The sequence below is a fragment of the Melanotaenia boesemani genome, chromosome 14 (genome assembly GCF_017639745.1).
Source record: "Melanotaenia boesemani isolate fMelBoe1 chromosome 14, fMelBoe1.pri, whole genome shotgun sequence".
Taxonomy (NCBI): Eukaryota; Metazoa; Chordata; class Actinopteri; order Atheriniformes; family Melanotaeniidae; genus Melanotaenia; species Melanotaenia boesemani.
In genome coordinates, this window is record NC_055695.1 from 35,072,075 (window position 1) to 35,182,901 (window position 110,827).

Consider the following 110,827-nt stretch of genomic DNA (forward strand, 5'->3'; position numbering starts at 1 on the left):
TGCCCACAAACATTTATCATGACAATTAATCCAAGTCCACAAAGATTTTAACAAAAACAAATGATCAGATTCAAATTAACCTAAAATGAAAACAAATTCTGAATTTATTCCTGGAAGAATTAAAGCTGCACTTGAAGCAGAAATCCTGTCAGAACCAGGCACGCGATCAGGTGAGTCTGACCATACCTGGGGACGCGGACGGGGACGGAGGCCTCCACAAGTTCTCGTAGTCCGGGGAGCGACCGCACAAGCTGCCGGCGCAGCTCAGCGGAGACACCGGGAAGAAGTCCGCGGTGTGTTCCGGTGGGTAGTCCGGAGAAAGGCCGCACCTGTCCAGCGACACGTCGGTGTCCTCCGGCAGCTTCTCTTCCTCTGACGAGACACAGGCAGCAGCTTCAGGAGTTTTTACTGATGTTTTTAGAGAAATTCATGTAAAATGGCTGCGAGGCGGATCTTTAGGTCACAACAAGAAAAAGGAATTTAATATCCCGGCCTGCAGCAGCAGGTAAGAGAACAAAAACGAGCAAAATAATTATTCTCACGTTAAAACAAAACAAAACAAAACAAACAAACAAACAACAACAACCACAAAAAAAAAAACCAACAAAAAAACAAAACAAACAATATATTTAAACAGTTCAGGCCTTTCATGGAATTCTGTGTAGTTTAACTTTGTTTCTCAAATAATTTTTCAGTCATTGCCGCTAAAAAAAAGTCTAATTTCTGCCTTCAGAAATAAATTTTAACCTTAAAAGCTGACTTTTCTTCGTGGAAAATGTACAACAGAAAACAACAATAGACTCGCGCTGAGTACCTGAGCAGATTTGCGCCAGAATGATGTCCAGCCTGCTGTCGTCCTGCAGACCGCGGGGCTGGTGGTAACTGTGCGCCTTCTTGCTCTTCACCAAGAAGGAGCGGGGCATGGTGGAGGGAGGGCGGTCAGGAGGTGATCCAGCAGCGGGGAGGAGACCGCCCTGCAGCTCGCTCAAAGATCCGATCTCCACTGATGAGGTCTGGAGCGCCTTAACAGGTTTAAAGCTGACCACGGAGCATGCGCACGCTCTTCATTCCGTCTGCCAGGTGTCGCCAGGGCAGGTGTCACACTATTACCCCCCACCCCCCCAAACTCACTGGATGTTTGACGCTCGCGCTGCAGGTAGGAAAGAAAACTGGTTGATTTGGTTACTTCTGAACGTCCCGAATCAACCGCACGTGACTGGATTTAAACAGGTAGTAAAGAAGTTAAAAGTCTCTTGGCCCCACCGCCTGCAGCTGGGGGCCCGGCTCGGACTGAAGCTCGCGCCGATCAGGTGAAGTGATACACGATTTATCAGCCTTCATCCGTCTCTGAGAGGAGGGAGGAAACGCGGAGGGCGTCTTTCTGAGCGCGTAGTGGTAAATAAAGGGGTGGGGGAACTCTGAGCGGCCCCAGTTTAACCATCTGCAGGTGAGCTCAGCGCGTTTAGTCAATTTCACCTAAAATCACGCAAAGTCCAGGAAATCCGGGTGTGTTCCTCGTGAGACAGTTTGTGGACTTCTGTGTCGACCTGTACGGATAGTTTGGCCCGGTCCATCTTTCCCACGCGCATGTTACGGTGATGAAGATGCTCCTTCATGAGGAACATTTTCCAGGAAATTATTATATATGTGTGTAAAACACACACGCACAGAGGCTTCCATTTTATTCAAAATGTTAATTTAAATCCGTTTCTTCATCAGTCTTGTTTAACTTCAGTCATCACATTTGGTGGTTTTATGACGTAACATCCTCTTCATCAGGTGTAAACAAATATCACCATGGAGACGGTGGACGAGAGGCTGTAGATGCTGCTTTCCGATCTTAGAACATGGCAGCGTTGATGTAGAACATAATTTACTGTCAGTGAACGCAGCGGTACCTTACATGCTGCATTCACTGACACCTGGAGATCCGAGGTTTCCTCTGGTAAAGGTTTATTTGTCAGAATTTCTCAAAGAAGATCACAAGTTCTTCTTGGTTCAGTTCCGTCATGTGAAGCCAGAGCTCATGGATATAATCTGATGACTACATGACCGTCGCTGTTATCGGCTCAAAAAGCCGCAACTGCAGCATTTGGTCACCGGTTCGGAGACGTTATGGAGCTCAGCACCAGCAAGACAGCAGAAACATCCGAGACTGTAACAGAATAAAATATCCTGAATTTAAATCTTTATATAAACAATGTTTCTGCTGCATCGACGAGTTCATTCAGTTTCCATTTAAATTGATAAATTCTGTATAAATAATTACTAATAATAATAATGTTATTCTCCTCTACGGTTAAATCGGCTTTAACCACACACACACACACACACCCACACACAAAGACCTGAATGAAATCAACAACTAACGATGTTTATGGGACTCGGTCCAGTTTTATGTGAAATGAAGACGAATATGAACGTTTGTATAAATCTGTGGTTTCCTAGCTGGATGAAAACAAACCTGCTTGGTGTTTCGCTGTTGAACAGAGTGGCTGTAAAATGTGGTTTTGTGCATGAAATGATGAAAAGTTGAGGCTCAGCTCTGAAAACCGCGAGAAATCACTTCCTGGAAGCTTCAGCGGAAGACAGCGTCGCCATGAAACGTCCCACAGAAGCTCGCAGTCACATGACCTTCACACCAGAGATTATACTTTTTATTTTATTCATCTCACACCAGTCTGCCGCATCTCCTGCCATAGTGTCACCACGTGGCCTCAAAACATTGTAAACTGCATCTTCATTATTATCTTTATTTCAGAATCTTTCCTGGACAAAGTGGCTGAAGTCCACAGGGACCTGGTCTCTGGAGGACCAGACTCGGAACATGTGCTTTACTTTCAGAAGCACTAAAAACAGGTTTTTAATGTTTTTTCATTTTTAAATTATATCCCTTTTTCACACAATAAATCTAAACATATGTGCAGTAATAGAAACAGATCAACACATTTACATATTTACACACCTGCAGGCCAGGTGGTGCAACATGATGAAGCTAGCTAGCCGTAGACGCAGGCTAGTCTGGGCGTCATGGACACCTGGTGATAACTGATCCACTTCTGAGGTTATAAAATGCTGTTAAAATATAAAACCATGACCCCCCACCCCCCACCCCATCACTGCTGACGTCCAACAAACATACAAAGTCGGATATGAAATGAAACATTTCTGGTTTGAAATTCAAAACTCAAACACATCTAACATGGTTGCTGGGAAAAGCTCCTCCCAGCTCCTCCACCCAGCAGACTCTGGTCAAACAGTGGTGGACTTGTGGCTGCTGCTCTGAGGCACAGAGAGCCGCAGGGCCTCCCCGTCATCCTCTTCATCCTCGCTGTCCGTGTCCCCAAGTTTAGGGTGCAGTTTGATGCGTCTGCTGCTACTTTGCTGGGGTTCCTGGAGGTGGGGGTCATCTGAAGACTGGTAGGACTCACTGATGCCCTTGTAGTGATTTATAATATGGATCCTATCAAAGGTGGGACGAGTGGCCGCGCCCCTCTGTCCTTGCAGGCAGCAAATCTGAGAGGAAACATGAGAAAAGTCAACAGATTTAAAACAACAGCACTGTCTGCCTAACTAACTGGTGAAGCTGCTGCAGTAGGACTAGTTATCTGTGACGGTGGGGGCAGCAGCATGATGACGAGGCTTTCACACCTCTAACAGGAAGTAGTTGAAAAGCAGAAAGGATGGTGTGAATGTGTTCGTCTCTGCATGTATAACCTGATTAAACTCGGAGAACAAACACTTGCAGAGACCAACCCAGACTAAAAAGCAGCTTGATGCTCCACAGAGCCGTGCAGACAGTCGCAGGAGGAAACGTGAGCAGCCACAAGTCTATGATGTCTGGGACAGCCCACAATAACTAACCAATAACAACTAAACCAATAACTAACCAATAACAACTAAACCAATAACTAAGACACTTCTGGACCATAAAGTGAATTTATTTTCTTCTCACTTTTTCTGCCCCATCAATGCCCCCTACAAACACCCAGTCCTCTTCCTCCAGCTAGTTCAAACATTGACACATTGACTGACAACCAATTGGACTAAAAATCTCTAAAAGGTATTGCTGGAATATACAGTCATCTTTTATTTTTAATTAATCAAAATAAATTAGAGGGGTGGATACACAGCACTAACAATGGGGAGAAATAAAATAGGAGAACAGGGGTTATTATTACAAGATCAACATCTAACGACTTCCTGTTGATGGAACCTGGTACACATGTGGAAGAATTCAGGTCCGTCTCCAATGGCTACAATTAACAACATTAACAACAACAGAGGTACAGGTCTAAACAAGGTGTGATGGAAAACTCACCTGGGTTAGCCTGCCATGCAAGAGACAGACATGTTGGAAGAAAGTCCAGTTCAGGGAACAGAACCCAATACACAGAACAACACACAGTCCACCTGTACCTGAGGCCTCAACCCTGAAGTCTGAACCCTGAAGCCTGAACCCTTAACTCTGAACCCTGAGGCCTGAACCCTGATGTCTGAACCCTGAACCCTTAACTCTGAACCCTGAAGCCTGAACCCTTAACTCTGAACCCGGAGGCCTAAACCCTTAACTCTGAACCCTGAGGCCTGAACCCTGAAGTCTGAACCCTGAAGCCTGAACCCTGAGGCCTGAACCCTTAACTCTGAACCCTGAGGCCTGAACCCTGAAGTCTGAACCCTGAGGCCTGACAGCCTGCAGTTGGTCTACAGGGAGACCCGTTCTATGGAGGATGCTGTTTCCATAGTGCCTCACATGACCCTGACTCACCTGCAGCATCCCAACACCTGTGTTAGGACGCTTTTTGTGGACTTCAGCTCAGCCTTTAACACTGTTCTCCTGGACCTGCTGGTCTTGGTGGTGAGGATAAAAGTCAGCATCTTCACCGTTGATCCTCACCGCTGGAACACCACAGGGTTGTGTGTTCGGCCCCGCCCTCTTCACCCTCTTCACACAGGACTGCTCCGCCATCCACCCACCATAACGGCTGGGAAGTCTGCAGAAGATCCCACCGTGGTGGGTCTCATATCCAACAATGATGAGACCACTACAGAGAAAAGGTGCAGAGTCTCTCTCAAAATGGTGTTCCAAGAACAATCTGGTTCTTATCAACAAGACCAGGGAGGTCCTAATAGATTCCAGGAGGTCCAGGAAGACTGAGCATGCTCCTCTCTGCATCCACGGAGAGGCAGTGGAGCGGGTGGACAGCATGAAGTTCCTGGACATCCACATTTCCTCTAACCTCTCCTGGACTGAACACTTCCACCTGGTGAAGAAGCCCGACAACAGCTCTTCTTCCTCAGGAAGGTGAAGCGACGGGACTCTCTTCTCAGCTGCTGGTGAACTTCTACAGAACCTCCATGGAGGGCATCCTGTGTCTCAGAGTGACGGTACGGCAGCTGCACAGGACCAGAGGAGCTTAGCCGGGCTGGTGAGGACAGCTCAGGGGATTGTAGGCCGCCATCTACCAGATCTAGACTTCATCTACACTGCCCGAGTCCAGAAGAGGGCCAGACGCACTGTAGTCGACTCCGCCCACCCGGGCAACGCCCTGTTTGTACCGCCTCCATCAGGAAAGCTGGACAGGAGCATTAAAACCACCACAGACAGACTCAGGGGCTTTCCTCACAAGCCGAATTGCAGTAAAACTGCAAAAGTATTTTAGCAATCCACCTTTCATCCCCGTGAAGCCAGGAAACCGATCATGTCTGAAACCAGGTACCAAGGTGGATCGGTGAGACCTCCATCGTCTGTGGTCCTGTGAGGACAGCATAGCAGCACCACTAGAGGACATGATATCAGTGTGATGAACGCGCGGCAAACACAACAACAATCCCGGCATTGGTGACCAGCTGTGTTGTGCTGCTGCAGACAGTCCTGGCTCGTGTGCAGCTTTAGCACCAAAATGCTCGGCTGGTACACCACAGTGCTGCTGTACCATCACCAGCAGACATGTCATTATCTGCACATGCGCTACGTCTGGTACTAGCTCTGAGGGTTAGTCTTTAATCACCGTAGCGCCCCCCACAGCCTGGTAGTATGTACTACAGTGGTTTCGTGTGGATGTTGAAGCCTTTCTCTAGTTGTTGACAACGTTTTCACACCTGAACCGGCTTCAGTGCTGTGTGGACATAGCCTCAGAGACAGCTTCTTCCCCAGAGCTGTGGAAGCAACAGCCCCCCTGTAGTTCAACACTTACAGTTCACCCCCCTACAGTACTCAAACACATGCACACACCCCTCCACACACACACTGAAGATTCACACCGTCTCACACACACACACCTTTACACATTATTGGGGTTAAAGGAACTAGTCTGATTTAAGTCATATTTATCTGAAAGATTTCAGTTTGTTAATGTAAATGATGAGTCTTGAGTGATAAACAAGATAGCGCCTGTGTGCTGGGCTGCTGGTCTGTCCCCGATAGATTTGTTTATATTTGTGCTCTTAGCATTAAAAAAAGAAGAGTCTATGCTGGTACATAATCATATCATACCATTGTTGAATTCTAACATTGTCGCCATAATCTAGTCCTATTTAGTAATGGTGGACAAAAAACCTTCCACCGGTCCTGGCAGGACCAGCAAAAAACTGAAGTTCACCTTGACAAAGAATGTGACATGGCCATGGCGTAGATTATTCTATTCTATTCTATTCCATTCTATTCTACAGTCATTTAGCAGGTACTTTTCTCTTAATTACAAGATCACGATTTTATCAAACAACATCATCTTGGACATAAGTGCAGCAGCTTCTTCAGTACCTGGTTGAGCCAAAGAGCTGGACAAATCTTTCTAACTCATTCTGAGTAGAAGAGTTAAGCTAAGTGTGGAAATGCTCCTTAAACAACTGAGTCTTTAGCTTGCTTTTAAAAGTGGATAAGGACTCTGCGGATCGGACGGAGTTTGGTAGATGGTTCCACCACGGGGAAACAACAGAGGAGAAGAGTGTAGCTACTGATGTGGCGCCACCTTGTGGTGGGAGCACTAGGCGTCTTTCACTGGCAGAGAGTAACTGTGGAGAGGGAGTGTAGCTCTGGATTAAGGAGTGAAGGTAGACCGGAGCCGTTTGGGTTATTGTTTTGTAAGCCAGAAGCAGAGCTTTGAAACTGATGCGCTGCAACTGGAAGCCAGTGGAGAGCGATTAGCAGCGGAGTGACATGAGCTCTTTTGGGCTGGTTGAAGACCAAACGTGCTGCTACGTTCTGGATCATCTGCAGAGGTTTAACTGAGCATGCAGGCAGGCCAACCAATAAGGAGTTGCAGTAGTCAATGCGTAAAATGACCAGAGCCTGGACCAGGAGCTGGGCCTTGTCTTCAGTCAGGTAGGGTCTGATCCTCCTGATGTTGTAGAGAGCAAATCGGCAAGATCGAGCAACCGAGGCAACATGGTCCTTAAAGTTCAGCTGGTTGTCTACCATGACACCAAGATTCCTGATAGAAGACGTAGACACAAGCGTGATGGAGTCAAGCTGCACGCTTATCTGTGGTGGTAAGGAAGGACTGGCTGGAAAGACAATATTACCTTTAGGGGTGTCCATGCCCCATTTTTTCCTGGAGCCAGGTGACACCTGCCGGGCCCCCTTGGTCAGCTTTGATGATGGCGAGACTCATCGGCCCCCTCACCCACCCCCCATCCGGTTGAACCTGTGTCGGGAGAATCTCTGAAACGTGAAGCCACTGTTTTGTGCTCCCCATTTGAAAAAAGTCTATAAACCAGTTCCTGCCAGGGTTGGTCTGGTGAACGCCAGATCACTGGGCAATAAGACCTTTATTCTTCGGGACTTCTTTAGCTCCCGTGAACGGAATTTCTTGTGCGTCACTGAGGCATGGCTGAAAGATCTGGAGTTTTGTTGGAACTTTTACCTTTGCATTGCTGCTTTTTTAATTTGCCATGGATATTAAGGAGGGAGAGCAATCGTCTACAAAAAGGATTTGAAATGTAAGCAATGGATTCTAAAACCTTCATTTTGCAGCTTTGAACTAACCTTATTTGAGGAGAGTTGAATAAACCCGGTTTTCTGTGCTGTTGTGTACTGACACCCCAGTGCAATAAGAATTTTATAGATGACTTCTGACTTTTTAGCTGGGATTATGCCAAGCTACGATCATGTTCTTATTGTTGGAGAGTCTAATATTCATGTGTGTTGTCCTGATAAACTGCTGGTAAAGGACTTCTTAAGCCTCAGTGATTCTTCTAAATTGGTGCAGTGTGTATCCGGCCCGACACACCAGCATGGCCACACACCGGGTCTGGTTCTTACGTATGGTCTGCCAGTGTCCCACTGTGACTCTGGACTTTTAGATTTTATGTCTGTTCTATTTGATGTTGGTTTTAAACGAACTGCAGTTAAAGCTTCTTCTCGGAGCTGCCGGACTTTTAACTCTTCCTTTGCCGCTCAGTTCTCTGCTGCTTTTAATCAGCTTCATGTTCCCCCAGACTTTTCCTCCGATGATACAGAGAAGCTCAGCTCCTGGTTTGAGACGTATTTCTAAACCAGCCTGGATTCTGTGGTTCCACTTAAAACCAAGTACTTTAAGGCTAAACCTGAGCCCTGGTTTAATGACAGGACTCGGGCTGCAGGAGGGAGTGTTGCTGAGCAGAAAGAGGATGGAAGACATCAAATTACGTGAAGCTGCGGGCATCGGTACCAGAGCACCAAAAAGAGGAAAAAAAGGAAACACTTTGAAACTATCATCCTATCTAGCCGACATAACCCTTGTGTGTTATTTAACATAATTAACTAGGTTCTTAATCCTCCACAGAATGTATGTTTGGAAGCTTCTCATGAGATGTGTAACAATTTCTTGAAAGTTTTTTACTGAAAGAGTTGCTACCTGTGGAGCCTTCACCTCATCCCCTGACTGACCGCTCAACCTCAGCCCTGGCTGTTTGAGCCCTTGTCTCGCTCTCTCTTAGGGGATGTATGAGGCATCTTAAGGCCTCGGCCTCCCTTCTTCTCTTCCCAAAAATTTCAATAAGAGGGTATTTCCCTAATTACCACTGTTTTTGGACAGAAACAGCACAGTAAGGGTTTTTTAATTGGGTTTGAAAGCCCTCTTAAATCTGCATTATTAAAGGTCATTAATGGCACCTTCTTAGTATGTGATTCAGGTGACTGTTGTTTTGGTTTTGCTTAATTTAATTGCTGCATTTGACATAGTAAATCACAACCTTTTACTTTCCCACTTAAATCAACTTGTAGGTATCCATGGCACAGCACTTGATTGGTCCAAGTCTTACCTGGTGGATAGGTCCTTCTGTGTCAGTATGTTAGACTCTATCATGTGCTCCCCTGTCATGTGGAGTCCCACAAGGCTCAGCTCTTGGGCCACTGTTTCTTCACTGTATTTACTGCCTCTGGGTTCCATCCTGAGAAAGCATGGAGTTGCCTTCCACTGCTATGCTGACGACTGCCAGATCTACCTGCCACTAAAGAGGAGTAATGTCTTCTTGATCAGAACTCTTAGATTGTTTGGAGGATATTAAAGCTTGGTTGGCCCTGAACTTTTGCAATTTTATTGAAAACAGAGGTAACAGTGTTTGGAAAAAATGGCTCCTTTGAATCCACTTCTGTTGATTTGGGACCCCTGACAGGATACTTTGAGAAAACCATTATCAACCTGGGTTTCAAGTTGGACTGGGATTTTAAATTAGCCAAATTAGAGACGTAGTCATGTTTTTATCATTTAAGGCACTCGACAAAAGTTAAATCTTTTCTCTCCACATTTTTTTAAACTTTGATATATGCGGCAGGGGGCGGCATGGCTCAGTGGGTAGAGTGGTCGTCCTGTAGCCCAAGGGTTGCCCAAGGATCCCGGCCCGGAGAGCTCATGTCGAGGTGTCCCTGAGCAAGACACTGAACCCTAATTGCTCCTGTTGGGTCATGTTTGAGCACCTTGCTTGGTTGCTTCCACCTTCAGTGTGTGAATGTGTGTGTGAATGGGTGAATGTAATGTATGATGGAAAGCACTTTGGGTAAAAGCCCAATATAAGTACAGACCAGTTACCATTTTACCATTTACTTTTATTTAATCTCGGTAAGATTTCTCTAATGGACTTCATGTAGGAGTAAGCCAGTCCTCATTGTTACATCAACTGGTGCAGAATGCCGCTGCAGGACTTTTAATGGGCACTGACAGAAGGGAATACATTACCCTGTCCTGGCTTCACTCCACTGGTGCCAGTCCATTTTAGAGTTGATTTTAAACTTCTTATGTTTGTTTTTAGGTGTGTAACTGGCCTTGCCCCGCCTTACCTCTCTGAGCTTCTTCTCAGTCCCTGAGGTTAGCAGACCAGCTGCTCCAGCAGGGACCAGGTACAGGTAGAAGCTCAGAGGGGACCAGACCATCTCTGTTGCTACTCCACAATAATCTGCCTTTACCCATCACAGAAGCTCCTTCACTGTCCATTTTTAAAACTTGTCTTAAAACCCATTTTTATTTTTTGGTTTTAACCCCAGTGAGACTTTTTTTTTTTAAATTGGTTTAGCTATTCTTATGTCTCATATTTTTATTTGCATGTATATGAATTTTTATTTTTGTGCAGCACTTTCTTTCAGCTGTGGTTGTTTTAAAGTCCTTAATAAATAAAGTTGGTATGGTCTGTTATGTAAATACCCCTGAAGGGCTTATACTCAATCATGAGTCAATTCGGAAACGGGCTAGGACTGAACACATTGCTCGTTTCTTTATTTTCGAACTTACAGGTTCCCTGTAACACAAACCCAAACACTAGTTACGCTTACCCAACATGGTCAGAGCAAGTCACTGAGTTCCTCAGGGTTCTGTACTTGGACTAATACTTTTCATGTTATGCAAAACCTTAGGTAAAATCATTAGACAGTATGGTATAAATGTTAATTGCTATGCAGATGATCGTCAAATTTACTTTACTGATGAGTTTGTTAGATTACAAAGATGTCTTAAAGACAAAGACCTGGATAACTGAATTTTCTATTTCTAAATTCATACTAGACTGAGGTTGTTCTCTTTGGACCTGAAAAACTCAGGACAAATTGTCTAGCTATGTATTTAATCAGGATAGCATTAATTTGGCTTCCAGTGCTACAGTGAGGCATGAGGATTTGTCCTTTGGCTCTCTTATAAAACAGATTTCTAGAACAGGCTCCTTTCACCTACGTGAAATTGCAATAATTAGGGACACCCTATCCCAGAGTAATGCAGAAAAAATAGTCCATGCCTTCACTCTTTCCAGATTACTGCAATTCCTCATTAATGTTCTGTCCCGAATATGCCCTGAAAAGTCTCCAGCTGGTCGAAAATACTGCTCTGATGGGCTCTGATGAGAACTAGCAGGAGAGATCATATTTCTCCAGTTTTAGCCTCTCTTCACTGGCTCCCTGATAAATCTAGGAAAGAATTTAAAATTCTTCTTCTCCTCACATATAAACCTTTCCATGAGCAGGTTCCAACGAAAGATGGCGCCGGTGTACGTGGCTGCTCGTCTGTTGCTCTCCCTTTGGTTTAAGTTTTTGCTGATTTTATGCTTGGGCTCGCTTCTTTCGGAATGTCTGCTGATGTATGATCGTAAGTTTCTTCTGGAACTTCAGTATAATGCTGGAGTTCCATCAAGGGTCTGCTACAGCCATCATACAACTCTCCCCCCGTTGCTATCGGGCATTCCGGCTCACCTGTTCAGGGCGTCGGCCCTCCTCCTGCGGCAGAGATGCTCCCGCAAACGCGGCAAACGCGGTGGTCATCTGGTGAGGCTTAAGACATCCCTGGCTCGCTTCTCCTCGCTTTTCCAACTGGGATCTGGATCGTATGCGGTGCCCTGGCGTTCCCTGGATCCTCCTGATGTCTGCCTTGTACCTGTCGCTGGCTTTGTGGGCCAACCCCGCCGCTCCTCTTCTCCTCGACTCCGTCGGCGCGGGGTGAATCCCGGGAATCTGAGGATTTGCCGTGCAGCTGATCACGCTGTGGTAGCCCGCCTGGCTAGGTTGGCTAACCCCGTCACCACACTCCACCTCGGTCTGCTCAACATCCGTTCTCTTACAAACAAGGGGGATCTCATCCAGGATCTCATCTCGGACTGTAAGTTGGATTTTCTCTGTTTAACTGAAACATGGCAACAGCCCAATGACTTTATTCATCTGAACTCATCCGCGCCACCTGAGTTTGTTTACATGTGTAAACCTCGCGGCTCCGGTAGGGGGGGTGGTCTCGCGATGATTCACCGCCGGCAGTGGAAAGTAAAGCCACTTGAGGCTCTGGCACTTAATTCATTCGAATACATGGCCTTACAACTCTCTGGTTCATCTCCTATTATTCTATGTATTGTGTACCGACCACCTAAACCCAACAAGGGCTTTTTGAATGACTTTGCTGCTCTTCTGGCCCATCTATCCTCACTCTCTCCAAATCTGATAATACTTGGTGACTTCAACATTCATATGGACAAGGACAATAATCCTCTTTCCAGAGACTTTGGTTCCTGTCTAAACAGTTTTGGACTGCACCAATATATAAATTTCTCTACTCACTCCAAAAATCATATTTTGGACTTGGTTTGCTGCTCTGGTGTAATTCCTACAGATTCTATAGCCCATCACATTCCATTCTCCGATCACAAATTAATCTCCTTTAAAATAAGTGTGTCTCTTTATAAAACCCACCCTCCCCGTTTAATTTCCTTCAGGAAAATTAAGGATATCAATCTTGACACACTGTCTTCTGCCATAAATAACCTCCCAACTCCCTGCAATGTTTCCACTCCTGATAATTTAGTTTCTCAATACAATGGCAACCTCAAGAACCTTCTAAACATCTTTGCTCCACTAAAACACAGATGTGTCTCCTTCTCCCGCTCTGCTCCATGGTTCACTCCCACCCTGCGCCAACTTAAAGCCGAAGGACGCCGGCTTGAACGCCTTTCCAAGAAAACTGGACTCACCATCCACAAGGACATGTACAATAGCCACATTCTTCTGTATAAGGACTGTATTGCTTCAGCAAAATCCACATACTATTCTGGTTTAATCTGCTCTAATGAAGGAAATTCCAAATCTCTCTTTTCACTGTTCAATAATATCACCAAACCTCCGGACATGTTCCCTCCTCATCTTTACTCAACTGACGTCTGCAATTCCCTTTTGTCCTTCTTTACCTCAAAAATCTCTGACATCCATCAACAGCTTGCCACTGGAGGAGCTGCTTTCTCCATCACAGACCCTCTACCTCCATTTCTTTCTATCCCACACCCGTTCTCAGATTTCACTCTTCCATCCCCTTCTGATATTTCTGAACTGATTCAGAAATCCAAACCTTCCACCTGCCTGCTCGACCCTCTACCTACAGTCCTAGTCAAAGCTTGTCTCCCGTCATTGGTTCCTCACATCACTGCCGTCATTCATTCCTCCCTCACCACCGGATATGTTCCACTAGCCTTCAAGACAGCTGCTGTTACTCCGATCATCAAAAAACCTGGTGCTGATCCATCTGACTTCAATAACCTTCATCCCATTTCTAATCTTCCCTTTCTCTCCAAAATTCTGGAAAAGGTTGTCGCCTCTCAGCTCCACAAACACCTCACTAACAATAACCTTTATGAACAATTCCAGTCTGGCTTCCGTCCTTTTCACAGAACAGAATCTGCTCTGCTAAAAATCACCAACGACCTGCTGATGGCAGCTGACTCCGGTCTTCTCACAATCCTCATCCTCTTAGATCTCAGTGCAGCATTTGACACCATCTCACACAACATCCTCCTCAATAGACTGGCAGCCCTTGGTGTTTCTCATACTCCTCTCACTTGGTTCTCCTCCTATCTCTCTAACCGCACACAGTTTATTCAACTCAAGACCCACACTTCAGAGTCACTCCCTGTCTCGGCCGGTGTACCCCAGGGATCAGTCCTGGGCCCTCTTCTGTTCATCACATATCTTCTCCCCCTTGGCTACATTTTCCGTAAACATAATATCAACTTCCACTCCTACGCAGACGACACCCAGCTCTACATCTCCTCCAAACCGCACTCCTCTCTTCCTCCTTCCTCTTTCTCCGACTGCCTCCAGGAAATTAAAGCATGGTTCTCTTCCAATTTTCTCAAACTCAACAGCAGTAAAACTGAAGTTCTACTTGTCGGCACGCCCTCCACTCTAACCAAGTCTCACAGTTTCTCCATCAACATTGACAGTTCTACCATTTTCCCCTCCCCACAGGTCAAGAGTCTCGGCGTCATTCTCGACAGCACCCTATCATTTCAAGCCCACATCAATAGCATTACTCGGTCTGCCTACTTCCACCTTCGTAATATCAATCGTCTACGCTCTTCACTCACTCCACATGCTGCTGCAATCCTTATCCATAGTCTTGTCACATCCCGCATCGACTACTGTAACTCATTCCTCTTCGGTCTTTCCAATAAATCACTTCAGAAACTGCAGCTTCTCCAGAACTCTGCTGCTCGTATCCTGACTCGCACCTCTTCCTTTCAACATATTTCCCCTGTACTTCAACAACTCCACAGGCTCCCAATAAAATACAGAATTAACTATAAGTTACTGGTCCTCACTTTCAAAGGTATTCACCATCTGGCCCCTCCTTATCTGTCTGATCTCCTCCATATTGCCACTCCCTCCCGTGCTCTCAGGTCATCCTCCTCCATTCACCTTACTGTTCCCTCTGCCCGTCTCTCTACCATGGGGAGCAGAGCCTTCAGTCGCTCTGCTCCCCAGCTCTGGAACTCACTTCCATCCGAGATTAGGAACATCAACTCCCTTCCATCATTCACATCTGCACTCAAAACCCACCTGTTTAAACTGGCATACTCCCTATAACCCATGTATACTGACTGTTTTGTGTAATTTTTATATCAATGTCCGTTATCTCTTTTAACTCTTATGTAATTTATGTTTTTATTGTCTTTTTATTTATTTTTTATTTTTGTGTACGGTGACCTTGGGTGTTTGAAAGGCGCCAAGAAATAAAATGCATTATTATTATTATTATTATTATATCAAAGATCTCACAGTTCTATATATTCCCACCAGACCTCTTCTCTCGCAGACTGCAGGTCAGCTGTGGTTCCCAGAGTCTCTAAGAGTCCAGTGGGAGGCGCCTCTCTTATGGAACCTGCTCCCAGTTTGGGGTTGGGAGGCAGACGCCCTCTCTACCTTTAAGATCAGGCTTAAAACACTCCAACATCAGGAGCATGTGGGCCGGATTAAAAACTCTTCCTGACTACAAAAAGAAGACCAGCAGTACTGAGGTGATGTCTGTATTTCTGCCTGAAGATCTTAACACCTTTTCTGCCCCCTTTGAGAGCACCTCTACAGATACAGAGGTACAAAAGGCTCAGGAGGACCACTGCCCACCTGTGATCACCAGGGCAGACGTGTGCAGAACTTTAAAAAGGATAAACAAACATAAGGCGACTGGACCTGACAGCATCCCCGGCAAAGCTCTCAAGGTGTGTGCAGACCAGCTGGCAGATGTCTTTTCAGAAATTTTCAATATGTCACTGCTCCAGTCTGTAGTCCACACATGCTTCAAGAGAACCAGAATCCTTTCCTGAATGACTACCGCCCAGTAGCACTCACTTCCACCATCATGAAGTGCTTTGAGCGGTTAGTCAAGTCATTCATTACTTCTTCCATCCCAGACCCACTTCAGTTTGCCTAGAGGCCCAACAGGTCAATGAAGATGCCATCGCCTTCACCCTCCACACTGCCCTTTCCAATCTGGACCAGATGGACACATATAAGAATGCCGTTTATTGACTACAGCTCAGCATTTAACACCATTGTGTCCTCCAAACTTCTCACTAAGCTCAGAGACCTCGGGCTCAACAGCGCCATCTGTGACTGGATCCTGAACTTCTTGACAGGCAGACCACAGGTGGTGCAGATGGGCGGCACCACCTCCTCCACCCTGACTCTGAACACCGGCACCCCCCAGGGCTGTGTGCTCAGTCCTCTGCTGTACTCCTTGTTCACGCATGATTGCGTAGCCACCCACAGCTTCAATACCATCGTTAAATTTGCTGACAATACGACCGTCATTGGCCTGATCACCGGTAATGACGAGACGGCCTACAGAGTGGAGGTCAGAGGCCTGACATCTTGGTGTGAGGACAACAATCTCCATCTTAACGTCAACAAAACTAAGGAACTGATTGTGGACTTCAGGAGGAGGCAGAGGGAGGAACATGCCCCCCTTTCCATTAACGGGGCTATGGTGGAACGAGTCAACAACTTCAGGTTCTTTGGGGTTCACATCAGTGAGGACCTCACCTGGACTCATCACACTGACTTTATTACAAAGTCAGCCAGACCGCAGGCTATGGAAGCTCAACATGGACTCAAGGATACTCTGCAGCTTTTATAGATGCACCATAGAGAGCATCCTGACTGGCTGCATCACCGCCTGGTACAGCAGCTGCACCGCCCCCCACGGCAAGGCTTTACAGAGGGTGGTGAAAATTGCTCAGCACATCACAGGGACGGTCCTGTCATCCATGGAGGACCTCTACACCCAGCGGTGTAGGAGGAAGGCCACCAAAATCATTAAGAACCCCAGCCACCCCATTCACAAACTGTTTTATCTGCTACCTTCTGGCCGACGGTTTGGCAGCATTCAAACCCGTCCCACCAGCTCAGGGACGGCTTCATACTGCAGGACATAAGACTTCTAAATGCTGTTAGCAGCAACGTCACCTTTAAATAACAACATCTTTTTATTGCTTATATTTTATTGTATAACTTATTTGCAGTATTCTTGCTTTTTGTGTTTGACTATTTTTATGTGGTTTATATTCTTTTTAGCTTTGTTAGGAGAACCTTGGATCTAAGAATTTCACTGTCAATGATTATTGATGTAATTGTTGTGCAATGACAAAATTAATTCATTCCTTCATTCGTTCGTTCGTTCATTCATTCATTCATTCATGCATTCATTCATAAAATCTTCCTTTCTGATAAATTTTTATAGCTAGCCATCATTTACTTATGCTGCCATCTGCCACTGCTGAGGGACATCCCATGATGCACTGGGCTCTTCCTCTTCATCTCTCTGCTCATCATCTTCCATGTAGAAGCATGTGACAGAGAGGAATGGAGTAGGCGCACACAACATGCTCTCCAATACTGACCTGAAAACATTAAAACCTTTTTGTAGGTTGCCATTTTTTGGCCTTCTCCGGGCACCAGACAGGGATGCTTCCTCTCCCACCTCCTATTTGACCCAGCTGTCGAGCCTTTGGCTATCTGGTTTCAGGGTGAGGGAAGGGTTGAGGGCATCACCAGGAATGGTATCACCCATAAACTGTCTCTATACGTGAATGACCAAGTGTGTCAAACCTGGCTTCATCCATCCCAGTTATTGTAGACATTCCAACCCAATTTGGCAGATATTCTGGTTATAGACTAAATTTTTGTAAAAGCAAGTCCCTTCTCGTCAACTGACTAGCTAGGGAGATTCCAAATCAATGGTCTCAGATGAGTTTCTATACTTAGTGTATTCATCACCACTTCCTTTGGGGACCTTTTTTAGCAAATATTTTCACCCTCTTATTGATAAGTGGAAGCTTCCTATGACTCACTGGTTCGCTCTCTCTCTTTCCCTAGCTGGCAGAGTTAACCTGATGAATATGGTGATTCTCTCAAAATTTCTTTATTTGTTTCAACATATTCTAAATTTTATGAGAAGACTTTTTTTTCAGATAATATTGCAGGTTTTGTGGGTGAATAACCTACCCTGTATTAGAATAGTTGTTTTACAAGTCCCCCAAAAACTGGGCGGCCTCGCACTGTCCATTGGGCATGTAACATTAACAAACTTCCTAATTGGCTCAACAGAGGAGCGGACACAGGTCCTTCATGGGCTCAGATAGAATGTCGTTCTTTAAAGTTTTCCCTACAGTCCCTTCTGCCTGCTCGACTCCCTCTCAAGATTCATAATGTCTCACAAAACCCCTACCCTCACTCCACCAAACCACCCACCTGGGTCCCCAATTGATTTTTTGCTTACCTTCAACCCTGTCCAAAGACGCTCCATCTCGGTGATCTACAACGTCATTTACTCCTTTAGACCTGACCAACTGACTCACCTGAGACCAGTCTGGGAGGAGGAGATGGGAGTACCAATACCAGACAACCATCCATCAATCCATTTTCTGCTTCCCCTCCTGGATGGTGGACCAGAATCTCCTCAAAACCTTCCGGAAGTCATTCTCCATGGCCTCTCCAAACTCCTCCCATGGACGAGTTTTTGCCTTAGTGACCACCGAAGCTGCGCTCCGCTTAGCCCGCCGATACCCATCAGCTGCCTCTCGAGTCCCACAGGCCAAAAAGGCCCGATAGGATTCCTTCTTCAGCTTGACGGCATACCTTACTGCCGGTGTCCACCAATGTGTTCGGGGTTTACCGCCACGACAGGCACCGATGACCTTGCAGCCACAGCTGGCTCCAGCTGGCTGCCTCATCAATAGAGGCACGGAACACAGCTCACTTGGACTCAATGTCCCCCACTTCGCCCGGGACATGGTTGAAGCTCTGCAGGAGATGGGAGCTGAAACTCTTTCTGACAGGGGACTCTGCCAGACGTTCCCAGCAGACCCTTACAACACGCTTGGGTCTGCCAGGCCTGACCGGCATCCTCCCCCACCATCTGAGCCAACTCACCACCAGGTGGTGATCAGTGGACAGCTCGCCCCTCTCTTCACCCGAGTGTCCAGAACATGCGGCCGCAAGTCCGACGACACGACTACAAAGTCGATCATCGAACTGCGGCCTAGAGTGTCCTGGTGCCAAGTGCACATGTGGACACTCTTATGTCTGAACAAGGTGTTCATTATGGACAATCCATGACGAGCACAGAAGTCCAACAACAAAACACCACTCGGATTCAGATCAGGGGGGCCGTTCCTCCCAATCACGCCCCTCCAGGTCTCGCTGTCATTGCCCACATGAGCACTGAAGTCCCCCAGCAGAACGAGGGAGTCCCCGGAAGGAGTGCTCTCCAACACACATCCCCCCCCCCCCTTTTGGGGCGGACTCCAAAAAGGGTGGGTACTCTGAACTGCTGTTTGGTGCATAAGCACAAAAAACAGTCAGGACCCGTCCCCCAACCTGAAGGCGGAGGTAGGCTACCCTTTCGTCCATCAGGGTAAACCCCAACAAACAGGCGCCAAGTCGGGGGGCAATGAGCATGCCCACACCTGCTCGGTGCCTCTCACCGTGAGCAACTCCAGAATGGAAGAGGGTCCAGCCCCTCTCGAGGACAGTGGTTCCAGAGCCCAAGCCGTGCGTCAAGGTGAGTCCAACTATATCTAGCCGGAACCGCTCAACCTTGCGCACCAGCTCAGGCTCCTTCCCCGCCAGAGACATTCCATGTCCCTAGAGCTAGATTTTGCAGCCGAGGATCAGATTGCAAGGGTCGACCGCTGCTCAGCTCACACAGCACCCAACCCCTATGGCCCCTCCTGCACATGGTGAGCCCATGGGCGGGGGGGCCAATGTCACCCTTTCGAGCTGAGCCCGATCGGGCCCCATGGGCAAAGGCCCAGCCACCAAGCACTTGCCTCCGTGCCCCACCTCCAACCCTTGTTCCAGAGGGGGGACCCGGTGCCCCACAGGCAAGGGAAACCTGGGTCGTCATAAGGGTGCTATGCCAGACAACCAGTGGGACCAAATTCTGATGCTAGTTAACTCATCCTCCATGTGTGCCTGACATGGCTTCTTACAATGTTATGTTCTTTTTAGGGAGCATTACACAAACGCCTGGCTGGCGAGGGTCTGCCCAGGCACTAATGGCAGTTGTAATAGGTGAAAGCAATCACCTGCTAATCAAACACACGTTTTCTGGTCCTGTCCAAGCCTTACTGATTTTTGGCACTACATTTTTAATACACTCGCAATAGTGTTTGATACAGGTCTTAGTCCTGGATCTTCTGTGGCCCGGTTTGGTTCCCCTCCACCTACCTACAACATCCAATCTCCCTGTGACAAAGTTTTGTGTATTGGCCTTTACAACTCTACTAGCCAGACTTCTTATCTTGTTTAAGTGGAAAAGATGTTCTCCCCCCCGTTCACACAATAGCTGGCTTAGCAAGGTCCTAACTCATACTACACTTGAGAAGGTCAGGTTCTCACTTGTGGGTTCAGGTGATGTTTTCAAGAAAACCTGGCAGCCTTTACAGAATCTCTAGACAGAACAATTATTTATTTAGAAAGTGATTAGAGTTATTAGCCCCCCTCCACTTGTTCTCCATCCCCCTAATGATTCTAATTATTTGTTTCAGTTTCCTTTCAGATTTAGTGTTTTTTTTGTTCCTTTTAATTTTCTTTCCACAGCGGGTGGGGAGGGATAATGGGTGAGTACGGTTCAGTTATAGAAGCCATTTAGCTTGAATTAAGTTAGTTGTTGTTTCCAGCATGAAAGACAAAGCTCATACTGGCTCTCAGTTTGCCGGGTATTCTGTACACGTCATGCCTTGTTGTACGAAAACCAAATCCCATTAAAGAGAATTATTAAAAAGAAAAAACCTCTGAACTTAAGGATTTACTTAACTCTGAATCCTGAAGTGTGAACTTTAAAGTCTGAACACTTAAGTCAGAACACTGAACTCTATAATATGAATACTGCAGTCATGCTAGGAAACTGATTTAATCAAATAAATCTGACAGACTGGAGTCAAAATGAAAACTGAAAGTTTTAATTAATACGAGTCAGGGAGTAGAAAGTCTGATTCCTAGCAGGTCTGTGTTCAGACAAGAAGACTGCAGCTTGATTTTTTTTCAGACAGGACTGAAAGTAGAATAAAGGGAAATGTCTGAAGACTGAAAGGAAATGCGTTCACCTTTCACTCGTCAGCTACGTTTATTACTGGTGGCATCTTCAGTGTAAGTATATTGAGTTATTTCTGTGTTCAGTGTGTCTTGTTTCTACACTGTAAGATGTTTGGCAAGTCGCATTGCAGAAAAATGTGTAGGTTAGACCTAAGTAGGCCTCTGCAGGAGGTGTGCAGTGTCATCTCCGCACAGGAAGTCTTTGGGTGTAGTTAACACTTCAACTAATCTGTAAAGCTCAAAGCAAAATCTGAGGAAATGTTGTGAAATGCTACATCACAGGCAGCAATAAAATCTAAATTTTGCCAGATAAAAGTACATACGTGAATGTGATTAGTGTTGGCTCTTGTTTGATGCCTCACCTCATGTTTTAGCTCTGCTATCTGATCTTTGAGGTCGCGGATGTACTGGCTCGAATCGGTGTGGTTCAGCTGGCCTTGGACCTTTCCTTCTTCTTTCTGTGAGGAGATCAGACGTTACTGTCAGACATGCGATCAGGCATCAGTCAAACAGAAACAGCAGACCGTTGCCGTGTTTGTTACAGACAGCAGTGAAACACAGCATTGTCTTCAGCTGGGAATAGAACTGTGTGTGGCGGCCGACCAAAGTCACAGATGTGGGGGAAAACAAAACACCATCATTTGTGCTTGGTTTCCTCCTGGGGCCCTGGGGACGAGGCTGGCTGCCAGCTCCAACAGTTAAACGTGATACCGGCCGCGGTGAAGACACCTGCAGCCACTTAGACACAAACACAATCTGAAGCTTTCACAAGGCCAGGAAGCTTTAGGTAAACAGGTGAGGCTGAGTCTTCACCGGCTGGCCAACACACCAAAATACAGACAGAGTTTTCATTCCTGTGGTGAGAACGGGCTGACGTTTGAGGTCCTGGTGGACTTCGTCTTTTTAAGGACAAACGACACTCCGAGTATCAGTTGTTGTTGAGGTTTAGAAGAGAAATAACAGTTAATGAGACTTCCTGGTGTTCAGCTGGGTGAAGCAGCAGGTGTCGGCCGTAGCCACAGATGTCCAACCATGGTCCTCATCGTGTCCCCCACTGCTCCAACCCTGGTCCTCATCATGTCCTCATGTCCCCCTGCTGCTCCAACCCTGGTCCCCATCGTGTCCCCCACTGCTCCAGCCCTGGTCCTCATCGTGTCCTCATGTCCCCCTGCTGGTCCAACGCTGGTCTTCATCGTGTCCTCATGTCCCCCTGCTGGTCCAACCCTGCTCCTCATCATGTCCTCATGTCCCCCTGCTGGTCCAACCCTGGTCCTCATCGTGTCCTCATGTCCCCCTGCTGGTCCAACGCTGGTCTTCATCGTGTCCTAATGTCCCCCTGGTCCTCTTCGTGTCCTCATGTCCCCCTGCTGCTCCAACCCTGGTCCTCATCGTGTCCTCATGTCCCCCTGCTGCTCCAACCCTGGTCCTCATCGTGTCCTCATGTCCCCCTGCTGCTCCAACCCTGGTCCTCATCGTGTCCTCATGTCCCCCTGCTGCTCCAACCCTGGTCCTCATCGTGTCCTCCTGCTGCTCCAACCCTGGTCCTCATCGTGTCCTCCTGCTGCTCCAACCCTGGTCCTCATCGTGTCCTCATGTCCCCCTGCTGGTCCAACTGTGGTCTTCATCGTGTCCTAATGTCCCCCTGGTCCTCTTCGTGTCCTCATGTCCCCCTGCTGCTCCAACCCTGGTCCTCATCGTGTCCTCATGTCCCCCTGCTGCTCCAACCCTGGTCCTCATCGTGTCCTCATGTCCCCCTGCTGCTCCAACCCTGGTCCTCATCGTGTCCTCCTGCTGCTCCAACCCTGGTCCTCATCGTGTCCTCCTGCTGCTCCAACCCTGGTCCTCATCGTGTCCTCATGTCCCCCTGCTGGTCCAACTGTGGTCTTCATTGTGTCCTCATGTCCCCCTGCTGTTAAAACCCTGGTCCTCATCGTGTCCTCATGTCCCCCTGCTGCTCCAACCCTGGTCCTCATCGTGTCCTCATGTCCCCCTGCTGCTCCAACTCTGGTCCTCATCGTGTCCCCCACTGCTCCAACCCTGGTCCTCATCGTGTCCCCCACTGCTCCAACCCTGGTGCTCATCGTGTCCTCATGTCCCCCTGCTGGTCCAACCCTGGTCCTCATCGTGTCCTCATGTCCCCCTGCTGGTCCAACGCTGGTCTTCATCGTGTCCTCATGTCCCCCTGCTGGTCCAACCCTGGTCCTCTTCGTGTCCTCATGTCCCCCTGCTGCTCCAACCCTGGTCCTCATCGTGTCCTCATGTCCCCCTGCTGCTCCAACCCTGGTCCTCATCGTGTCCTCATGTCCCCCTGCTGCTCCAACCCTGGTCCTCATCGTGTCCTAATGTCCCCCTGCTGCTCCAACCCTGGTCCTCATCGTGTCCTCATGTCCCCCTGCTGGTCCAACCCTGGTCCTCATCGTGTCCTCCTGCTGCTCCAACCCTGGTCCTCATCGTGTCCTCATGTCCCCCTGTTGGTCCAACTGTGGTCTTCATCGTGTCCTCATGTCCCCCTGCTGCTCCAACCCTGGTCCTCATCGTGTCCTCATCGTGTCCTCATGTCCCCCTGCTGCTCCAACCCTGGTCCTCATCGTGTCCTCATGTCCCCCTGCTGCTCCAACCCTGGTCCTCATCGTGTCCTCATGTCCCCCTGCTGCTCCAACCCTGGTCCTCATCGTGTCCTCATGTCCCCCTGCTGGTCCAACCCTGGTCCTCATCGTGTCCTCCTGCTGCTCCAACCCTGGTCCTCATCGTGTCCTCATGTCCCCCTGTTGGTCCAACTGTGGTCTTCATCGTGTCCTCATGTCCCCCTGCTGCTCCAACCCTGGTCCTCATCGTGTCCTCATGTCCCCCTGCTGCTCCAACCCTGGTCCTCATCGTGTCCCCCACTGCTCCAACCCTGGTGCTCATCGTGTCCTCATGTCCCCCTGCTGCTCCAACCCTGGTCCTCATCGTGTCCTCATGTCCCCCTGCTGCTCCAACCCTGGTCCTCATCGTGTCCTCATGTCCCCCTGCTGCTCCAACCCTGGTCCTCATCGTGTCCTCATGTCCCCCTGCTGGTCCAACCCTGGTCCTCATCGTGTCCTCATGTCCCCCTGCTGCTCCAACCCTGGTCCTCATCGTGTCCTCATGTCCCCCTGCTGGTCCAACCCTGGTCCTCGTGAAAGCAAGCAGAATGTGACAGAACAGCTCAGTAACGTCTTGTGACTCTTGACACACATCAGCATTGTTGTGGCAGTGACGTTCAGGTTATTCCGAATCTGCAGACACGTTTGTGAGGGAAGTGTGAAAATTCACAGCTGTAGTGTGAAAATGTATGATTCATTTTCTGTTATGACCAAATTTTCTGTTAAACTTATTTTATTCCTTCTTGGTGACAAAAACATTTGATACGATCAGTACAAAACAACTCAGGTGATGACAGCATGAAACCTTTCATGTCGACATAATAAATGCGTGTAGCAGCTAAAACTTTTAGCACAAATCTCTGAGCATGTCATAGAAACCTCAAAATAAACCATGCATGCCACCTTTGGTAGAAACTCTGCTTCAAGATGAGAAACCACTTCCTATCATGCCAAGAGACGGTGGAACTGTGGAGTCTAACAGAGGCCAAACCTCTGTAGACATCTTAGTTTCAGTTTTCCATCATATCACACAATGTTCCTTCAATCTCTGCCGCTGTGATCAGAGCCCGACCTTCACTCAGAGCTGCGAACCATCAGCGACGTGCATCACCATCTCTGAAGAGGAAGCCAAAACATTTTCTCTGAACTTGCATGTTTCCCACTAGTTACAGAAAAAATCACCAAACCACAGACCAAGAAGCCAAAACGTGCACATTGATTTAAAATTTGTCCATCAGACAGGAACAAGGCTTCAGAAAGCGGTAAAGACAGATGAAGATGTGAATAAGTGAAAGGTTGCTGTGTGACGGAGCTGAGCATGAAAAGGAGGGTGGCGGTGGATTTAGCTGCTGCATGGTTTTGCTCCACCACTTAGCAACCAAACCTCAGACCACATGGTGCAGCTGAGGTGAAGGAGGCGAACCGGGGCTGATTTTTTTCTTTTTTCTTGTGGGTGTCATACTTATAAATAGTTTGGGCCTCCACTTTTGGCCATCTGAAACATCTTAAACTCAAAACCAAACCTGCAGCATTTCTGTTGGTTGGTCTGACACCCAAACACAGAAACATTAAATCCAACATGCCGATGTCGTGTTTGCAGACTTCATGTGATAACTAAACATTCTCTTTCATAGATTTTACTCTGTTACTGATTAACCAAAGAAAGCGTCCTCGTCTCCTAACCAGCACTCGGCAGCAGGAACCCATCCCTCCTATCCTGGTGGCTTTGCTCTGGCTCCGGGTTCAGGTCAGGATCCAGCAGAAACTGTTGCTGTTTGTTATTAAAGTGCTAAATGGCTTTGCTCCCCCTGACTTACCAGAACTGTTGACAGTCCACCAGCCCAGCAGGGCTCTACGTTCTGCTGGTCAGGATCTGGTAGAAGGGCCTCGGTCCAGGTGAAGCGATGGCGAATCGGTCCTTTTCCGACATGGTGGAAAAATCTTTCCCACGAGCTCCGCACCCAAACTGATCTGTCTCTGTTCAAGATCTGTTTTAATGTGTTTTGTACTTTTAGTTCTCTCCATGTTATCAGTTTTAATCAGTTTTGTGCTTTTACCCATTCCTACTGTATTCCCTGTATTTTAATTAGCATCTGTACTTGTCCTTGGTCAGCCTGAGTGCCAGCGTAAGGTGCTATAGAAATAAACTTTGGTTGATAAAATAAACCATGGATACTTTTGTGCTAAAGTCTGAACTTTTTTCTACCTTATTCATAAATGTAATAAATGAGTCTCAGAGTAGTCAACAGTTACTGAAGACTAATGCTCTGCCAACTGACCTATCCAGCCAGTATTTTGTTAGCACCATGCCTTCAAAATGCTGAGAATTAAAGCGTTTCATGGACAACATCAGTATGTCTTAATAGAACCACCATTGCCGCCTCCAGAAGCGCAGCACTGGTAGCTACTCTGCCGTCAGACATCTGCTTGTGAACACAGCATGCGAGTGCGGTTGGTGGTGCCCCAGTCCCCAGGATGCCTGAATTAGGCATCAGGGTGGGTGCTGGCCTGCATTGGGTGGCATATTATTCTGGACTGAGATTGTATTCACGCTGCACGAGTCAAAAGAATTGGACCTTCTAAATAACATGTTCCTGTTTACACCAGAGGATGCACTGCACCATAAATTACTGAAGGAGAAGATGAGACAACCAAAACAAGAAGAAAACTGATTCATCTACTGGCAGTGTTTCCACTACAAAATTTCTCTGCTTGCTAATACTCTGTTATTCCCTTGCAGTGCAGAAATTACTCCTCATGATGTGTGTTTTCACTCGCAGGTACTAGTTTCCTTGCTCGTATCACATACATGCGCTTGGTGTTTACTGTGCACGTACTCCATCAATCTAAAGCAACTTATATGCAGTGACCTTTCCTCTCAATGGACTCCATGATGTGTTCATGTGCAGTGCAGATGTCTGAATGTCTGAGCAGAGTAGCTTCTGGAGGTCGTTTCTTTTAACACATTTTGATGCTGTCCCTGAAACAATTTAAAATAGCCATGGCATTGACAATATAGCCGTGGGGCTAAAAATATAGCCGTGGAGCAGACAATTTAGCTGTGAAGCTAACAATATAACTGTGGGGCTAACAATATAGCCGTGAAGCTAACAATATAGCTGTGGTGTTAACATTTTAGCTGTGCAGCTAAGAATATAAACATGGCACTAATAATATTAATAATAATAGCCGTGGAGCTTACAATATAGTTGTGGAGCAGACAATATAGCCGTGGAGCTAACAATATAGCCGTGGAGCAGACAATATAGCCGTGGAGCAGACAATATAGCCGTGGAGCTAACAATATAGCCGAGGAGCAGACAATATAGTTGTGGAGCAGACAATATAGCCGTGGAGCAGACAATATAGCTGTGGAGCAGACAATATAGCCGTGGAGCTAACAATATAGCCGAGGAGCAGACAATATAGGCACTGCGGCCCGCGTAGGGACATGTAGAGGAAACTGATTGGTTAAAACTTGTGTTTCCATCAGAGTAAAACATGGAGCTGTATCAGACAACATTCTTGGGTTGATCAGATTTCCATCAGAACTTTTATTAAGTTCTCCCACATTTCACCACCAGACATTTCTCCCCTCCAGAGAATGTTTGGTTGTGTTTACACACACACATTCCTCCAGACTTGCTTACTTTGATTGACAGTAGGGTTGCTATGTTAACTGAAAACCACAAGTGAGATCATATTTGGACAGGATTCTGGATAGTCCCGTTTCCCTCATTATGTCCGTTCCAGTCAGTGACATCCAGAAACATCACCCGTCAGGAGTTCTGTCACTGCTATTTTTGCTGCAAGGTACGTTTCCCTTTGTGGATGAAAAAGTTCTGATATGTGTGTTGTGGTTTGTGAGGGAGTTAAGGAAACATTTGATGCAGAGGAAGGAGTGAGAGTTGGGACTTTACCTGAATCTCCAGCTCTGAGATCTGCTGCTGAAGCTCTGCCATGGCAGCAATGTTGTCAGCTTCCCGTAGCCTCACGGCCATCACCTCTTCTTTGCTCTGCAGAACACAAACAAACTCTCAGACCTCAACTTTTAGTTTTCCTTTGCAGATTATGTGTTCACACTGCAGTGGTGCAGATCAGCCATTCATACCTTGCATTCAATCTCAGCTTGCCTCCGCTTGATCTCCTGCAGCTGCACATGCAGGTCTTTGTTTTGCAAGGTCACATTCTGCATACGCTCCTGCAGACAGCGATTCTCCTGCTCTGCCCGCCGTAGCTGGTTGCTGTGAATCTGATTCTACATGAACAAATAAAGAAAATAACCTCAGATTTTAATTTCCACATGATACAGAAAGAACTGAGGAAGTCTGGCTGCATTACTTCAGTGAGTGGTAGGAAACAGATTCCTGCTGCCCTCTAAAGGCTCTCTGCGACATTACAGGCTTCTCACGCCCCCCTCACAATGAAATGTTACTTTGAAAAGTGGATTTACCACAACACACCACAAGTTCATGCACAATTTTCATAACAGCTCATATAATGATAATATTAATAATGATACTAATCATTATAATTATTATTAATGTCAATCATATCAATCATTAATAATAGTAATAATAGTAATAATAATAATAATAATAATAATAATAATAATAATTACATTTTCTATAGAACATTCTCAGTGACAAAACAGTTTGTTCAGGCCATAGATATCTACAATAAAGGCTAGATGACCCATCCACACTGGCGGCCATCTTGCCACAGTCAGCTCGCTCATTACATTCTTTTAATGGTGCATGCACTTTATAAATATCAGAACTTGCTCAATTGTATAGTGATTTTTTTGAGTTTGGTTTGTTATAAATGCCAGAGAAGTAGCTATGACAATGCATACTTATGAATATTGTTTATGAATCAGGATAATGAATAATTATATATACATACATACATATATGTATGTATATATATATATGTATATATATACATACTCCTCCATGAGCCGCCACCTTATCGTGGTGGAGGAGTTTGTGCATCCTGACGATCCTAGCAGCTATGTTGTCGGGGGCTCGTGCCCCTGGTAGGGTCACCCATGGCAAACGGGTGTCTGGGGGAGGGACCAGACGAAGAGAGGCTCAGATGACCCTTATGATGATGAAAAAACAAGGACCAAGGTTTCCCTTGCCTGGACGTGGGTCACCGGGGCCCCCCTCTGGAGCCAGGCCTGGAGGTGGGGCACGGAGGCCAGCGCCTGGTGGCCGGGCCTTTGCTCACGGGGCCCGGTCGGGCTCAGCCCGAAAGAGAGACATGGGCCTCTCCTCCCGTGGGCTCACCACCTGCAGGAGGGGCCATAGGGGTTGGGTGCATTGTGAGCACTCCTTCTGGGGACTCCCTCGAGACCTGGAGGGGTGTGATTGGGAGGAGTGGCCCCCCTGATCTGAATCCGAGTGGTGTTTTGTTGTTGGACTTCTGTGCTCGTCATGGATTGTCCATAATGAACACCTTGTTCAGAGATAAGAGTGTCCACATGTGCACTTGGCACCAGGACACTCTAGGCCGCAGCTCGATGATCGACTTTGTAGTCGTGTCGTCGGACTTGCGGCCGCATGTCCTGGACACTAAGGTGAAGAGAGGGGCGGAGCTGTCAACTGATCACCACCTGGTGGTGAGTTGGCTCAGATGGTGGGGGAGGATGCCGGTCAGGCCTGGCAGACCCAAGTGTGTTTTGAGGGTCTGCTGGGAACATCTGGCAGAGTCCCTTGTCAGAAAGAGTTTCAACTCCCATCTCCGGCAGAGCTTCAACCATGTCCCGGGTGAGGTGGGGGACATTGAGTCCGAATGGGCTGTGTTCTGTGCCTCTATTGTCGAGGCGGCCAGGGGCAGCTGTGGCCGTAAGGTCGTCGGTGCCTGTCGTGGCGGTAACCCCCAAACTCGTTGGTGGACACCGGCAGTAAGGGATGCCGTCAAGCTGAAGAAGGAGTCCTATCGGGCCTTTTTGGCCTGTGGGACTCCAGAGGCAGCTAATGGGTATCGGCCGGCTAAGCGGAGCGCAGCATCGGCAGTCGCTAAGGCAAAAACTCGGGCATGGGAGGAGTTTGGAGAGGCCATGGAGAATGACTTCCGGACGACTTTGAGGAGATTCTGGTCCACCATCCAGCGGCTCAGGAGGGGAAAGCAGTGCTCCGTCAACACTGTGTACAGTGGGGATGGGAGGCTGCTGACCTCGACTCGAGACGTTGTGAGGCAGTGGAGGGAATACTTCGAAGACCTCCTCAATCCCACCAACACGTCTTCTGATGAGGAAGCAGAGTCTGGGGTAGCTGGTGCTGGCTCGCCTATCTCTGGGGCTGCGGTCACTGAGGTGGTTAAAAAGCTCCTTGGTGGCAAGGCCCCGGGGGTGGATGAGGTCCGCCCAGAGTTCCTTAAGGCTCTGGATGCTGTAGGACTGTCTTGGTTGACACGCCTCTGCAGCATCGCATGGACATTGGGGACAGTCCCCCTGGACTGGCAGACTAGGGTGGTGGTCCCCCTCTTCAAAAAGGGGGACTGGAGGGTGTGCTCCAACTACAGGGGGATCACACTCCTCAGCCTAAGGTCTATTCAGGGGTGCTGGAGAGGAGGGTCCGTCAGATAGTCGAACCTCGGATTGAGGAGGAGCAGTGTGGTTTTCGTCCCGGTCGTGGAACAGTGGACTAGTTCTACACCATCTTTGGGGTCTTTGAGGGGGCATGGGAGTTTGCCCAACCAATCTACATGTGTTTTGTGGATTTGGAGAAGGCATTCGACCGTGTTCCCTGGGGACTCCTGTGGGGGGTACTCCGGGAGTATGGAGTGCCAGACTCGCTTGTAAGAGCTGTCCGGTCCCTGTACGACCGGTGTCAGAGCTTGGTCCGCATTGCCGGCAGTAAATCAGAATCATTTCCAGTGCAGGTTGGACTCTGCCAAGACTGTCCTCTGTCACGATTCTGTTCATAACTTTTATGGACAGAATTTCTAGGCACAGCCAAGGTTTGGAGGGGATCCGGTTCGGTGGCCTCAGGATTGGGTCTCTGCTCTTTGCAGATGACGTGGTTCTGTTGGCTTCATCGGGCCGTGATCTTCAGCTCTCACTGGAGCGATTCGCAGCCAAGTGTGAAGCGGCTGGGATGAGAATCAGCACCTCCAAGTCCGAGACCATGGTCCTTAGCCGGAAAAGGGTGGAGTGCTCTCTCCGGGTCTGCGATAGGGTCCTGCCCCAAGTGGAGGAGTTTACGTATCTCGGGGTCTTGTTTACGAGTGAGGGAAGGATGGAGCGGGAGATCGACAGGTGGATTGGTGCAGTGTCCGCAGGGATGCAGACTCTGCATCGGTCTGTCGTGGTGAAGAGGGAGGTGAGCCAAAAGGCAAAGCTCTCGATTTACCCGTCGATCTACGTTCTACCCTCACCTATGGTCACAAGTTGTGGGTAGTGACCAAAAGAACAAGATCACAAACACAAGCGGCCGAAATGAGTTTTCTCCGCAGGGTGGCCGGGCTCTCCCTTACAGACAGGGTGAGAAGCTCGGTGATCCGGGAGGGGCTCAGAGTAGAGCCGCTGCTCCTCCACATCGAGAGGAGCCAGATGAGGTGGCTCGGGCATCTGGTTAGGATGCCTCCTGGACGCCTCCCTGGTGAGGTGTTCCGGGCACGTCCCACCGGAAGGAGGCCCCGGGGCAGACCCAGGACACGCTGGACAGACTACATCTCTCAGCTGGCCTGGGAACGCCTCGGGATCCCTCCCAATGAGCTGGTGAATGTGGCCGGGAAGAGGGAAGTCTGGGTTTCCCTGCTTAGGCAGCTGCCCCCGTGACCCGACTCCGGATAAATGGAAGAAAATGGATGGATGGATGGATGGATATATACATATATACATATATATTGCTTTATTGTCAAGTTCTTCACATGTACAAGAAATATAACAGAATGGAGACTATTATTACCACTGTCCCGTATGTCGTATGTAAAAGTTGTGGTACTATGTAGAAGGAAAGAGTCGTATGTAAAAGTTGTGGTACTCTGTACAAACAAATAGTCGTATGTAAAAGTTGTGGAACTATGTACAAGCAAAGAGTCATATGTATTAGTTGTGGTACTACGTACAAGCAATGAGTCGCATGTATAAGTTGTGGTACTATGTAGAAGGAAAGAGTCGTATGTAAAAGTTGTGGTACTATGTACAAGCAAAGAGTCGTATGTAAAAGTGGTGTACTGTAGTACAGTCATTAGTGTGTCAGAGGGATTCAGAGACCAGAGTGGTTTTCAGCATCCTGACCGCCTGTTGGATGAAGCTGTTGGTAAGTCTGGTGGTTCGGGAACGGAGGCTCTAGACCTCCTACCAGAGAGCAGGAGGCTGAACAGATTGTGTGCACGGCCGCTTGCATCTCTCGCCACTGGGATGGCTTTGAGGGTGAGACGGGTGGTGTATACATCCTTCAGGGAGGGAGGTGGTGCACCAATGGTACTTCCAACTGTAGGCGGGTGGTGTTTATGTCCTTCAGGGAGGGAGGTGGTGCACCAATGGTACTTCCAACTGTAGGCGGGTGGTGTTTATGTCCTTCAGGGAGGGAGGTGGTGCACCAATGATCCTTCCAGCTGTAGGCGGGTGGTGTGTAAGTCCTTCAGGGAGGTGGGTGGTGCACCAATGATCCTTCTAGCTGTAGGCGGGTGGTGTATACGTCCTTCAGGGAGGTGGGTGGTGCACCAATGATCCTTCCAGCTGTAGGCGGGTGGTGTATACGTCCTTCAGGGAGGTGGGTGGTGCACCAATGATCCTTCCAGCTGTAGGCGGGTGGTGTATACGTCCTTCAGGGAAGTGGGTGGTGCACCAATGATCCTTCCAGCTGTGCGCTGCAGAGCTCTCCTGTTGTAGTCATGCAGCTCCCGCCCACACAGTGATGCAGCTGGAAAGAATGCTCTCATTGGTTCCTCTGTAGAACGTGGTCATGATGGGGGCGGGGCTCTGGCCCGCTTGAGTTAGTGCAGGAAGTAGAGGCGCCGCTGGGCTTTCCTTACCAGTGATGCAGTGTTGGTGGTCCTGGAGAGGTCTTCACTAATGTGCACCTCCACGTATTTGTTGAGCAGAGAGGTGTTGCTCTCACAGCTCTGTGGCAGGCTTGTGGTCCGTGACGGCCTGGATGCCATAGGCTCTGTACGTCTCTGCTGTCTTTGAAGTGGGAGGTTTTCCTCTGTGTTTTGCTTTCTTGATGCCCGGGACAGACTCAGGACTCATCCCGGCTCTGAAGGCATTGTCTCTGGGCCTCAGCAGCCTGTGGATGTCCCCTGTCAGCCATGGCTTCGGGTTAGCGTGTGATGATGCTCTTTGTGTAGGTCACATCATCGATGCTCTTGGTGATGTAGGAGATCAGTGTGTGTGTGTGCTCCTCTGTGTCTGGATGGTTGCTGCAAATGGCTGCCTGCTTAAACATTTCCCAGTCTGTTGTGTCAAAGCAGTCTTGAAGAGCAGAGGAGGCCTCCTCTGGCCACACTCTGACCTGCTTCTGCTGGTTTGATGACTTTCCCTCTATGCTAACATTAGCATAAGAGCGAGGTGATCAGAGAGTTGGATCTGGGGGAGGGGTGGCTTTGTATATGACCCTTTGTGTTACATGTAGACCAGGTCCAGAATATTGTAACCCCTTGTGGGGAAATCAACATGCTGGTGACATTTTGGAAGGACAGTGTTGGGATCAGCATGATTAAAATCTCCAGCGAGGATGGTGAAGCCGTCTGGGTGTGCTGTCTGTTGTTCGCTGACGGCTTGGTACAGTTCATTAAGCGCTGCACTTGGTGATGTGGTGCAGCCTTAGCTTAAACCAGGGAACAGCTGATGCTAGCAGTGTGGTGGTGACTGTCTACACCGTACTATGTGCTCCTCCAGCAAAACCTCGTCCTCCGACCCGAACCTCTCCCATACTAGGTACAGGACCTCCAGCAGTCTGATGGGCTGTGATTGGCTGGAACCTGTGGATGTCTGGCGAATGAGCTGCTCTGCTGCTCTGCATTACTGGGCTTTCTGATGGAGAACACACCTACGCTGCATGTTTATGTCGCTTTTTCACCATGTTCAAGTATCCAGAATTATAGCCGCATTAATAACTTCAGTAAGAAACCAAACTGTCTATAAATTTGTCAGGATTTCAGCCAAATAAGAAGATTCTATTCTATTCCATTCTATTCTACAGTCGTTTAGCAGACGCTTTTAACCAAAAGCAACTTACCTCTGAGAGTAAGAACAACACAAGCAAGAATTCAAACAAGATGGATGTCATCATTAAGTGGTAGTCAGACTGCTGGAGTCCAGGTGGACCAGGTGCTGTCATGTAGTGCATATATATTTATATATATATATGTATGTATATATATATATATATATATATATATATATATATATATGCATACAAATATATATATATGTATTTGTGTTTGGGTTTTTTTTTGTTGTTTTTTGTTTTTGTAAGTCATTTTGTTTACATACAAGATCACGATTTCATTAAACAACATCATCTTGGGCATAAGTGCAGCAGCTTCTTCAGTACCTGGTGTAAATGCTGTGACAGCTTTTGTCCACTAGATGTCACACTTTATCTCATTACTGTGCTAACATTAGCTCATGGTGACTTCCTGTTTACTTACCTTTAACCAGGATGCTATTCTGTAAGCTCAGAGAGACCAAGGGCTAGCGGGCATGTTAACTATATTGTCAAGCAAGACTAAGTTTAACCAATCCCCTCCCATTCGGAGCTACGAGCGGGCAAAGTGGTTCGTACAATTATTTTGTAACCTTCATTTGTTGTTCTACACTCTGTATGTTTGTAAACTCGTTGTTTATTTCATGTGTTTAGTTCTACGGTGGTGACGGTCTGATGCTAGCAGTGCTAATCAGAAGCCAATAAAGAAAACCATCTGTATTTAAAGAACCGGAGTCCTCGCATGCTTCAGTGGGCGGCATACCTGGTTGAACCAAAGAGCTGGACAAATCTTTCTAAATCATTCTGAGTAGAAGAGTTAAACTAAGTGTGGAAATGCTCCTTAAACAACTGAGTCTTTAGCTTGCTTTTAAAAGTGGATAAGGACTCTGCGGATCAGACGGAGGTTGGTAGATCGACCACAGCCTGGACCAGGAGCTGGGCTGTGTGTTCAGTCAGGTAGGGTCTGATCCTCCTGATGTTGTAGAGAGCAAATCGGCAAGATCGAGCAACCGAGGCAACATGGTCCTTAAAGGTCAGCTGGTTGTCTACCATGACACCAAGATTCCTGGTAGAAGACGTAGGCCCAAACGTGATGGAGTCAAGCTGCACGTTTATCTATGGCGGTAAGGAAGGACTGGCTGGAAAGACAATAAGCTCGGTCTTGGACAGATTTAGCTGAAGGTGGCAATCCTTCATCCATGCGGAGATATTAGCAACATGCTGATATTCACATGGAGACGGTTGTGCCGTCAGGTGGGAAAGAAAGGAAAAGCTGAGTGTCATCTGCATAGCAGTGGTAGGACAAACCATGAGAGTTAATGACTGCACAGAGTGAGGAGGTGTATAGTGAAAAGAGAAGAGGGCCAAGCACCGAGCCCTGAGGCACCCCTGTTATCAGCCCATGTGATCTGGACACGCCCCCTCACCAAGATACTTTGAAGGATCTTCCTGTGAGGTAGGACGTAAACCACGAGAAGACAGATCCTGAGATGCCAAGCTCCGAGAGTGTGGAGAACAGTATATGATGGTTGACCGTGTCAAAGGCAGCAGATAGGTCCAGCAGTATAAGGACTGAGGATTGACCAGCGGATCTGGCAACCCGTAGGGAATCAGTAACTGATAGGAGAGCAGTTTCACTAGAGCAGCCTTGCCTATAGCCAGACTGATATGGATCTAACAGGTTGTTGTCTTGGAGGAACTGTGAGACCTGACTGAAGACGACACGCTCTAGTAGTTTAGACATGAATGGAAGCAGTGGGACCGGCCGGTAGTTTCCAACCTGGGCTGGGTTGAGTGTGGGTTTCTTCAGCAGCGGGTAACCCGAGCTTGCTTGAAGGCAGAAGGAAAGACACCGGATTTAAGAGAGGAGGTGATAATATGGGTTACTGCAGGTTTGATTGTAGGTAAAATGCTCTGCAGGATGTCAGAGGGAACAGGATCAAGAGGACAGGTTGTGGGTTTTGAGTTGACTAGAGGTTTAGAGACTTGGTCCTCATTTAGAGAGCAGAAGGAGCAGAGTGAGGCACCAGTAGCTGGTTTGGTAAGGCTGAGCTGGTCCGGCTCAGTGAATTGGTTACTGATGGTAGCAACCTTTTCAGTGAAGTAGGAAGCAAACATTTCTGCAGTCAGCACAGTGGGAGGCTGAGCAGGTGGTGGAGATAGAAGAGAGTTAAACACCATGAACATGTCGTGTGTTGGGAGCATTGTGGATCTTGTTCTGATAAAAGGCTATCTTGGCCGCCTTTAGTCTGGATGTGAAAATTTCAAGTTTTTGCTGGTACTCAGACAAGTCAGTGTGCTGTTTTGATTTTCACCACTTTCTTTCTGCAGCCCTGAGTCCAGCTCTGTGCTCCCTTAGAACCTCTGTGAGACATGGACTGGGAGGGTTTTGTCTGGCTGGTTTGGACACCAGAGGACAGAGTTTGTCCAGAGAGGAGGCGAGAGAGGAGCAGAGTGTTTCTGTAGCCTCATTAACAGACTGTAAGGAGAAGTCTGAGTGGGAAGGGAGGGTAGAGTAAACCTCATCAGACAGCTGTGTAGGTCTGAGGGATCTCAAGTTTCTGCGGTAGGACACCATTTTTGGAGCCGCTTGAGTGACATGAGGAAGGAAGACAGAGAATTTAACCAGGAAGTGGTCTGAGAGGTGCAGCAGGGTGACGGACAGGTTGGCTGTGGAGCAGTTTCTGGTCAGGACCAAGTCAAGAGTATTACCAGCTTTGTGTTTGAGGAGTCTGAACCAGTTTGAGATTGAAAGAGTAGATGAGAGCCAGAAAGTCAGTTGCTGTGGTTTGCCAATGTAAATGTTCATGTCTCCCATGACAATTAGTGGTGTGCCATCATCAGGCATGTCAGAGAGAATCATGTCCATTTCAGAGACAAACTCATCTATACTGCCACCCGGAGGCGGTAAATGACCAGAACGTATGCAGTGATGGGTGTAGAGACCTTTAATGGTGATACTCAAGTGATGAGCATGTAGCCATAGGACGGAGAGGTAAAGTTCCACTTTTTAGGAATAAGAAAGCCCGTTCCACCTCCTCGTCCAGCTGGTCTAGCTGTGTTTTCTGGACGGATCCAGGTCTCAGTCAGGGCTAGGACTTGAATGTCTGAGAGATTTATCAATGAACTGATCAATTCTGTTTTGTTCACTGCAGAGTGACAGTTCCAGAGACCGAAGGTTGAAGAGGATGTGGATTTATGTTTGTGCAGATCCCTCACCTTCCCTCAGATACCACAGAACCCAGAGAAAGCAAGCCCGTGGCAAGATGGCTGCCGGTGAGGACGTTCGACGTTCCGCTATAAAGCATCTAGTATTACTGTAGATATCTATGGTAATGCCATGTTGGGTGGCAAAAACCTAGCTGGGATCCGCTCCCGCTATGTTAACTGTCCCTCATCAGGGATCGCACTACAATACAGGATATTTAGAAAAAAATATGCATTTAACTGATGCTGATTGTCCAAATTCCTGGTTAAAAATTCTAAAACATCCTGCTGATGGAGACATTGCTGCCTCATTTACATTTACAGCTACCTGGTCAATGGACAGTCGTCCTTCACAGGAGCAGAAATAAAGCATAAAGTCAGATTAGAGGCTTATAAATATTTTGTGGCAGGATGGGAATCAGACCTTCAGCTGTGGAAAGGTCCCCAAACTTTTTCCTCTTCATGCGAAAGCTTGAGTAGAAACCAGCAGATGCAGAAACGTTACCACGATGTAGATTAGAGATATTTAGGAGTTAATGTTGCTGACAATTACTACAGTTTAAAGACTGTTTGCTTTATTGAGACCACAAAGGAAAATCCATGACCAGCTTTTCATTACCACTGAAACCTGCCCTCACCGTGGCGATCCACGGTGGAGGATGGATTAGTGGATCGTCCACCAGTCGCCGTGGCGATCCACGGTGGAGGATGGATTACTGGATCGTCCACTACTGGACTGAAACATCCAAGGGCTCAACAGACGTATTAGTATTCACGTGAAAAGCTAGCTGTAGACCCGAGCTGGTAGCAAGACGCCTGCTGTTTATCTTCTTGCTACCCATGAATGTTGCCAACGTGCAAGTCACGTGATCAGTGAAGAAACCTCAGAATGGTATAAAGCATTTTTCAAGGCACCCAAAGTGCTCGACATTGTACCCATTATTTATTCATACCTGGTGATGCTAAGCTACATGTAGCCACAGCTGTCCTGTGGCAGACTGAGACGTGGCAGAATACAGCTTCTCTGGCCACCACATCATACAGCCGACACTGGAGGCAAGGAGGGTGAAGGTCTTGCCCAAAGACACAACGACAGATCGACTGGAGGAGCAGGAATCAAACTACCAACCGTCTGATCACTGGACGACCTGCCCTGCCGCCTCAATCATTATTATTATTATTATTATTATTAACTTTAGTTATACAGCTGTAGCCATCAGTGTGATACTTGCCAAGTTATTGTTGTCTCAAGACGTTTCCTGCTTTTTAATTCACTTTTAAACACCATTTAGAAAAGTACTGTGTTTACATTAAGTAAAGTCAATAACTTCCCAATAATGTCATAATAAGTTGCTACATTATTGGCCTAGTATTGAAAAAAATACATACGACATTATGTCAGAAACTTTAGTACATTATTGTAAAGTTACGTTATTGACTGAGTCGAGGATAGAGTGGTACACCACCACTGAGCTGAACCATGGAGGAGGTACAATTATTCAGTGATAATAAAATTTCTGCCGTGATGAACCTTTTGGTATACCTGCCTTAGCTGGCAGCCGCTGAGATTGGCACCGCCCCCGAGCCTCCTTGGATAAGCATCTACAGCAAATAGATGGTTGGATGGAAGAATTCTGACCTGTGTCTCCAGCTCCAGCATCCTCTGTCGCGTCTCCCTCAGCTCTGCCTGGGCCTCGGCCTCCCTCAGCCTTACGCTCATCAGCTCGTCCTGTAATTCACTCAGGGTGTTCCTCCTGGAGCTGTCCTTCCAGCGCCCGCCGGTGCGCGCCAGGTGACGCTGAGGACATGGTCACATTTTGTTCAATAAACAACTTTTTCCTTTCACGTGTCATAGTTTTACAGACATAGTTTACCTGGCCTCGAAATACCATGTGCAAGTTTGGTAAAATTGGAGCCTGTGCAAGTATAGAAAAAGCTGCTAACCTGCAGCGTTGCCATCTTAGTGAGTCTGTTGCTATATTTAACATTCAGGCCCCACTTTTTTTAAGTGACTAGAACAAATCTGGCGAGTGTTTTCCTTACAGCTGCAGTCAGAGCAGGAGATGTTTACATCTGCGCTGCACCAACTGAAATTAGAAGTGCATAGCACAGCTGCCGCTGGCTGATCCTGACATACACTCAGATATTAATCTCCATTAATGAAGACTCGAGAAATAAACATTTAACCTTAGTTGTTGGCATCGACCCATTTTTTGGTTTGAGTAGAAGAACCACATAAATATATCTATTGAGGCTTTTTGACTTTGTTCGTAACCTCTAATGAAAATACAGCAAAACATTTGTTTTACAATAATTAGAGCTAAAACTGAAATAAGTGCCCTGTCATCCAACACATTGACAGCCTGGTCCTCCGCCAATCATTGGAGCTTTAGAGGATTCTCTTTTTGCATTGTTTTCCTGTTTACCTGCACAAAAATAAAACAAAGCTGGGGTGTGTCCAGCGATCAGTATGGAATTGGTGACTTGCACATCTCCAATTTGTAGTATGCAAAAATGAGAACATTTTCAATGGATTTAGATATTACAGGTTAGACATTAGGGTTTTACATATTACGGATTTCAGACATTACAAGTTTAGACATTACAAGTTTAGACATTACGGGTTTAGACATTACAAGTTTAGACATTACGGGTGTAGACATTACGGTTTTAGACATTACGGGTTTAGTAATTACGAGTTTAGACATTACGGTTTTTGATATTACGGTTTTAGACATTACGGTTTTAGACATTGCGGGTTTAGACATTACGGTTTTAGACATTACGGGTTTAGACATTACGGGTTTAGACATTACGGTTTTTGATATTACGGTTTTAGACATTACGGGTTTAGACATTGCGGGTTTAGACATTACGGTTTTAGACATTACGGGTTTAGACATTACGGGTTTAGACATTACGGTTTTTGATATTACGGTTTTAGACATTACGGTTTTAGACATTACGGGTTTAGACATTACGGTTTTAGACATTACGGGTTTAGACATTACGGGTTTAGACATTATGGTTTTAGACATTACGGGTTTAGACATTACGGGTTTAGACATTACGGTTTTAGACATTACGGGTTTAGACATTACGGGTGTAGACATTACAAGTTTAGACATTACAGTATTTGATATTACGGGTTTAGGCATTACGGTTTTTGATATTACGGGTTTAGACATTACGGGTTTAGACATTACGGTTTTAGACATTACGGGTTTAGACATTACGGTTTTTGATATTACAGTTTTAGACATTACTGGTTTAGACATTACGGTTTTAGACATTACGGGTGTAGACATTACTGGTTTAGACATTACAGTTTTAGACATTACGGGTTTAGACATTACGGGTTTAGACATTACGGTTTTTGATATTACAGTTTTAGACATTACGGGTTTAGACATTACGGTTTTTGATATTACGGGTTTAGACATTACGGGTTTAGACATTACGGGTTTAGACATTACGGTATTTGATATTACGGGTTTAGGCATTACGGTTTTTGATATTACGAGTTTAGACATTACGGGTTTAGACATTACGGTTTTAGACATTACGGGTTTAGACATTACGGGTTTAGACATTACGGTAGTTGATATTACGGGTTTAGACATTACGGTTTTTGATATTACGGGTTTAGACATTACGGTTTTAGACATTACGGGTTTAGACATTACAGGTGTAGACATTACAAGTTTAGACATTACGGGTGTAGACATTACAGGTGTAGACATTACGGGTTTAGACATTACGGTTTTTGATGTTACGGTTTTAGACGTTACGGGTTTAGACATTACGGGTTTAGACATTACGGGTTTAGACATTACAGTATTTGATATTACGGGTTTAGGCATTACGGTTTTTGATATTACGGGTTTAGACATTACGGGTTTAGACATTACGGTTTTAGACATTACGGGTTTAGACATTACGGTTTTTGATATTACAGTTTTAGACATTACTGGTTTAGACATTACGGTTTTAGACATTACGGGTGTAGACATTACAAGTTTAGACATTAGGGTTTTTGATATTACAGTTTTAGACATTACGGGTTTAGACATTACGGTTTTTGATATTACGGGTTTAGACATTACGGTTTTTGATATTACGGGTTTAGACATTACGGGTTTAGACATTAAGGTTTTTGATATTACGGGTTTAGACATTACGGTTTTAGACATTACGGGTGTAGACATTACGGTTTAAGACATTACGGGTTTAGACATTACGGGTTTTAGACATTACGGGTTTAGACATCACGGGTTTTAGACATTACGGGTTTAGACATCACGGGTTTAGACATTACGGGTTTAGACATTACGGTTTTAGACATTATGGGTTTTAGACATTACGGGTTTAGACATTACTGGTTTTAGATAATACGGGTTTAGACATTACGGTTTTTGATATTACGGGCTTTAGACATTACGGTTTTTGATATTACGGGTTTAGACATTACGGGTTTAGACATTACGGTTTTTGATATTACGGGTGTAGACATTACGGTTTTAGACATTACGGGTTTAGACATTACGGTTTTAGACATTACGGGTGTAGACATTACGGTTTTAGACATTACGGGTTTAGACATTACGGGTTTAGACATTACTGGTTTAGACATTACGGGTTTAGACATTATGGGTTTATATATTTTATTTGTCTGCGCCTTTCTTGACACTCAAGGTCACCTTAGAAGATAAAACATAACAACAAGAACAAATCAATAAATACACTCATAGAGAAAATGATGCATAAAGAAACAAATCAGAAGCAGTGTGAAGAATTACAGTGAGGATGCCAGTTTTAACAGATGTGTTTTGAGTTTGGATTTGAACAGTTGTATAGAATCAGAGTTACGGAGGTCTGGGGGGAGGGAGGTCTAGAGATGGGGAGCAGAGCAGCTGGTAACAAGGCGGGCTGGGGGGACGGTGAGGTGGATGGAGGAGGAGGATCTGAGGGAACAGACTGGTATGGAGACATGGAGGAGATCAGAAAGGTCGGGAGGAGCGAGGTGATGGATGGCCTTGTAGGTGGACAGCAGGATTTTGTAGTGGATGCGGTAGGTGACGGGGAGCTAGTGGAGCTGCTGTAGGACAGGGGTGATGTGATGGATGGATGAGGTTCTTGTGATGACCCAGGCTGCTGCATTCTGAACCAGTTTAAGTTTATGAAGTGACCGAACAGAAGGGAGTTACAGTAGTCGAGACTGGAGGTGACAAGATTGTGGACAAGTATGGCGGCGGTGGGAGGGGTGTTTTAGACATTTGGGATTTAAAATTTTGGCTTCAGACATTTTGGTTTCAGATATTTAGGTTTATCATTTTGGTTTCAGATATAATGGTTTTAGACATTTCATTTTCAGACCTGAGGACTGTAATATTTGAGCTCACCTGCCAGTGCTCTTCCAAATCTTGAACCTGTTGCCTCAGCTCTTTCAGGCCGGTTAGAGCTTCTGCTTCCCGAAGTTTCACTCCTATCAGCTCCTCCTGCAGTCGCGCCACATTAGTGTCATCTGGTAGTGATGAATTCCTCTGAACAAGGAAAGAGAGAGATGCAGTGACAGGTACAGCTACATCCTCACCTGTGTGCAGCATAGTGACACAGCGTCTTACCTTCTCTATATCAAGGATCTTATCTTGCATTTCTTTAAGAGCACACTGGGACTCTGCTTCTTTCAGCCGGGCCTGCACCAGCTCTCTCTCCAGCTGCATGATGGACTCCTCAGAGAACCGAGGAGGTCCCTTCTACAAAACAAACCAACAAGACAGTGAGCAGGGACAGCAAGGCAACTGATTGTTCTTGCTGCAAACCACATGTCAGGCTACTTCAAAATAGCCAGGGTTACACTGTGTTTTTTAATTTGAAAATAATTCATCAAAATTAAATCATTTGGAATTAAAAAATTTGCGTTTACATGGAAATAGTAATTTCAAGTTGAGGTTTACATGGAAAACACGTTTAATCGCCTTTATTTAATTTGGCTTTAGATCTGGGGGAAGGGTTCTGATTGGACAGGGGGCGGACGTGATGTATTAACTATAGCGGAAGAAAACAAACTCCAGTTCCTGCTTCTTTTCTTTTCGACTGCAACATGAAAGACCACATAATAAGAACAATTTTCACTCTGACAGTGATTCTAGTCTTGAAGCAGCAGCTCGACACCAGGATCCTGCTTCACTGTGGTCAGCTGAGGAGGGGAAGGGTCAGGGCTCCAGACTGCAAGCAAATAGTTGCATTTTGTGACTAAAATGTGAGACAGTGTGAGTGAATTTTTTTTCTCTCTACAATGGTGACCGATACATCTGCCGGTCTTTTTCTTGTAGGAGTTATAATTTAATTTATTTAGTCTCTAACAAACTTCTGCTCCCCTCTTCAGCCCAGTAGTTCAGTAAAAACAAATTAGCTGCTGGTTTGTCGACTCAAACTAACTTCAATACGAGTAAAAAAGACGAACACCAACGAAGAAGACGACAGTGTTGCCAGCTTAGCGACTTTGTGGTTGTATTTAGCGAGTTTTCAGATCCTCTAGCGCAGGCATGTCAAACTGGTCCAGCAAAGGGCCGTGTGGCTGCAGGTTTTTGTTCCAACCAAGCAGCAGCACACCAGATTTGACTGATTCAATCAACTGATCTCAGTCTTCAGACAGCTGATTGGTCAAACTGTGTGCTCTTGGCTGGCTGGAACAAAAACCTGCAGCCACACGGCCCTTTGCTGGACCAGTTTGACATGCCTGCTCTAGCGAGTTTTTCTGGTGTTATTGGAGACTTTTGGAGACGGAGGTGAATGAAGGGAGTTTATCTTCCCAACAAGGAGCGGTGCTGTGCAGACCCTCTCATACGAGGCTTGGTCTTCTAGCAGCAGCAGCAGCTGTATTCAGACGACGTTCACCTCTGTTTCATGACCAGGCTGGAAATGAAACGTAGAAGCTGCTGCTGGAGGATCCTGCTGGTTTACCGTCACAGTAACGTCTGTTAATGAAGAGTGTGGACAGAATATTTAAAAAGTTAAAAGTGGTGTGATGTTCCAGACTTAAAAAACAAAATACACTAAAAATAAAGAAAATATTGACAGAATTATTTTATTTATTTATTTTATTTATTTATCTTATTTATTTATTTAGCTGTTCCAAACATTTTTAGATTGTCTTTTTATCATTTTCTGTCTTTCCCTCTACATCCCTCTTTATAACAGCATCCATTATAACTATATGTACCAGGCTGATGATGCTAATTAGTGACTTCTAGGACAGCCAATAGCTGCTGTTCTTACTGAGTGGGAACAGCGGCTGGAGGAGCATCAGTCCCTGAAGCTGTTTATTACCAGGAACTACATGGACCAGTTGTACCATGTCCTGTAGGGGATGACGGGGACAAAGATGTCGTTCTGCTTCGACTACAAAGTGAAAATCAAATCAAATCATCAAATCTGATTTGATTTGATAAGTTCTATGTCTGCTTGTTTTGTATCAGTGCAGCCAGTAACATGTTTTCTTATGTCAACTGCTGAACAAAAAATGTGAATGTAAACATTATAATTTCTGAATTTATTGTTCAAGTTTTTATCACTAATACAGTGGAAATGAAAGGAAATGTGAATATTTGCTTTGCAAGGTGATTTCAGTGTGCGCCCCTAAATTTTCTGCTTGTGATCCTAAGAATTTAAGTTGGGGGCTGCTGTGCTCCTCGTAGAAAAAGTTAGTCTGGAGCCCCAAGGGAGTAATAAGCACTGCATTGTCATGGCGACAGGACAAGGGAACAAGCATGCTCAGAACGCAGAAAGAATGCATACGTGATTGAGGAGTTATTAATTTGGATTTAAAATCAGAATAAACCAGCCACTTACTTCAGTTGTAAGTTTAATTTGGAATAGGATAAAATATTGGGATTTAGGTGTTTACAAGCTCATTTTCAAGAGGCATTAAAGGGGAATTAACATAAGGAATTAAATGTGGCCAATTTCAGCTGCTAAATCTTCAGTGCTTTGTGTTCACTTTCACATGAATAACTCATGAGCACTCATTGTTTAACAAGACAGGAACTTATGTAAAACACAGTAATGGCAGCGCATTATGAACATCAATAATTAAAATGTGAAGTCATCAGATATGTACAGAGAGGATTCTGTGATCAGGGACCGAGTGTGAAGAGACGGCTGCTACCATAGTCATGAATCATTTCTGATCATGCAGGAGACAGGAAGTGGTTGCAGGACCGTGGCCCAATTTGAATTCCTACACGGCAAAACAGATCATTCCCCAAAACCAATGTAAAAAGTGAGAAACAGAAACCTGATCAGAAACAGCTTGGATTCTGGTGCCATCATCATATTCCTTCTAGTAATAAGGAGGCTATACAACAAATCCCAAGTCTAAAGGCCAGTTAATGCTAAATGTGTTTGTGGACTGTTTGAGACTCTGTTCATTAACCCATAAAACTAAACAAAATCACCTCTATCATCACCAGTGTCTCAGGAGCGGAAGTGTGTAGCTCTGTGGGGTAAATGTGATGGATAGTTGCCCTTCAGGTGATCTATGGCAGTTTTGCAGGCATTTCTATCCCGTCCAGGAGGTTTACAATCCAGCCACTAAATTTAGTTTTATTCAGAGACTATCTGGTAAATCCACAATGATCCATGATAACAGCATTATTTTCCGGCTGTCATAAAATAACGCGTTAACAGCGGTAACTAATTTATGTAATTAATTGCATTGTTAGTCATGTTGTCGGGGGCTCATGCTCCTGGTAGGGGTCACCCATGACAAACAGGTGTCTAGGGAAGAGACCAGATGAAGTGCGGCTTAAATGATGACAAAGCAAGGACCATGGATGTGGGTCACCGGGGCCCCCCTCTGGAGCCAGGCCTGGAGGTGGGGCAAGCAGGCAAGCACTTGGTGGTCGGTCCTTTGCCCATGGGGTCCGGTCGGGCTCAGCCCGAAAGGGGGACATGCCCCCCACCTCCCGTGGGCTCACCACCTACAGGAGGGGCCATAGGGGTCGGGTGCAGTGTGAGCTGGGCGGCTGCAGGAGGCGGGGACCCTGGCGGTCTGATCCTCGGCTGCAAAAGCTAGCTCTAGGGACGTGGAATGTCACCTCTGTGGCGGGGAAGGAGCCTGAGCTGGTGCGCGAGGTTGAGCGGTTCCAGCTAGATATAGTTGGACTCACCTCAACGCACGGCTTGGGCTCTGGAACCACTCTCCTTGAGAGGGGCTGGACCCTCTTCCATTCTGCAGTTGCTCCCGGTGAGAGGCGCCGAGCAGGTGTGGGCATGCTCATTGCCCCCCGACTTGGTGCCTGTACGTTGGGGTTTACCCCGGTGGACGAAACGGTAACCTCCCTCCGCCTTCAGGTGGGGGGCAGGTCCTGACAGTTTTTTGTGCTTATGCACCAAACAGCAGTTCAGAGTACCCACCCTTTTTGGAGTCCTTGGAGGGGGTGTTGGAGAGCACTCCTTCCGGGGACTCCCTGGTTCTGCTGGGGGACTTCAATGCTCACGTGGGCAATGACAGTGAGACCTGGAGGGGTGTGACTGGGAGGAACAGCCCCCCTGATCTGAATCCGAGTGGTGTTTTGTTGTTGGACTTCTGTGCTCGTCATGGATTGTCCATAATGAACACCTTGTTCAGACATAAGAGTGTCCACATGTGCACTTGGCATCAGGACACTCTAGGCCGCAGCTCGATGATAGACTTTGTAGTCGTGTCGTCGGACTTGCGGCCGCATGTCCTGGACACTCGGGTGAAGAGAGGGGCGGAGCTGTCAACTTATCACCACCTGGTGGTGAGTTGGCTCAGATGGTGGGGGAGGATGCCGGTCAGGCCTGGCAGACCCAAGCGTGTTGTGAGGGTCTGCTGGGAAGGTCTGGTGGTGTCCCCTGTCAGAAAGAAATTTAACTCCCATCTCCGGCAGAGCTTCAACCATGTCCCGGGTGAGGCGGGGGACATTGAGCCTGAATGGGCTGTGTTCTGTGCCTCTATTGATGAGGCAGCCAGCCGCAGGGCCAGGAGCACTGACCAGGAAAAGGGGGGGCACAGATGAGACCTTTATTTAAGTCTAGATTTTACGAAATTATTACGAGATTATTACAACTAAAGTAATCATCTGATGTAAAAAGTGAATAAAAACTAGTAAAACAAGCAGCCAATGATGTGTTTTACCAGCAGGTGTTACTTTGGGTGATGCTGCTGTAGGACTTTTATCACTGCTGCACAAACACTCACACTTCAATGGTAAAAGGAAAAAGCTGTTTGTATCCAGATCATCAGTTTTATCAGAGTTTCTTCATCAATGTCGGCTGTTTAACTTCAGTGGCCACATCTGCTGGTTTTTACTTTTATAATTAATAAAAAATAGATTTAAATCTGAATTATGATCTAGAACATGGTAGAAATGATTAAGAACAACATACAGACGTACATTACATGCTGCATTTACTGACCCTGGGACATCTGATGTTTACCCATGAGAAGGTCAGTTAACAGTAAATATTTGTGGCATCGGCTCGTTCTGGTGATATGATGCAGTAAAACGGGCAGATTTCAGGCGTAGTCGCGATTAATCATGATTAATTTAAAAGTTGCGATTAATCTGATTAGAAATTTTAATCATTTCACAGCCCTGGATTATTTATCACATTTCACCATAAAAACATCACCATCACTACTATGTTGCTAAGAGACCTCTATTTAGACCTGGACCAATCAGAGAGCTTAGATGGACGGTAATGTCCAATCAGGAGCAGCCAAAGATCAACCAGTGAGCAGAAAGTTCTGTGTGTGTGCAAAGAAGAAAAATAATGCTCCTCTATGGCTGGAATAAAGCCAAGAAGACGTTTCTGATGCACGGTGGCGCCACAAAGCAGCTGAGCTGGAGTTGGTTTAGTGAGGATAGCAGGTAAATAGTAGCAGGAATAAGTGGAAACACTTTTATCCATAGAGACTTACATTTAGAATAGAATAGAATAGAAATACTTTATTAATCCCTTTGGAGAGTCCTCAGGGAAATTTGGGAGTAAGAACAACACAAGCAAGAATTCAAACAAGATGGACGTCAACATGACGTGATAGTCAGACTGCTGGGAATGCAGGTTGACCCAGGTGCTGTCATGTAGTGCTAGAGGCAGCGCATAACTTTTTTTTAGTGCTGGGCAAGTTACCGCGTTAATTTTTTTTTTTTGCTGGCCGCTGGCTTTGATGACAGAAACATGGCGTCCATGTCTCCCTTCCCTGCTGCAGCGGTGATGATGTAATCAGGAGGGAGTAGGTTTATTAAAATGAAGAGACGTTTTCTGTCTGGAACTTAAGAAAGAAGAAGAACCGACGTTTCTCTTTGTCAAAATACATGCAGATGGACAGAACATCGTGATTTTTGGACGGGAAACTTTTTATGTATTATTATTATTTTTAATAAATAAGGTTTTAATTCATGCCAGACAGCAAAGGTAAGACATGTTTTCTGACTTTTACAAACGTGCAGCATAAATTGGGTCTTCTTCTGCCTCTGGTTCGGTGAATCTTGGTCGTAGCGAGATGAAACTTCCAGCTGTGGAATCTGTGAGATGTGAGCTTTCAGTAGAGGAGCCGTTTGTTCGTGTTCATGCCGTGGGGTGGACACGGGCAGACATAATTTGTGTTTACATATTTTTTGGACTTTGTGTAGCTGCTCTTTAAATAATTTGTTGTCTTAACTGTGTTTGTTGGGGATAGAAATGGTTTTACTGAGCTGGTAGCTGAGATTCTGGACTTTCTGTGGATACCACACATGTTTATAGTTACATCTACAGACCTGACGCTACACCTGGAACGAGATGTTAACCCTTAACTCCCGGTAGCGGAGGCTGCAGGTGCAGTCAAACAAAAAATGAAGGTTTAGAGAATTTATATCCAGAAATCTGGATAATGAAGCAGTGAAGGTGCATGGATGGAAGTTATTGTGCATATTGTGAATATTTCTCTCTCCTCACCATCTAGAAGCTGTGAGATTCTCATCCTGTTTCGGTCTGTTCACCTGATGCTGATATTCATCACATATTGTTCCTTCTGTGTTTAGAAGGAAGCAGCTTCACAGCTTTAAATCCATCCTGCTGACTTTTTACCTTTTAGTTAGTAAATCCTGAACATTTCATCCTTCTTTCTCATAAATATTTGATTTTATATATGAAGAAATATTTTAACTGTTGGTGTTTAAAGAGAAAACTGCTGCTAAACCTGTTTATGTGTTTAGTGCAGGGGTCTGCAGCCTTTCCAATCCAAAGAGACATTTTTCCCTCAGCCAGCTAAATAAAACTACTTTAGAGACACAGATGTTACCAGACTTTTCAAAAAGACAACTTAATATATATTTTAATGAAGAGTCACTATAGGATATTTGTAATTTTTGAAGAACCACATTTTTAATTTCAATTTTTAAGGTTTTAAAATAAAGGAAACACATAAAACCTTTATAAAAAGAGGATAGACAGACTTTCTTCTAAGAGATGTAGATATTTGTGGAAAATGCTGTAAAAGAAAAAAAAAGTCCCTGGTTTCCAAGCTAATGACAAGAAAGATAGATTTAAAAGAAATATTTTAGCCACTTATTTAGAGGCATTGTGGAAGGTCCAGAGTCGCAGGTTGAACACCCCTGATGTTAGTAAACCAAAATTTACTGCATTTTCTTTATATAGCTGTAGGCCGTCTTTTAAAGGAAAGAGACATTTTGCGCGATTAATCGCAGCATGTCATGCGATTAATCGCGATTAAAAGATTTTATCGTTGCCCAGCACTACCTTTTTTAAATAGTTTTTGTATATATTATAACGATATTAATAGTTTCAGCTTCTACAGACTGGTTTATAGGGCTGGGCGATTAACAGAATTTTAAAAACGATTACAATCTGGGTTTTCAACGATCATAAAAATGAAAGGATCCGATTATTTTTGTCCTTTGCAGTTTCCTCTTTTGCAGTTTCTGCTGTTTTCAGTTGCAAATTGAGCACAGCAGGCACTGCAGCACTCTGCTACAGACTCCTCCCACATCTGCAGACTCCTCCCACATCTGCAGACTCCTCCCACTGCTGCAGACTCCTCCCACAGCCCTGTCTGCTTTAGTTTTATTCAGCGAGAGTTGCGAACACCTCGCCAATTAAGGGCTTGTCACACAGGAGGCAACGTCGCTCCTTCTCTATGGAACCTGCGTGATGAGGTGAAAATGGCTGCCCTCTTCCAGCCAAGCGACAGGCGACATTCGTTCATGTGAAATGTTGCGCTCGTTCACGCAGATGTGCACACGGGGCGACGCGACACAAGAAAATAGAAAAATGTTAAATTTTTGTGAGTCGCGACTAAATAACCCAGAGACACAGAGAGACAAACGTTACAAACAGTGAACAACCCGGATTTAAGAAACTCATCAACATGTTGGACAAACGTCATCACTGCCATCTAGTCTCCATGTTAGTGGAGCATCTCCTGCCCTGGATGATGAGGGTGGTGTGAAGGACGTGGCTACAGTCCAATGTTTCGCCAGCCGGAATGTTTAGCCGGATATTAATGTTGCGCTACATTTTATTGACACGGATTGAAAAGTGCTTTATAAATAAAGTTTGATAAAGTTTGACTATTTAGCTACTGTACAAAACAGAAAGAGAAAAAAGAGGACATGAGGAACTATGGTGGTGGAGGGAGGGAAAAAATGATCTGAAAACTTTTTAAATGAAGGTTGCGAAACATGTGCATAAAGCAAATTATCATGCAGCAAGCTACACAGGATGGTCATTTAACTGAAATGAAATCCAGTTCCTACTGGTTCTGGTGTTCCTGGAAGTTGATGTGTTTGTCTTCTCTTTGATCCACACAGTTAAGTGATTTTGGGCCTTTATGTTGTCATGGACAGAAATTCTGGTACTGTTATCAGAGTGGGCTTTGGGTATATCAACATTCTAACAACACAGACCTCGTTATGTCCTCAACAGGAATCGGACCAGTGGATCCTCCCAGTATGAGACTCTGCTGACCTTCTTACCGCTTGTGGCTGCTGCTGAAGCTGCCTGATGGTTTTCTTGGCCTGCTCCAGCTGAGCTGCAGCCTCCTCGCGCTGCTGTTTGACTGTGGCCAGCTCCCGCTTAACCAGGTAGTTTTCCTCGGCCTCTTGAGCTCGAGTCACTTGTCCCTTTGGACACAGGCAACCGAGGACGGTAGTGAGGATGACAACAAAGAGTGAGACGAGAAGGCGGAATGGGAGGGCAAATCAGAGAGGAAGTGGAAATGGGTTTTCTGGTAGGACATGCTTGTTGCAACTCTAACATCCTGTGATTAATGTTATTTCATTAGTTAAACTCAACACCATCTGGAATTCTCCAGTTTTTTTTCTTTCCATGCATTTATTAAAAACAATAATCAGCTGTCATCATTAGTTCTGTATTTATTAGATTTCTGCATCATTACCGTCCATCACTGAGCTAATTAGATGCATGCAATGCAGACGAAACAGTGAGAAAAAAGGGAAAGGATAAAGAGAAAATGAGGAAAATACCTGAATCAATCTATCTGCCAAGGAAGCACTTTCCTACAAAACAGAAAAATCAACAGACAGTAGAGACAGAGGACAGTTACAGCACACAAAGAACAACTGATTGTTTCAGAGAAGAACTGCAATGTTCATTTTCCCTCCACAAACACACATTAACTGACATGATGTTCACATTCAGAGGCTGAAAAGGAACACTGCAGCAGGTGTGATGAGAAGGTTAAATAAGCCAGTGAGGGTGGAGAAATGAGCAGAGCTGATGGTAGAGCTGAACCATTTTAAAACTAAACTGTCATTTAAAACATTGCAGTTAGCAAATCACAAGAAGAGTAACAAATTTTCATGTTACACAGCGTCTGATGCAGGTTTCAACCTGCAGCGTCCACTCCATCAGTCTGACGTCCTGTCCACAGCCTTGTATACATCATAACACAGCTATACTCATCTGTGAAACTTTCAAACCTCATCATGGTGACAAAGCAAAGATGAGATTTATATGAGAAAAGGTAAAGACACGGGGAAGACGAGGTCGAGATCAGATGAAGACAAGGCAGAGACAAGGTGAAGACGAGATGAAGACGAGGTTTAGATGAGATGAAGACGAGGTGAAGAGGTTTAGATGAAGTGAAGATGAGGTTTAGATGAGATGAAGATGAGGTTTAGATGAGATGCAGATGAGGTTTAGATGAGATGAAGATGAGGTTTAGATAAGATGAAGACAAGGTTTAGATGAGATGAGATTAGGTTTAGATGAGATGAAGACGAGGTTTAGATGAGATGAAGATGAGGTTTAGATGAAATGAAGATGAGGTTTAGATGAAATGAAGATGAGGTTTAGACGAGATGAAGGTGAGGTTTAGACGAGATGAAGACGAGGTGAAGAGGTTTAGATGAAATGAAGATGAGGTTTAGATGAGATGAAGATGAGGTTTAGATGAGATGAAGATGAGGTTTAAATGAGATGAAGACGAGGTTTAGATGAGATGAAGATGAGGTTTAGATGAGATGAAGATGAGGTTTAGATGAGATGAAGATGAGGTTTAGATGAGATGAAGACGAGGTTTAGATGAGATGAAGATGAGGTTTAGATGAAATGAAGATGAGGTTTAGACGAGATGAAGGTGAGGTTTAGACGAGATGAAGATGAGGCTTAGATGAGATGAAGATGAGGTTCATATGAGATGAAGATGAGGTTTAGATGAGCTGAAGTTGACATTTAGATGAGATGAAGATGAAATGAGGATGAGGTAGGTTACATGTTTAAATCAAACATGCGACAGCTACAATCGTGTGAAGTCACGTCTTCAAATGCCATAACGGACTACTTTTCCATAAATGACCAAAACAAAACCACAGAAAGGACAGATCGCTGTCAGACCTATGAAATGTTCTGATAAAGTGAATAAAACAGTTTTGCTAAATGGAGTTGCTCTAGCTCTTTTAGAGCAAAAGTCAACATCTCAGTTAACGTGTTGACTAATAATAAAACCTACAAAGAATATTGGATTCATTTTAAGCCGAAATATGACTCAGAAAATTCCTCCGATGATGTAGATTCGTTTGTTCAGCTGCGTCTCCCCGATGGACATGAACCTCTCAGCATCTTCACCTCCCTGGGAGAGTTTGAAAAAAATAGGACTTCTGTCTAATTTCCAGCTGGATGAAGCCTCCAACTCAGAGTGTGATCGCCTGGATGTGTGATCTAATCATGTAGGTGTGGTGGAAACCAGATCAATAACATCAGATTGTTTAGTTTTTACTACCAGGACAAAGTAGAAACCTGTTCTGGATAGGGATTGGCCAATACAGATACTAGCATCAGAAATACTCGCAGAGCCTACCAAAAGTAAGGGGATCGGTATCGGCAAGTATTTCTGTCTAAACACCATCCGTTACCACAGAAATGGAATCACAATTCTGTGTTTCCTGCCCAACACGACCACACACACACACACAGGAAGTTACGCAGTGCTGCGTGACCATTGTTGTGAGCTGGTAGGCGGAGAAGCAGCTGCATAAGTCACTGTTGTGCTAACATTTAGCATTTGCGGTATGTTAGTAATTTGCCATCATTACTCAGAAAATCGTGCTAGCTAAACAGCGACATCCCTCATATGCATGGCTGCAGGTTTACCAGCAGAGACTTTATAAGCATTTTGGTTGAAATCACGGGAAAGAGCACAAATTTGTTGCCTTAAAGGAAAAGTGCAACAAACCACAGCGAACATTAGCAATGCTTTTAAAAAACATGAGGAATCTGCAGCAAAAGTCAGAAAGCTATCACAATAAGACATCTTAGAATTTATTGTCCTGTTCTTGATGGGAAATGTTCACTGTACGTCCAATTTCGAAATAGTTTTTAGATAGTTTTTAATAGAAATTCTTTGATCCGAGTTTATTTACTCAATAATTAAAACACTTCTGTGGCGATCATGGATGTCACATATTAATAAAGCAGGAATTATATAAATAAATATTAAGGCTGTCAGATATAAGGCATTAAAAGCAATAACTCATTTATGTAATTCAACACTCGCACTGTTTCATGTAAAGGAAAATAAAAAAATGTTTCCTGCAGCTCTGGACTAATATGCTTCTCCTCCTCTCTCCTGGTTTTCTGTGATTGGCTGCCGGTCATCAGCTGATCGGCTTTACTGGTGCTAGCTCCGTCTTTCTTGTTGCGCTTGTTTATTATTCATCTGAGAAGAAGGAAACTAATGGTTCCTGGTTCCTGTCATATTTAACCTAAAGTATTGTTACTGGATGTGCTAGCAATAGCAAAATTTGATCAGTACATCATCATCATCATGTCGCTGTCACATGAAAATGAAGAATGAAATAGAATTTATAGACCTCTTGATAAAACAACACTAGTATTGGACCCGTACTCGACATCTGCAGCTACCTAAACCTCAGGTATCTAAATCGGTATCGGAGAGAAAAAAAAGCATCGGAACATCCCTATTTCTGGAGGAACCTTCAGTGTTTTGGCCACAGGTTGCATCTTGTAGTTGATAGTAGAGCCACTGATGTCCTAACATTATAATATATAAAAGTTCATATTTACATGTCATCTCTTGTGCTAATCCTCCATCTTATATCAGACATACAGGTCTACATGAACACTGGACAGCAGATAGAATATAAAAGAAGAAATCATAATATTATCAATCGTTTAGCCCCAACTGATGTTCAGGTTTCAGACAGTGACAAACAAAAACTGCAGGTAGGCTGAGGCCCTGCAGGCTGAGACCCAGGCAGGCTGAAGGCCTGCAGGCTGAGACCCAGGCAGGCTGAGACCCTGCAGGCAGGTTAAGACCCAGGCAGGCTGAAGACCTGCAGGCTGAGACCCTGCAGGCAGGCTGAGACCCTGCAGGCAGGCTGAGACCCTGCAGGCAGGCTGAGGACCTGCAGGCAGGCTGAGGACCTGTAAGCTGAGACCCAGGCAGACTGAGGTCCTGCAGGCAGGTTGAGGCCCTGTAGGCTGAGGACCTGCAGGCTGATGACCTGTAGGCTGAGGCCCTGTAGGCTGAGGACCTGCATGCTGAGGACCTGTAGGCTGAGGACCTGTAGGCTGAGGACCTGCATGCTGAGGACCTGTAGACTGAGGACCTGCATACTGAGAGCCCTGTTGTCCACAGCAGACCTCATGCACGTTGCTTTTACCTGCAGCATTTGTGCTCATCACAGAGCAGAAAAGTTTAGTGTGACCCAACATGCAGCACTCTTCAGCCCACTAGAAGCATCAAGCAGGTTCCTTCATAGCCAGGCTGGATCTTTACAGCTTCTGCTTTAATTTGTGGTATGTGATGAGTTTTTAAACCTAAACACCATTAAACCCAAATCCAGCAATGTTTCCAACTCCACAGCAGAACGTTCAACATGCAAGTCAACAATGGTTGTCATGGAAACAAGCAGCTTCAATCAACAGCTGAGTTAGTGAGATAAGACTCTGTCATCAGAAGAGATGTGTGGATGAACAGATGAACAGATGTGAAGGAATGAAGGAAAAGCTGATGAACAGGTACGACACACTCACCTTCTCTAGTGTGTCTATCCTCTGTTTAAGAAGTCTGTTCTCCGTCCGCAACCTCTGAAAAAACATTTACAAAACACATCAGACAGAAATTCTAGTAAATCCACATGTAGGAGCCGGATTTGAAACACTCACCTTTATCTCCACTTGTTCCTCCATCTCTTTTGTTTTGATTGTAGTGTATTCTCTCTCTAATCTGCAAAAAACGTCATGCATATAAAGTGTGAATACAGCTCTCATTGTGAAGACTTTGAGAGTTTAACCGTATAGATGAGGACACCATGAACTGGACAGCTGACTCACTTCTTCATCTTCTTGCCGTTGTATTTAACTTGATATGCAGCCTGGATGACCTTATCTGGTCCACTGTCCAGCTGGTGTGGGATGATCTTCTGAAAGTGCTGAAGCAGAGCAAAGATATGGGATCAATTCAGGTCATTGTGATCATCAGGTCCACATGGTGTGTGGATCGTAAATCTGAGCTGGAGTTATGTTCAAGTGATCTACCTGTAACATTCCCTCCATGTCGAGCTGGATGAGCTCAGCCTGGTTCATCTGAAGGATGGCCAGCCCCACGCGGAAAACTATCTCCAAACCCTGAACACAGAGGAGACTGACGTGTCTTTTTAACAGGACTGAGGACTTCAGATCAGTGATTAAGTAAAAAGTTAATATAGGATTTTTTTCTTTCTGTCCCATTTTGTTCTTTAATCTGGATTATCTTTTCTTTGCTTTTGTTGTTTTAACTCAGTAATGCATGAGATAAAACTAATTAAAAATATCTTACACCTTATTATTGGCCTAGACTGTTTTGACTGCTTTCAGCCAGCAGGGGACACTGTTGGATTACCTTTTAAAACAAAAGTTAAACATGTTGAAATTGAAAGTAATTGTTAACTAAATTCCATGACATTTTTTGTGAATTGTCAAACTCAGAGATGTGAGAAGATGTGCTCCAATATGTCAACAAAAGCAAACAATAAACAAACAGGAAATGGCTTCTGAACGCAGCCACACTTTAACCGACCTCACACATAAAGATATCAAAGATCCTGGTGGCGATGGGTAAAGGGAAGGAAGTGAGGAAGATGGTGAGGAACCACGAGGAGGCGTACATGGAGGTGTGAAAGCTCTGAGCTTGGAAATGCATGTGCAGCTCTGGAAGTTGCTCCTGTAGAAGAAGAAAATTACGCAGACTAAATTATTATTCTGTAAGAGTTAATGAGGAAGTGTTGATGTGGAAACTCAGTATGACGTATATACCTGGATCATGCTCTCAAACTGGTACATACAAAGTCCCAGTTCAGCCATACTGGGTTTGAAGAGTTCGCGTAATCTGTAATCTTGCATCAGCTTAACAAACACACAAAATGCTTCTTCCTCTGGCATCTGGAAAACATCACATTTATCCAACCTTAACAATGTTAAACAGACTGGGCGTTGCTGGACTGCATGCATGTGTGGGGAACAGATTTTTACCTGCATGAGAAGCAAACCAACAATGAAGGCACTTCCCTGACAATACCCGACCTCCCGGTCCACCAGAGAATAAGCCTGAAGAGAGACAAGAACACGCTTCAGCGAGGGGTTTTTCAGCTCCACTTATATCTATTAATACATTAAAAGAAGAAGAAACCTTTATTGTTCCCTCAGTGGGTAAATTGCTTTGTTGCCACAGTACAGTTGCAGTAAACAGAAGCACACAGGTGATATAAAACAGGAACACACACACAAACATAATAAATAATATGTACAGTTTCTGGTCTGACAGGGTGATTATGTACAGTATGTAAATATATACATAAATAGAGCTGTCAATAATAACGGGTTAAAGGTGGTAACTAATTTATTAATTTATTGTTAATTAATTACGTTAATATTTTTAACACATGTGCAGCATGACAAGCCCATAAACTTGAGAATAAGGAGGCTATACAACAAATCCCAAGTCTAAAGGCCAGTTAATGCTAAATGTGTTTGTGGACTGTTTGAGACTCTGTTCATTAACCCATAAAACTAAATAAAATCACCTCTATCATCACCAGTGTCTCAGGAGCGGAAGTGTGTAGCTCTGTGGGGTAAATGTGATGGATAGTTGCCCTTCAGGTGATCTATGGCAGTTTTGCAGGGATTTCTATCCCGTCCAGGAGGTTTACAATCCAGCCACTAAATGTAATGTAATTAATTGCATTAAAACTTTTAATGCAATCAACACATGTGCAGCAGGAAAAGCCCCATACATCCACCATTTCTCTGTCATGACGGCGGGACGTGGATAGGTAGAAGGAAAAGATGAGCCAGTCAGTTCTATGGATGGACTTGAGAATATTCAGCATTAATGGAGCAACATGGACATTGCCTCCGTGGATAATGAGGGTTTTTAACACACTCTTTTCCTGGTGAGAGGGTTCCAGACCTGCACTTTTCCCACACTACTTTTTAACTCATCCTGCGTTCTGCACCAACATGGCCGCTCAAGAGGATCTCTGGTCTCTCTGTTTGTGCAGCAGCTGCTTCCTCCTCCTCCTCTCATGTCGCTCCGTGAATCATGGCACCTGTCGGTGATCAGCTGATCGGCTTTTCTCTCTTGCTGCTTGTGTTTATGGATCAGCTGAGAAGGAGGACACTAGTGGCTCATGGTTCACACTATCATATATACCCCAAACCCTTGTTGTTGGCAGGACCTTCTCTAACACGGTAGCTGCTGATGGTAGACAGGGTTTATGCTTAAGCTATGCAGGGGCGGGTCTAGAAAAGTTCTGATGGGGGGACAGGAGCATTGACCAGGAAAAGGGGGGGCATAGATGTTACCTTTATTTAGATCTAGATTTTATGAAATTATGAGATTATTACAACTAAAGTGATCATCTGATCTCCACTGAGCCGCCACCTTATCGTGGTGGAGGAGTTTGTGCGTCCTGACGATCCTAGCGGCTATGTTGTCGGGGGCTCATGCCCCTGGTAGGGCCACCCATGGCGAACAGGTGTAGAGGGAAGGGACCAGACCAAGTGCGGCTTAAATGATGAAAAAGCAAGGACCAGGGATGTGGGTCACCGGGGCCCCCTTCTGGAGCCAGGCCTGGAGGTGGAGCAAGCAGGCAAGCACTTGGTGGTCGGTCCCTTGCCCATGGGGTCCGGTCGGGCTCAGCCCGAAAGGGGGACATGCCCCGCACCTCCCGTGGGCTCACCACCTACAGGAGGGGCCATAGGGGTGCATTGTGAACTGGGCGGCTGCCGGAGGCGGGGATCCTGGCGGTCTGATCCTCGGCTGCGAAAGCTAGCTCTAGGGACGTGGAATGTCACCTCTCTGGCGAGAAAGGAGCCTGAGCTGGTGCGAGGTTGAGCGGTTCCAGCTAGATATAGATGGACTCACCTCAACGCACGGCTTGGGCTCTGGAACCACTGCCCTCGAGAGGGGCTGGACCCTCTTCCATTCTGCAGTTGCTCCCGGTGAGAGGCGCCGAGCAGGTGTGGGCATGCTCATTGCCCCCCGACTTGGCGCCTGTGTGTTGGGGTTTACCCTGGTGGACAAAAGGGTAGCCGCCCTCCGCCTTCAGGTGGGGGGACAGGTCCTGACTGTTTTTGTGCTTATGCACCAAACGGCAGCTCAGAGTACCCAGCCTTTTTGGAGTCCTTGGAGGGGGGGTTGGAGTGCACTCCTTCCAGGGACTCCCTGGTTCTGCTGGGGGACTTTAATGCTTACGTGGGCAATGACAGCGAGACCTGGAGGGGCGTGACTGGTAGGAACGACCCTCTGATCTGAATTTGAGTGGTGTTTTGTTATTGTAGTTCTGTGCTCGTCATGGACTGTCCATGACGAACACCTTGTTCAGACATAAGAGTGTCCACATGTGCACTTGGCACCAGGACACTCTAGGCCGCAGTTCGATGATCGACTTTGTAGTCGTGTCGTCGGACTTGCGGCCGCATCTTCTGGACACTCGGGTGAAGAGCAAAGCGGAGCTGTCAACTGATCACCACCTGGTGGTGAGTTGGCTCAGATGGTGGGGGAGGATGCCGGTCAGGCCTGGCAGACCCAAGTGTGTTTTGAGGGTCTGCTGGGAACATCTGGCAGAGTCCCCTGTCAGAAAGAGTTTCAACTCCTATCTCCGGCAGAGCTTGAACCATGTCACAGGTGAGGCGGGGAACATTGAGTCCGAGTGAGCTGTGTTCCGTTCCTCTATCGTCGAGGCGGTCAGCCGCAGTTGTGGCCGTAAGGTCGTCGGTGCCTGTCGTGGCAGTAACCCGCGAACTCACTGGATGCCGTCAAGCTGAAGAAGGAGTCCTATTGGGCCTTTTTGGCCTGTGGGACTCCAGAGGCAGATGGGTATCGGCAGGCTAAGCTGAGCGCAGTTTCGACGGTCGCTAAGTCAAAAAGTCGGGCATGGGAGGAGTTTGGAGTGGCCATGGAGAATGACTTCTGGACGGCTTTGAGGAGATTCTGGTCCACCATCCAGTGGCTCAGGACGGGAAAGCAGTGCTCCATCAACACTGTGTACAGTGGGGATGGGGGGCTGCTGACCTCGACTTGGGACGTTGTGAGGCAGTGGAGGGAATACTTCGAAGACCTTCTCAATCCCACCAACATGACTTCCGATGAGGAAGCAGAGTCTGGGGTAGCTGGTGCTGGCTCTCCTATCTCTGGGGCTGAGGTCGCTGAGGTGGTTAAAAAGCTCCTCGGTGGCAAGGCCCCGGGGGTGGATGAGGTCCGCCCAGAGTTCCTTAAGGCTCTGGATGCTGTAGGGCTGTCTTGGCTGACACGCCTCTGCAGCATCGCATGGACATCGGGAACAGTTCCCCTGGACTGGCAGACTGGGGTGGTGGTCCCCCTCTTAAAATAGGGGGACCGAAGGGTGTGCTCCAACTACAGGGGGATCACACTCCTCAGCCTCCCCGGTAAGGTCTATTCAGAGGTGCTGGAGAGGAGGGTCCATCAGATAGTCGAACCTTGGATTGAGGAGGAGCAGTGTGGTTTTGGTCCTGGTCATGGAACAGTGGACCAGCTCTACACCCTCTTCAGGGTCTTGGAGGGGGCATGGGAGTTCGCTCAACCAGTCTACATGTTTTTGTGGACTTGGAGAAGGCATTCGACCGTGTCCCCGGGGACTCCTGTGGGGGGTACTCTGGGAGTATGGAGTGCCGGACCAGCTTGTACGAGCTGTCCGGTCCCTGAACGACCGGTGTCGGAGCTTGGTTCGCATCGCGCGGGTTGGACTCCACCAAGGCTGTCCTCTGTCACTGATTCTGTTCATAAATTTTATGGACAGAATTTCTAGGCGCAGCCGAGGTGTTGAGGGGATCCGATTCTGTGGCCTCAGGATTGGGTCTCTGCTCTTTGCGGATGATGTGGTTCTGTTGGCTTCATCGGGCCGTGATCTTCAGCTCTCACTGGAGGGATTCCCAGCCGAGTGTGAAGCGGCTGGGATGAAAATCAGCACCTCCAAGTCCGAGACCATGGTCCTTAGCCGGAAAAGGGTGGAGTGCCTTCTCCAAGTCGGTAATGAGGTCCTGCCCCTAGTGGAAGAGTTCACGTATCTCGGGGTCTTGTTCAGGAGTGAGGGAAGGATGGAGCAGGAGATGGACAGGCGGATCGGTGCGGCGTCTGCAGTGATACGGACTCTGCATCGGTCTGTCGTGGTGAAGAAGGAGCTGAGCCAAAAGGCAAAGCTCTCGATTTACCCGTCGATCTACGTTCTACCCTCACCTATGGTCACAAGCTGTAGGTAGTGACCGAAAGAACAAGATCACAAACACAAGCAGCCGAAATGAGTTTTCTCCGCAGGGTGGCCGGGCTCTCCCTTACAGATAGGGTGAGAAGCTCGGTGATCCGGGAGGGGCTCAGAGTAGAGCCGCTGCTCCTCCACATCGAGAGGAGCCAGATGAGGTGGCTCGAGCATCTGGTTAGGATGCCTCCTGGACGCCTCCCTGGTGAGGTGTTCTGGGCACGTCACACCGGAAAGAGGCCCCGGGGAAGACCCACAACACGCTGGACGGACTACATCTTTCGGCTGGCCTGGGAACGCCTCGGGGTCCCTCCGGATGAGCTGGTGAATGTGGCCGGGGAGAGGGAAGTCTGGGTTTCCCTGCTTAGGCAGCTGCCCCCGCGACCCGACTCCGGATAAGCGGCAGAAAATGGATGGACGGATGATCATCTGATGTAAAAAGTGAATAAAAACTAGTAAAACAAGCAGCCAATGATGTGCTTTATCAGCAGGTGTTTACTTTGGGTGATGCTGCTGTAGGACTTTTATCACTGCTGCACAAACACACTTCAATGATAAAATGAAAAAGCTGTTTGTATCCAGATCATCAGTTTTATCAGAGTTTCTTCATCAATGTCGGCTGTTTAACTTCAGTCGTCACATCTGCTGCTTTTAGGACAGAAATTATCACCATGGAGATGGTTGGTGAGATGATGATATATGAATTCTGAATTATGATCTAGAGCATGGTAGAGATGATTTAGAACAACATACAGAAGTACATTACATGCTGCATTTACTGACCCTGGGACATCTGACATTTACCCAAGAGAAGGTCAGTTAACAGTAAATATTTGTAGCATTGGCTCGTTCTGGTGATACGATGCAGTAAAACAGGCAGATTTCAGGTGTAGTCGCGATTAATCATGATTAATTTGAAAGCTGCGATTAATCTGATTAAATATTTAAATCATTTGACAGCCCTGATATAAACATGTAAAGACAGTTTCCATGTGTTCATTGTAAAGTCTGACAGCAGCAGTGAGGAAAGGTGAACGCCTAGGTACTCTCTCAATGTTCGTTCCTGGACGTTCAGCGATGAGGGGACAGCAGACTGGCATCTGTGAAAATCCACCACCATCTCCTTGGTTTTGGTGGTGGATTTTTGCAGACAGCAGAATACTAGCTGTACACACGACTATCACCTGACCACAGATGACATACCTTCATGACGTTGAAGAGCACTTCCTGGCCCAAACTGTCCTTCTCCTTGAAGAATTCGTGTTCAGGATACGTACGAGCGATGTCTCTGCGAATCAACTTCTCGCACGGAGACGTCATCTTCAGGAGTTCAGAGTACTGATCCTTAATGGGCATGTTCTGGGCATTACATAGCAGCTGCCACACGATAGCCCGGAAGTGGTGAGGAATCCCTTTCCTGACCAGATCCTACAGAGACAAACCAGATTATTTACAGGTTTTCAGTGGTACTGGGTGGAGAGGTGTCAATGTGGGAACACCAAGCCTGAATTTTACGAATTTCTGTCATTCTGAACCATTATCATAAAATCATTGAGTTCTGTACATCAGACATCAGCTGCAAATACCGACGTTCAGCAGGCCAGGGTTGGTTGGTATGGGGAAGATGGGAAGGGGAGTGAGGTCTTGGGCCTTGGCCTTACCTGGATGGCACCTCCAGAGTTGTACCTGCACTGCTCAACATGTGTTAATTAATGCACCACACTATTTTAGACCAGATTTTTAGGGTGCTGGTGGCTTCCTATCTGAGATGGTGTACCGTGGGGGGGCATGCCCCACTTGTCTTAACAAGCCCACATGGGACTCACGGTGATTAGGTGAAGGGGTAATATGCACTGTTAATCATCAGACAAGGAAATCACGACTTCTCCTGGCTGACTCAACTTATTGTAGAAACCAACTCGAACAGTTGTGGTCAACTAAAAAGCATTTTACAAAAATCCTGTCAAAACCACAGAAATGGCACAAACCAACTTGAAGAAATTTAAGGGAAATAAATCATTACTGAGAATGAGAAATGATTACTAAGAGTGTATTTCCAGCCTCCTGGGAGGAAACAGAAAAGTGTTTTTATTCATAAAACCTGTCTTTAATGGCGGCAGGAGAGAAAACTTATACTGCTGTTAGTCAAGATTTATGTAACCCGGATGAAAAAAATCACTTCTTCCCTCTCATGCACTTTTCCATGTGGTTTCCTCTCGCTGTGTTTGCTATTCTCGCGAGTGCAGCGTCACACGCTCCTGTGACTATGTTGAGCCAGTTGAATAGCCATATAAGCCGGCAGGTAAATGCGGTCGGCAGCTACGCAGGGAAGCACTTGGGAGAGTTGCTGCAGGTAGGTTTCAAAGTTATTTTTTCGCTTCATTTGCACATAATCGCTTTTAATACTAAATGTACCAACTGTTGATTATAGGCGCCTACTACCGCGAGCCTTGGAGTATCAAGAAAAAGCGTTGTGTTTAAGTACGGAAAGGAATTGGTGAGTAAACTGTTGTTGTGCTAACTTTAGCCTAGCCGGCTGCATTGGGTTTACATTGGCTGGTTAGCATAGCTGCTAACGGGGTCCTGCTAGCCTAGCCCGTCCCATCGAATTGAATGGGCTGGTTAGCATGGCATTTTATGCCGGTTTCTCAAATGGTTTTAACTAAATGTCATTTGGAACCAACATTAGTCAATGTGTAATGTCTTGTTTAAGTGATTAATGTTGTGTGGTGTAATTCTGTGGTGTTTTAAAGCCCAGGTTCACATTGTTTGTTGTCAATGCTTTTGAATTGAAAACAATGCACTTTACCTTTGTGTGTTAGCACTGTGTATTTTAGCATTTGTTGTCTGGATGAATAATATAGTGCAATATTATAGACAATTGGAATATTCTATATTATACTATATATTGATATATATTGATATATATATTGATTGAAATTATTATATTATTGAATTCTAGATCATGTATTTAATGCAACTAGTATTATTTATTCATGGTTTAATTTTGTGTGCACACTGATTTGTTGAACAGTGGTCCTGTGTTTCATACAGGCCAGGTGTTCAAACTGATGGCGAGCTACAGAGAGGCCTAGAGCCCAAACAGAATGATACAACTCAACTCATCGGATTCAGATTATCCAATCTAGATTCGGAGGATATCACCTGCTCTGTCCGGGCCGGTAGGAGGCTCCTTGCAGCCGACAAACCTCTTTGCCCAGTTTTTTCCCCTTACGGCTTCCACATAGCCGTTCACACCCGTCACCTTGCCTCTAATACATTCATCAATTCAAACCCCTGGATTCAACTTAGCGTGCCGTACTGGACTTTGGGTCGTTTGGGGAATTGGGAAAGTGATGTGGGACTTGTGAATCACTGAACTTGAACTTTATTGAATTTTTGAACCAGATACTTTCACTGTACATATTTATTACTGAATGGCCATTCAAATACTTTTCTATTTTTTATAAATGTTGGTGTTTTGTTTGTCTTTCTAATATATGGTACCATCAAATCTAAATTCAGTCTCTGTGCCTCTGTTGTTTCTCCTCCCTCCAGTGAGTCTGATCTAGCCTTCTGAGACTAGCCCAGCTGATACACAACTTAGCCTATATTATTATAACATACTTGCTACATTTAGCTTAAAACCATCAAAGAGAGTCTGAAAAGAAAACATGGAGCCATCTTCTGTCACACAGCTGTAAATCTGTGAGATAAACACACTCCTTCCTGCAGAGACAAAGGCCATAGTTAATCCTGTTTCAGAACATGTGCTTCTCTCTCAGTTTCCAAATGCTGTCAGTGAACAACTTTCAGGACTGATTTGTTTCCATTAAAAAGTAAAGTAAGTAAGTCAAACTTTATTTATAAAGCACCTTTCGAGATATGGAATCACAGAATGCTGTACAGACATGTTAAAAACAACAACACTAGTTAAAGTAAGGAAAAGCTTTTGCAAATAAAACCTCTACTGAGTAGGCAGTCTGAAGATCTAAGGAGAGAGTGTTCCAGAAAAAGCTTTGTCACCCTTGGTTTTTAGCCTCGTATGAGGCACAACCAGCAAGCCCTGGTCGCAAGATCTAAGGGACCTACTGGGAACATACCACTGTTAGAGTTCCCTGATAAAAGCTGGCACCTGACCACTCAGAGCTCTAAGTAAGTACTAGAATCTTAAAATAAACTCTGGAAGAAACAGGGAGCCAGTGCATCGATCCAAAATGCAAACATCGATCAAAAGTTGAAGCAATAACCATTTATGAAACACACTTTTATTTTGAAAATTGCTTTATTCTGAAGATCCCCGGCACGTTGTATTCTGCCTCCAAGCAAACAAAGTTACAAAGCTAGCAGCGGCATGGCGAGCAGCGACAAAACAGTCAGTGAAGGAAACGTCCCACTTGGTTAAATCAGCGGTTTGGGAACATTTTGGATTATATAGAAAAAGTGACAAATAAATGTGTGTGCTGCGTAAGCAGTGTCATTTTGAGATAAAATAACGCCGCTGGCATAGAGGCACATCTATCTCCACACATCAAATGCATATATTTTGGCATATACATACATACATACATACATACATATATATAGATATATGTACATATATATATATAGATACATACATACTACTTGTCCTCTAGTAGAGTGTGTATTCTAGTTTAATCATACAGAATGAACCAGTGGCAGGCTGGACAACACAGCTTCCTACTCATCTGTTGGAACATCCGGTGGCCGTGTGAGCAGCTTTCTGATCATAACCCTGTATCATCCCAGGCCACCTTATAGCCAGTGTAGGTGACATTTCCAATCAGAACGCAGTGTTTTGTCTACTGAGTATGTTGATTTTTTAAAGAAAAACCTCTCAAAGAAGAACTGTGAAGGACAAACTTGACTTTTGCAAATTAAACAAACTGGTGCAAGTCAGTGAGCTGGCAAACTACCGTCTGCAGCTTTTTAACAGTGTATATATTTGTTTTGTTCCAAATAAGATTCTTGCATTGATTTGTTTAAAAAAATAAATCATGTTTACAGCAGTGGATAGCTATGACACAGGGAGAGTGTACATGTACAGACTGTGATGCACACTGTTTAATCACTGGTTTCATATTGATCGGAGGAGCCTAAACTGAATCAAATTGAAATTGTATTGTGACTGAATTTGAAATATCAGAAAATATCGATTTCCATTGACATAATCTCATGATCAAACTGGTGATTTACACACCCCGATCAACACCTGTGTTAATGGGAGAATCCCTTTGCAAATAATTTTAATTCATCTGATTACTCGTCGTAACATTCTGGAGTACATGCCGATTGCCTTCATAGAAACTGATGCAGCAAACTTTGTAGAAATTAATATTTGTGTCATTCTCAAAACTTTTGGCCTTGTTAGTTGAACATCTGTTCAACTAACATGTAAAATGTGTACTTAAAAAACTGCATTAATAGCTTTTTAATCTCATATAAAACAGAAGGTACTGAAAACTTGGTGAGGTTTACTGAAAAGAATTGGATAAAACACAGAAATCAAGGTTTATTGATTTGATTTTACACGCTGACTAAGGGGCCATCCCCACAACGCCGGATTGCAGCAAAACCACTAAAGTATTTCAGCAAACCACCCTTTCATCCCCACGAAGCAGGAATGAGCCTCCATGAAAGCGACCATGTCTGAAGCAGGTACCAAGAGGATCGGTTTTAAGTCCTCTACCGTCTGTGGTACTGTGTGGACAGCGAAGCCGCACAACTCGCGGATATGACGTCAACGTGACAAACATGCGCTGATTCCCCATCCACCCTTCCTCGAGTTTTTTATGTTTTATAGTCCAGCTTTTTTTGAAGAAGAAGCTCAACTTCTTAATTAGTCCAAAGAAAAGTTTCTCTTTTGCTTCGCAGTGAATCCTCGGCCATCTTCTCTTCTCTGCTTCCGATGCAAACTTCCTGCAACATGCAGTGAGTCTTAATCTGCACATGCGTTGTTTAGCTCTAGCTGTGGAGTGTTACTCTCTAGCGCCCCCACAGCCTGTAGTATGTACTACAGCGGTGTCTTGAGGATGTTAAAGCCTTTCTCCTAGTTTTTACCACAGTTTTTACACCTGAACCGGCTTCGGTGCCACGTGGACATAGCCTAAAACAGTCAAACCTTAACCCCTCCAAAACACATTCAGATCCATTGTTTTAGCCTGGAGAAACTCATGTTCATACCAGGGCCGGTTCTAGGAATGCATACATGAGGGGGCAGGCATAAATTTGAAGGGGGCACTATGAGTACATACTTCAGCATTTTCTTGTTGTTGTTTTTTAAGTGTTTCTTTAACGGAACTGTGCTGTTAGTGGAGTCCAACTTCAAAGAAATGGATTGCACTTTGTCAGGCCTCTACTCTAAGACCTGTCCAGCTTGGGTGTCCCACCTGAAACCAAAGCTCCTGCTGGTATAGCTCTTAGAGTCACTGAGGCACGCAAACCCCCTGACCACAATAAGGTGGCAATCCCTCAGGGGGGGAACAGAAAATATCAATAACAAAATGAAGTAAGAAAAAAGAAAAGAATGATCCATTATCAAAGCTTTAACAACCAACAAAATAACAATTGCCCTATTGGACAGCCATTAGATGTCTAAGCATTTTGAATAAATTTGAAACTAATAACAATAAACTCAACTATCTGTGTGTTTGTTTCTGTCTGTATATAGACCATAATGATTAAAGAATCAGCACTACCTTTTTTAAAAGCTCTAAAAAATGGATGCATCATGCAGGAGGACTGAATGAAACTTTCCAAAGTGGGTTTTGTGGCCGGAGTTTTTTTTTTTTTCTAACTACAACTCTCCAAGATCGGAAATGCACATTGTCGTCTGTTTAAGCTGAGGCATACATGAAGCTCTGAGCTGAACTGCTGAAAGCAGCGGGAATGTAGAGTGAAACTTTCTGTTATTTTTTTCTTCAAACTAGCATGCTGAACTAAAGGCTGGGCGGAGCTTGAGGGGTCTCATATGCGCAGCTCGTTTTCCCTCAGTCTAGTACCGAGGAGGCAGTCACATCTATGGCCCGTGCGTGATTGATCACTGCTCCTACTAACAGGCGTAGACACGTTTAAATAGAACAGAAACAAACCCCAGTTGACAGAATAGATGCAATAAATACGTCTGTTATTATAAGTATTTATTCAGTATCGCTACAACACATTTAACAGAGCTTTACTCTATAAGTTTTACCGCTGGAGCTCAGCAGCCGCTCTCTCTACGAGGGGGAGAAATATGACACCGCAAGATCAGGCTGTATGTCAACTCATTTGCATACTAAACACTGATTGGTTGTTTTCTGTGGTGGTGGGAAGGACTTGTTGAAGACAGTACAATGGATCCTGTGAAGCTCCGACACACAGAGTTCAGTACAGAGGGGAGAGAGCGTTTGGAGAGATTTGCCCATTTCGGCGCATTTGATTGAGGGGGCAGAATGTTTGTTTGAGGGGGCACTGCCCCCTCTTGCCCCTGCGTAAAGCCGGCCTTGGTTCATACACATTTATGTGTATTGTAGCCCAGAGGATCTGAAACATGATAACATTATTCCTGATGTTTCAGAAGTTCAGCTTCCCTGCAACATCAGGACAGGCTCACTGCTGCATCAGCACCAACAAGGACAAAACAAGGAGCCTAAAATGAGCATCACATGTCAAGAACTGAGACAAGAAGAAGAGTACCAGGGTCAGGCCGGACAGACACATCCTGGCAAATCCTCTCTGGCTGAAAACAAACAAGTTCACAGCAGGAGGGATGGACAGACTGACAGCCAGTCAGTCAGTGAGACGGTGGGTCAGTCAGTTGGACGGATGGACAGATAAACAGCCAGTCAGTCAGTAAGACGGTGGGTCAGTCAGTTGGACGGATGGACAGATAAACAGCCAGTCAGTCACCAAGATGGTGGGTCAGTTAGTTGGATGGATGGACAGATAAACAGCCAGTCAGTCAGTGACACGGTGGGTTGGTCAGTTGGACGGATGGACAGATAAACAGCCAGTCAGTCAGTAAGACGGTGGGTCGGACAGTTTGACGGATGGACAGATAAACAGCCAGTTAGTCAGTAAGATGGTGGGTCGGTCAGTTGGACGGATGGACAGATAAACAGCCAGTTAGTCAGTAAGACGGTGGGTCGGTCAGTTGGACGGATGGACAGATAAACAGCCAGTTAGTCAGTAAGACGGTGGGTCGGTCAGTTGGACGGATGGACAGATAAACAGCCAGTCAGTCAGTAAGACGATGGGTCGGTCAGTTTGACGGATGGACAGACAGTAACATGATGGTACAAAGTAAATAAAAGTAACTAACGTGTCATAACTAAAGCTCTTTAGATAAATGGACATATACCAGAAATGAAGGAACAGCAGGAGGAAAGAGATGTTAATGCAACGAAGGTTACTGAGAATTGAGACATTGATGAGAGCAGGCCCCTAAAAACCCTGTGAAGCAGCTTGAAACTTAAAGCCAGTGTAAAATAAAGTGAGAGATTATCGGATTATGAATGTTTTATGATCACTGAATGACAGTTTACGAGGTGCAGTTATCATGATGGTATTGGCCATCCCAAGCACTGTATCACAGCCATCGCTACACAGCTGTGCACACATTCTGTCTTCAGAAAAGTGGTGAAGTTAGAGATTCACCCCAGTGAGGGTGCTGTACAGACATGACCAAACAGGTGCCTTAGGCAAGACGCTGCAGCCCACAGTAGATCGTTGTGGAGAAAAGCGTCTGCAGGTGTTGGGATGTTGGGATTTCTACAGAGCCTCTATGGAGAGCCTCCTGTGTCTCTGTGACTGTGTGGTACGGCAGCTGCACAGGACCAAAAGAGCTTAGCTCAGTGTTGAGGACAACTTAGGGGATTGTGGGCCACGGTCTACCAGATCTGGGGCTTCATTTCTAAAGCTGGCGTAGATACAAAAACTGGCGTACACCGATTCTAGTCAACTTTTGGAATTTATAAAAACCAGACTAGGTGGGAGAATGTTCCTACCTTCACAGCAACTCTGACCATGGCGTACACACAAAATCTTGGAAAACTGGAAACTGTGACACCAACGGTCCAGAGTAAAATCAAGGAGATGATGAGGTGGAGAGTCTGCTGCCAACATTTAGCAGTTAGTAAAAGGAAGCTTCGGTCCTTTATTCTAAGATCCAGCAGTGTGGGACAGACTGGAGGTCTAGAAGTGATGTAACGCTTATAAAACACAAAAGAGGTGGATTTCCTTTATTTATTTATTTATTCTTACACAATCCCTTTGTAATTGTCCCAATTTCCATCAAGGCCGTCTCTATTTCCTGCAGATCCATGTCCACTTAGTTAATAGCGGTGATGGTTCCCTCTGCACCTGCAGGACTTCCTCTGAGGACATGGCTGCAGCACCGCCCACCCAGCTGGAACACCACCCACCCAGCTGGAGCACCGCCCATCCAGCTGGAGCACCGCCTACCCAGCTGGAGCACCGCCCACCCAGCTGGAACACCGCCCACCCAGCTGGAGCACCGCCTACCCAGCTGGAACACCGCCCACCCAGCTGGAGCACCGCCCACCCAGCTGGAACACCGCCCACCCAGCTGGAGCACCGCCCACCCAGCTGGAACACCGCCCACCCAGCTGGAACACAGCCTGTTGCTGACGCAAGTGTGATTGTTTACGTGTTTCCATGACAACGCTGAGATATGTTGCTGTGGCTTTTCTTTTTTTTTTTTTGGTATGTGTATAATTTAATACTTGCACTGTACCTCATAAGGTTCCTGCCATAAGTTGTTAAAACTACTTGGTTAAAATTATTGAGTTAAGTTTACGTGAGTCACATGACCCGGAAGTGGCGGGCGGGAGACAGACATCGGGAGTCCGACAGAAAAGAGGCATCGCACGAGCAAGGCAGAGGACTTTTATGCTTACCGATCTTATCTATCACTGGTTTACGTGGTGTACACGGTAAAGACTGATTTTATTTTGTTCATACTGTGAAGGCTGATATGTGGCATTGTTATTCAAACATTCTGTTGTTTCTAGTTTTCACGGTGTTCCATGAGACTTCAGAGAAGGAATAAACAGATAGTGGACATCAGTACGAAGCGTGGATTCTTTGCAACCAGGGCAGATACACCGCCCACCCAGCTCTAGTACCGCCCACACAGTGGGAGCACCGCCCACCCAGCTGGAGCACCGCCCACACAGCTGGAACACCGCCCACACAGCTGGAGCACCGCCCACACAGCTGGAGCACCACTCACCCAGTGGGAGCACCGCCCACCCAGCTGGCGCACCGCCCACCCAGCTGGAACACCGCCCACACAGCTGGAGCACCGCCCACCCAGCTGGAACACTGCCCACCCAGCAGGAGTGAGATTGTATTGATGCTACATGACTCAAACAAATCGGACCATTTAAATAACGTATTTCTCTTTCCACCAGAAGAGGCGCTGCACCAAGAATTACTGAAGATGAAACAACCAACGAAGAAGAAGACTGGTTCTTCTATTGGTTAATGCTGGACGACCTCTCTTTGTAGAACAACAACTAAACATGGAGGTGTGTCAAATCCAGCGCTACAGGCGGGCCTCTGTGGGCAAGCCCCGCCCATTCAGAAGTCCGGCCCACTTTTTAATATCTTTTTCATTTATGATTATTTAACAGTTATTTTTATAGTGGTACTAAAAGATCAGTTGATCAAATGATGAATCAGTTCCCATTTGTGTTTTTTGCACTGAGAAAATGCATCCCTCGAGATATTTACAAGTTGTGTGTGTGTGTGTGTGTATATTTAACCTATGTGTGCATGTAATCACCAAATCCCGCAATAATTTAAAGAACATAATGTGTTGTCTAAGTTATGGTGATATCCGGCGTGAAGTCCTGAACCAGCTTCTTCAGTGCAGAAGCAGACTCATACCTGGACGTCGGACATCAGGAAGTGTCCAATGAGAACATGAAGAAAGGAACAGGTGTCACAGCAAGAATCAGCCACTTCCAGCAGGTCGGATGATTCCAGCAATGAGAGGAGATCTAGCAGGACAGTAACCATAGCAACCACAGGAGAATGTGTCTGTCTCCTCCTCTTCCTCTGGAGCATCGTCTCCAGCTGGATTAACTCAGTCCGACTCGTCCTTACTAAGTCCAGTAAGTCCCAGTTCCATGTTCAATCTGTCCAGTTTCTGTCTGCTGCAGATGTTTCCTGATGTTTTACTGAGTTGAAGCTGCACTAAATGAACCAGGACCAGCCTGGCTGAGCTCTAGTTGCCTTTCTCTGAGACCAGCTTACATATACTTGTGCAGGTTAGTCGAAAGATAGGTGTGAATTTTTAATTGCTATTTTATATTTTTTTCTATTTGCAAACATTGTTTTCTGTGAATTTTATTATGTAAAGCTACTTTGTGCTACGTATGTATGAAAAATGCTTTGTAGATAAATTTGATTTGAGTCTCGATGGAAGGAAGTTATTGTGCTGTGTAAAAGGTGGTGTTTATGTTGTACTTTATATGTGTGCAGTAGGCTTTATGCTTTTATTTATGTACTCTATTGTGCTGTAATTGTAATCTTAAAGAGTCATTAAACAGGCCTCAGCACATAGTTTAATATTCTGTATTGGAACCATGTTAAATCATATAATCTCTGTTTAATTAAATTAAGATGGAAAATAATGAAGTAACAACAATTAGTGGACGAATATCCGAAAGTTGCATCAGAGGAATTTAATGCATTGGTAACAAAGTCTTTAAAGAAACCTGTTACTGTTATTAGTATACAGTATCGTAATAAAAGGGTGACCAAAACTGGTTGGAGGAGCCCCAGGGGACTCTGGAATCACCTCTGCAGATAAAGTAAGCTATATCAGATTTGAGATTGTGTGTATTATATATGTGTGTACATGTAGCATGATCACAATAAATTATAAAAAAATGATGTATGTGTCTATGTATTCCTGATGATGATACACAGAGAATCAGCTCATAATGCTGCTGAACATTTCCTCTCAGTAAAGTAGTAATACTCAGTAGTAATCTGTAAAATAATCTACTACTGTATACTGTAAGCTCCTTTGTTACTTTATCTGGACAAATAAGGAAAAAAATAAACACACACAATATCATTTATCTTTTCAATTTGCCTTAAAAACCCCTTTATTTTCTAATGAGACATGTATACCACCCCAAAATAATCACAAATTCATCCTGGCCACCCCAATGAAAATTTCCTGGCTCCGCCACTGACCAGGGGATCACCATCTCACCTTAAGCTGCTTTTCCTTCTTCTTGCGCACCTCCTCCCACTCATTAACGATTCTTCCCCACAAGATCCACGTGTCCTCCTCCAGGTGGGACAGGTTGGAGGAGGCTGAGGAGCTGGACACCAGGGAGGAGCCACTGTTTCTCCGAGAGCCGTTCATGGAGCGCAGCGACTTGCTGTCCGTCTCCAGCAGCCTGTAGAAAAGGTCAGCTTTATCATCAAAAACTGTAAAAATAATCACATCTATAATGTGGATTCTTAAACCAACCATTGAAATTATCATAATCTTTTCTAATCAAACAGCAAAAATCTTACCAAAGTTAAGTTTACATTTAACTGAAACACACAGTGAGCTTTAAATGAGACATGGTATATTTAAACAAGATTCTTGGAAAAGGAACCGTTAGAGCTGGATTAAGGTTGTTGCATGGCCTCTCTGGCATCCAAAGATGAGAAAGCACAGTTGTTCTGCATAACTTTCCTTAAAACAACCATTAGAACTAAACCCCTCTTAGTTAAAACACCCGTCATCATCCCAGAATCTGCCTAGAACCAGGATGATTCTGCTCCATCTACCATCAGAACCCTGGTTCCCTCAAGCTGGAAGTAAAAACCAACTGTGCCTAGTGTTCTTATCAAAGCTGCCAACAGGTCAGAGCTTACATAGAACTTATTTACAGGAAACTTTGCCCTGATGTATCATTGGTTTATTTTACATAGCCATAAACCTATGTTCCCAATGACCGACTGACTGATTTAAGTCCAAATTTATCTGGTGAAAATGAAAAACAATTGGACTAGCTGCTGTTGCTCAGTAGAAGTCAGTGTGATTATAAACAGGGATAGGCCAAATGACAGGTTATTGTAAGCCCTTAAATTCATCATCCAAAGTCTTAGAGCAGCACGTTCACATGGATCAGCCTCAAATTTTATACAAAAATGACGTGAAACTCTAAATAAGGAGAAGCTGGGAACAGCTTTCAAGTGACTGAAACTTTATCAGAGAATGGCAGAAAAATGTTTTCATCCATGTTCAGGATTTGAGGCGAATCACTGAGGACAAGTTAATGTTCCACAGCTTCACTTCCTCCAGTCCACCACTGGAGTGACACAATGAAGGGTCACCATGACCCCCCACCAGCAGACACAGAGGAGTTTACAACACAAAGACAAAAGCTCAGACACCTGATCCTGGAAAAACCCGAGGACTGTGATGACACAGTATTCTCAGAGTGGATGGGGTTGCAGGGAAATATCAGCCAAGTGGGAGGGAGTGAAAACCCTAAAGAACAGTCCACAGGCAGCTTCTTCAATTGTGTTCAGCGTTGACAGGGAAAAGAAATTCATTATAAAAACTTCACTTTGTAGCAGGAGTTTCTAAACAAGTTTCACTTCTTTTACGGATTCTATAGGTTAAAGAAAAGCAAATCTGAGACCCATGCAGTTACACCTGAGCTTTGTTAATTATTCACCGCCTGGCAAACATTCACCCAGCCATCCACTTTCTGACACTTATCTGGGGTCGGGTTGCAGGGGCAGCAGCCTAAGCCGGGAAGGACAGACTTCCATCTCCCTGTCCACATTAGTCAGCTCATCCGGAGGTGTTCCTAGGCCAGCTGAGAGATGTAGTCCCTCCACCTCACCATCCTGGAGGCATCCTAACCAGATGCCCGAGCCACTCCATCTGGCTGCTCTCGATGTGGAGGAGCAGCTACTCTACTCTGAGCCCCTCCTGGATCACCGCACTTCTCACCCTATCTCTAAGGGAGAGCCCGGCCACCCTGCGGAGAAAACTCATTTCGGCCGCTTGTATTCGCGATCTTGTTCTTTCGGTCACTACCCACAGCTGGTAACCATAGGTGAGGGTAGAAACGTAAATCGAGAGCTTTGACTTTTGGCTCAGCTCCCTCTTCACCACGACAGACCGATGCAGAGTCCGTATCACTGCAGACGCCGCACCGATCTGCCTGTCCATCTCTTGCTCCATCCTTCCCTCACTCCTGAACAAGACCCCGAGATATGTAAACTCCTCCACTTGGGGCAGGACCCTATCGCAGACCCGGAGAGAGCACTCCACCCTTTTCCGGCTGAGGACCATGGTCTCAGACTTGGAGGTGCTGATTCTCATCCCAGCCGCTTCACACTCGGCTGCGAATCGCTCCAGTGAGAGCTGAAGATCACGACCCGATGAAGCCAACAGAACCACATCATCCGCAAAGAGCAGAGACCCAATCCTGAGGCCACTGAACCGGATCCCCTCAACACCTCGGCTGCGCCTAGAAATTCTGTCCATAAAAGTTATGAACAGAATTGGTGACAAAGGGCAGCCTTGGTGGAGTCCAAAGCTCACCAGTAACAATTCTGAATTACTGCCGGCAATGTGGACCAAACTCTGGCACCGGTCATACAGAGACTGGAAAGCTCGTACAAGCCAGCACTCCATACTCCCGGAGCATCCCCCACAGGAGTCCCCGGCGAACATGGCCCAATGTCTTCTCCATGTCCACAAAGCACATGTAGACTGGTTGGGCAAAGTCCCATGCCCCATCTGAGACCCTGAAGAGGCTGTAGAGCTGGTCCACTGTTCCTCGACCGGGAAGAAAACCACACTGCTCCTCCTCAATCTGAGGTTAAACTATCCGATGGAACTTCCTCCCCAGGACCCCTGACTAGACCTTACCAGGGAGGCTGAGGAATGTGATCCCCCTGTAGTTGGAGCACACCCTCCGGTCGCCTGTTTTGAAGAGTGGGACCACCACCCAGTTTGCCAGTCCAGGGGAGCTGTCCCTGATGTCCACGCAATGCTGCAGAAGCATGTCAAACAAGACAGCCCTACAGTATCCAGAGCCTTAAGAAACTCTGAATAGACCTCATCCACGATGGGGCCCTGCCACTGAGAAGCTTTTTAACTAACTCAGTGACCTTACCCCTAGAGATAGGACAGCCCATGCCAGGATCCAAGGATTCTGCTTCCATGTCCGAAGATGTGTCGCTGGTATTGAGGAGGCCTTCGAAATATTCCCTCCACAGACCCACAACGTCCCGAGTTGAGGTCAGCAGCCCCCCATCCCCGCTATACACAGTAAGTACAAAGTATTGATGGAACACTTCCTCCCCCTCCCGAGCCGTGAACCAGAATCTTCTTAAAGCAACTCCAAACTCCTCCCATGCCCAAGTTTTTGCCTTAGCGACCACCGAAGCCACATTCCACTTAGCCTGCCGATACCCATCAGCTGCCTCTGGAGTCCCACAGACCAAAAAGGCTCGATAGGACTCCTTCTTCAGCTTGACGGCATCCCTTACTGCTGATGTCCACCAACAAGTTCAGGGATTTCCGCCACAACCGGCACCAACGACCTAACGGCCACAGCTTCGGTTGGCCACCTCAACAACAGAGGTACAGCCCACTCGGACTCAAAGTCCCCTGCCTCAAACAGGACGTGGTTGAAGCTCTGTTGCAGATGGGAGTTGAAATTCTTTCTGACAGGGGACTCCGTCAGAGGTTCCCAGCAGACCCTCACAACACATTTGGGTCTCCCAGGCCTGACTGAAATCCTCCCCTACCAACTGTTCCAACTCACCACCAGGTGGCAATCAGGTGAGATCTCCACCCCTCTCTTTACCCTAGTTTCCAAGACATGGGGCAGCAAGTCCAATGATACGGATACAGTCGATCATCAAACTAGGGCCTACATTGTCATGGTCCCCCCCGCAGGTGTGATTATGCCCGCACCTGCTCTGCAGGAGAAACTCACATGACAAGAAATCATAGCAAGAATTAAAATAATTAAGCTAAATCTGATGGAATTAAACTGACTTATTGAATACATCTGGGAATGAGGAAAAAAAAGACAAATCATCTATGATACCAAGATTGACTCAGAAACAAGAACCTTACCAAGATAAAGTCAGAAAGAAGAACCTTACCAAAACAAACTGAGAAACAAGAACCTTACCAAGATCGACTCAGAAACAAGAACCTTACCATGATAAAGTCAGAAAGAAGAACCTTACCAAAACAAACTGAGAAACAAGAACCTTACCAAGATCGACTCAGAAACAAGAACCTTACCATGATAAAGTCAGAAAGAAGAACCTTACCAAAACAAACTGAGAAACAAGAACCTTACCAAGATCGACTCAGAAACAAGAACCTTACCATGATAAAGTCAGAAAGAAGAACCTTACCAAAACAAACTGAGAAACAAGAACCTTACCAAGATAGTTTCAGAAACAAGAACCTTACCAAGGTAAACTCATGATGAATTCCTCATGTGTCTAAAATCTCTGCAGAGGTACCATGTTGCATTTGCTAATCTCAGCAGGATTCTGTTGTGTGCTTGACACTACGCAACACACACTTCTATCTTTTATCTGCTCTGCAGGGTACAAAGGCCACAACACACAGACAGACACACTCATGGTTACCAGCTATAATTAGTTTTTCAAACATGAATACCAAAGTCTTTCCTTTTGTTGTTATTCCTTGTTATTGTTACCAAATGGATGATAAACTGATATTTATTTTATTTGCTTTGCTTTTTTGTTGGTATGTTGCTAGATTAGAAAGAAAAGACTGAAACAGATTGTCTTAAAGATAGAAAGAGGTCAAATTTATATGTCCACCACCAGTGAAAAAAACTTGATGTTGCAGGTATACAGAGAAGCAGATAAACTCTGAAATCTACAGATTTCTGCAGTCGACGTTACTGCAGTTAAATATGACTCTACAAAAGTCAATTGTATGGCAGGTCTCTGACAGCCATGGTTCACAGACACAACCATAGAGGGCTTTTGAATCATCCTGTCACAGTACTCCTTTTTCTTGGCTGATATAATCAAGAACATCCATCAGCAGCTTACTCTCACAAACTATCAAATTCCGTTTTCCTTTCCTCCTTTGGTGCCCTCTTCTCAGGTACTCAACATTTACTCTTTCCTGTTACGGATATCTCAGATTGAAGAAAAAAAAAGAGGACGACAATCATCCCAGTCTGTCATAAAGCCCCTGACAACATAGTTCCTAGGATCTTCAGGACATGCAAACTCCTCTAGCGCGGTAAGGTGGTGGCTCAGAGAGGAGGGTTCAAATGCAATTTTTTCTGTATTGTGATTATTTAATTTGAGACAACTGGTTTACATGCAATTTTCTCAAGTTAGATAATGACAAAACAGAAATGTTGCTTATTGGTATAAAGTCCACTTTAACCAAATCTAGCAGTTTAACAATATCCATTGATAATTCTTCTTTCTCTCCTTCCCTTCAGGTTAAGAGCTTGGGTGTCATCCTGAATAGCACACTCTCCTTCACTTCCCATATCAATAATATAATCTAGTCAACTTACTTTTGTCTGTGCAGCATCAAGCATCTACGTCCGTCCCTCACACTGCTGTCATACTGGTCTACAGTCCAGTCACCTCTTGACTATTGCAACTCCCTTCTGCATGCTGCCCCCTAAAAAACCCTCCATAAACTATAACTAGTACAAAACACAGCAGCTCGTATCAGTACAATGACAAAATCTGTCTTTTAAGTAACTTATTGTATTTAATTGTATTTTATTTTATGCATCTTTGACTGTAAAGTGACCTTGAGTACTATTATTTTTATTATCATCTACTTCCGGCATCACACCTGTGCTACAGAAACTCCACTGGCTCCCTGTCACTTACGCATTCAATATAACTTAATCCTATTAACATACAAGGCCATTCACAACCTCGGTCATACATCTCTGATCTTCTCCATATTGTTGTTCCTGTCCATACCCTCAGGCCCTCTTCATCTATTCATCTCACTGTTCCTCCTGTTCGTCTCAGCACAGTGGGGGGGCTTTGTTGTTATTTAAATAATGAAAGATAAATACAATTTAAAGTATTTTGTACCTTAATGTTTGTATCTGTACAGTGACCTTGCTTGTAGAGAAAGGCACCCATTAATATAATGATAAAATATTTTTTTATTATTACACTATTGTCACACTTTAACCTGAAGTGAACAATGACAGCCTGCTGTGATCTGGCTTTGTTGAGCTTACATCTGGAGTTTGTTCCACATTCTGGGTTTGCTGCAGGAAAAAATCTCTGTCAAGTTATCTCATTAAAAACCTGTTAGATGGTTAGACACATACAGGCAGGTAATGTGATGTTATAGGTAAGAGGGAAAGCTCGAGTGTTTTATGTAAAATCCTGAATATGCACTTTTTCTTGTATTTAACATAGATGTTCGCAAGCCAACTAAAGGTCAGCTGCATGTACAGCGTTAGATCTGATGGGGCACCCCGATACACAGCTCATTCAATCTCCCCTTGAAGCTACACTACATGCTCACTTTTATTTTATGCTGTAAGCATCCTTGTCTTTTACCTCCAGAGTAAATAAACATACTGAGCAGTGTTTTAATGCACAAGAAGAAAGATGTGTGTGTGAAAAGAAGAAAAATAATGCTCCTCTATGGCTGGAATAAAGCCAAGAAGACGTTTCTGATGCACGGTGGCGCCACAAAGCAGCTGAGCTGGAGTTGGTTTAGTGGGGATAGCAGGTAAATAGTAGCAGGAATAACTGGAAATGAGGAAAAAGTGGAAACATGGAAATAGTTTCTGTTGTGTGTTTGTTTCAATAACAATAGTTTTTCTCCTGAAAGCCAAGACTTGAGAGAACGATGAGATGAGAAAAGGTTTGGTCACTGTTGATCTGTGTGTTATTTCTACAAAGTTCTGTTAGTAATAAATTCTGCTTTCTTCTTCTGGTCGACCTTTATGCTGCTACATCTATTCATACATTCATTTTACATCATTTTACCTCCCAGTCTGACAGCTGAGGCTGGAAACATCATGTCTTTTTTTTTTTTTTTTTACCCCTGTCCTGTCCAGCATCCTAACATACAGAACGGAGCTCTGTGTGCCATATTTTGCCAGACAGATTTGCTCTACCAAGGGAGACATGTTATGTGAATGGCTGCCTGTGATGTTTGGAGTTTTTTTAATATTTTTTATGATGATCTTTTTTTCTTTAGTCTTAATATGTTAGTGCCGAACCCGAAAGGGAGATGGAGTAAGAGAGAAAAAGAGAAAAGGACAGAACTGAAATGTGGAAAAAAAGTTTTCTAGGCTCCTAAATCACATCAGTATTTACAAAAACAATAGAAACTACCACAATACTACATGATACATAGAAAAAATAGGATAATGATAATAAGAAAAAGTACAGTCATCAAATGTGCCTGTAGAGAAACTTTAGAGAGACTGGTTTATACTGGGATTAAAAGCTGCTACAGACTGGTTTATACTGGGATTAAAAGCTGCTACAGACTGGTATATACTGGGATTAAAAACTGCTACAGACTGGTTTATACTGGGATTAAAAGCTGCTACAGGCTGGTTTATACTGGGATTACAAGCTGTTACAGACTGGTTTATACTGGGATTAAAAACTGCTACAGACTGGTTTATACTGGGATTAAAAGCTGCTACAGACTGGTTTATACTGGGATTAAAAGCTGCTACAGACTGGTTTATACTGGGATTAAAAGCTGCTACAGACTGGTTTATACTGGGATTAAAAGCTGCTACAGACTGGTTTATACTGGGATTAAAAACTGCTACAGACTGGTTTATACTGGGATTAAAAGCTGCTACAGGCTGGTTTATACTGGGATTACAAGCTGTTACAGACTGGTTTATACTGGGATTAAAAACTGCTACAGACTGGTTTATACTGGGATTAAAAACTGCTACAGACTGGTTTATACCGGGATTAAAAGCTGCTACAGACTGGTTTATACTGGGATTAAAAGCTGCTACAGACTGGTTTATACTGGGATTAAAAACTGCTACAGACTGGTTTATACTGGGATTAAAAGCTGCTACAGGCTGGTTTATACTGGGATTACAAGCTGTTACAGACTGGTTTATACTGGGATTAAAAACTGCTACAGACTGGTTTATACTGGGATTAAAAGCTGTTACAGACTGGTTTATACTGGGATTAAAAACTGCTACAGACTGGTTTATACTGGGATTAAAAACTGCTACAGACTGGTTTATACTGGGATTAAAAGCTGTTACAGACTGGTTTATACTGGGATTAAAAACTGCTACAGACTGGTTTATACCGGGATTAAAAGCTGCTACAGACTGGTTTATACTGGTATTAAAAACTCCAGCTGCTACAGACTGATTTGTACTGGAATTAAAATGGGGAACGTCAACTCACTACCTAACAAGATGGACGAGCTGTTGGCACTGAACAATCAACAGAATTATCGCGCGTACAGCTTATACATCTTCACAGAGACATGGCTCACTGATGCGATACCGGATGCTAACGTGGATCTACCAGGTTTCACTGCTGTGAGAGCTGACAGAGACATGATCGCCTGCGGTAAGAGTAGAGGTGGGGGGCTCATCATATATGTGAACAAACGTTGGTGTTGCCCAGGACATGTCTCAGTGAAAAAGGAACTGTGTTGCCAGGACTTGGAACTGTTAGCCGTTAGTCTGCGGCCATATTACTTGCCGAGGGAGCTTAGTCACGTGATCGTGCTCTGTGTTTACATCCCGCCCAGCGCGGATGCATCAGCTGTGTGAGAAGATACACACAGTAACAGCAAGGCTGCAGACAAAGCACCCCGAGGCGTTTATGGTCATATCTGGGGATTTTAATCATGCTTCCCTGGACTCTACCTTGGCCTCCTTCTACCAGGCTGTAGACTGTCCCACAAGGAACAACAGAACAATAGACCTGCTGTACTCCAATGTGAAGGATGCCTACAGAGCCACCCCCCTCCCCCCACTCGGAAAGTCTGACCACAACCTGGTTCACCTACAGCCACAGTACACCCCCCTGGTCAAAAGGATGTCTAAAACCACACGCTCGATCAGGAAGTGGTCACCTGAGGCAGAGGATGCTCTGAGAGACTGCTTTGACATCACTGATTGGGATGTACTGCTGAGACAACATGGTGAGGACATAGAGGAGCAGACTCACTGTCTGACGGACTACATCAACTTCTCGCTGGACGCAGTCTCCCCCAATAAGACTGTCCGTTGTTATCCAAATAACAAACCTTGGATAACACAAGATGTCAAAGCTGCCCTCAACAGGAAGAAGGTGGCTTTCATGAACAATGACAGGGAGGCAATGCAATTAGCACAGCGGGAGGTGAAACAATGCCTGAAGGTGGCAAGGGACACCTACAGAAGGAAGGTGGAGGATAAACTGAGTGAGAGCCGTATGAAGGAGGTCTGGGATGGTGTCAACACCATCACAGGCTTCAGATCAAAGGCCATAACAACGGGGGGGACAGTGGAAGAAGCAAACAGGCTGAACATCTTCTTCAACCGCTTTGACCAGCCCACGGTCCCCCCTCCCCCACTGCAGTACACATCCTCCCTGACTTCATCCCCTGTCCAGCCCCCCTGCCAACCTTTACCCCTCCCCCCATCTCAACACCCTCCACACATAACAGCAGAACAGGTGAGGGGAGAACTGAGGAAGCTCCACCCAGGGAAAGCAGCAGGCCCTGACGGAGTGCCTCCTCGTCTGCTTAGGACCTGCGCTGCTGAACTGGGGGAACCACTCCAGCATGTCTTCAACCACAGTCTACAGCTGGGGAAAGTGCCTACCCTGTGGAAAACGTCCTGTATTGTTCCAGTTCCAAAGAAAAACCGTCCTGGTGAGCTGAACGATTACAGACCGGTGACACTTACATCCCAGCTGATGAAGACGATGGAGTGGCTCATCCTCAATCTCCTCAAGCCCCAAGTGCAACAGGCCCAGGACCCCCTACAGTTTGCCTATCGCGCAGGTGTGGGTGTGGAGGATGCTATTCTCTACCTCCTACACCGTGTCCAAGTACATCTGGATAAGGGGAGGGGCACAGTGAGGATCCTCTTCTTGGATTTTTCAAGTGCCTTCAACACAATCCAGCCCCTGATGCTTCTGGACAAACTGTAGGAGATGCAGGTGGACCCCTGCTTGGTGTCCTGGATTGGTAACTACCTCACAGAGAGACCGCAGTACGTCAGGCTAAAGGACACCACATCTGACACTGTTATTAGCAGCACAGGAGCACCCCAGGGGACGGTGCTGGCCCCCCTCCTCTTCACACTCTACACCTCAGACTTCTGTTACAACTCAGAGCTGTGTCACATCCAGAAGTTTGCAGATGACACAGTCATCGTGGGGTGTATCAGGGATGATGGAGAGGACGAGTACAGGAATCTGGTCAGTGACTTTGTCACCTGGAGTCAGATGAACCATCTCCAGCTTAACACCTCAAAGACTAAGGAGCTGGTTATTGACTTCAGGAAGTCCAGCCCACAACCACGTCCAGTGACCATCAGGGACGACAAGGTGGAGATTGTAGACAACTACAGGTACCTCGGGTTGTGGCTGGATAACAAGCTGGACTGAACATGCTGTACAAATCACCTGTACAAGAAGGGCCAAAGCCGTCTGTACTTCCTGCGAACACTGAGATCTTTTAACATCTGCAGGAAACTCCTGTGGATGTTCTATCAGTCTGTGGTGGCTAGTACGCTTTTTTATGCTGTTGTCTGCTGGGGGGGTAACATGACAAAAAGGTGTGCTAACAGGCTGGAAAAACTCATCAGGCGGGCGGGCTCTGTGGTTGGCATGAAGCTGGACTCCGTGGTGACAGTGGCAGAGAGGAGAACACTAAAAAAACTACTGGCTATTGTGAATGATGCCAGTCACCCTCTGCACACTGTCATCAGTGCACAGAGAAGCCTGACCAGTAACAGGCTGCTCCTCCCCAAGAGTAGGACCAACCGGCTCAGAGACTCCTTTGTCCCCCGAGCCATCAAACTGTACAACTCTGCATTAGGCAGGAGGGGGAGAAGGAGGGGGGAGAGGGAGGTGTGCAGTCCGCCTGATACAACACATGCACAATAACCCATACAAACAGTTGCAATAATTTATACGTGCAATAGTGAACTGGGAATCTGTACCACCTCTACTGTGTGCAATGCTTGTTTATATTATTTTATTTAACTTATCTTATTGTTATTTATTGCATTCTATTTGTGCTTTTCTTGCACCTTGTTGCCTCTATTTTGCTTTGTACGTGTATATATTGTGTCTAGTGCTTGTCCTGCTTTACTGTTGGTGTTGTATTGCTGCTGGTACCCAAATTTCCCTGAGGATTCTCCAAAGGGATTAAATAAAGTACTTTGATTCTATTCTAAAAGTTCCAGATTTTACAGACTGGTTTATACTGGCATTAAAACTTCAGCTGCAACAGACTGGTTAATACTGGAATTAAAGCTACAGGTGTTACAGACTGGTTTATAATGAGATTAAAAGCTTCAGCTTCTAAAGACTGGTTTACACTGGGATTAAAACCTCCAAAATCTATGGACTGGTTTATACTGGGATTTAAAGCTTCAGCTGCTACAGACTGGTTTATACTGGGATTAAAAGCTGCTACAGACTGGTTCATACAGGGATTAAAGCTTCAGCTTCTACATACTGGTTTATACAGGGATTAAAAGCGCCAGCTGCTACAGACTGGTTTATACTGGCATTAAAAACTGCTACAGACTGGTTTATACTGGGATTAAATGCTTCAGCTGCTACAGACTGGTTTATACTGGGATTAAAAGATTCAGCTTCTACAGACTGGTTTATACTGGGATTAAAAGCTCCAGCTGTTACAGACTGGTTTATACTGGCATTAAAAACTGCTACAGACTGGTTTATACGAGGGTTAAAAGCTTCAGCTGCTACAGACTGGTTTATACTGGGATTAAAACCTCCAAAATCTATGGACTGGTAAAATTAACTGGTACATCTGCATTTAATTCTTGCTCCTCCTATTATCCAACCTGATTCAGACCCTTCTGGTACACCAGAAACACTTTCAACAAGGATAAGAACCAGAATCAATAAGTGCTTTCTGTTCCATGGTGTTTATGGATGATGAGATGCTGCAGCTACAGATGGACATATACAGCCTGAGTGATTTACTTGCGTACAAACAATTTGCCCTGCACAAAAACCCAAACTGCTGCTTTAATCCAATACACTTTAGTCATAAAGCACATTTCAACAATCAACAATATTGATTAATAAAGTAAAAAATAAACAAATTCATAAAAATAAAAATTTAAAAAACAACAACCAAATGCTTCTGTTTAGCTCCACCAGCTCGTATTAAAACAATAAAACAAGTCAAGCCAACTTTATTTATTAAGCACTTTACGACAGCAGCCACTGAACAAAGTGCTGAACATTAAATAACTATAAACAATAAAACATTAAATAATAAAAGAAAAGGCAATAAAATCAGCAAAACTATAAAAGTAATACAAAATAAAAACAGTACAAGCAATAAAAGCAAACTCATACTGGGTGAAACGGCAACGAAAAGAGGCGTGTCTTTAGAAGGGCTTTAAAACCGGACAGTGATGAAGCCGGTCTGACCTGCAGCTCTGGTCCAGCCACAGAAAGACCCGGTCCCCTCCGAGCTTCCTTCGGTCCTCAGCACCTCCAGGAGCAGCTGATCCGCTGACCAGAGAGACCGGCAGGGAGGGACCGGGAGGGGGAGTACATGTGAAGCAGCTCAGAGAGGTCATTTAAAGAGTTAAAAACAAATAAAAGGATTTCAAAACGAACCTAAAAAGAACAGGCAACCAGTGCAGTGTTGCTAAAACAGGATAAATGTGTTCTCTCCTTCGTGTTCCAGTTAACAGACGAGCTGCAGCATTTTGCACCAGCTGCAGACGGGACAGAGATTTCTGACAGACACCAAAGTATACGGCATCACAGTAATCCAGTCGTGTTGTTATGAAAACATGAATTACTGTTTCAAAGTCCTGCTTTGAAAGAATGTGTTTGGCCTTTGCCAGTTGCCTCAGCTGGAAGAAGCTAGCTTTCACCGCTGCACTGATCTGCCGTCTAGGTTAAAATCACCGTCCATTTAACTCCCAAGTTTGTCACGTCAGATTTACAATCCTGAGTCAGAGGACCCACCGGCACCAGGACTAAAAACCAGAACTTCTGTCTTCTTTTCATTAAAATGAAGAAAATTTAAGGCCATCCAGGCTTTGACTTCATTGAGACAGATCAAAAGTTTTTCTAGGGAATAAGAGTCCTTGCGTTTATGGGGGACATAGACATAGACCTGACTATCATCAGTATACAGATGGAAAGCTTTCTAATAACTGACCCGAGGGGTAGGAGGTATAATGGAAAGAGCAAAAGCCCAAGAATGGACCCCTCGGGGACCCCACATGACAGAGGAGCAGGGGATGACTGGAAATGTCCAGTTTAACAGAGAATGTCCTCTCAGACCAGTAGGACCTGAACCATTCCAGAGCAGAACCACGAACGCCAACACAGAGCTCCAGACGGGTCATTAAAATGATCCACCGAGTCGAAGGCTGCTGATAAATCCAATAAAACCAAGATCGCATGGTCACCAGAATCTGTAGCTAATAGAAGATCGTTAAAAACCCTCAGTAGAGCCGACTCAGTGCTATGAAGAGACTTAAAACCAGAACCTCAAAAACATTATTTACCTCTAAAAACTCTTTAATCTGCATATAAACAATCCTCTCTAAGATTTGGAAAATGGTGGGAAATGACACAGTGGGATCCAGGCTGGTTTTTTGAGCAGAGGTTGGACTATAGCATGTTTATAATCTTTAGGAACCAGACCAGAGGACAGACTGCTGTTAATAACAGCAAGAACCGTTGGTCCTACAGTGGAAATAAGCTTTTTGAATAATCGTGGAGGGAGAGCATCTGTAGGGGCGCCCGAGGGCTTCAGATGACCAACAATCTCACAGAGAAAAGACAAAGAGACCAGTTCAAACTGGTGAAAAGCAGAACAGGGGACAGAGACTGATGGGTCAAAGACTGAGGACGGTATCTGAGCCCTGACAAAAGTCACCTTATCACAAAGACATTTAACAAATTTTCACATGCCTCAAAAAACAAGTGAAAAGATAAATAAAAAGACAAAGAGGGCCACGCAACTCACGCAGGGTTAAAAACCAGAGAATTAAAGTGGGTCTTTAGACGAGACTTAAAGCCTCCACTGTGGGGCAGTTCCAGAGTTTGAGGCCGACTACACAGAACCCTGTCCCCTCTAGTTTTAGCTCATCTTAGGCACCACAAGCTGGGACTGGCTCTCGGACCTCAGAGCGGCGCTGGAGTGTAAATTTTATTAGATTATTTTACTATAAAAAGGTCTTTTTTCATACTTCTCTCCCACTGTCCCTTTACATATGACAGAGCTTTATTTTCTGTAGGTTCCTGACTGTAGGAATCTGAAAATCTCCCATGAGATTTAAAAAGGACAAAATCAGGGGCTGATTCTGATACATTATTATTTTAAAAGATAAAATAAAAATAATACAGTGTGAGGAATGCAGGGTGGACGACACGCTCAAGCAGAACCAGCCGGTGGGCCGCTCACCTGTTCTGCTCCTCCAGCTTGGCAAGCAGCTCCACATCATCTGGACTGAGCTGCACCGGTGAGGACGGTGAGACAGCAGGTGAGGACAGAGATGTGGACGAAGATGTGGTCTGTAGGGATGTGGGCGTGGCCACCTGGCTAGCCATCTGATTGACGGTGTGGGACACTGAGTTCTTCACCCATGAGAGAGTAGAACTCAGCTTTCCTGCAACCTTGTCTGTCGCCACCTGGAGAAAACACAGAAGAAGAAGGCTGTTCTGAAATCCTTCACTGCATCTAAAGCTTCGTCCCACTCTGGCAGGAGCAGCATCCTACCAGCAACATGTGGTTTTGGTTCTGTTTGGGCAGCACATGGTCAGCACTGATTGGATCAATGCTGCTGCTCTATTTCAGTCAGTTTCAGTAAATTAGTCTCTTTCTGATAAAATGATCAATACCATGGCTGTGTTCAGCCGGTTCAGTCTCAGGACAATTAGTAGCAGATCACAGAAAGTGACAGACAGACAGAGAGACAGACAGACAGACAGAGAGACTGACAGACAGACAGAGACAGACAAAGAGACAGACTGACAGACAGACAGACAGACAGATAAAGAGACAGATATACAGACAGAGAAAGTGACAGATAGACACAGAGACTGACTGTAAGACAGAGAGACAGACAGAGACAGACAGACAGAGAGACAGACAGACAGAGAAAGTGACAGACAGACAAAGAGACAGACTGACAGACAGACAGACAGATAAAGAGACAGACATACAGAAAGAGAAAGTGACAGATAGACACAGAGACTGACTGTAAGACAGAGAGACAGACAGAGACAGACAGACAGACAGACAGACACAGAGACAGACAGACAGGTAGATCAACGACGCCAAATACATGACGTCTGCCTTGGCAGGTTAAATGGAACATTTCTAAAGGTGCTGAAATCAACATGACAGCAGGGAATTATTAGTATTCCTACCTGCAACTCCAAAAAACCCAACTTCCAGACTTTCAGGAAGATATTCTAGATGTTGATACATTTATACAGCTGGAAATGTACACTTGAAGTAAGAAACCTGAAGAGTTTTTAACTGCTGACCATCTTCAGGGCACTCGGTCATGTGCTAATCATACACAAAGGGTCAAAGTACTCCAAGAAAGATAGCCCTGCTCAAATCAGAGAATAACAGAAGTCTACGTCTGCACCCAGAAAGACCTGAACAGGACACATCTGGGTTCCTTTGGAATCTTAAAGATCTCGGAGTTCCAGATTTTGCCAACAGAGCACATCACTCTCAGATGTGCTGGTTTACTTGTAGTTGGTAGAGGTTCTAAAAGTAGAATGAGAGGCAGAATCTTCAGTTATCAAATGTCTCTCTGGAAGTAGCTCCCAGTCTGGCTTCAGATCATCTTCAGACTTCCCTTCCTGGTAAATCTTATACCAGGTCTGGCACGGTGACCCTGATCCATCCTTTAGTCCTGCTGCCATAGGACGAGGATGTCCCATGATGCACCGCGCCAATATTTTATTATATCATTTCATGGAACAACACTTTAGAAATGAAACTTTGATATACAGAACACCAAACTATAAAAACTAAACTTATAGATTTTCTGTATGTTAAAGTTTAATTTCTATAGTGTTGTCCCATGAAAAGATATAATGTAAAAATGTGAAGCGTGTCCTCACTTCTCCGAGATATTGTGTGTATATGTATATATATATATATATATATATATATATATATATATATATATATATATATATGTGTGTGTGTGTGTGTGTGTGTTTCTATATATATACACATTATGGCTGGGCACGGTAACGCGTTATTGCATTAATGCATTAATTAGTTAATGCCATTAATTTTTTTTTATCATACATTAACGCTCTTTTTTTCCCCCTCAAAGTTCTTGCTCATTGGCTCTGAACACAGAGAAAGCTGCTACAAGCCCAGCGACGAGGAGACGTGGTCGGTGGAACAACAGGTGGCATCCTTCCTCCAAAGCAAAGGGATAGAGATGAATCTGTAGCACATAGAGGCCTGTCACCCACTGCCCAGAAGAAACAAGAGGCCACAGCTGTCATCATGACATTTACCAACCGAGAAATCAAAGAGGCACTTTTGAGACAAGGACACAAACTGAAAGGTACGGACAGTTTCATGAATCAACATTTGACGAAGAGAAATGCTGAAACTAAAAAAGCTAGGTAAGATTCAACATACCTGGATAACTAACTGCAAAATTTTCATTAAACTGAATGGGACGCCTGCTTTATTAATACAATGTACAGTTTATCTCTATATCCAACAATATTAAAACCAAGCAGAATAACGTCCCACAGTGCTACTATCATTGATAATATCTTTACTAATATTATGGATAATCATATTACAAGTGGCTGGCTTACATGTGACATCACGGACTACTTACCTGTCTTTACTATGTACAACTGGGATCTCAAGAAAGTGAAAGATACACAGAGAACTATATATAAACGTACAATAAGTGATGCAACTATAAGTGCCCTGAATAATAATCTGGAGCAACAGGATTAGAGGGCAATTTATAAAGCAGCAGATGTGGACAGCGCTTCCAATAAATTTATTGATATTTTTACCTCCTTGTGTAATAAACACTGCCCAGACAAAGAACTTTGCTTAAAAGCAAAACCTATCAAAAACCCTTGGCTTACCAGAGGAATTACTAATGCTTGCAAAAAGAAAAATAATCTCTATAAACAGTTTATAAAGGTAAGAACAAAGGAAGTGGAACAAAAGTAAAAGCCCTACAAAAATAAATTAACAGACGTGATAAGAACAAGTAAGCAGCTTTATTATAAAAGTTATATGAAAATAAAAATAATTTTGAAGGAACTTGGGTTTTTTTTAAATACCTTAATTAAACAAAGATCTTAAGAATTAATTTATCCTGACTATTTTATTGATGGAGATAGGGAGATTTATAATATGGATAATGTGGTCTACGTGCCGATCTGTGGTCTACGTACCGACCTGTGGTCTACTTGCTTACCTGTGGTCTACGTACTGATCTGTGGTCTACTTGCTTACCTGTGGTCTATGTACTGATCTGTGGTCTACGTATCGACCTGTGGTCTACTTGCTTACCTGTGGTCTACGTACTGATCTGTGGTCTACTTGCTTACCTGTGGTCTATGTACTGATCTGTGGTCTACGTATCGACCTGTGGTCTACTTGCTTACCTGTGGTCTACGTACTGATCTGTGGTCTACTTGCTTACCTGTGGTCTATGTACTGATCTGTGGTCTACGTATCGACCTGTGGTCTACTTGCTTACCTGTGGTCTACGTACTGATCTGTGGTCTACTTGCTTACCTGTGGTCTATGTACTGATCTGTGGTCTACGTATCGACCTGTGGTCTACTTGCTTACCTGTGGTCTACGTACTGATCTGTGGTCTACTTGCTTACCTGTGGTCTACGTACTGATCTGTGGTCTACTTGCTTACCTGTGGTCTATGTACTGACCTGTGGTCTACGTACCGATCTGAATTGGCTGCGGAAATCTCAGATCATGATATTGATAAAAGTAATTAAACTATTACAAAGAATCCAGTGTCATTTTTCCTCTCAGCAACGGATGAGGTGGAAGTGATAAACACTGTGCTGAAATGTAAGAGCAAATTATCCACTGACTGTCCTGATATCAGCATAACTGGTTAAAAAAGTTATTCCAAACATTGTTAAGCCCAACGCATATCTATAATCAATCATTTCAGTCTGGTTGTTTCCAAAAGAAAAAGAGAAAATCGCAAAAGTAATACCTTTATTTAAAAATGATAATAAACATAGATCCACAAATTACAGACCAATATCTATATTGCCTCAATTCTCAAAAATTCTTTTCAATTCTAGACTTTTCCTTAGTTATTGCATGAAGGCCAATATGGTTTCAGACCTCAGAGAACTACCTCAATGGCCATGAAACAACTGAAGAAATGACTACTGCCCTTGATAAGAGGACGTATGCTGTGGGTATTTTTGTCCATCTTAAAAAGCTTTCAACACCATTATTCACTCAAATGTACTTAATAAACTGGAAAAATATGGATTTCGGGGAATAGCCAGAGACTGGTTGGAAAGTTATTTAACAGGAAGGGTACAGTACGGAAAAATGGGGCAGTTAACTTCTAAAAAGCCTGGCATTGTTTGTGGTGTCCCCCAGGGCTCTGCATTAGGGCCTATACTGTTTAATATTTATATAAATGACATTTTTAATGTATCCAAAGCACTTAAACTGATTCTCTTTGCAGATGACACAAACATATTTTTAGTAGTGACAACTATAATAAGTTTATAGAAACTGAATAGTGAACTAAATAAAATAAAGTGGATGGATATGAATAAACTATCTATTAATATAAATAAAACTAAAGCAATAATGTTCAATCGTCAAAATAAGATGTCAGAGTTACCCATCACCATTGATGGTATTCAAATTGAATATGTAAATGAGAATACATTTTTGGGAATTATAATTAATTATAACTAGCAGACATATACAAAAATCTCTAAAAACCTCTCAATCTTAAAAAAAGGTAAGCCATACAATCTCCATAAGAACTCACTCCGTATCTTATATTGCACCTTGGTTGTGCCATATCTCACATACTGCGTAGATGTGGGGGGACACTTACCAGAATTCCTTAAATCCACTGGTGGCTTTACAGAAACGAGCAGTTCACAAGGTCGGATTTTAAGACGACACATAATTTGCTTTTGCAGTCTAAATTATTTAAGTTTTTGTAAATTATAACACATATATAATCCTCTAAAGAATTCAATAAAATGTTGCCAACAAACCTGCAACAGTTTTGTATAGTTCGGGTGAGCGGTCATAACCTGAAAGGATTTGGAGATTTTACTTTACCTAAATTCCGAACTACGCGGAAAAGTTTTTGTGTGTCTATACGTGGGGTGAAACTCTGGAACAGTCTGGGTTCAGATACCATGTAAAAATATCCACAGATTCAAACTTTTATGTAAGCATCTGGTCTGGTGTGTATATAAAGAAAGAATATCTTAATGTGCATAAGTTCACTGTCCTGCCCTGCATAGACCACAGGTCAATATGTAGACCACAGATCGGTGGGTAGACCACAGGTCTGCACGTAGACCACAGGTCGGTACGTAGACCACAGGTCGGTACGTAGACCACAGATCAGTACGTAGACCACAGGTCTGCACGTAGACCACAGGTCGGTACGTAGACCACAGGTCAGTACGTAGACCACAGGTAAGCACGTAGACCACAGATCAGTACGTAGACCACAGATCGGTACGTAAACCACAGGTAGGCACGCAAACCACAGGTAGGCACGCAGACCACAGGTCGGCACGCAAACCACAGGTAGGCACGCAGACCACAGGTCGGCACGTAGACCACAGGTCGGCACGTAGACCACAGGTGGGTACGTAGGTCACAGGTGGGTACGTAGGTCACAGGACGGTACGTAGATCACAGATCGGTACGTAGACCACAGATCGGTACGTAGACCACAGATCGGTACGTAGACCACAGGTCGGTACGTAGACCACAGGTCGGTACATTGGCCACGGATCAGAATGTAGAGCAGAGATGCTGATGAACAGCTCAAAAGGTTAAATAAAACTAGCATCACTACGCTACATTGTGCTAGACTCTCCCTTCTTGCCGCAGATATTGAATACCTGTCAATTAAAATGACACGGCCCAAATTACGCAGAATTTCAAGATTAAATAACATCCAAACGGATGAATAAGAAAATAATTCAACCCCTCACAGTTTTCTTGACCTATTAATCCTAAAATGGATTTTTGTACCAGACTTTAAACGTGTATTTCTGCTGTGAAATTGGTCTTTTAAACATGGGGATTTGCTCTGTTTTGGAGTCAGCCCATAATGGATGAGGGTGGAACTGCAATTTTTGCACTTCTGCATAGGCTTCACATATTACTGCCAAAGGTTGCCACTTGATTGGGACACACACACACACACACACACACACACACACACACACACACACACACACACTCTCTCTGCGTGTCAGCTGGTGGCCATGTGCGTACCTGTGTGTACACATGCAACACATGCACACAGAGATGCATCGAGATGCAGAATTGTGAACATGCGGCCATGTAGAGTCAGAAAGGACATGCCATCATTTAAAGGGCTAGTACACCTAAAATGTGTTTCTGCATATGAAGGGATGTGAGCTTATCTGGTGTAGATCTGCTAGTTTCAGACTTCTGTTCTTCCACAGAGTTTCTGATGAAATATTCCTGCACTGGGACGGATTTGTGCTTCTGAGGGTGTAAAAGTAACACCGGACTTTATTCCTTACCTGCTGATCCTCATCTGGTGACAGACAGCAGCTCAAATAGTAGCAGCAGCAACTTCCAGCAGCAACTTCCTGCAGCTGCCACAACCTGCTGACAGGCAGCTAACAGCGCTAACGGCTCACACTGATGCGTTCAGGACCACCTGGTTCATGTGGAGCTGAGGAGATTCAGGAGGGAAAGTCTTCCACCTCAAAGACGCTCTGTGGCGTAGCTGCTTGGTGAATCTGACTTTGCATCTTACCAGTGAGCTGAGCTGCTGTCTGTCAATCATTGTGTATCCCACCCACTCTCCGCCCCCTGATAACCCCACACCTCCCACCCAACCCTTGCAGTTTCTGCCGTTTTTCTAAATTTGACAGAGGTTGAATTACGCAAAAAGTAGGGGGTGGAGCTACACTGTACACAAGGTAAATAACATCAGGCTAATTAGTTTTTAACCTTGTTTGTTGGGCGTGGATGAAGAAAAAATAGAACAGCTAAACACCTACAGCTAATGGAGATCAATATAAATACAAATACAATAATTAATGATTAAATAATTACATTAAACCATTGTAAAGAGCTGAGTTCTGTTTATTTTGAATATCTACCAACCAAGCTGGTGGAGCTATTGTTTTGTTTTTCCCTCAATTTCAGCTCCTTTATTACTTATTTACCATAGGATTTTAATTCCTAATTGAACTGACTGGACCTTTTCAAAGAGGTGTTGTTCTTGTAAATTTCTATCTTGTTTAATTAAGCCATTTAAGCTATTGTGTTATTTTCAGTTTCAGAACTTATTATTTTACATGGGATGGTAAACTACTGGCTCTGACTGAACCTGGAGCTTGTGAAGCTTGTGTAAGATTGTTAAAGTTGATTTAAGATTGCTGTACTGGTGCACAGATGTTAAATAAGTCAGCAATCCACTACATTTATATCTGTTTTTAAGAATTAGGAAAGAAATGTTTAAGTCTGATGTTACCTTGCACAACAGAAAGAGCTCAGTGTTTTCTAAACAATCAGACGTCACTTGTTAAGTAATTCAGTTCTGTGTTCCTGGATCAGTATTGGTTGATACTAAATCTCAGATATCGGTATCAGAAGTTTAAAAAAGTGGATCGTGCATCCCTACTTTTAACAGATTTAAAAGTCCAGTATATGGGCATTACCGCCATCTAGTGGTAAAGATTGCCATAGCACAGCTTGAATGGACAGTGGCTAGCAGTGGCTGAAATTCTTCCACACATAACCCTTGTCTGGAAAGAATTTCTGGAAGAATTGGCTTTCATTTTAGGAACGGTAAGCAGCTTCGGAATGCACCACCACCGTAGCCCACATAGTCGTGCACTCCGAAGTGTGTAGACCCTGAAATGGGACACAGCTGTGTTTTTCTGTGTGTGGATCCAGTGACCTCAGGTGTAGAAATGACTGCACGACAGGTAACTACTTGGAGTTTTAAGGGTTAATGTAAACAACTCACTGGATTAGCTCACTTCAACTAGCATCACAAACCACCATCATAAGTTTAAACCAGACCAGTAAGTTGCCATTTGAAATAAAACACACTGTTGCTCTGAGTCGGACTGTCACTAAAAGCAACTAGTTCTGGCAGGTGGATCAGCTGATCTGGTCAGCTGTAGTCTCGCAGTGCCCTCAGGACTAAAGTTTGGGAAAGTTGAGCATTAATTTCAGGGCTGAAATAAAAGGCGGTGTGACTGAATGTAGGTGAGCACATTGTCAGTTACAGGTGAACTGAAACGTAATATCCCAGCAGATGAAGGGTTAAACATGCATTTACTTCCACAACAACATTATCTCTCTTCATCTGTTTAAAACCTGTAACTCATCAGCCAGTCAACTGACAACACCTTTAAAGGTCTGTGCTGCATTCACGGTTCATCCCTGTGAACGACTTATCTACTGTATGAGCATTTTAACCCCTAACCCCGAGGTGAGGGGGGTTGGTACTCCCACCCAGAGCCCTCCATAAACTCAGAGTTTGAGACCTCCGCTGACTTCGCTGTAAGAGCGATCACGTGGGTCATGGAGCCTCCAAACAAAGCTCACACTGCTAGCTTCTACAGCAGCGATGGGATTACTGAGGGTGGAAACTAAAACACATTCACGTTTGCACTGAATAAATTATTATGTTAATGTTGATTTAAGTGATTATCAAGTCATGTTTGACAATAGATTAAATAAGTGTAACCACAATAACTCCATACATTTTTGGAGGGAAATATTCATCTCAACCAACAAGCATTTATTACAGATCAGACATGATGCTCCTCATTAGCCTCTATATTTCTTACTGATAACCGTCCTTATAATTGACGTTAGTAAGGTGGCGTGTGGTAACGTCCCAGCAGTACGGACTTAAAGTCACGGTGCAGACGACACTGAAGATCCCCTTCAGACAATGTTGTATTCAGCAGCAGCCTAAGCAGTCATTCAGCAGTCTGAACACAGTCATTCAGCAGCAACATGAATACAGTCATTCAGCAGTCCGAACACAGTCATTCAGCAGCAACCTAATCAGTCATTCAGCAACAACCTAAATACAGTCATTCAGCAGCAACCTAAACAGTCATTCAGCAGCCTAAGCAGTCATTCAGCAGTCTGAACACAGTCATTCAGCAGCAACATGAATACAGTCATTCAGCAGTCCGAACACAGTCATTCAGCAGCAACCTAATCAGTCATTCAGCAACAACCTAAATACAGTCATTCAGCAGCAACCTAAACAGTCATTCAGCAGCAGCCTAAGCAGTCATTCAGCAGTCTGAACACAGTCATTCAGCAGCAACATGAATACAGTCATTCAGCAGTCCGAACACAGTCATTCAGCAGCAACCTAATCAGTCATTCAGCAACAACCTAAATACAGTCATTCAGCAGCAACCTGAACAGTCATTCAGCAGCAACCTAAACAGTCATTCAGCAGCAACCTAAACAGTCATTCAGCAGCAACCTGAACAGTCATTCAGCAGCAACCTGAACAGTCATTCAGCAGCAACCTAAACAGTCATTAAGCAGCAACCTAAACAGTCATTAAGCAGCAACCTGAACAGTCATTCAGCAGCAACCTAATCAGTCATTCAGCAACAACCTAAATACAGTCATTCAGCAGCAACCTAAACAGTCATTCAGCAGCAACCTGAACAGTCATTCAGCAGCAACCTAAACAGTCATTCAGCAGCAACCTGAACAGTCATTCAGCAGCAACCTAAACAGTCATTAAGCAGCAACCTGAACAGTCATTCAGTAGCAGCCTAAGCAGTCATTCAGTAGCAACCTAAACAGTCATTAAGCAGCAACCTGAACAGTCATTCAGCAGTCCGAACACAGTCATTCAGCAGCAACCTGAACAGTCATTCAGCAGCAGCCTAAGCAGTCATTTAGCAGCAACCTAAGCAGTCATTCAGTAGCAACCTAAACAGTCATTAAGCAGCAACCTGAACAGTCATTCAGCAGTCCGAACACAGTCATTCAGCAGCAACCTGAACAGTCATTCAGCAGCAGCCTAAGCAGTCATTCAGCAGTCTGAACACAGTCATTCAGCAGCAACATGAATAGTCATTCAGCAGTCCGAACACAGTCATTCAGCAGCAACCTAATCAGTCATTCAGCAACAACCTAAATACAGTCATTCAGCAGCAACCTGAACAGTCATTCAGCAGCAACCTAAACAGTCATTCAGCAGCAACCTGAACAGTCATTCAGCAGCAACCTGAACAGTCATTCAGCAGCAACCTAAACAGTCATTAAGCAGCAACCTAAACAGTCATTAAGCAGCAACCTGAACAGTCATTCAGCAGCAACCTGAACAGTCATTCAGCAGCAACCTAATCAGTCATTCAGCAACAACCTAAATACAGTCATTCAGCAGCAACCTAAACAGTCATTCAGCAGCAACCTGAACAGTCATTCAGCAGCAACCTAAACAGTCATTCAGCAGCAACCTGAACAGTCATTCAGCAGCAACCTAAACAGTCATTAAGCAGCAACCTGAACAGTCATTCAGTAGCAGCCTAAGCAGTCATTCAGTAGCAACCTAAACAGTCATTAAGCAGCAACCTGAACAGTCATTCAGCAGTCCGAACACAGTCATTCAGCAGCAACCTGAACAGTCATTCAGCAGCAGCCTAAGCAGTCATTTAGCAGCAACCTAAGCAGTCATTCAGTAGCAACCTAAACAGTCATTAAGCAGCAACCTGAACAGTCATTCAGCAGTCCGAACACAGTCATTCAGCAGCAACCTGAACAGTCATTCAGCAGCAGCCTAAGCAGTCATTCAGCAGTCTGAACACAGTCATTCAGCAGAAACATGAATACAGTCATTCAGCAGTCCGAACACAGTCATTCAGCAGCAACCTAATCAGTCATTCAGCAACAACCTGAATACAGTCATTCAGCAGCAACCTAAACAGTCATTAAGCAGCAACCTGAACAGTCATTCAGCAGCAACCTAAGCAGTCATTCAGTAGCAACCTAAACAGTCATTAAGCAGCAAACTGAACAGTCATCCAGCAGCAACCTAAGCAGTCATTCAGTAGCAACCTAAGCAGTCATTTAGCAGCAACCTGAACAGTCATTCAGCAGCAACCTAAGCAGTCATTCAGTAGCAACCTAAACAGTCATTAAGCAGCAACTTGAACAGTCATTCAGCAGCAACCTAAGCAGTCATTCTGTAGCAACCTAAACAGTCATTAAGCAGCAACCTGAACAGTCATTCAGCCGCAGCCTAAACACAGTCATGCAGCAGCAGCCTGAACAGTCATTCAGTAGAAACCTAAACAGTCATTAAACAGTCTGAACACAGTCATTCAGCAGCAACCTAAACAGTCATTAAGCAGCAACCTGAACAGTCATTCAGCTGCAGCCTAAACACAGTAATCCAGCAGCCTGAACACAGTCATTCAGCAACAACTTAACAGTCATTCAGCAGCCTGAATACAGTCATTCAGCAGCAACAAACAGTCATTCAGCAGCAACATGAACAGTCATTCAGCAGCAACCTAAGCAGTCATTTAGCAGCAACCTCAACAGTCATTCAGCAGTCTGAACACAGTCATTCAGCAGCAACTTAACAGTCATTCAGCAGCCTGAACACAGTCATTTAGCAGCAACCTAAGCAGTCATTTAGCAGCAACCTAAGCAGTCATTTAGCAGCAACCTCAACAGTCATTCAGCAGTCTGAACACAGTCATTCAGCAGCAACTTAACAGTCATTCAGCAGCCTGAACACAGTCATTCAGCAGCAACCTAAGCAGTCATTTAGCAGCAACCTCAACAGTCATTCAGCAGTCTGAACACAGTCATTCAGCAGCAACTTAACAGTCATTCAGCAGCCTGAACACAGTCATTCAGCAGCAACCTAAGCAGTCATTTAGCAGCAACCTCAACAGTCATTCAGCAGTCTGAACACAGTCATTCAGCAGCAACTTAACAGTCATTCAGCAGTCTGAACACAGTCATTCAGCAGCAGCCTAAACAGTCATTCAGCAGCAACCTAAACAGTCATTAAACAGTCTGAACACAGTCATTCAGCAGCAACCTAAACAGTCATTCAGCAGCAACCTGAACAGTCATTCAGCAGCAACCTAAGCAGTCATTCAGTAGTAACTTGAACAGTCATTCAGCAGCAACTTGAACAGTCATTCAGTAGCAACCTAAACAGTCATTCAGCAGCAACCTAAACAGTCATTCAGCAGCAACCTAAACAGTCATTCAGCAGCCTCAACACAGCCATTCAGCAGCAGCCTGAACAGTCATTAAACAGTCTGAACACTGTCATTCAGCAGCAGCATGAACAGTCATTCAGCAGCAACCTAAACAGTCAGTAAACAGTCTGAACACTGTCATTCAGCAGCAGCATGAACAGTCATTCAGCCGCAGCCTAAACACAGTCATGCAGCAGCAGCCTGAACAGTCATTCAGTAGAAACCTAAACAGTCATTAAACAGTCTGAACACAGTCATTCAGCAGCAACCTAAACAATCATTCCGCAACCTGAACACGAACAGTCAGAAAGTCCTTACTAACATGGCGTTTTATTGCAGGACATACTCAGACTCCCTCCTTCTCTGTGAGCCTAACTCGCGGCTCCGGCTGTGAGCGGCTGTAAAACTAAGTGAAACCAAAATAACAGCAGCGACAATAACTTCTCAATGATCCGCTCTTAAACTAAACCCGCTGACCCACCGCCCACTCCACCGGGCAGCGGAGTAACCTGGACTGTGTGCTGAGTTAGTGTCCATTCCAGTAATTAGACACAGCCTGAAAAAGCAGGAACAGTGTTTACCTTGAAGCGTTTCTGGCCCGCAGCAGCACACGTCTCGCGCTTCCCATCCACCAAACTACGATCCTGCTACTATCAGAGGAAAAACACTGAAATGACGTTTTCTGAACAGATAAACTTGCATGGAAAGCTTTGTTCTGAGAGCTAGCCAGTGTTGTTAGCTTGTTCTCATTCACTTATAATACGTGTACACTGACGTCCGCGAGCCTCCAGCCGGCCCAGACGGCCTACAGTGTTTACATGGACAGAGCATGCGCAAACCAGGGACAACACTGCCATCCAGTGTCCCGACTACAGAGCTACACCTTCGAGCTGGGGCGCCGAAAAGGGGGTAAAGAGGAAGGATTCATGGGGCCCATGAGTGACAGGGGGCCCAGAAGGGCCCTCAATGCAGTTGTAATACTGACAAAATTATTTGATACTTAATGATAAACGTACAATCATGCAAACATTTTAGTCACAATGCACTGGTATCACTAAGTTTCTTTGTTTTGAAAACATTTCTGAACCCCCCTCTCTCTATATTTCCCTTAAATGATTCAGTCCTCCCGCTATTTCACCTCAGAAACCAGGAAGTTTAAAAAGAAAAGAAAAAGCTGAGACTGGAGAGAGAACAGAGGAGTGGACAGTACCTCATCCAGTTCTTCCAGAGATGAAGTGGTCGGTTAGTTCACCTGATGGAAAGTTGTGAAACATCAGCTCTTCTAAACTTTGTTCAAGCTAGCTCACTTTGCTCCATATTAGCTCATATTTCTGAAGAAAACTCTGGATTTTATTCATTTCACCGTTTTAGTCAAATAATCAACTCAGGTAAACGATTAGCAAGCTGCTAAAAACAAATCACACATGTTCGAACAGACACGAGAGCAGCCGAAGCAGATGCTACCAGAGCCCCCCCACCACACCATCTGAAGACGCCCCCCCCCCCCCCCCCCCCCCCCCCCCCCCCCCCGCCCCCACCTGAACATGTCCAGGTAGCCCCTGAGGAAGGAGGTGAGCAGCTGAGTGTTGAATTAATTGATTATTGTGGAGAAAAATAACATTATATAATATAAAAATCGTTCTGAATTAATAATAATAAAAAAAAAATTATTTATTTTAAACCGATTTGAATGGTTCTCAGGTATCTCTGTAACATAGGTCAGGTCAGTAGTTTGGGACTTATCCTCCTGCTTTGCAGTAGGAACAGAGACATTTCTAGTTCGTAGCTGGTGAAATGAAGGTGACACCTCAGTTAAAATAAGGAGTGCAGCCGCCAGAAGAAAAGGAGCACTTTCCATGATGAGGACACAGCTGGAGAAAGTTCAGAAACTGTTTAAGAACACTGGGTGTGTCCCAAACCACGCACTTCTATACTTCGAACACTACATTTAAGTGCTTAGTGCGCTGACACAGAAATTTCAGTAAAAGCTCAGTGCACTGAAAGTACCCGGATGCTGCCCTAAACTCGGCTAAAAATCTAGTGCGAAACGCTGGACACTACACGCACTAAACAGACGCCATCTTGGTGACGTAGCGGAAGGAGAAGGACTTTCAACCAGTTTTTCAGAGCTGGCGGCCACCGACTCAGCGGTACCGATGCAGGTGGAGGCTGTTTTCTACTGTTGTAAGTATGAAGATATTTGATCATAGTTCTAATATAAACTGCAGCATGCTTCTTATCTCTTCTGTCCCTGATGACAGTTGTGGATCTGATCATTTGTTGGAGGCTGCAGTAGAGTTAGCAACGTAAATGTTAGCAGTTTTATAGCCGATTTCGCGGATGTAGATGGGCTATAAGTGTTAAAAATGATTAATGCTATAGGTTCCGTATGTATATTCATGGTTGTTGAACCTCCAGATTAAGCACTGCGGGGTCTCTGGCGTAAACGAAATGGTCCTTGATCTGAAAACTGATTAGGAAACACTGCTGGTTAGAGAACCGGCCCGTTTCCATGGTAATGCTGACTAAGCCGTAGCTGATTGTACATCACTTTAGATAAGCGTCTGCAAAGTACCCATAAAGTACATAATAATGTTTACTTTTATATAACCTGTCATTCTGTGTTCACCGTAGGTCACTGTGGCATCAAACTACCGAGCCAGCAGTGGCACTGAGGCATTTACCACCTGTGGGCTTGGACGCTGCTGTGGAGAAGAGGAGGCGGCAAGAGAGAAATGTTTTAATAAAAAGTTTAAATAAAATGTTTTCTGCATCCCTGTTTTAGCGTCTTCATTACTGCGTTTCATATTTTAAATGATGGTTTCTAGTTTAATCGGTTTCCTGTTGCAGACGTGAAGGTATCAGTGTAAACACCAATAAAACACATGTATAATGTAAAGTACTTTCATTCAGTACTTTGCTTATTAAAAAGCTGTTTTATTAGTGTTTTAAATTGTACTTTATACTAACAGGTATGGGGGAGACATGCAAAGACACATGAACGTGTGCTGATGGTTTCTATTGTTATCTACTGAGATAGATTAATACAGTGGAGGCCACGGTTCTTTGTTTCACTAATGAGGCCTTTTAAAAGGCATTTAATAGCATAAAAGTATGATGACATGTAAACACGTATGTTAACGTGGTTTTGGATTTTGGAAGAAAAAAAAGGTATAATTAACAGAGCGGCGCTGCTAAGCTGGTACGTCACTACCGGTAAGTTCAGAACGTTAGAGCTCAATTTGGATCAGGACTTACCCACGATGGTGTCACTACAGAAGGTAGAGCTTAGTGCGAACTACACACTACCTTCCAGTGCACTCATGTAAGTGCGCAGTTTGAGACACACTCAAAGTCTCTTCTGTGTGCCAACCACTGATCACAAAGTATTGTACTGATCTTACCCAGATTTTGAAGATGAAGTAAGACACCTAAATAGTGTGCATAGTTTCCCTCCTGACTTGTCCCCTCTTGAACTCCTGAATGCAGTTTAGAAGCTGCAGCTGCACAGCATCTTTGGAGAAGTGTGCATTGTTTTACGGATATTTTGCACACTGCCAGTCACTGTTGCTGGTGGTGAGAGAGCTTTCAGCTGAACCGGATTAAAAACTACTGTCTCAGGAGAGGTTTTGCAGTCTTGCCATGCTGTCCATTGAGAGTCAGCTGGCTGGAAAGCTGGACTTCAAGGACTTAATAAATGATTTTCCAGGGAGAAAGCTCGACGATGGGCTCTTGGTAAAAAAAGGCTGAGCAAGGGCCAGTGACTGTAAATGTCATTGCAAGAGCTTGACTCAACAATAATGTATATTTATCACAAAGTTCTACATTTTAAAATGTGATTATTATTATTTTAAAGACAGCTTCAAGCTGTTTTTTGTTTCTGAGCCTAATTTATTTTACCATTTGCTTCTGATTTTATTTATTTTTATTTATTCATTTTTGTTGCCTCTTTCAGTGATAATGTTCAATGATAACACTCACAGCACAATAAACCATAAAAAACAAGCAGCCATTTTGTTTTTGATGGTGTTTTAGCTGAGATTTGATTTGTTTCTCCACAGATTTTAAATGCATTTCATTTTCATGGAAGAGGTTCTTTTGTATTTAAGTTTTGTATTTTAAGTAAATGATCTCAAGATAACTTATTGTTCAAGTATTTAAAAAAAGAGAGATGGGTTTTGGAATATAAAGTACCGTCTTTCCTCAAAGAATTCAATGTAAATTAACTTCATTGTATTTTTAATGCTTCCCCTACCAAGTAGCCTAACTGTCATGTTTTTCTTTTCACAAATAGGTATGATGGTCAAAATATCATTAAAATAGGTTCATTTTATGTATTACAGTATCAACATTTTCAAGGGGGGCCCAGTTCAGTTTTTTTCATGGGGCCCAAAATCACTAGCAGTGCCCCTGCCTCCGAGGCTCCAAAATACTTTCATTCATTCATATCAGAGAAAGTAATCACCTCATTTGCAGAAAGAACAAATGTTATTTCTATGGAACCAAGAGTCTGAAGACTTGGGTTTATATTAAAGTTATTTTTCTTTCCTCATGCTTGGTGGGCTTGGTGGGCATGGTGGACCTCACTAAACCGAAGGACCTGGACCAGAACTGATTGGGTCCTCAAGGTGTGGCCTAATAAGTAGATTTTTCTTTCTCACTAAGGACATATAGTTTAGCTGATCTTGATGGCTCCCATTTATTCACTTTGGAACCTGGTTTGTAAAGTTTTCAGGTCCAAATCTTTGCTTCCATGTGGACAAAAGGGCCAGATGATAAACCTCAACTTGTCTCTGTGTGGACATGGACTTCCTTTTAACAGTCAGAGCCTTGGGGACCCGTGTTCTTTCGGAACCGCTGGTTTGGAACCGCTGGTTTGGACCATGTCCAGCTCTGAACAGTGTCATAACAAACACCTAAAACCACTTCCGTCTTTCCTGTGTTCTTAAACATCCCAAAACTAAACTGTACTTTTAAACTAGGACGGCCTTTTAATCACAATCATTAATGTTACATTTAACAGAATATATTTTTGTTCCAGAATATGACCAGTGAATACTCTGAATGAATCATTTCCAGCTGTTTAGTTACGTTTACTCAGATCAGAAGATTAGCTATGCTTTCAGGAAACAGATCACAGTGATAGAAGTCTTTTACACAGGTATGAATGTATGCCAGTTTATTATTTCACCACAAATATGACTGGATATTATCTCAGTTAGTCATTTGATAAAGTGTTCATTCAGATTTTCAATAAACCGTTTATGCTTGAGCCCAGTAAAGCATAGTAAAACATTACTGTCATCTTTGTAGCAGCATCCCCACGACAACTGTCACTCATGTAAAATATCAATAGAAACTCTAAATAAAGAGCCGACCTATGGCTGAATGTGCTCTGATGATCATGTGACTTCACTAACTGCATGGATTCACATACCAAATGCCACCAAACTCACCTTTCAAGTTTAACATGACAGCACTGACGTATGTCTTTTCTTCTTTAGACAATCCTCTGTTCACACAAGAAACAAAGAGCAGGTGACACTGGCCCACGTTGGCCCCTGTTGGCCCACATCCGCCCACCTTCTACAACTTTGCTGCTGATAAACTGTGAGGCAGACCAACATGGCCTGCAGGACCCCCATGGCAGACATGCTGTTACAACATTTACTCATGGATTATTATTCATCATGTTGAAAATATGTCCTGTTAAAGGTTTTAAGTAACAAATGAAATCAGATTAAATCAGCCCTGGTGGGACAGTGTAGTTTCCAACCAGAAAGTTCCGCGCTGCTCAGAAAAGCTGAAAAGGATTCTACAGGGTGAAATGCAGAAGAGAGTTTTTGAAACACTGATCTAACTGACCACAGCCGCTAAAAAGGGACAATAAATGTTTTTTTGGTAATGAGAGTAATGTTTTTGTGTGGATGTCTGCTGACAGCCGGCCTGGCCCCTCCCCACTGCAGGACTTTAGAAATCAGAGGATAGTGATGGTTGGACTACCAGAGACGCAGCAACACGGGTCTCATCACTGACCTCACAATACTGGAGATGTCTTCTCTGTGGCTTAAGAGAAAGCACTAACTATCCAACTAACCAAACCAAAGAGTTCAATTAAAAAGAATCAACTTTGAACTTATGAATATCAAGCCTCCTATATCTTTTACCTCAAGGTTTTTTCTTCTATTGTAAGGTATGTGCTAGATGCTGTTGGTCGACCTGTACAGAGACTACAGATTTTACATTTACAATGAAATGTCCATCAGTGTCTCTATTCAATTACTAGACTATAAGAACAACAAACCCAAATAATTCAATCATTCTCCTCATTTTTTAGCTGAAATCAATGGAATTAGAGGTGCACACTTTAATGAAACACGATCAACTAGCAGCCTGCAGATAACTCCACTAACAGATGGGAACTAATCATCCAAGGAGCAAAAATCATCAAACCAATCAATGATTTTCCACTACTGAAACCAACATCGAGAAATGTTGTTATCTACCAGCCAGAGAGCTGAAGTAATGCTGAGGTGGTCTCACATGGTAACTGGTAACTACATGGTACTTGTTAACAACATGGTACCTAATAACAACATGGTACCTGGTAACTACATGGCAACTACATGGTACTTGTTAATGACATGGTACCTAATAATGACATGGTACCTGGTATAAACATGGTACTTGTTAACAACATGGTACCTAATAACGACACGGTAACTGGTAACTACATGGTACTTGTTAACAACATGGTACCTAATAACGACATAGTACCTGGTAACAACATGGTACTTGTTAACGACATGGTGTCTAATAAAGACATGGTAACTGGTAACTACATGGTAGTTGTTAACTACATGGTACCAAATAATGACATGGTAACAGGTAACAACATGGTACTTGTTAACGACATGGTACCTAATAACGACATAGTACCTGGTAACAACATGGTACTTGTTAACGACATGGTACCTAATAACGACATGGTAACTGGTAACTGGTAACTACATGGTAGTTGTTAACTACATAGTACCTAATAACGACATGGTAACTGGTAACTACATGGTAGTTGTTAACTACATGGTACCTAATAACGACATGATACCTAATAACGACATGGTAACTGGTAACGACATGGTACCTGGTAACAACATGGTACTTGTTAACGACATGGTACCTGGTAACAACATGGTACCTGGTAACGACATGGTAACTGATAACAAAATGGTACCGACATAGTACCTGGTAACAACATGGTACCTCGTAACTACATGGTAACTGGTAACTGGTAACTACATGGTAGTTGTTAACTACATGGTACCTAATAACGACATGGTAACTGGTAACTACATGGTAGTTGTTAACTACATGGTACCTAATAACGACATGATACCTAATAACGACATGGTAACTGGTAACGACATGGTACCTGGTAACAACATAGTACCTGGTAACAACATGGTACCTGGTAACTACATGGTACCTGGTAACGACATGGTAACTGATAACAAAATGGTACCGACATAGTACCTGGTAACAACATGGTACCTCGTAACTACATGGTAACTGGTAACAAAGTGGTACCTGATAACAAAATGGTAACTGGTAATGACATGGTAACTGGTAACGAAACAGTACCTGGTAACCACATGGTACCTGGTAACAACATGGTACTTGTTAACAACATGGTACCTGGTAAGTACATGGTAACTGGTAATGACATGGTAACTGATAACAAAATGGTACCGACATAGTACTTGGTAACAACATGGTACCTCGTAACTACATGGTAACTGGTAACAAAATGGTACCTGATAACAAAATGGTAACTGGTAAGGACATGGTAACTGGTAACAAAACAGTACCTGGTAACCACATGGTACCTGGTAACAACATGGTACCTGGTAACTACATGGTAACTGCTAATGACATGGTAACTGGAAACAAAATAGTACCTGGTAACGACCTGGTAACCACATGGTACCTGGTAACCACATGGTACCTGGTAACAACATGGTACTTGTTAACAACATGGTACCTGGTAAGTACATGGTAACTGGTAATGACATGGTCACTGGAAACAAAATGGTACCTGGTAACGACATAGTACCTGGTAACAACATGGTACCTCGTAACTACATGGTAACTGGTAACGACATGGTACATGGTAACGACATGGTACCTGGTAATGACATGGTAACTGGTAGCTACATGGTAACTGGTAACTAGATGGTACCTGGTAACTACATGGTACCTGATAACAAAATGGTACCTGGTAACGACATAGTACCTGGTGACAACATGGTACCTCATAACTACATGGTAACTGGTAACAAAATGGTACCTGATAACAAAATGGTAACTGGTAATGACATGGTAACTGGTAACAAAACAGTACCTGGTAACCACATGGTACCTGGTAACAACATGGTACCTGGTAACTACATGGTAACTGGTAATGACATGGTAACTGGAAACAAAAAATTACCTGGTAACGACATGGTACCTGGTAATGACATGGCAACTGATAACAAAATGGTACCTGGTAACGACATAGTACCTGGTAACAGCATGGTACCTAGTAACTACATGGTAACTGGTGAAGTTTTAAAATATTATTTGTTGGTTTTAAAAGATTTGTCCACCACCTGTAAATAAATCATCAGAAGGAAGAGTGTTCAAAAATCCACATTTTTAAAAGAAGGCAAGAACACCAGAGATTGAGTAGAATTGACAATTCTTTGTTAAGCCAGTAATAAAAAGAGCAATACATATCTCTTAAGAGGAGGCCTGTTAGCTTAGCTTCTGGTCAACTAATACACGAAGTGTCGGGACCCTTCGGTTCAGCCAAAAGACCCGCCTACCTAAATTATCCTCCTCATTTATACTGATACAATGCATTGTGGCTATGTGCGTGCATGTGGTGCGCATTCATGTGAATGTGTATTTTGCAAGGTGGTCCTTCCTTCTTCCGGGTCCTCCTTTTGGGGTACGTCAGAGCTGAAACGAAAGAAGATGCTTCGCTCTGCCCTGTAATCTGTCTGCCTTTCTGTGCTGACTCCCTTATACTTTTTCTCACAGTTTCACACAAAGGCTGCTCTTTTAATAATTTCTCTGAGTTACTGTGAATTCCGTTCTGCTTGGAGTGAGAAATAGATAAGTAAGGAGATACAACAATATTTACAACCACTCCCTACTGGACATCCAGAACATTTTCAAGGTCCCTGTTATTTTCTCAGTATTGAACTCATTAACTCTGTATGAGTTTGTGTCCTGTTTGTGAATGCATTATCTGTAAGCTGTGAAGGAATAATAATAATTAAGCTGTTTTCACCTCAGCACCACTATATAATAATGTAGCTCTATTAATTAAAAGCAGAGCCTAATGCATGTTACTAAAATCTAAGGATAAAATGTAAATGAATAAGAATGCTTAAATGAGTAAATGAATGAGAATGCTTATAAAATATTTGCAACACTGGTAACAAAATTGTACCTGATAACAAAATGGTAACTGGTAATGACATGGTACTTGTTAACTACATGGTAACTGGTAATGGCATGGTAACTAGTAATGACATGGTAACTGATAAAAAAAATAGTACCTGGTAAAGACATAGTACCTGGTAACAACATGGTGAAATATTTTTTTTTCAAATATTTTGATGATCATCTATTTTCATATGTGGTGGAGAGGACTGATGAGTATGAAATGATAAATGGAAAAGATGTAGCGGACATCAGACCTCTAGACTTGCTCTCATCTTTCAGTGGAAATGCACTATATATAAATCCAAGATACAAAATGATTGTATAAATTTGCATTACTTTTAACTGCTTTACCAGTAGCTACCGGTAAATTTGGGAAAGGATAGTTAATGGTTCTAACTGTTTTATGGTCTTGCAGGTCATGACGGTGTGACCTGATATCCCCTGCATTGATCATTTACAGGTTATCCCATTGTTGTTTAATGTTGGACAGTTTTTAATTTGAGTGTTTGCCATGAATTGTTATTCCACGACGTGACTGAATTATTTTGAATAAAGGTCACTTGAATTTAATGCAAATGTGAGTGTTCTAGTGGGTTTTAAGCATAAGTTCTATATAAGCAAATAATATAGAATTTTGTATAAACAACACATCTTTGTGTTATTTTTAACACATCTTTGTGTAAGCACATTTAACACACAGTGTGTGTTAAATGTGCTTACACACTGATTGTGTTAAATTCAACACAAGATGTGTTGTCCTTAACTAGACACATTGATATGTTAAAAATTAACACATGATGTGTTAATTTTTAACACATCTGTTCTGAGAGTGTACATTCTACATACAACCGCGTTTTTTGTAGCTGCAGCAGAAGTAAAGCTGCATAGGAAACGCCATTACTTTCCTCCTGTTGGGAAACCGATGGACTCGATGTCCGGACAAGCTAGAATTTGTTTGTCCATGATACATGAATGCAGTCCAAAATTAGTCAAAACATTGATAATTGAAAACAGACAGGCCGCTCCACCTGAAACCAGCTACTCTCCACACTGCAGCACTGAGCATAACTCCCTCTTCTTAAGTAAAATGACGTGATATCAAAAATAAGTTTTTAAAACACTTAAAACGCTTTAAAAAAGGTCCCCTCTTTCAGTAAAATATGTGCCTTCGTGTAATGAAAAACATTTTGCGGCGTGGTAAGGGGAGACACGTTCATTATTAATTTGGATTTGACACGTAATTTAAAGGTACGCCGCCACATCGTCGCTGCCCATCTGTCGTTAGCAACCTAGCAAAATGCCACTGAAATTTTAGGCGTTGACGGCTGCGCCCTTTCCTCTGCTTGGTGAGCATTAAATTGGCAGCTTCCACTCGCCATACATTCTCCTCGTTCGGCTCCTCCGCGCTCACTGCCTGGGTGTCTGAACGCGGCTTTAGGGGCTGGACACACAGGAGGCGACGTCGCTCCTCCTCCATCATTTTCTATGGAACCTGCGTGATGA

General features: G+C 44.5%; 2 protein-coding genes across 6 annotated transcripts in view; both read right to left on the reverse strand.

Moving 5' to 3' along the window:
• LOC121652622 (zinc finger protein Gfi-1-like) overlaps positions 1–1,710 on the reverse strand; it is a 4,412-nt gene extending 2,702 nt beyond the window's left edge. The window contains exons 1-2 of the mRNA XM_042005506.1: positions 815–1,710; positions 187–372 (exon numbers count right to left, since the gene is read on the reverse strand). Of these exons, the coding sequence (XP_041861440.1) occupies positions 187–372; positions 815–923 (295 nt within the window). The 5' untranslated portion in view covers positions 924–1,710. The remainder of the gene's footprint in view (positions 1–186; positions 373–814) is intronic.
• A 925-nt stretch (positions 1,711–2,635) lies between these two features.
• On the reverse strand, positions 2,636–100,622 carry evi5b (ecotropic viral integration site 5b). 5 transcript variants are annotated; one of them, XM_042005498.1, is made up of 21 exons: positions 100,605–100,622; positions 100,411–100,479; positions 87,771–87,997; positions 73,329–73,518; positions 62,279–62,503; positions 56,832–56,906; positions 56,616–56,741; positions 56,380–56,523; positions 55,860–55,949; positions 55,656–55,753; positions 55,488–55,548; positions 55,356–55,409; positions 51,323–51,355; positions 50,813–50,959; positions 42,428–42,559; positions 42,206–42,346; positions 38,443–38,601; positions 27,545–27,691; positions 27,354–27,449; positions 21,172–21,267; positions 2,636–3,516 (listed from the first exon to the last, which is right to left on the reverse strand). In XM_042005498.1, the coding sequence occupies exons 3-21, from the start codon at positions 87,914–87,916 to the stop codon at positions 3,253–3,255; spliced, it is 2,424 nt and encodes an 807-aa protein (XP_041861432.1). In that variant the 5' UTR covers positions 87,917–87,997; positions 100,411–100,479; positions 100,605–100,622; the 3' UTR covers positions 2,636–3,252. The 5 variants fall into 5 exon arrangements, with proteins under 5 accessions (XP_041861432.1, XP_041861434.1, XP_041861433.1 ...); XM_042005502.1 differs by lacking the exon at positions 100,605–100,622 and adding an exon at positions 4,322–4,331 and having other exon boundaries at positions 3,300–3,516; positions 100,411–100,591; XM_042005500.1 differs by lacking the exons at positions 50,813–50,959; positions 100,605–100,622 and having other exon boundaries at positions 100,411–100,590.
• Positions 100,623–110,827: the final 10,205 nt, after the last annotated feature.

Coding starts and splice junctions, on each gene's coding strand:
- evi5b (XM_042005498.1), bottom strand. CDS start 87,916: ATGGCTAGCCAGGTGGCCACGCCCACATCCCTACAGACCACATCTTCG. Junction 42,347..42,427: donor AGATCCTTGATATAGAGAAG/GTAAGACGCTGT, acceptor TTCCTTGTTCAG/AGGAATTCATCACTACCAGA. Junction 3,517..21,171: donor TAGCAGAGCTAAAACATGAG/GTGAGGCATCAA, acceptor GTTTCCTCTCAG/ATTTGCTGCCTGCAAGGACA.